The sequence below is a fragment of the Schistocerca piceifrons genome, chromosome 2 (genome assembly GCF_021461385.2).
Source record: "Schistocerca piceifrons isolate TAMUIC-IGC-003096 chromosome 2, iqSchPice1.1, whole genome shotgun sequence".
In the NCBI taxonomy this organism is placed as follows: Eukaryota; Metazoa; Arthropoda; class Insecta; order Orthoptera; family Acrididae; genus Schistocerca; species Schistocerca piceifrons.
In genome coordinates, this window is record NC_060139.1 from 1,138,976 (window position 1) to 1,253,747 (window position 114,772).

General features: G+C 42.1%; 1 protein-coding gene and 1 non-coding gene across 2 annotated transcripts; one reads left to right on the top strand and one right to left on the bottom strand.

The window, feature by feature from the left end:
- The first annotated feature begins 11,217 nt into the window (after nt 1-11,217).
- LOC124777250 (cytochrome P450 9e2-like) lies at nt 11,218-83,588 on the top strand. Its single transcript, XM_047252576.1, has 8 exons — nt 11,218-11,302; nt 18,273-18,657; nt 27,937-28,074; nt 28,506-28,711; nt 34,386-34,578; nt 56,868-57,089; nt 74,216-74,479; nt 79,593-83,588. The coding sequence occupies exons 2-8, from the start codon at nt 18,273-18,275 to the stop codon at nt 79,757-79,759; spliced, it is 1,575 nt and encodes a 524-aa protein (XP_047108532.1). The 5' UTR covers nt 11,218-11,302; the 3' UTR covers nt 79,760-83,588.
- On the bottom strand, nt 51,484-51,560 carry Trnas-cga. Its single transcript has one exon. It is a non-coding gene; the product is annotated as a tRNA-Ser (tRNA).
- Nucleotides 83,589-114,772: the final 31,184 nt, after the last annotated feature.

A 114,772-nucleotide genomic window follows, 5' to 3' on the forward strand; every position in this document is an offset into this window, starting at 1 on the left:
TCAGTTACAATACAGTTCATATGAGATTCTGTTTAGTCAAAGTGTAGCGTATGAGTGTAAGCTGGATAACTGTTTGTGAAGACTTCATTTTTGGAAATACGTAGATTTTATAGAGTGGGAGATAAAGTTGGGCTAAATTCCATACAGAAACAAAATATAGTGGGGAGGTTATAGATTGACTTTAACGAGTCAGCCGCATTTCTCCACCTTCTGAGGCCCACGAGAAAGACAGGCCACACCGCATACGTCACAGCGCGTGACACGGGGCTCACGAGAAATACAGATCCAAGCAACAAACTTGTGACGTCACACTAGTCGGATTTTCCACTACACTTCGCAAATACTCTGCTCCATTCAGGGGCTATGCGAAATGAATATTTAATTGAATAGGTACCCACAAAATGTCTTAACTTCGTCATGTGCTATCGAGAACTTCGATGCATTTATAGAAGGCGCAGTCAATACTTACTAAACTCATCTGACGTAGTTACTCCCTTCCCGTCGGAGACGGCTACTGGCGCACTTATGACCAGCATTTTGAAACCATTCGTGGCAGCGTTAACGGAGGGGGAAAAGACCTAGAGTTACTTCCTGTAGGATGGACCAGCTGCCCATACCGACGGCAGAACCTTAGAGCACATTTCCACAATCTGCACGCCTGACAGTGTCTTTAGCAGAGGTCAGTCTGGTCGTATCCCTAGCTAGCCACCCAGATCATTTGATCAGTCAGTGTGGAGCCCTCCGCTCTGAGGCATATTGCAACAACGTTCATAGTGTGCAACAGAATATTTCCGATAAGACTGCATCAATTCCAGCAGTCCAGCCTTCAGCAGTTGGCTAACCATGGCTGTAAAGTGCCAAGGGATGAATGGTGGTCACTTTCAACATATGTTATACTCAGGATAGTAATGTATTTCTTTCCCTTTGTATCTGTACTCTGGAACTGTGTTCTTTGGGCCACTTTTATTTACCACACACTGTAGTCACTGCCAAGTGATTAATGCATACTGTAACCTGCAAGACTCCTGTCAGACTCTACTGGGTCAGATCAGCAACACAGCAAATTCCACTTCACTACGGACATAGGAAAGAAGGGGTCCTGCCTTTCCTCGATGTGAAAGTTAACCGAAAGCCTGATGGTGAAGTGAGGCAGAAAGTATATAGAAGGCACACCACCACAGATGGATACTTACATTCATTCTACTCCTATCACGCTACACAGAAAAAATGCGCCCTGCACACTTTATCCAAGAGCGTCCACAGGATTATCGATGAAGAGCATCGAAACGCTGAACTGCAAAACATAGCTCTGAGCACTATGCGACTTAACTTCTGAGGTCATCAGTCCCCTAGAACTTAGAACTAATTAAACCTAACCAACCTGAGGACAGCACACACATCCATGCCCGAGGCAGGATTCGAACCTGCGACCGTAGCAGCAGCGCGGTTCCAGACTGTAGCGCCTAGAACAGCACGGCCACTCCGGCCGGTGAACTGCAAAACCTCATGTCTATTTTGGAGCCACTGGGTACGGCATCAAGACGACAGACAAAACAATGGCGATAGAAGATGCAGGCAGTGCAAAAGGAAGCTAAAACAATTGCCGTACAACCATATGTTCAAGGTGTCACTGAACTTGTGGGCAAAATTCCCCACCAAGCAGGTATCAAGCCGATTTTTCGAAGCAGCAGCAGAATAAAAGACCTTTTGGCTCACCGAAAGATGCAGTTGACAGGCTGCATGCTGCTAGAGTTAACGAAATGGGGTGGGGAGTGTGACTAGAGCGTGTAGGCGAGACAGGACGGTCGATCAGCACACGTGTATCTCAACATGAAAGATATATTGGACTAAGATAACACCCCAACTGAAAATTTGGAAATTTATTGATAGGTCCTATGGCATGAAACTCCTAAGGTCTTCGGTTCCTAAGCTTACGCACTACTTAAGCTAACTTAAACTGACTTAACGCTAAGGACAACACACCCATGCCCGAGGGAGGACTCGAACCTCCGACGGGATAAGGCGCTCTGACCGTGGCATGCCGCCTTAGACCGCGCGGCTACCCCGCGCGACCACACGCCAAGACGGCGGTGACAGGACACCAGGGTGAGTGCGGAAGGAGAATAGGGGGGCGATGTAAATAACCGAGCGACCCTCCGACGTGGGCGAAGAGGCCGGGTACAGGCTTCTGGCGCCTTGGCTGCCAGCAGTAACGCTGAGGAGGGCAGTTCACGTGAAGCGGCACAGGTGGGCGAGCAGCAGACCCCAGTGGCCGCAGGTACTAACAGTACCGACACGCCTCAGGCGGCATCAGGCAGCAAGTAGAGGGCGCTACACCACACCTGCCGACCGTTTCTCATTTGCCTGTCCCCACCAGTGGCAAGCAATAACGAATAACGCAAACACCAATCAAGAACGTCAACTTCTACCAATACAATGAAACAAGGCAAGCACCAATAAATGACGTCTAACATTCGTTCCCCTCTTTATCAGTACCCTATAAGATTACGGTAACAACTTCTTTCACCAGTATATAAGAACAAAAACCTCTCTCATTCAGCAATTACTCAAAACATTGTGAGGCAGGCCATTTGAAATAGTTCGGTTACGTACCCCCCATCCATGACGGCATGCCACGGTGTACCTGTCACTATATTTTCGATCCAGTCGCACACCTGGTTACGCACCTCACAGGAAAGTACGTTGATGAGTCTAAGCATTATTATTACCTGCTCAAGAAGAGGTTGGTCCGCCCTTGGAATGCAATACACCAGCGATTCTCGATGGCATGAACTCCATAAATTCTCAGTAGATTTCCAGAGATGCACCAGGTGTCTACAAACAAGTCGTGCAAATTACTGGCCGGTGGTTTGTGAGCGAGTAGCTGGCACCTGGTGCCGCCCCAGATGTCTTCTTTCGGTTAAAGGTCAGGTGAATTTGGTGGCCAAGACATCAACGTGAATTCACTATTATGCTCACCAAACTATGGTAGTAACATCCTCGCCTTGTAACTCGGACAGTTACCACAGTGGAAGATTCCGCCACCGTCGGGGAAGTCATCAAGCAAGAAGGGACGTAAATGGTCCGCAATACAGTAGTGTTCACGTACTCCACAGCAGTCATGGCGCCCCCGATTACTGCCACAGTCTCATGAAAGCCAAGGTAAATGTCACCCACAGCATAGCACTTCTTCCAGTGTCCTGCGTCCATGGCTCGGTACATCTATTGAGCAGCTGGATGACGTCCTGTCCGTACATGAGCATCGATCTGTTGCAAAATTAAACTTCATTCATCCAACACGTTTTCATTCATATGTGGTAGAATCTTCATGATCCCGTGCCCAATGCAGTAGTAATTGACGATGTCGTTGGGTCGACATGGAAACACTGAAAAATAACTGTTGTTTCGATTAATGTGTTGTTTCTCTCTAATAAATTAAGTAAGGCATGTAATATTATTGGGCTTTCCGTCGTATGAAAGGCATTTACCTAGCTGTGTATTAAATGATCATCTTATGAGATGAGACCTATTCTTTGAAAGACATTTGTTTTATATAATTTACGTAACTAAAGATGCGCATCTAGCGCGAACGCTAATACATCGGTTACATAGTCAAAGAAACATTTTAGCAGAAGCTGAACTGAGCGTTCCACTTCGATCTAAATAAAAAATATGACGCTAAAAACCTATGTAGATCTTAAGATTTTATCGTAGTTCTGAAAGAGTGAAGAAGGTCGTCTTTAAGCCATAAAAGTGAGCGGTCTTGCCAGCCTGCAGACAACAGTTATTAATAAATAAAATTGAAGTAATTTATGTTCGATTCTGTAAATCGGCAAGTCATTGTTATGAAGGTGTTGAACGGTCCAAGAATTGTCTCGAAGGAAGGAGAAAAGTAATTACTGTAATTTGTGACAAAAACGTGAACCAAGAAGCTAGCACAGGACAGGCTGAAATCTGATCGTACCATACTGTTAGAAAAGTACTTGTGTAAGTTACACTGTTTATAAATAAGCCCTAATTTGCTAGTGACAATTGTTTGAATATATTTAGTGTTTAGCAGATTTCTTATTCTACTGTTTTCCTTTTTTTTACCTCCATGTCATATTATTTTTATAAATGTCAAACATCCTTTACTACAGCAGAGAATACTGCGGCATCCTGGTCGTAGACAGAAGGCCGCTCCTTGTCTTCTATACCACTCATAGCTGCCCCATTCATTAATGATTTGATTTGCAAATGCAATTTTTTTATTGTTCATTGTTAAAGGTCCCTTAGGTAATTAGAAATTTCATACTGATTATGTAAATAAATCCGAGTTGTTCTTTTCCAAATAATAGAAACCTTTGTGTAATCAAATACTAGCCTCCTTCTGACAACGATCAGGAGCCGACAAGAAGACGGACGTCTTCGACCGCTTTCGTGTCTCCTGTGGCAAACCTGTGCCAAACTGGGAACACGACATTCTAGTATGAATCACAATACATATATAATTATCAGATTAAAATTGAAAAATTGAAATACATTTAATTTAATTTATTTATTTATTTATTATTTTATCATACTAGAGTCACCAATACTTTTTCAAACAATTTTTATCGTTGAGCTCCGCCCGATGCCTAACACGGTAGGACCCTAATCATGTCACTCCTTTTTTTCCCTCTTACCACTTACCATCCTGGTGCGTGTGAGCGCATGACAGTTTGATTGAAACAAATAAATGGATACATTGAAATCATGGTCACCCATGGACAGTAGGAGTAGTGTAGGGTAGTACAAACTTAGCCCGTTAAGTAGATTTAAGCAAAGGGAAACAGGGACCAAAGATAGACTAACTTAAGAGAGTAGGTGCTGTCAGTTTTGTCAGTGCAGAATGGACACCCCTACCACTCAGTTTGAATAGGCGGGCGGTTGAGCAGGAAGGGGGACCATGTCAAACAGACGGGGGCTGAGGTGGAGACGGAACGGAGGCAGTCGAGGTGAGCTGCTCGTGGATTGGTAAGAAAATATGTAAGAATGTAACATTTTCTTGTTAAAAGTGGTCACAGCGGTTGTGTTAGAATCAATTTAGATGAGAAAGCTTTCACTGAAGTTTTAATTAATATTAGTTTGATGAATTTCATTGCAAAAGTTGTGGACTTCAATATGAGGCCATACGTAATGTGAAACATCAGTTCACGGTCATACTAGTATTGCAAGTTTGTGCGAAACCTCATGCTGTTGCTAAAGCGATACAACTTTGGTTAATTATATCAAGAAATTAAAATTTCTCTTTATTTCTCGTACATCGTCGTATGTTGGTGCCATTTATTTGGGAGCTGCCTAACATGCCGAAATATCGATGTTATGTACTACCACCAGTGCTTAGTAGTCTATGGAGTGAATAGTTTACAAGCATATAAATTTTGTGTGGTAATTTTAGTGGACTTTGTTGGGTTTCTTTACGACTAGAGTGCTTGTGTGTGTGTGTGTGTGTGGGCTCATGGTTCCACGATGTACTTCTTGCCATCGTAAGTTAGTTCAGTCCATACTTTAAAAACATTTCATTACTATGGCTGCCCACTCAACTCGATATTATTCAAGTGATCTACGATTTGTATGGGCATTTGATTTAATTTAGAGCGTATTCTGTGAAACTACTATTTAACCACGTGGCTACGCCAGTGGAAATTAGATAGAATACCTGTGTAATGTACCATCTTCCGGCAATATTTAACGCACAACGAAATCACGGAAAGTAATATGAGTGAATTTACAAACCCTTTATGTGGGAATTTAATTCAATATCACTGCGTTTCTTAGTGAGTTGTGTCTGATCACATGGACATGCTTTCGGTATCCTAGACCTCTGCTCCCCCTCCACTTTTTTGACATTATTTCACGATTTCGTTGATTAATCGGTTCTTAGAGAAAGATATTGGGCAATAGATATAAATTTTGTAGAGAAATTTTCGGATTTGTAGAGATTTTTCTTTATGTTTTGTGTTCACAGACGTGTAAGTGATGCGTGCCATTCAACAAGATTAAGAGAGTACTAGTGGCCCGATTTATATCCCGACTGAACTCATTAGGTCAATGTGACGTTAATTATTCCTGGTGGGGTGTTTGAGGTAGGAAATTCTAAAAATCTGGGAGAGGTTTCATTGTGATTTGGGTTGAGCAAGCATACTGGACATAAGCGACTATATTGCATTAAATACTGATGTGAACAGAACTGACAGTGTGCATTTGTGAATCAATTTGATTTAAAGTAATACATAGCCATTGAGGAGAGGTAAACGAGATGAGACAAAAGAACTTTGCTTAAACTGCTGACCATCTTTTTGCATATGTTTGTAGTACACAGGATGGCTTGGGTTAAATGCATGCAAGCGTATGAGAAGTGCGATGTTTCATGATGATATTGTCTAATTCATAACCCTTCTCGTAATAAGGATTCATGTGTGATAGTAGATAGTAGTATTGAGACCATACCGATAGATTGTTACCTGGACTTCCACCCACTGTGGAGTCAGATACTGACAGTGTGTGAATTTCGTGTTTTTCTTGCTTTGAAAGAATGAAACTAAATACAGATCTAGAATAAATCCTTGTTTCGATGGTATTCCACTTCATCCAGTATCAAGAAAAATAATTTTATCCAATTATTGTCGTTACATTTGATATTTCTTTACGCTGTTCTAATAATCTAGGAGAGAATGCTATTAAAGGCATGCTATGACAAATTTAAAAAAGGAAGTATTACGAGCTCTCGTAGAGAATGTTTTGTGCCATGGCCTCTCGATCTTTCTCTTGCGTTATCCGTTGCTATGTTTTGCTACATTAGTCAGTTTCTAAATGTTTACTGACGATTCAAATAGACCAAGGTCGTAAATAAATTATCGGGCTCATTAATTGAACTGTTGAAAGACCAGTTGATAACCATGGGACACAACGCGCCTAAATATTAAGAGCAAACCTATCAGTGTGTAAAGATTCAGTGATCTATGAACAGATAAACGAAAATTAAGACATACGGTTAAGATACACGGCTAACCTTGCAATACGTAGGGTCGTCTGGTGCGGAGGCCCGGTCAAAAACGCGTCCTGGACAGTGAGTTCCCAAACACTCGTGCCCGCACCAGCATTTTATTGTGGCCAGATATGTAACAGATCACCGCCTATCTTGTTTTATAGAGAGGGCAAGCCTCCAACCTCTGTCCTTAATCAGAGCAGCCTATATCTGTGTATTTCCCTATTTGCGGCCCGTACCTTCGCTACAATGATTCCCCATTTCTTACTGCTCGAGCTATATACTGGTACTTTCCTGACGGTGTCATGTGACTGCACGTGACGCACTGTTCCTCAGTGTCCCATTCACCAGTGGATATAACATTTTAGCTCGTCAGCGTATTTTTATCAGAAAACGTATATGTGGTACTGAACCAAGAAACATTTCGAATGTCTAGAAACGCTGAAAAATCTTGCTTTCTTGTAACCGTGGCACTGATGATGTTATATCTGAAGAGAGCGAGTTGAGTTTCTTAAAATGGTTACTTTGGGAAACCATGCTCATTTCCGAGGAGAAGATTATCTTGCTCCAGGTAGATAGCAATATTTGACCTAAGAATAAGGTTTCCATGGCAAAAAAAGTCCTGGATACGGAGAACCTAAGACACCAACAGCAGCCAACTGATTCACATGTGCAAGAGACAGAATAACACCACGTACAGAACGCCCCTGATTATCAAGTGCGAGACTGACTTTTTGCGGCATCTCTGCCGGTTAGACGATGACCGCTGTAGGTGGGATCATTGGTTGACTCCGAAGAAACAAAGTCACCAGCTGAGAAACCGGCGCTGCCCGGATATTTATTTATACCGCTGTTCTATTAGTCCATCTCATCCTCCATCGTTTCTCTGTGCAACTCGTCTTATCCCTCTCTCGGTCAGTCTTCCCCTCCCCCTCTCTCTGTCCACTCTTTCCCCTCTCCTCCTCCCTCCTCGTTTCTCTATTTCCTCCTCTCTCCAACCATTCTCTTCACACACCTCTTCTCCCTCCTTTCTCTATCTATCCCCCTGTCCCTGTCCATCATCTCCACTCCTTCCTCCCTCTTTCCATCTCTGCCATCTTCTCTCTCTATCAATCTTCTCCACCTTCCGCTCTCTGTCCATCTCCTCCTGCCCCTATGTCTGTCCGTCCCCTCCTACTACTATCTACGCCTGTCTCCTTCTTCACACTCTCTCTCTGTTTCCTCGTCTCTCTTCCCTGTCCACGTTATCACACTCACCCCAGTAGTAGGCTGGTGGTTCTTAACCCTACAGTATTCTTTCCAAGACTGTAACCAACAAGTTTACAATATTTTATTGAAATCGTTCCAAGCGTTTAGGGTACGCTTTTTACCTGTAGCTTTCCTTGCATGTGAAAATGTCAAATACGTTTCACAAGTACTTATATTTCGCGTGTATCTGTCCACATAGTTCACCTGTATGTCCAGCGAGTTTCGGCCTGCAGTTTCATTTTCACGCAGCTTAATGTTTTTGAAGTCGTATCTCCTGAGCTATGTGCTGTACAAGGATATAATTTTGCAAGCTATATGTTCCTACTGTGTGCGAAATGTGTTGTGTAAAGAGTTAGTAGTAAAGAAGTAATAAACTAAAACGCCAAGCATGAGGCAGTAGTTTGTCACGCATGTCAGTGTCTATGAACTACGTGTCGTAAAATGATATATTTTTCTATATAGATTCAACAGCATATATGGATGCTGCCTGCGAAATGTTCTGCGAATAGCATTGGTAGCGAAGAATTAAGAGATTTTTATAATTTGTCATGCATGATGTGGCAGTTTTTAAGGTGTCTCAGTATTTGACGATATCATCTCCTGAACTATATGTCACACAGTGATATATTTTGTATGTAAATTCAACAGCGCATGTGGATAACGTCTGTGAAGAATGTTGCGAATAGGGTTAGTAGCAACAAAGTAATAAATTGAAAGGCCTTGCGTGATGCGGTGGTTCTTTTTTTAAATTTTTAGTGTTTACGACGTCGTACCTCCTGAACTAGTTGTCGTAAAATGATGTAATTTTCTGCTACATCGTTGGTACACGAGAATACTGTCTGCGAAATATGTCACCAATACAGTTAATAGGAAAGAAGTAATAAATGTAAACGTGATCGTTCATGTAGCAGTTTTAATGTATAAAAGAGAAAATGTAGAAAGCGACACTTTTTTTCATCATTTTGTGGTGACCGTCAGAGAGAGAAAGTTTCGTAAAGGTTCGAAATTATGTGTAATGTTAGCTGCAAGTCTCTAAGTTCTCTCATCCTCAAATACTGGATGACTAAAGTGTGGGTACACTCGCATTGTGGACTGCTCTGTTTTTTTCACTCCCACCCCTTTGATATGCGAGTGGCTCTTAACTCCACATTGATTCTTTCCAGATAGTAAATGATACGAACATGTGTACCAAGTTTGGTCGAAATCGGTCCAGTGGTTTAGGAGAAGATGTGCAATATACATAGTCCTGTACATACTACGGTATATTGATAACGCAACTGAGGAAGACATGACTATAAAAGTTGAAGATGTCCCTGTACATACATCCACATATTTTTATAATTTGTTTGGATTTTGTTGATAATGGTCATGTTTAAAATGACTACCAGTCTGAACTGTGCTGATACATACAAAATGCTCGTCTTTTCTAGTGGAAAACGTTAGCAACGGAATCTCCTTTTCGTTTCTGTGTTTTAAATCGCGGCCTTCCTCTCCATCCACTTGCCGCTCCAGCCTCTCTCACTTAAATGTGTCTTCTTCCCGTTGTTTCTCTAGTTTCCATTCGTCATCATCCTTCTCTCATTCTCGTTTCTCTTCTTCGTAGCGTTTTTCTTAGGAAACTGTGTTTCATCTGTAAAGGACATCCCATGTAGGACACTAGTCCGACCATTCTCGAGTACTGCACCATTGTTTAGCGTCCGTACCAGAATGGACTGAAGGATGAGATCGAAGCAGTTCAGAGGCAGGCTGCTAGATTTGTTACCAGTAGATTCGAACAGAACACAAGTGTTACACAGATCCTTTGGAACTCAAATGGGAATCCCTGCAAGGAAGGCGACGTTCGTTTTGAAGAACGTCGTTGAGAAAATTTAGACAACAGGAATGTAAAGCTGACTGCAGAACGATTCCATTGCCGCTAACACACATTTCACATAAGAACCGAGAAAGTAACATAGCAAAACTGAGGGCTCTTACGGAGGCATACAGAGGGTCGTTTTTCCGTGCTCTACGGGTGAATGGTACAGGACAGGAAATGAGTAGTAGCAGTGTGGGATACCCTTCGCCATGCACCGCAGGGTAGCTTGTGGAGTATGTATGTAGACGTAGATGTACGCCTGTTCCAGTTTTTAACACGGTAAGCTAAAAAATTATGTGTGGTTTTCTTTAGAAGGACGTTGCATTCAAATAGCTAGTGGACTGTGCAACATGTGGCAGATTGGATCTGTGCAATGTTCTTACATAACGAACTCGTACGAAATCAAGTTCCAGACACTACAATGTTAATCAACAACTATCGCTTCTTGCACTCGTATCTATATAATAATGTGGTACGAAACACACACACACACACACACACACACACGCACAATTGGAGGTGACGGGTAGGGGGTGGGGGGGAAATCAAGTATCATTAACTCTATATGTAATTATTGTGGAAGCTTGTAATCTGTAATTTGTGTCCTAAGAGAATACGAAATGAAACATAGGCACATAATTAATCAATAAATTAAGCTTTGCAGAATCCGTGATAGTTGTGCTGAAAATACAGGAAAGAGATATTGATTCATAACCAGCACTCATTTTGATCTCCATGAAACATTGGCTACTCAGGGCGATCCTGCACTGCCCGTTTTTGCAATATACCAAATTTAGGTCCTTCTCTGAAACAATGCACACAAGAATTCCACTGCGCTTCCTAAAACTGTAACGATCACAGAATTCAGTAAAGCTGCTGTCAGACTTCGATACTTCACGGAATGTGTGACTTTTAGCCACGAACGGTAGAAGGCGTTGCTCGGTTGTGCAGGAGAGTCCCTTTCCTATCCTTCCGCGGACTGCGTTGCACAGCGTCTGTCATCGAGCAGTGTGTGGAGCGGCCTTCCCTCCCCTCCCCTCCCCTCCCCTCCGCCTCCAGACACTTCGGCCTCTCCACAACAACAGCCACTCCCCCACCACCACCACGTGGCCAGCGGCCTGCGCTGCGGCTCAATCGGCAGCCGGTCGCCGCTGAACTTCGTTACTTCGAGGCGCTCTTCTGACGCTGAGGTGAGTGCTATCTTAGCGAAGACGTACGTTTCTGTTTGTTAGTCCTAGTGCTGCACCAAATTCAACGCAGGCGATAACAGCAAGAACTCGTGCAGTCGTCCACAAAACTAGAAATAGGTTTGCACCTCTAAACAGCTTTTCATCAGTCAGATGAACGGAATATCTACGGAACGTCGGTTTCGCTGCGACTCGACGCACTATGACTGCGTGCGCGCTCTCTCGCTGCGTCTGTTGACACCTTACGGAAGTCTCCGAAATCGCCACAGGCTGCGTCAGAGAAGTAAGTGTGCAGTTCGGACGGACGATGAGTAGCGGAGCCAACTGACAGCAGCACTTCTCACGTGCGTGTGTAACTTCACCTACACCAAGTTGCAGAAAGAGGCAAAGTATTCCACATCTGTACACTGACGTGACAAGTCGTGCGACAGCGGTATGCACATATTCACGTGCCGGCAGTACATGTTCACGTGGTACAAAAGGACAGTGCGTCGACAGGACTGTCACTTGTCTTCCGGTTAATCATGTGAAAAGGTTATGGCCGGGAGACGGCAATTAACAGACTCTGGACCCGGAAAGGTTATCTGAAGCGAGACGAGTCTGAGAGTCTATTTCGGAAATCGTCAGGGATTTCAGTATTCCGAGATCCAAAGTGTCAACAGTCTGCCGAGAATACCAGACCTCAGACGCGGCCTGCCACCACGGACAACGCACTGGCCGACAGCCTCCACTTAACGACTGAGAGCAGCGGCGTGTGCGCAGAATTGTCAGTGCTAACAAACAAGCAACACTGCACCAAGAAACAGCAGAAATCAGTGTGGGGCGTACGACGAACGTATACGTTAGGAGAGTGCGGCGAAATGTGGCGTTGATTGGTTATGGCAGCAGACGGCCGTGGCGGGTGGCTTTGCTAACAGCACGACACTGCCTGCAGAGCCTCTCCTGGACTGTTGCTCGTATCGGTTAGACCATAAACGACTGGAGAACCGTGGCCTGCTCAGATGAGTCCCGACATCAGTTGGTAAGAACTGATGTTGGGGTTGGAGGGTCGTGCAGACCCCACGAAACCATGCACCCAAGTTATCAGCAAAGCACTGTGAAAACAAGTGGTGGTTCCATAATGGTTCGGGCTGTGCTTACATGGAATGGGCTGGGTTCTTTGGTCCAACTGAACCGATAATTGACTGGAAATGCTTTTGTTCGGCTAATTAGAGGTCATTTACAGCCAAACAACGATGAAATTTTTATGGATGACACTGCGTCAAGTCACAGGGCCATAATTGTTCGTGACTCGTATGAAGAACATTCTCAACATTACGAGCGAATAATGCGGTCACCCAGATCGCCCACATAAATCCCTTTGAACGTTTATGGGACATAACCGAGAGATCAGTTCGGGCACAAAATCCTGCATCAGTATCATTTTCTCAGTTACGGACGGCTATAGAGGCAGTATGCCTCAGTTTTTCTGCAGTGGACTCCCCAAGGACTTTTTCAGTCCATGCCACGTCCAGTTGCTGCACTACGGCGGTCGAAATAACGTCCGAGACGGTGTTAGGAGGCGCCCCGTGATTTTTGTCACCTCATTGTATAACTGAGGTTGAGAGAGGGACTTTCATTTTTATAGCTAAGTCCTAATAACCCATCGGTAAGAACAAGGAAGAATCCGTATGTTATGATACAGTGTTGTATTTACAGCTTTCACTATAAAAAAGGCAGTTGTTCAGTATTCCTTTTCGGTCTTTGCTCTTTAGTAATACACTCGGTTACATGGTTCGTTCGGAACAGCTACACAATCTTCTCGCGTTATTACTCGAGTGACAGCGTCGTGTAGCAACAAAAATTCAGCAAGTTTCCTTATCGTCATCTTCAGAGGAAGACTAAGGGCATAGCACACTGAACTCGCATTCGGGAGGACGACGGTTGAATCCAGCGTCCGGCCATCCTGATTTAGGTTTGCCGTGATTTCCCAAAATCGCTCCAGGCAAATGCCGGGACAGCTCCTTTCAAAGGGCACAGTCGACTTCCTTCCTCTTCCTTCCCTGATCCGATGAGACCGATGACCTCGCTGTCTGGTCTCCTCCCCCAAAAACAGCACAACCCAACTAATGGGTACAGAAGAATTTGATGACGAGTGGGAAACTTACGACACGCTGCTACAAGGCACTTTGCCTGTTAGCTAGTCTCATGGGATCTTCGGCTGACGTTTGTTTAGCAATCTTTCTGATGGTTAGCCAACACGAGTGGCTGGCGTTGTCAAAGGTTTACCTTCCACTGCTGGAGGCGCACTGGAGTGGAGCCTGTGGCAGGAGAATATACGACCTGTCGCCTCAGAGTCTGCGGACTTTTCCTGGTTGCCTAAGAGGTAACTGGTATTAGAGAGCTGGGCCAGCCCAGCCCAGATACTGTTACGAGAAACAACGGTCCGACGCTGTCAAGCTGCTCTCTCACAAGTACGGCGAAAGAGCCAGCCAGGACTCCCTCAGTGCCAGCACGTGGTTAATAACACGCTGCTAAGTGAGGAGCACTGCAGCTCCAAGCAGAAGTTCACTTGCTGCAGTTCTATTCGTGCCAAAGCAATACGTAAGAAAGTGGCCCCGAGTTTATCATATTCAATCTTAGTTTATTGAAGACAGATATTTAATCATTTTCTTTCAAAAACTCGAGAGCAGTTTAAAACATACCGTCATCAGTTTTGACATTACAGCATAAATATGTGTTCGTGACATTTTTTGATCTTCTGGTAAACCAGGTCTATCTATGTCTTCAGCCTCATACTGTATACACGAACATTCACGAAAAGCTGTCTCGCCGAATTCTCGAACATTCATTTCCGTGTGGGCCCAAAGCACAAAGAATGAAGTGGTACATACGCTGCGCTGCCCAATTGTTATCTAGGGTTGAGAACATAATTTAGTGTCTACATCATGTACGTAGCAGTAGCGCTACATAATCGGAAGTGTATCGGCTGTTTTATCTACACATCAACCTACAGAACGTTCATAACGAAAACGATGATAAGGAGAGCCATGAAGTGTTGGAATAGGTCATACGTGTGTGTGTGTGTGTGTGTGTGTGTGTGTGTGTGTGTGTGTGTGTGTGTGTCTGTGTGTGGTGCATTTAGTATCTGATCTTTATGTTCTGATTCTAGTTTTAAATTAATTAAAAAGTTTACAGCTTCAGAAAGAAACTATCGTTGCTATCCTATTTTAACATTTTAAATGTTCGGATAATAAGTTGCCGTCTCTTTAATCTAAGAATAGATGATCAATGCAGCTAGCCACTATCTCTGTGTAATGTCTTGTCTGTATAGACGTGTATCTGTTCTCTTTAAGACCCTTCACCTTCACACATAAGTCTATACAGTAAAGTAAGGCCCTCCCAGTTCTTGGCTGATCCGTGGTAAGACAGGCGAAAAATTAGACTAATGGAGGATTATTAGTATTATCTCTATTTTCATTCTCTCTTTCTCTTTCTCTCCTTTATCTATGTATAGTTTTTAGTATAAGATTTCATTAAGTGATAAAATAATCAGCCAAATAGAATCTTTGGTCGAGTCCTTCGTCTTGGTAATCAGCGGCTGGCTTGCTGTAAGAGATCTTTACATTTATTATTACTGTTAAACACTGCAGTCAGTCGGGAGAATCAATCGTTTCGATAATTTGTTCCTTTTCGAAAGATTGCGAATTCCAGATGTGTACGAAGCCTTTCTGCACGATTTAACACAGACTCAGTGATTGCAGGCTCTCTTCGACACAGCTGAAACTTCCCCACTAATTACAGGGCCAACGTGATCATCAAATGATTCAGAAAAAAACTCATTCGTTGATTCACGCCAGAACAAAAAAGTCACAAACCTTATTTATGGAGGAAATCGTGTATTACATCCATCTCCATTACATGTCCAGGTCTTCGGTGATTCCAAGCCTTAATTATTTTCCTTTTACAATCTCTTTCTCTTCAAAACAAACCGCCAACGGCACAAATGTTAATTGGTTCGCTTTAGCGAGAAGAAAAGCAGAATATGTATCTCTCAGAAAGACGTCAATCCCTCAACAGATACCCCAGAAGCTGTCCTAGTTACCACTCCAACAACCATGGAAAATGCATATATGCATCTCTGTTATTTCAAAGAATAAACGCACTATAAAATACTTTGGCGTCGACGAGCTGTCGCCGCATATATTACGAGAAAATCAGATCAGATAACTTTTCCAAAGTGAATGAATGTGGATGGTTTGATTGAAAATGATTAATTGGTGCGTGGTAGAGGGTATTTGCTGTGGGGACATTACACTATATACGAAAAATTTTGCGAATTAAGCTTAACAATAAACGTAATCTTAAATATTAATTAATATTTCATAACTGAAAGTGGGTACACTATTTCTCCATACGAAGTGTAGGATGTTGAGACTTGCTTAGAAAGCAATTCAGACGTATGAGACTGCTGGTTTGTCTGTAAAACTGATTTCCAAAAACACCTATTTGTCTCACAATTTCGTTTCTGTGTTTTGAGCGTTTATGATTCTCAGTGCCTCAATATTAATACATCGATTATTTTTCAGTCCAGTATGACCCGTTTAGATCTCCATCGATATCTTCAGTTCTAAAGACAAAGTGAAACTTAATATGCACTTTCTGTTATTTTATAAATTGTAGGGAAGTACGGGTCGCTGACGCAATGGCGTAGGTAAATCCAACACTCATTTACAATATTTTCTGGATTTTGTAAAATAGTAGACAGTGTCTATTTAGTTTTATTTTGTTTTTAGATCTAGGGAGGTCGAAACCAGTCATACTGTTTGCAAAATATGCAGATGCGAGTGAAAAATAATAGTGTTTTACATACCAACACAGTTTCTGATATGTGCCATAACGAATATGTTTTCTACACTGAAAACTTCAGCATAGGTTATTACGCAACAGTAAAGGACTCGGATACTCTCTTTCAAATTCTGAAGGTATCATGGGTAAAACACGTGGACCGAAAGGCTATTTACAACTTGTATAGTAAACAGACGGCAATTATAAGAGTCGAGGGCCATAAAAGGGAAGCAACGGTTGAGAAGGAGCGAGACAAGTTTTGAAGCCTATCCTCGATGTTATTCGATTCTTACATTGAGTAAGCAATAAACGAAACCTAAAAAAAAATTTGGTAGCAATTGAAGTCCAGGGAGAAGAAATAAAAACTTCAAGGTTTGCCAATGACACTGTAATTCTGTCAGAGACAGTAAAGAACTTCAAAGAGCATTTGAACGGAATGGACAGTATCTTGAATGGAGGATATCAGATGGACATCAACAAAAGCAAAATAAGGATAATGGAATATGTTCGAATTAAATCAGGTGATGCTGAGGGAACTAGATTAGGAAACGAGAGGCCTAAAGTAGTAGATGATTGTTGCTACTTGGTTAGTAAAATAACTGAGATGGTCGAAGTAGAGAGGATATAAAATGTAGATTGGCAATGCCATGAAAAGCGTTCCTGAAGATCAGAAATTTGTAAACATCGAATATAGATTTAAGTGTTGGGAAGTTTTTTTTCTGGAAGTACTTTAATGGAGTGTAGCTACGTACGGAAGTGAAGCAGGTGCGATAACAGTTTAGATAAGAGGACAACAGAAGCTCTTGAAATGTGCTACAGAAGAATACTGATGATTAGATGGGTAGATCATGTAACTGATGAAGTGGTGTTGAACAGAACAGGGGAGATAAGAAATTTGTGACACAAACTGACCAGTAGAAGGTATCGGTTGATTCTGTTGATAGGACTCATTCGGAGACATCAATGGATCACAAATTTAGTATTGGAGGGAAATGTGGGGGATAAAAGTCGTAGAGGAAGAGATGCGGTAAGCGGATTCAGAAGGACATTGTTGTAGTAGTTATACGGAGATGAAAACGCTTGCGCAGGGTGGAGTAGCATGGAGTGATGCATCAAATCAGTCTTGAGACTGAAGACCACAACAACAACAGAGGGTAACTACTATTAATTTAGACTTGGTCTAAAATACACAGATTTTCTGGAAGAATGCAATAATTATGTAGTTTAAATATGGTCTTGTCATTGGTGCCCGTAATCCATTTATTTTTTGTTTTTTGCCAATGGTATACTTAAGAATTTTATTTTACTATATCAAACAGCAACTTGAAATGTTTTTTATTCTTTTGACGATGACCGGTTTCAGTCAGTAATGACCATCCTCAGGTCTACAATATAAAAATATATACACCTAGTAAGCAGCGTGTCTTTCAACACAATACAGTATTACGTATCACAATATACTATCATAGAACCAGGGAACTGTACAGATAAAATACGGTAAAACGTACCTTTTCTACACCATGTCCTAAAGTGATAAGGTCATAATGGCATCGTCAAAACATATAAATACACTCAGCACAGCATCGTCACATGGATCTAAAATGAGGTGTAGAATAGGCCACATCGTCCACACAGTAATGTTTGCAACTAGCTACTGAAGTACATTTCCCTGGTTGTATGATAGTATATTATGGTAGGTAATGCTGTATTGTGTTGAAATACACAGTGCTCACTAGGTGTATATATTTTTGTATTGTAGATCTGAAGGTGGTCATTGCTGACTGAAACCGGTCATCCTCAAAAGAATTGATATTGTGATCAAAGACTGGAATGAAAGACATTTGACAGTATTGGATCACTGTCCATACACGCGACTACGTCGCAGCTGGTGAAACAGCAACTTGCTATGCTTACATACAACGCTTACAGCTACACACTGTGACTAACGTAAATTGACTTTGTAAGCTGGAAAAGTAAAAAATTCTGTCAGTACAGTAAATTATATTTCCAATTTGGAGCTAATAAATGGTTGAGTACAGAATATTCACCTTCCCAGGATTACTCGGTACCTCAATAAGCCCAGTTATGTTAGGCGACACACATTGCAAGCCCGTTATTAAGAAGAGCATTTCGCGTTTCCCTGCAGATGGCTGTCGACTGCTGGTCGATGTGTGTGTCAGTGGTGCTGGCCGCCACTACGCTCTTCATCTTATGGTGGCGCCGCTACGTCGGCAGCTTCTCTCGCCGCGGGATCCCGTACGCCACGCCCCTGCCTGTGGTGGGCAACATGGTGGAGGTGCTGCTCAACAGGAAGTCCGTGCCCGACGTCCTCATCGACCTGTACCACAAGATGGAGCCGCACCCCTACGCAGGCGCCTTCTCGTTCATGATCCCTCTTGTGATGGTCAGAGATCCCGACCTGATACGCACCATCACCGTCAAGGACTTTGACCACTTTACCGACCACATGGACTTCATCAACGCAGACAGAAACAATCTCCTGTCACAGCGGATGCTTCTTGCATTGAAAGGTAAGCACATTTACGATCGTACGTCCTCTATGCAGCCTGCAGTGGCGCTACAGCCTCAAAACTCCTCTGTCCCCTATTTCTGGAGTATGAAGCTTTTGTCACTGCTCTTCAGTGATTTTCCTGTTAGGAAACAGCCGAGTGTGAAATAGTTAAAAAGTGTGGATCCCCACTACAAAATATGGTGGAACAACATGACACAATGATATCTCCCAGTGCTTCTTGCTTGGTTATTCCAATGGACAGTTATTACATCACACATTGTGATTCATGTGGCCAGTCCAAGTCCTTTTAAAAATTGGTTTAAATAATACACTACAGGCCATTAAAATAGCTACACCAAGAAGAAATGCAGATGATAAACAGGTATTCATTGGACAAATATATTATACTAGAACTGACATGTGATTACATTTTCACGCAATTTATGTGCATAGATCCTGAGAAAGCAGTACCCTGAACAACCACCTCTGGCCGTAATAACGGCCTTGATACGCCTGGCCATTGAGTGAAACAGAGCTTGGATGGTGTGTACAGGTACAGCTGCCCATGCATCATCAACACGATACCACAGTTCATCGAGAGTAGTGACTGGCGTATTGTGACCAGACTGTTCAGTTGGTGAGAGATCTGGAGAATGTACTGGCCAGGGCAGCAGTCGAACATTTTCTGTATCCAGAAAGGCCCGTACAGGACTTGCAACATGCGGTCGTGAATTATCCTGCTGAAATGTAAGGTTTCGCAGGGATCGAATGAAGGGTAGAACCACGGGTCGTAACACATCTGAAATGTAACGTCCACTGTTCAAAGTGCCGTCAATACCAACAAGAGGTGACCGAGACGTGTAACCAATGAAACCCCATACCATCACGCCGGGTGATACGCCAGTATAGCGCTTCCAATGTGCGTTCACCGCGATATCGCCAAACACGGATGCGACCATCATGATGCTGTAAACAGAACCCGGATTCATCCAAAAAAATGACATTTTGTCATTCGTGGACCCAGTTTCGTCATTGAGTACACCATCGAAGGCGCTCCTGTCGGTGATGCAGCGTCAAGGCTACCCGCAGCCATGGTCTTCGAGCTGATAGTCCATGCTGCTGCAAACGTCGTCGAACTGTTCGTGCAGATGGTTGTTGTCTGTTGGCTCAGGGATCGAGACGTGGCTGCACGATCCGTTACAGCCATGCGGATAAGATGCCTGTCATCTCGACTGCTAGTGACACGAGGCCGTTGGGATCCAGCACCGCGTTCGGTATTACCCTCCTGAACCCACCGATTCCATATTCTGCTAACAGTCATTGGATCTCGACCAACGCGAGCGGCAATGTCGCGATAAGATAAACCGCAATCGCGATAGGATACAATCCGACCTTTATCAAAGACGGAAACGTGATGGTACGCATTTCTCCTCCTTACACGAGGCATCACAACAACGTTTCACCAGGCAACGCCGGTCAACTGCTGTTTGTCTATGAGAAATCGGTTGGTAACTTTCCTCATGTCAGCACGTTGTAGGTGTCGCCACCGGCGCCAACCTTGTGTGAATGCTCTGAAAAGCTAATCATCTGCGAATCACAGCATCTTCTTCCTGTCTGTTAAATTTCGCGTCTTTAGCACTTCACCTTCGTGGTGTAGCAATTTTAATGGCCAGTAGTGTATCAGACATGTGAGACTATCGGTGACCACGCAAACGGGCCTGGGTAAACATTCCATCTCCGGTGTCGGCGGATGAAGACTGCGCGGTCTGTGGGGTTTTGTAATCTAAACTTCTGCTGCCTGTGAACGCCTGAAAAAACACTGACAATTTTCATAGAGTTTACGTGGCTCCAACTAAAACACATGATCTCTTAGTAGGATGAAACTTGTAGGACAACAGGACTGTTGGTATACAATTAACCGCATTAGTCCCTGTACTGACTTTACTACAATATTTTTGTGAAGATTAATAAAAATACATGTTTATTTGCCGGTAAAGACTTGGAATTTACACACTAACTAACTATCATACTTAGATTCTTGAAATTTTACGCACACATTAATAACATAACCATCTGAAAAGCAGACATCAGTTACGTCATTTCAGTCAAAAGTTTTTATTCTAGAAGTATTTCAATTTGATAATCAAAATTAAGACTATTTTTCTATAACTAATCAGTATGCATTTTTCTTCCTGTTGGCAGTACATTAGTGTATGTAGTCTAGTATTCCCCCAAATAGTATCCTGAAACATTAAAAAAAAAATTCAAACCTCTAGCTCCAATAGATTTTTTTTTTGCATAAAATAAACATTTCAGAAAATTTAATTCTCAGGAAATTTAATTCATAGTTATATTTCATGTTTGCTTTACTTCTGTTATTCCTGATGCCTTCCAGCTGCATATCTTCTTGGTTTCCAAATTCTTCATTTTCTCTCCTTTCTGTATTCCTCGTTTAGTTGCCTTAAGGGCCCACTAACTAGTTTTGGCCACTCTCGTGGATTCAGCTACCATCAGTAATTGCCTCAAAGTGAAGCCAGAATATGTTCCCAGGAACTCTAGATCTTGAAACTAATAGCAAAGCACTTTTCTGGAGGAATAATAACTTTAGAGAATGACAAAGTAGCAAAAACTGAAACTACTGAAATATTTACAAGCAAAACAGCGCTCGAAAACCAAAACTATACAAGAAAAAGCGTATCTTCTAACAGGATTACCACCTCGAGAAACAGCTGTGTACTGTATCTTTTTCAAATGGCATTCTAATGACAGTATTTCAAAAGTGAAAGCAGCGGAAACATAGGTGTGGTCGAGCACCTTATGATCTTTAAGTTGGCTTTCAAATAATTTCCCCATGTCCGGTTCAATTCTTTTAACCACTGTTTTGCTCAAAAAACTATAGAAGTAGAGCTGAACGTTGAGATTCTGTCTATGGTGACCAGAGTCTTGTGTTAACCGAGGAAATCTGAATTTCACTTGATATTTTCGCGAGAAGGTAGATCAATAAATATATGTTGCCCCACTTCCTGGTTCACGATGACCGTCATAGTTTTTTTTTCCCGCAGGACAGATTTCTCAAATTTGCTAGCCTACTCGCATTATCTCAGGATGACGGAGAAACTACAATATGTTATAAAGGAATAACGAAAGATCAGTATATAGGGAAGCAAACGATACATTTTGGTTTCATGTTCTGAACACTTAGATGCTTGCTATCTGTGGGCGGCAACTGATGATTGTTTGTATGCATTTCTCTACTCTTCCGACAGACGTTCTCGATAACTGTAGAGAATCAGGCAGCACGGAAAAAAATCAAATGTGAGAGTATCAAACTTATCTTTTTTATTTAAGTTTATTAATGGGTATAGATGAAAAGTTTTCACAGACAATTATATCGTTATCTCGAAATCCTTAAATGCACTCTTCTCGCAGTACTAATGTATGACAAGCCTACATCACACTTACGTAAATTAATATGGAAATACAATAGCGCTTTTTGGAATACGATTACCTCTGGAAATAAATTAGGTTTACAACATGTATTGTGCCTGCTTATGCTTTAGGAATGGCTAGTATGTGATATAAAATTTTATGCGACATATCTGCGCTGGGTAATACACATGTTCAAGTCAAATATGGTTTATAGAAGGGAGCTGACGCTTAATGAATTGGGTATACCTTCGCCTGTGATGGTGCTAAGTGTCCGGATTTGTGCAGTAAGATAATGGACGTTCTGGTAGTGATAAGAAGAACTGTACACGTTAGTTTCGCTCTCGCTATACGGAATACCAGCATTAACTGGAAATGACATATGTTTTGTAATGAATCCAACAGCAGCCTTTTATCAGTAACATATGAACATCTGTGTTAATTTGCATTGCTTTTGTGAAGGCGGCCAATATTAACTTCATTTCGCTATGTGTTTGTTCACCCAATGTAGGGTTTTTTAATTTATCCAGTACGTGCCTGTGTTGCTTAACTATACGCGTACTGCTAAACGCACGCATTCCATCATTCCATACAGTGTTGCTTCTCTGATTGCCAGTAGCACTGCAGCAGTGATGTTAGTTGAAAAAATCTTCTAGTCTTTTATTGACTGAATAAGCGAGGAAGAGTGTGCTGTAGTGTTACTTTTTGAGACAAGTGTTTAATGCGAACAATATTGTTCGTCGTTCACCAACGTTCAGGATGCTATTCCGTTACCAGAATCGCTGACAGATCTTAAAAAGTGCGATAACCTAATAGCGCGAAAAAGCAGACGGAATGGGAAGCAAGGAATCCATATGAAACTGACTGTTTTTTGTGATTGAACTACTATTTAATTGTGTAGTTTCAGTGACAATAACAGAATGTGTGAGAAAGAGCCAAGAAGTGAAACAAATGCGGTTGAGCAGAAAGCGAAACTTACCTAGTACAGACTTATACTGACTGAGAAAATGTTGTTGTAAAGTAGATGATACTGCCGCATAAACGTCGGATATTACGAACGTAGCCGGAGAAGCACGAAAATAATCGTCAGCATTCACTCAAACCTTACGCAATGTGCGTATGGAAGACATGAATTCCATTATCCAAGTCGCTTTATTGTTGGACTCTTTCTATTATACTGTAACAGGTAACAATATCTTCTGTTATTACACCTTTGAATATGACAGCTTGAGTAGCTGCGATCCGGAGGGTGATGGTAGAAAGTCAGCGGAAGGTATCACTGGTGAGCTCCAAAGTGCTCCAGGAAGAGAATGCGCGGCTGCGGCTGCGGCGTGCGAGCAATACACACAACGCCCTGCAAGCCACCCCTGTGAACAACAATAGTTTGGTTAAACATTCCCCTCTCCTGCTCTGCCCGTTTCGCTTCTAGTCAATGATGTGGACCCACCAATAACAGCAGGAGAAATTTTAACCAAATCTTCTTCAGCATAGGTCCCGAAAAAATGCTTTTTAATCAGTGAAGTTGGCGCACAAGGGGTAGCCGCAGGAGATTTAGTCAGTAACGCCCTTCTTCGACATGCGCGGTAAGATTTCTCTTATTATCCAGTGACGATGGCCTACCAATGGTGGCCCGAGACTTTTATCCAATAATCCCACTTCTCCAGTACCAAAACTCCCCTTTATGAGAGAAGGCGACGCTGGCCTGTGGCAGCGCTCAATCTGCAGTGGACACCACAAGATCCTAGCAGAGGGGGCGAAAACTAGATTTTTTGTACAAGTATGACGGGCCTAACAGCCCAGAAGATTTTAACTTTAATGTCACCTACTCAGCGCGTGTTCATAGCTCTTAAGGTATTCACCTTAGAGTCCATTTTTACTAGACCATTGTTTTTGTTTTGATCCATACTACCTCCTCTCGTAACATGGAAAGCAAAGAGCTTGCAGTAGAAGAGATTTGTTTCACAGTATATGGAGAAGTGCTCACAGCTCTTACGGTATGCATTTTAGAGCCCATGTTTACCAGACATTTTTGTTTCTGATGATTGTTCCTGTCACGGCCCTGAATATCGATCATTTCTCCTGCGACGCCCTGAACCAATAACAAAGGATTTTAATAAGGCAAAGAAAGTGGATAAACTATAATAAAAAATTTGAAAGTTGTGAATGAAATTACGAGTGTTGAAACTTAAATAGTGGCAACTATTTATTCACAACCGATACAAAGGAGTTACATGTTTGCACCTGTTACTGTCCTTCAATGTAGTCACCAGCGTTGTGTAGAACCCGTTGCCAGCGATGTGGAAGGCGTAGTATACCGCTAGCACAGCCTCTTCTGTTGGTGAAGCAAATGGAGCGGTCTACTGCCTGTCGGATCTCTGGAACAGTTCTGAAGCGAATGCCACGAAGTGGTTCCTTCACCTTCGGAATCAAATCAAAGTCACAGGGACTTAAGTCCGGGGAGTATGGTGGATGGTGCAGTACTCCCCAGTCCCATCGACCGAACAGAGCAGCCACAGCTTGCGCTGTATGCGCCCGTGCATTGTCGTGCAAAATGACGGGTGGGTTGCGCACAAAGTGTAGCCGCTTCTTTCGCAAAGCTGGTCGCAGGTGATGCTCCAAAAACGAACAGTAATACTGTGCATTGACGGTCTGCCGTGGGGGAACGTAATGCGTTAGGATAACACCATCACGGTCGTACAAGTGAATCACCATAACTTTCACCATACTGGGGCTCTGGCGCACTTTCGACTTTCGCATTTGTTGGATTGACGCTTCAGTTGTAGCTCGTATGATGTGGCTCATGTCTCATCCACTGTTGGCGTAAGAAAGCCTCTCCTTCGCGCCCACAGCGCTCCAAGTGCGTCTGCGCAGCGTCGTAACGCATCCATTTCTGCATTTCCGTCAAGTCACGAGGAACCCGTCGTGATGCCATTCTTCGCATGGCCTGGCGTTCCTTCAGGATGGGAAGCGTAGTCGTATGCGTTAATCCACTTCCGTGGGCGATCTCACGAATCGTATGGCATCGATCACTGTCCACTAACGCTTCAATAGCATGCACTTGTTCTTCAGAGACGCTAAGACGACCTGCCCGATGCCACAGTTTGCCGACACCGAGCGAGGTGGCGCAGTGGCTAGCACACTGGACTCGCATTCGGGAGGACGACGGTTCAATCCCGCGTCCGGCCATCCTGATTTAGGTTTTCCGTGATTTCCCTAAATCGTTTCAGGCAAATGCTTGGATGGTTCCTTTGAAAGGGCACGGCCGATTTCCTTCCCAATCCTACCCTAACCCGAGCTTGCGCTCCGTCTCTAATGACCTTGTTGTCGACGGGACGTTAAGCACTAACCACCACCACCACAGTTTGCCGACCTTCGTTGAAGGCTTTGACCCAACGTGCCACTGTGCTGTACGGCAATGCCGATTCACCGCTTCTTGAAGACCTCGATGACACTGTCGAGCTGTACGACCTCTGGCACATTCAACATTCAACCTTGATCCAACTCCGTTGTTCCTGTTTCGAAAACATAGTGACAGCGTTACATTAGACCGCTCACTCACAAGTGACTGTTTCCCTTATTTCTGCGCACGCCGGTGACATGGGACGGGCGAGTCCATTTGCTCGGATATGCGGTAGGCATGTCAACAACTTGTGCTGTCAGCGACAATAGTAGATTCCATTGCATAGTGCCTCCACAGCGGCATTGCCACTATTTAAGTTCCAACCTACGTATAAAATGGGTAATTGCATTTTATCGATTTCCAATTTGTCTCAGATTTATAGGTTCCTAAGAAGATTCTTACTGATTTGTGACAAAATCTGCACTAATGTCCTTGATATAAAAATTTATTGAACCTACGTCATTATTATGCAGAATATATGCATCAGTGCTACGGCGTTCATTACAATACGTCAAGTAGTAGAACAGAAAGAAGGCTAAACATAAAGATTCCATATAACTTCTTCTCCGCAGTCCTAGAACAGTTTTACAGCTATTTCAACTGGGATACAATTTTACTAGAACAAATCAGATCTTGCTATTAGACTCGAGCGCAGATAAACTTCTACAACGAATGAAAAAATGTAACAGAGGACCATTCCACCACCAACAATGGAGCGTGAATCTTTGACAATGTCATTCACTCATGCTGATGAAACATAAAAAACCAACACAAAAGGCAACGAGCAATACCTAATACAGTAGCTTTTCCAGTGTGTATAAAAGTAAAATCATCAACGCAGCGAAAAGAAAGTGGTACAAATCATGAATGAAATCATAGAACCATTTCATGGTTTTTTGTAAATAGGGTAGTGGAAGACGACGGCCGGGTGGACATCGAAACAGATAAATAGAAGATTAAATATGGCCTGGGATGCTTTTGGTAGACTAAATAAAGTTTTCTAAATCAAGTTTCCAATTTGTCTGATACGTGAAGTTTAGATTTAGTGTATAATACCAGTTCTGAATGGTGGCAGTGGGATCTCAGTTCTTAATGTCAGAACTACTCAAAAACTCCAGGCTGTTCATGGGCTATAATGGAAATTACTAAGCAAAATAGGAAAAAATAAGGACCGAGCAGAAACAAGAGTGGCAGAGGATAAAATGACCGTAGTGACAATTAAATGGAGAACAGAACAAGTTGAAACGAAAATGTATTGGACGCAGATTTTACCTAGCGAGCATTACTGCTATTATCTCTATTTCTTGTGTGGTTGTGACGATTTCTGTGGGTTTGGGTTTAGCGTCTCGTTCGCCAGTAAAACCATAAAATTCAAGTAGAGTATTTGCGGTCTTCCTCCCCATGGACTACGCTGGCTGTCAGAACGCGCAAAACACAAGTCGTCCTCAACCATCGTGGCCTTTTCACATGTCCCGCTCCATATCTATTTATCTGTGTGACAATAGTAGTAAATCTGGCAAATATTTTGGAAGTCACAGTTTACGTTCTCGGTAGTAATGCGTGGCCAGGCAGTGCTGATTCCTCGCTGCTACAACTAATCATTGGACCTGTATTTATTCAGTCCACTTCCGGCCATTCCCTTGGTGGCGAACAGGATAAACCAAGTGCTCGAGCATCTGGCACTGACATTCGATTTTACGTACTGGAATCAACAAGAATAAACAACTCCATGCACAATTTGTTTTCTTATGAAAAAGAGTACCCATCGTACACTTATGGCTCTGAACACTATGGGACTTAACATCTGAGGTCATCAGTCCCCTAGACTAAGAACTACTTAAACCTAACCAACCTAAGGACGTCACACACATCCATGCCCGAGGCAGGATTCGAACCTGCGACCGTAGCAGCAGTGCGGTTCCGGACTGAAGCGCCTAGAACCTCTCGGCCACAACGATCGTACATTTACTTTGCTTTTTACTAACGTAGTTATTTAGAAGTAGTAACAAGGCCATATCGCTCAACGTCATACAAAACGTATTCTAACACAAAGAAATACTTTGTATGTTACACCAAATTTTGAACTAAAGAGAAAGTAAAGGTTATATGCTTCAAATTGCTCTGAGCACTATGGGACTTAACATCTGTGGTCATCAGTCCCCTAGAACTTAGAACTACTTAAACCTAACTAACCTAAGGACATCACATACATCCATGCCCGAGGCAGGATTCGAACCTGCGACCGTAGCGGTCACGCGCTTCCAGACTGAAGCGCCTAGAACCGCACGGCAACCCCGGCCGGCTAAAGGTTATAGGAGGACCTAAAACAATTACTTTTTTCTATTACCATCACCCCAGAATTTTAGTAAGTGCATGAGCCTGTTAAGTAAAATATGTTATCTGAATGTTGTATCATTTAATAAATGAACATTTGTCAGACTGCACACCCTGTTTACTGCCTTCTATTTTCAGGAAAGGAATGGCATGATATGCGAACTACGCTCAGCCCTGCTTTTACTACGATGAAAATGAAGAATATGTTCATGCTGATGACAGAGATTGGACAGCAGATCATTGCTTATTTAGATGGTCAAACTGCCGATTGCGAAGGTGAGTACCTTATTTGCGATCGCTGAATGCCCGATACGACATGAGGCACTATTCTTTGGTCTGACATGCCATACAACGCGAATCTCCTTTACTATTTATTACGGGTCTGTCTACAGCCATTTCTTATAAGAACCCAGTGAATAAAAGCTGGAATTAGTTGCTTAGAATGTAGACGGTAGTTGTGAGATTGAAAACACAGTGACATTTAGAGGTGCTACAGAATCTCGTAAGCCGACGCTGTGCGTGCCTTGAGGCTGATGATGCCAATTTAAAGGTAATCTACGTTGTTATGCGGTCGTAAATGTAAATAGTGCTTGGACTTAAAATTGTGTTCTTGTACACGAATGAACTGAAATGATAAGACATTCTATTTCAGCTGCAAAAAGAACAGTGAAAATGTTGACCCCATGGTGTTTATATTATTGTTGAAGTTTCCGCCGGGAAGGAGAATTTGCTCACACTGGACATGAAGGACTTCTTCACACGCGTCACTAATGACGTCATTGCAACCACAGCGTTCGGTGTCAAAGTGGACTCGCTGTCGGAACCGCAGAACTCGTTCTACCGGATGGGCCGCGAGCTCACAAACATCAAACTGACGGCCGTCGGCTATCTGCTGTCTCCGAAACTCATGCAGGTGAGAATGAACACCACACTGCTTTGTACGTCGTGTGTGGCTGTAAAATAACGGGACTGATGCCGTCGCAAAGTAAGCACGCTTACGACAAATGTTAATGAGCAATAGGTGTGAGGCGTAAGGTTTCTCCCAAGGAATCACTTGAGTGCGATGCCGCATGTTCAGTCTTTTTGTAAGGCTCACTTGAAATTGTTGTGTTAACAATTATCACAGAAAAAATGTCAGCTGCTAATGACTCACCATGTGCATCTGGAGGGCAACAGAAAATGTGTGTCCGGGAGGTGCAGGGATCAACCGTCTATGGGCTGCATGTATTACCCTTCACAAAACGGACGTCGTCAACATTCAAAAACAAACCAGTGTCTTGCACCATGAACACAGAGTGAAAAATAACGAGCCACAAGATCGGAGACGGACTCCTTCCGAGTTACAAATCGTACAGGATGTTCACAGCTAGATTCTTAGAGAATCGTATTGGTGTAACGGGGTGACGACAACTGATGGAATGTGACGACATTCAACGTAATGCGCAACAGTCTGTCGTGGAGCTTATCGTGAAACTGCCTATCCTTTGAAGCGTAACGGCAGATAGTGCGATAATATGCTTTGTAGGCACGGAATATCAAACACACAGAGGCTGAATTTGCCCAGCGTTTCCAGGTGGTACAAACTGCAATGTGACGCCGTTTTCAGGAGGGATTGTTTGCTCTAAAGGAGTATGATTTATACAGGGTGTTACAAAAAGGTACGGCCAAACTTTCAGGAAACATTCCTCACACGCAAAGAAAGAAAATATGTTATGTGGACATGAGTCCGGAAACGCTTACTTCCCACGTTAGAGCTCATTTTATTACTTCTCTTCAAATCTCATTAATCATGGAATGGAAACACACAGCAACAGAACGTACCAGCGTGACTTCAAACACTTTGTTACAGGAAATGTTCAAAATGTCCTCCGTTAGCGGGGATACATACATCCACCCTCCGTCGCATGGAATCCCTGATGCGCTGATGCAGCCCTCGAGAATGGCGTATTGTATCACAGCCGTCCACAATACGAGCACGAAGAGTCTTTACATTTGGTACCGGGGTTGCGTAGACAAGAGTTTTCAAATGCCCCCATAAATGAAAGTGAAGAGGGTTGAGGTCAGGAGAGCGTGGAGGCCATGGAATTGGTCCGCCTCTACCAACCATCGGCCACCGAATCTGTTGTTGAGAAGCGTACGAACACTTTGACTGAAATGTGCAGGAGCTCCATCGGACATGAAACCAGATGTTGTGTCGCACTTGTAAAGGCACATGTTCTAGCAGCACTGGTAGAGTATCCCGTATGAAATCATGATAACGTCCTCCATTGAGCGTAGGAGGACGAAACTAAAATGAGCTCTAACATGGAAATTCAGCGTTTCCGGACACATGTCCACATAACTTCTTTTCTTTATTTGTGTGTGAAGAATGTTTCCTGAAAGTTTGGCCGTACCTTTTTGTAGCACCCTGTATACGCAGCCCATAAATCAAACAAAAGCAAGTTATTTTGACCAACTATTGTCCAAAAGCAGTGCTCATGTCATAATTGTAGTTCTTTTACGTCAACGTTTCCCACTTCTGCTTGCTGTCACGAAAATAATCTCTACTATCCTCGGAAGACCACGCACAAGAGATAAAAATCGTAGGAGGCAGAGCACCTTTAACTTCACGCAGCATAATAAATAACTTTTCAGCTAATTTATCATCCATATTAACAGTTGGCATAATTTTCTACTAACGTGTTAAGGTATTGATGTTAGTTGATCTTGATACAACACTCTTGGTACCTCTAACTTCTGGGGTTCCTTTCATATGCATTTTCTCTTTAAATCCCGACTGGTCGGAGTTGACAACAAATTCCTTACTGAACGACAGGATAAGCTTGTTTATATCGTCTACAAATTTTGGGACCTATTCCGCAGTTTGCCGTGCATTGTCATGTTGACGCTTTGTTTGAAATTTCATCTTAAGTCTTCCAATTCTGTAGCATCCACTGCTTCCCTTGAAATCACTGTAATCTATGTCACGCGCATTTTGATGTGCATAACGTAGTAGGTCAGTATCATCCACATACCGTAAATTGTATCGAGAAGCATTGAAACGTGCAAAACATCAGTTTTTGTAACAAGTGCACCTTGTCCCACCTTGAATGTCTGTACTTCTTCTTATGCACTACACTGTTATATTACTGCGGACTGTTCATAACTGCTTTTTACTATGCTGCGGATGATCTTTAATGTACGTAATTATATTTAGTATCCTCTCCTTGGACAACGATTGTCCATTGCTACGTTTCACTGGAGACGGGATTTGTGACTCCCTGCCCGACAAGGTTGATGAACTACATGGCTCGACTTTTGCTTGTTAAGCAACTGTCGTCATCATTGTACACCTCGTGTATATTGTCCACACAGCCGATGGTACACGGCACCACACATTCTACTGACTCAACTTGCAGAAACGCAAATATTTCATCTGCCATTTATTGCTCACTCTGAAATTCGTTGGGCTCCTTTGCAGTGAAATGTCAACTTCGGCAACTGTTGTTGTAGGTATAATGCAATGATTCCTTTGCATTATCGTTGCCATTCCTCTGCTTTGCATCAACATCACTAGCACTGTAGCACTGTTGTGAGTTACTCGTCGGCTAAGCAGTTCAACTAGGCTCCGTAGCCCCAAGCTGTGCTTACCTGTGGGTACCTCCAGTCCCGTCCCATGTTACCATTACCAGCCAATATTGAGGCTGAATTACAGACAGTATGTGGTGCGTGGAACGCCGTAGACATCATTGTCCTTTTGCGAACTCGTGCTACAGGGGTTCTTTGTGAGTCGATTGCGGCAACTTTGGTGTCTGTAGACATATCAGTGTGGCAGTGGCATTAGTTTGTGTAAGAGCTGTTCTTTTGTTCTGCCGGAAAAATGATAACAACAGAGCAATGAATTGTCGTGTGGTTTCACATGAATTATATTTTATTAAAAGAAGTGTATGGCGAAGAATTTATCATGGACGCTAGTTTTTGAGTGGAACAAACGTTTCCAACATGGCTGAGAAGACGTTGAAAATGACTCAAGCCCGAGATGCAGTTAAACATCAAAAACGGATGAAAATATCGAAAAAGTAGGTAACCTGATTCCATCTGTCCTTGAGTTCAGTATTCGATCGATTTCTGAAACTGTAGGATTTGATAAAGAGTGCGTAAGGCAAATTTTACATAACCAATTTAACATGAGAAAAGTGTGTGCTGAAAACTTTCACTATTGAACAAAAAGTATCGGTTGAAAATGTTTGTAATGACACCTTGAATACGACTGAAGATATCCCATCAACATTCTGCCACGATAATTCCGGCCATCCTCAGGTGAGTATCTCGTCTGCTCACCTGAGGATGGCCGGACCTCTCTGGGCCGAAATATCGTGGCAGAATGTTGATGTGCTCCGGCTGCAAACCCGAAAATTACTGGAAGAAGAAATACTCCGGGTAAATTTCAGAAGTCTCATGATACTAATTTCTTGGAAAGAGTGATAACATGTGACGAATCTTGGTTTTTCACTTGTGCTCCAGGAAGTAAGAGCTAATCCATGCATTGCCAGAGGGCAACAAAAAAAAAAAAAAAAAAAAAATCGAATAGGCAAATCAAGAGTCATGGAGTTGTGTATCTTCACTGGTTTCCTGAAGGTGAAACTATTAATCAATATTACCAGCTTGAGGTTCTTGCTGAATTCCATAAGAAAAAAAGAGAAAACCGGCCCGAATTGTTGAAGAAACATTCATGGGTCCTGCACCTAGACAACGCAGTAATACTGCATTGTCTGCTGAGAGGGTTCTAGCCAAGTACAGCATCCTAGTGTTAGACTATCCACCTTATTCACCTGACCTACTAGCACATGACTTTTATCTACTTCCCAAGGTCAAATCTGCATTCAAGGGAACAAGATTTCTGTCCGTTGAAGCAGCGAAAGGAAAAGCGGCACGCATCGCCAAGAAGCCCATAGAGGAAGAATTTTAGCACTCTTTCCACGAATGAGGAATTCGCATGGAACATTCTAGGGGCACAGGAAGAAAGTATAGTGAAGGTGACAAAAACTAAATATCTTTTTGTAACAAAATTTGTTACAACAAAAATCCCGTTATTTTAGAGCCACACTTCGTACACTATGTGATCAAAAGTATCCGGACACCCCCAAAAACACACGTTTTTCATATTAGATGCGTTGTACTGCCACCTACTGACAGGTACTCCATATCAGCGACCTCAGTAGTCATTAGACATCGTGAGAGAGCAGAATAGGGCATCCCGCGGAACTCACGGACTTTGAACGTCGTCAGGTGATTGGATGTCACTTGCGTCATACGTCTTACGCGAGATTTCCACACTGCTTAACATTCCTAGGTTCACTTTTTCCGATATGATAGTGAAGTGGAAACGTGAAGGAACACGGTACATTACAAAAGCGTACAGGCCGATCTCGACTGTTCACTGACAGATAGCGCCGACAGTCGAAGAGGGTCGTAATGTGTAATAGGCAGACATCTATCCAGACCAACACACAGGAATTCCAAACTGCATCAAAATCCACTGCAAGTACTATGACAGTTAGGAGGTAGGTGAGAAAACTTGGATTTCATGCTTAAGCGCTGCTCATAAGTCACACATCACGCCGGTGAATGCCAAACGACGCGTCGCTTGGTGTAAGGAGAGTAATTATTGGTCGATTGAACAGTGGAAAGACGTTGTGTGGAGTGACGAATCACGGTACACAATGTGGCGATCCGATTGCAGGGTGTGGGTATGACGAATGTCCGGTGAACGTCACCTGCCAGCGTGTGTAGTGCCAACAGTAAAATTCAGAGGCGGTGGTGTTATGGTGTGGTCGTGTTTTTCATGGAAGGGGCTTGTACCCCTTGCTGTTTTGCGTGGCACTATCACAGCACAAGCCTGCATTGATGTTTTAAGCACATTCTTACTTCCCCCTGTTGAAGAGCAATTCAGGGATGGCAACTGGATCTTTCAACACGATCGAGAACCTCTTGATAATATACGGTCTGTAGCGGAGTGGTTATACGACAGTAACATCCATGTAACGGACTGGCCTGCACAGAGTCCTGACCTGAATCCTATAGAACACCTTTGGGATGTTTCTAGAAGTTTGGAAGGTAGGAGACGAGGTACTGGCGGAATTAAAGCTGTGAGGACGGGGCGTGAGTCTTGCTTGGGTAGCTCAGTTGGTAGAGCACTTGCCCGCGAAAGGCAAAGGTCCCGAGTTTGAGTCTCGGTCCGGCACACAGTTTTAATCCGCCAGGAAGTTTCAAGTTTCATACCTTTGGGATGTTTTGGAACGTCGACTCGTGCCAGGCCTCCCCGACCGACGTCGATACCTCTCTTCAGTGCAGCACTTCGTGAAGAATGGGCTGCCATTCCCAAGAAACCTTCCAGCACCTGATTGAACGTATGCCTGCGAGAGTGGAAGCTCTCATCAAGGCCAAGGGTGGGCCAACACCATACTGAATTCCAGCATTACCGATTGAGGGCGCCACCAACTTGTAAGTTATTTCCAGCCAGGTGTCCGGATACTTTTGATCGCGTAGTGTATGTCAGCAATTTCCTTTGCTCTGTGACTGAAACTCGTGTATTTTATTTTTGGTAGCTTCTAGGAATACCCCTTCTCGACCGGAGTGCAACAGAGTTCTTCAGATCCATGGTTATCGAAACCATTGAGACCCGTGAAAAGCAAGGCATCGTTCGTCCCGACGTCATCCATTTGCTCATGCAGGCGCGTCGTGGCGAACTGAACTCAGAAGACGCGGACAAGGAGGGAAGCACTGAACCCAAAGGAAAACGTAAGTGCAGATTATCATTGTTCTTAGGTGTTTGCTTGACGTATTTGATGCTGCCGACAGAAAAAATTGCTCTGCTTCAGCCTAAATTTTAAATGCTCCATGTATTTTCTGTTCCATTTCAAGATACAACCATCACACAAAAAATATGATTGTAGTTTTTTTGTTGTAGTCATCCGCGGTAATTTACAGTGCATCTAAACATACCGTTGCCTGATTATTGCTATAATCCGGCAAAAACTCATAGTATCATGTTCTTGTTGCCGGTAATTAAGATTAACTAAAGCTTTATATGAAAAACCGAGAAATGGCAGGGTATTCATTTTGCCAATTTTTTATTCGAAATGCAAGAAAAAAATCAACTGTGTCTGTAGTGTACACTTTCTCTACGCTGCCCGCAGCTGCTTCACGAGTCTACAACGCAATTTTATCAACTTATCTACAGCAACGCCTCTTTATAGCCCTAAAGCCGTTTGTGCTTCGCCTTTGAATGCTGTCAAAAGCATTCTCAGGTGTCGTGAATTTCCTTAAGTTGACTCGACTATAGGAGTGCCTTAGTGGTAAATAAAAAATGTATTAAAACTTCGTGCATGATGTGGAATGTTTTTACGCGTTTAAGTGTGTCTACGTCTTGAATTATGCATCGTACAATGATATATTTGTGTAGATACGTTCAGCGGCACGTGTGGAAACGGTCTGTAAAATTTATTAGGAATAGAGATAGTAGCACAAATGTAGTAAATTTAAATATCATGCATGATGCGGCAGTTTTTCACGAATCTTTTATGACGTCGTATCTCCCGAAATATGATAGGCAAGTAGTTCTTACCCCTACAGCTATTATTGCCTAACAGTAATGGATATGTATACCAAGTTTTGTTGAAATCGGTCCAGTGGTTTAAGAAGAAATGTGGACCGTACATCCATTTTTCAAATGGTTCAAATGGCTCTGAGCACTATGGGACTTAACATCTATGGTCATCAGTCCCCTAGAACTTAGAACTACTTAAACCTAACTAACCTAAGGACATCACACAACACCCAGTCATCACGAGGCAGAGAAAATCCCTGACCCCGCCGGGAATCGAGCCCGGGAACCCGGGCGCGGGAAGCGAGAACGCTACCGCACGACCACGAGCTGCGGAATACATCCATTTTTATGCTAGCCTGCCTCAGTCTGTAAAAACGCAACCTTTATAGGAGTGCTTTGTCTGTCTACAACTCTTGTCTGTCCGTTCGACTGTTCAGAACCTTTTTCTGAGGAACGAGTTGACGCATCAAGCTCAAATTTACGTCACATATTAAAGTCTATGATCCCTTGACAGCGTAAAATTTTGAGCTTGTAAGTCAGTTCATTTAGAAGATACGGTCATTGGTGTCACGTATTTTGATACCCGAAAACTCATCCTTCAAAACCGATAGGGTACTTCTTATTGACCTAGGATCAAGAAATTCGGCAAGAACCAAGGTTTCACAGTACAAGTAGGGAAATAATTCGATAATTGTTAATTTGTAACTATACGACACGAAAGGAGATGTTTTTGTCGTTTTTATCAGTTGTCTGACTGTCTGTCCTTATATTAAGTCCCTTTTTCTAAGGAAAAATTTGCCGTATCAAGTTCAAATTTATGTCACATTTTAAGGTCAATGGACCCGTGGCGGCGTAAAGGTTTTAAGACAGTGCAATCAAAAATATGGTCATTTATGTCGCCTATTTTGATGCTCGAAAACTCACTAATGAAAACCTATAGAGTAATTCGCGTTGATTTAAAATCATGAAATACTTCTTTTCGCATTTTTAAAATTAAAACATTCTCGAAAGTCTTGGAATCCGTGGCACAGATATCTCGCAGTATCAACGTTGATAACTGGCAAGAATCGTCAATATCCTCGATTCCAGACTGGATAAACTGTCCATCCGCACACATAATGAAGTCTGTACGAAACCCTGAAACCCCCACTGCGCGTGACCTACTCGCACCTCGCTAATTTTTTTAATAATACCGGTGATTATAATTAAACTTTCCCTATTTAAGACGTTGTAACACGAAAACTAATTGCTCTACGGGGACCAGACTTGGTAGCGTTAATGTCAAAGGCATGGGAAAGAGAAATAATGCAAAATCTCTTCAACTGAAACACTTTTAATGTGCTGCTACGGTACATCATATCATTATATACCGATTCCACTGCTGCTACAAATCGGGCTCAATATGGCGCCCATCAGTGTCCAGAGGAGTCTGAAAGCGCAGGAGTGCAACCTGCACAGCAGAACGAAGCACGTCCGTAGGTATGCTGGCTATCTCTTCTGATACGCTGCGCTACAGATCAGAACACGTGCGAATGTTCCCCTGGTGAACCCTGTTCTTTGGGTAGCCCCACACCCAGAAATCACTGGAAGTGAGATCAGGTGATCGACTGATAATTCGATCGTTTCCGTATATGTTCCGGAGAAGCAGGTGAACTTCACGAGCGATGTGCGGTGGGGCCCCACATGGCATGAAAACTGTTGAGCTCAATGCGTCTCACTCCTACAGATAGCTATTACATGCTGGCGAAGCATTTCGCAGTAATGCAGGCCAGTCACACTGCACGTCTTTGGTCCTAGAGCACCAACCTGTTCCAAAAAGCATGGACCAGTGATCAATGCAGCAGTGAAGCCACACACACCATATGGTGACACGTTCACCAGACTGAGACACTTCATGCACAATGACTGGAGGTGAAGAGCCCCACATTCGGCAGTTCTGTGTGTTCACCTCACCCTTCAGAGAAAAATCAGCTTCGTCTGTCCGCAGCATGGTCCATTAACAGCCCGCCTCAAGTTCAGTCCTTGCGAGAAAGAGGAGAGCGAAGTCAACATGTCGTTGTGCTTCCTGTGGTGCAATCTGCTGAGAATCGTTCGAAGCACCTTCCGTACACTGGACCACGGGATGTTCAACTGTCGGGACACGGCACACGAACTGCCTGGCGATCGAGAATTGCCCGCAGCACTGTCTGCTGTAGCGACAGCGATTTCATCAGGAGCCACCTGTGGTGCAACCGGTCGTCGGCCTCCTTCCTGAAGCGGCGCCCAGTTCTGAAAGTGAATCGAACTTCTTCATCATGCTCTTCACAGCATGTGGAGAAAGAGGATCCTTCCGTAATCCTTCCAACCGGCGATATTCTCGAAGTGCAGATGCAGCATTGATGTCGCTTTGATAAGGGAGCTTCACCAATAATGCCCTGCTCCGTTTGTCCAAGCTCATGTTGACTCATCAATGAGTGCACTGCTACTGGTCAGGTGTGTGAGACTGTGAATCACCTGGTAGACATAGCTGGAATTGGACGGTGGCGCTGTGACGCATGGAAATCATGCACTCCACGTTCTGGACATACTAATATTTGCTGTAAAATTAACTCATCAGTGGATGTTCATTAATCTCAGACTTTCTTCCTGTATTATTGACTCGCGAGTGTGCTTACGTCGTTCGTCCATGCCTCACGCCCTGAGTGTGTTTACATTTTGCGGCTTGCAGTTGCAGCTGTAGCGGTTACAAAGCTAAGTACTGACGAAGTTATTTGTGCACTGTTAGACAGTTACTAAATTTAATAGTTTTCAGCCGCGGTCCCTGCTGTTTGGGGCGAAATACCGATTTAATAAACATTTGGGAACGTTCGATCGCTGTGTTTTTTAGTTTTCTGTGCGTTGCACTCGTTTAGTATATTTCGTGCTTTAGTTTTCAGATGAAGTTTCTTATTATTTCTGGTGAAATATGTCAGTAAAATTTTCATTCACTGTTTTAACTTCGTTGAGAGTCCCAATGGCCGCTTGAATTTTTGGTTTTACCTAATAATTTTGTGAAGTTTCGTTGGTATTGGTATTACTTGTGGTTTAGTAGTATAAATAAAAGTAGGTGCTTTTTAAGTAGAGAGAGAATTTGGACACCGCTATTGTTAGTTCTATAAATAGTTCTACTGGTGTAACTGAACTTACGTAACGTAGACACTTAGTTTTCTTCACTAACTGTAAAATTTTACCATGAGTGAGAAGTGTGGGCTCTGTCGTAGGTTTGTGAGTAGTGGGTTACGGTGTGGGATTTGATCAGAGTATTTTCATTGGGGAGAGTGCAGTGGGTAAGCCAGTGGGCATTCTAGCGAGATCCTCTCCTGGGAATACAGAATCTGTAGTAGAGAGAAGTTGACAGAGGAGCAGGAGAGTAAGATCTGTGCCATAGATTTGACGGTAGAGGTGTGGACCAGCAGTTGCAGGAAGTGTTGGGGAGTGAGTACCAGGTCACCAGCATTGTGAAGCCTAGTGCAGGGTTGGCTCTGGTGACTGACAGCATAGGGGAGTTATGTAAGAATTTTACGAAGGAGGGTCAGATAGCGATAGTGGGTGGAGCAGGGAATAGTGTTGATAGGGACGGCAATACGATTTAAGTGGTGACCTGGTAAAGATAGTTTCTCAAACTGGTGGCACTAACGTGCATTTCGTGCAACTGTTTCGGGGTAATAGTAGGCCTCGCATTAACATGGGGTTGGAGAAGACACTGATAGCAGAGGACATGGGTCACATCTCAGTGATGCCAGTTGGGTCCATCAGTAGATCGGGTTTCACTGGGCATGGCATGCACCTCGGTAGATATGGGAAGGGGAGGCTGGCAAAGCTTATATGTGACAGTGTAGTGGGTGGTGGTGGGATCACTCATCGAAAAATTCCTATAGGAGTTGGTGTTAGAGCTGCACCTTTTGTAGATTGAATTCAGCTGATTGGTGAACCCGCTTAAAGCCCTCTAGCTAAGGGCTCACCTTCAGAGGACGTAATGTTTCCAAGTAGAGAAGGAATTAGCATATTTTATCAAAATAACAAGTATTATAGATAAAGTCAGTGAACTGCTTATAGATGTTGACTCTGAGATTATTGGTATGTCGGAGCACCACTAAAACAATTTGACAATTCAGAGGCTTCCTTTACCAGCATACAGATTAGTTGGCTGTTTTTCAAGTTTTTCAAGGAATTCCCTCCAGGGTGGGGGAGTGACCATGTACCTAAAAAAACAGTATTCCATGCGAGCCAATAGATGTATCACGACACTGCACTGAACAGATATTTGAATGTTCTGCAGGGGCAGTTGAATTTAGTGAAACTAAACTTCTAATTTCTGCTCAAGCTAGAGAGGTTTCTTGATTCATTTTATAGAATGTACCAGAAATTAGTTATACGTGGTGACTTCAATATTAATTTTGTGTGTGATGGTGCTCCCCATGAATAATGGACCTTGCCATTGGTGGAGATACTTAAGTGCCTCAGCGATACAGATAGCCGTACCGTAGGTCCAACCACAACGGAGGGGTATCTGTTGAGAGGCCAGACAAACGTGTGGTTCCTGAAGAGGGGCAGCAGCCTTTTCAGTAGTTGCAGGGGCAACAGTCTGGATGATTGACTGATCTGGCCTTGAAACACTAACCAAAACGGCCTTGCTGTGCTGGTACTGCGGACGGCTGAAAGCAAGGGGAAACTACAGCCGTAATTTTTCCCAAGGGCCTGCAGCTTTACTGTATGATTAAAAGACGATGGCGTCCTTTTGGGTAAAATATTCCGGAGGTAAAATAGTCCCCTATTCGGGTCTCTGGGCGGGGACTACTCAGGAGGACGTTATCAGGAGAAATAAAGCTGGCGTTCTACGGGTCGGAGCGTGGAGTGTCAGATCCCTCAATCGGGCAGGTAGGTTAGAAAATTTAAAAAGGGAAATATATAGGTTAAAGTTAGATATAGTGGGAATTAGTGAAGTTCGGGTGGCAGGAGGAACAAGACTTCTGGTCAGGTGAATACAGGGCTATAAATACAAAATCAGATAGGGGTAATACAGGAGTAGGTTTAATGTTGGATAAAATAATAGGAATGCAGGTAAGCTACTACAAACAGCATAGTGAACGCAATATTGTGGCCAAGATAGATACGAAGCCCACGCCTTCCACAGTAGTACAAGTTTATATGCCAACTAGCTCCGCAGATGAGGAAGAGATTGATGAAATGTATCATGAGATACAATAAATTATTCAGACAGTGAACGGTGACGAAAATTTAATAGTCATGGGTGACTGGATTTCGATAGTAGGAAAAGGAAGAGAAGGAAATGTGGTAGGTGATAATGGTATTCAAGGTCGACTATATAAAGTCAGTTCGTAGTAAAAAATTTTCTGTTACTGACAAATCAGATATATGTACAGTATTTAGCAATCATTTTCTGAGCATTGCTGGTGAATTAAAGAAAAATTTAGTTTCACAGGAAATCTTATAACTCTCTTGGCAAATGCCTTTCCGAGATGGATGTCTGAAATACTCCTCTGTGATACAGACAAGGGGGAGATTGAGTCAATACTTAAATCACTGAAGAATCTCATGGATATGGTGGAGTGCCTAGCAGAATATGAAAGTACTGTGCTGCACACGTTAGCCCTGTATTTAGCCACATTTGTAATTTTTCCTTTAGGAATGGCCAGTTCCCTAAACGATTAAAGTACTCAATAGTAAAGCCGCTTTATTAAAAGGGAGAAAGAGATAATGTAGACAATTTTGAACCCATTTCTATTCCATCAGTGTTTGCTTAAGTTATTTAAACGGTTATGTGTGTAAGGATAACTGATCATTTTATATCACACGATTTGCTATCAAATGAAGAGTTCGGGTTTAAAAGGCTTATCTCTGTGAGATAGTGGATGGGTTAAACAAAGGGTTTCGAACGCTAGGCATATTTTTTGATTTAACTGAGGAGTTGGATTGTGTTGATCACAAATCATTGCTCCAGGAGCTGGACCATTACGGAATATATATTAAAAATGAAGAAATTCCTCCAGCTGTATTTAAGGTGTCGATTTTATTTTGGCAACTAGTTTCAACGGTGTAACAACGTCATCTTCAGGCTCATATACTTGACGCCAACTGCGTACGGCTGATACTAGAAGTCAGTGTTGAGATACGGACGTGCTCCGTGTGGAAGGTGGTTTGACTAACCAAGTAAGAATGTAGGGAAATCAGTAAAGAGAAAGAAAGTGTTGTTGTTAGGTAGTTCCCATCGAAGTGGTGTTGGCCAACTTTTGCAGGATGAACTAGGATCAGAAACCCAGGTCACAATTTTTTTTAAACCTAGTGCCGGTCTGGAGCAGGTGACAGAGGATTTAGAATAACTTTGCAAAGATTTCACTGAGGAAGACACCGTGGTTATAGCGGGTGGGGCAGGTAATAATATTGACAGAGATCCTGGGTGAAGTATAGAGTGTGACCTGGTAAAGGTTGCATCTGCATCGAAGCATACTAGTGCTGAGTTTGTATCTGTTCTTGGGTGCCATGACCGACCTCATGAGAACTCTTCCATCAAGAGAGTTGATTTGGAGTTGGAACGGTTGCTAATGTCGGGTGCAGAGTCACACATTGGTGTGATTCCTGTTGATTCTCTCACTAGCTGGGATTATACTAGGCATGGCCTTCACCTCAACAGGAAAGGCTGGCTGTGAAAATAACAGGAGAGTTAGGGGGGGGGAGGCACTGTCATACGTGATAAAATACCAGTGGTTATAGGGTTCAGAAAAGACCCTTTTTTAGGGTAGGGAGGACAGAAAGAAACCAAATTTTAAAACACGTTACGACTGAGACAAACCTTCAGTTTGAGAAAGAAACCAAAAAAACAGAATTCTAGCTTATTACATCAGCATAAACAGCTATAGGTTAAGAATTTTCAACAATCAGCAGAAATTTCAACTGTACCCAATTTTAACGCAGTCAATGTGAAATGTCAGCTATCTTTATTGTTTCAAAACATTCGAGGACTGAGAAATAAGTTTAATGAATTAATTATCTGCATAGATGAATTAGAGTCCTCAAACCCAGCTGACATAATCTGCCTCTCTGAACATCATGTTATCACTAGTATAGAACTTTTAAGTGTTATAGAATTTAGGTTAACATCTCACTTTTGTAGAGCAAAAATGGAGAATGGAGGAATTTTCACATTCATCAGGAACTGTCATAAATTTAAGAACGTAGACAATCATAAATTTTGCCTAGAACAGCATACCGAAGCATGTGCAACAGAAGTAGAATGCCACAAAAAATCCTTTATACTATTAAGAGTATATTGCTCACCTGCATGTAACTTTAATCTGCTCATAAACCACCTTGAAGCTGTACTGGCCCATTTAATAACCAAAAACAAAGATGGGGTGGTTGAGGGTGACTTCAGTGTATATTTCCTTAAAGACTTTCCCAATAAGAACTTATTTGAGTTAGTAACACTATGATTCCACTTAATTCCCACTGTGAAGTTCCCCACTAGGGTAGCCAATTACTTACAAACAGATATTGATAATACCTTTATAGAAAAGTCCAATGAATAAAATTATATTACAAAACCGATAGCCAATGGCCTCTCAGACCATGACATGCAGTTCCTTCTCTTAAATGTTAATACTGAACAGCATATAAAATCTGTTAAATCTGAGCTCAAGATGGTTGATTACTTTAGGATACTCCTCAGAGACATTCACTGGAATGACGTTTACAGTGCTCATGGCACAAATGAAAAGTGCTTACCTTATTTGAACACTGTTTTCCCGCAAAACTAACCAAAGTTAGAGCAAAGTCTACAAAGAAGCCATAGATTACTCAAGGAATAGGGATATCTTGTAAAACAAATAGAAAACTGTATCTGTCAATCCAAAATAGTTCTGATGTTGATGCTATAGCACATTACAAGAAATACTGCATCATATTAAACACTGTAATATGGACTTCAAAGCAAATATATTGCAAGGAAAAGATAGTCATATCAGATAACAAAATAAAGACTATATGGGATATAGTGAAGGAGGAGACTGGTAGAACCAGAAATGAAGAGGGACAGATAGCATTAAGAGTAAATGATACATTAGCAACAGATGTGTATTGTATTGCAGAGCATTTTAACGATGTGGTTGTTAGGTTCTGTAGATGCTGCTATGGAATACCTCAGACCAGACATTTCAAGTAACTTCCATAATATGAATTTGACCCTCACTACCCCAGCAGAAGTAATGTCCATCATATCATCGTTAAAATCAAAAACATCTAGTGGGTATGATGAAATATCAACAAAGTTAATTAAAGAATGTCATTCTGAGTTAAGTAACATATTAAGCTATCTGTGTAACCAGTCGTTTATCAGTGGAATATTTCCTGAATGGTTGAATATGCTGAAGTTAAGCCACTGTTTAAGATGGGAGATAAAGAAATAGTATCAAATTTATGCCCAGTTTCACTTTTGTCTGCATTCTCAAAAATTTTAAAAAAGGTAATGTACAATCGGCTTTTTAACCATTTTATCACAAATAACACACTGTCAAAGTCGCAGTTCGGATTTCTAAAGTGTTCTGACATTGAGAAGGCTAACTACACTTACAGTGAAAATGTAATTAATTCATTAGACAAAGAATTGCAGCCAACTTTTATATTTTGTGATCTGTCAAAGGCATTTGACTGTGTAAATCACAATATCCCTTTAAATTAATTAGAATATTATGGCGTAACACGAAATGCTGCAAAATTCAAATCTTATATCTCTGGCAGGAAACAAAAGGTGTTACTAGGAAAGAGACATGTATTAAGCTATCAAGCATCATCTAAATGGGAACTAATGACATATAGGGTCCCACAAGGTTCCATCTTAGGGCTGTTACCTTTTCTTGTGTATATCAATGACCTTTATCAGTAACATTACTAGATGCCAAAATTGTTTTGTTTGCTGATGATACAAACATTGCAATAAATAACAATTGAAGCGAAGTCTTAGAAAGATCGGCTGATAAAATATTTGTGCACATTAATCACTGGTTCTTAGCCAATTCTTTGCCACTAAACTTTGAAAAAAACACACTACATGCAGTTCAGAACTTGTAAGGGATTTCCCACGAGTGTATGCCTAACATACAATGAGCAGCTGGGAGGAGCACACCACAGAACTGCTGAAGCGTCTTAACAAATCTCTGTCTGCAATGCAAATTGTGTCAGACATAGGAGATACGAAAATCAAAAAGCTGGCATACTATGCTTACTTTCTTGCCTTTATGTCATATGTGATTATTTTTTGGGGTAATTCATCAAGCTAAGCTAAAGTGCAATAGGAGTTGTATGTGGTGTGAACTCAGGAGGATCCTGCAGAAGTCTGTTTAGGGAACTTGGGATACTAACTACTGCTGCCCAATATATTTATTCCTTAATGAAATTTGTCATTAAAAATATATGACTTTTTCAAACCAACAGCTCAATTCATGGTATCAGTACTAGAAATAAGAATAATCTTCTCAAGGATTTAAAGTCACTTAGTCTTTTATAAAAAGGTGTGCATTATTCAGGAACACACATTTTCAATAACTTGCCAGCAACCATAAAAGGCTTAACAACCAATGAAATTCAGTTTAAGAGAAGCCTTAAGGATTTATTGATGGCCAGTGCAGTAATGTGTTCATTGTAAATAAGTGTGTATGTGTGTGTGCGTGTGTGTGTGTGTGTGTGTGTGTGTGTGTGTGTGTGTAACTTGTGCACCATTTCAGTTGTAACCTTCCCATATATAAAAATTTCCAGTACAAAATTGATTGAGAATTAAAACTGATAAATTTTGGACCTAAGCAGCGCTACGTCTTGGTCCTGTGGAATCAACCTGAATAAGCTGAAAAATTCTTACCTCATAATGGTGTCACCAGATAACGCTGTCTATATATCTGCTCCTAAATGGCACAGCTTAGTGCAATGCTGGCCTATCTACTACTACTGAACAACATTTGAGATTTGCATTGTTAGAAAAAAAACTGACTTTGCTTGTTGACACAGCCGCATAGCTGGTCCTCTGATTATTAAACAACACATGATTATGATGTGGGAAAATTTGTAAAATATTTAAATTCAGGTAAATGACTGGTAAAAAATTATGTTCTGAAAAACCTTATTGTTGAAAACATTCCTACAAACCATTACATAAAAAGTTGAACATTACAGGCCTGACTTAATTAGTTCTGAGGAATCACCAAAAGATTGAAACAAATTCGTATTAACATGTCAGACAACAAATTTAAGTATGCGCATGGCGATGAAGAACAATAAAGTTTACCTTACACTACATGGCAATGAACTGCGCTGCACAAGCGGCGACAGCTATTGCTCTTACGTGGCTAGCAACCGTACCGTAGCGGTGAGCCACTACGACTGCACCGTAGCAGTGGACTATTGCGACTGCTCCATAAGAACGAACTATTGCGACCGCTCTGTAGGAGCGAGCGATTATTACTGCTGTCGACATTGCTCTGACCTCCAATTCTATTGTAGCAGAGATGTTTTATATCGCAGGCAGCGCGTGAGCAATACATCGAAATTACGTTTGCTCCAGTAGGGCAGTCAACAAAAAACCTCTTATACAGGGTGTTACAAAAAGGTACGGCCAAACTTTCAGGAAACATTCCTCACACACAAATAAAGAAAAGATGTTATGTGGACATGTGTCCGGAAACTCTTAATTTCCATGTTAGAGCTCATTTTAGTTTCGTCAGTATGTACTGTACTTCCTCGATTCACCGCCAGTTGGGCCAATTGAAGGCAGGTAATGTTGACTTCGGTGCTTGTGTTGACATGCGACTCACTGCTCTACAGTACTAGCATCAAGCACATCAGTACGTAGCATCATGAGGTTAGTGTTCATCACGAGCATGGTTTTGCAGTCAGTGCAATGTTTACAAACGCGGGGTTGGCAGATGCCCATTTGATGTATGGATTAGCACGGGGCAATAGTCGTGGCGCGGTACGTTTGTATCGAGACAGATTTCCAGAACGAAGGTGTCCCGACAGGAAGACGTTCGAAGCAATTGATCGGCGTGTTAGGGAGCACGGAACATTCCAGCCTATGACTCGCGACTGGGGAAGACCTAGAACGACGAGGACACCTGCAATGGGCGAGGCAATTCTTCGTGCAGTTGACGATAACCCTAATGTCAGCGTTAGAGAAGTTGCTGCTGTACAAGGTAACGTTGACCACGTCACTGTATGGAGTGTGCTACGGGAGAACCAGTTGTTTCCGTACCATGTACAGCGTATGCAGCCACTATCAGCAGCTGATTGGCCTCCATGGGTACACGTCTCCGAATGGTTCATCCAACGATGTGTCAATCTTCCTTTCAGTGCAAATGTTCTCTTACGGATGAGGCTTCATTCCAACGTGATAAAATTGTAAATTTTCACAATCAACATGTGTGGGCTGACGAGAATCCGCTCGCAATTTTGCAATCACGTCATCAACACAGATTTTCTGTGAACGTTTGGGCAGGCATTGTTGGTGATGTCTTGATTGGGCCCCATGTTCTCCCACCTACACTCAATGGAGCACGTTATCATGATTTCATACGGGATACTCTACCTGTGCTGCTAGAACATGTGCCTTCACAAGTACGACACAACATGTGGTTCATGCACGATGGAGCTCCTGCACATTTCAGTCTAAGTGTTCGTACGCTTCTCAACAACAGATTCGGTGACCGATGGATTGGTAGAGGCGGACCAATTCCATGGCCTCCACGCTCTCCTGACCTCAACCCTCTTGACTTTCATTTATGGGAGCATTTGAAAGCTCTTGTCTACGCAACCCCGGTACCAAATGTAGAGACTCTTCGTGCTCGTATTGTGGACGGCTGTGATACAATACGCCATTCTCCAGGGCTGCATCAGCGCATCAGGGATTCCATGTGACGGAGGGTGGATGCATGTATCCTCGCTAACGGAGAACGTTTTGAACATTTCCTGTAACAAAGTGTTTGAAGTCACGCTGGTACGTTCTGTTACTGTGTGTTTCCATTCCATGATTAATGTGATTTGAAGAGAAGTAATAAAATGAGCTCTAACATGAAAAGTAAGCGTTTCCGAACACATGTCCACATAACATATTTTCTTTCTTTGTGTATGAGGAATGTTTCCTGAAAGTTTGGCCGCACCTTTCTGTAACATCCTGTATAATGGACCCCTTACACAGTGCAGTAATGTGTTCATTGTAAATAAGTATTGTAATAGTTATGTTATATGTTCATTACCTTATAAATAAAAAAAAAACATGTTTTCTAAATTTTAAATTCAGTGCATTAATGCGATCTTAGTATATGAATGTTTGTAATGCCATCCCTGCTTCGTCATTTTGCACTTCCTATCTATCTCATTTTTTGAGACGTTTGTATTCCTTTTTGCCTGCTTCATTTACTGCATTTCTGTATTTTCTCCTTTCATCAATTAAATTCAGTATCTCTTCTGTTACACAAGGATTTCTATTAGCCCTCGTCTTTTAGCCTACTTGATCCTCTGCTGCCTTTACTATTTCATCTCTGAAAGTTACCTATTCTTCTTCTACGGTATTTCTTTCCCCCGTTGTTGTCAATCGTTCCCTAATGCTCTCTCTGAAACTCTCTACAACCTCTAGATATTCCAGTTTATCCAGGTCCCATCTCCTTAAATTCCTACCTTTTTGCGGTTTCTTCAGTTTTAATCCACAGTTCTTTACCAATAGATTGTTGTCAGAGGCCACATCTGCCCCTGAAAATGCCTTAGAATTTAAAACCTGGTTCCTAAATCTCTGTATTACCATTATATAATCTATCTGAAAACATCCGGTGTCTCCAGGCCTCTTCCATGTATGCAACCTTCTTTCATGATTCTTGAACCAAGTGTTAGCTATAAGAGCAATTTTTTATATATATATATATATATATATATATATATATATATATATATCAGTTCATGACATCCAGTCTTACAAATTTGCTGTCTCTGATGGACACACGTCCAGATCATCCTCTCTCGAAGCTCCACGCCCCACATCCACCACTGCTGGCGGCTCACCTCCAACTGCGAAACACTACGCGCTGTTAACAGCCAACTGCCCAACACTACAATAGCGACTATTTCAACAATGCCCACCAGCCACAGACTGCACACAGCACAGCCAGTGATTTTCGTACAGAGCGCTAGGTGACGTTACCAACATAAAAACCTAAACAGCCTACTTACAGCATGTACCAACGAAAACAATAAAAAAGTAACAAAGAAAATCGTCAAACAGCCGTGCAAATTGTCAGGTTATTTTCTTTTCTTTTCGCTACCAGTTTGAGCAAATCAATATGCCACATTCAGGCCCCATATGTACCCCACAGTAATTATTGACATTGTCATACTGAAGCCAATTGTTTCTGGACGTCGTGAATCAAGTGCTTCCTTCGAAGACTGGACAGCATCTCTGAGTTCTTTGTCAGTTACATCAAATGGTCTTGAAAACGGATGTGCCGTTAGCAGTGTCTTGAAAACGACTTGAAAACAGTTCCTATATTTCTTCCAGTACCGAAATGAATTGTTCAAAACTCCCATTATATTTAACACCAGAGAGATTAAGAAAATAGGCGGTGTTTTTTTTTAATTTTTTTAAGTTATCCCTTCCACAATGTAATTTTCATTTTAAGTGTATCCATCTTCCTCATTTAAATCAGACATTGACTGCTTCTCGTCTTGCAACTTGTTCTTATTGAGGGTGTTCAGGTGTGCAGTCACGTCAACTACGAATACGAGGTCTGCAGTCTATTCCGGATGTTCAAACTTTGGAGAAGAAGTAGGAGATTAGTCTTTAACGTCCCGTCGACAACAGGGTCATTAGAGACGGAGCACAGGCTCGTATTAGGGAAGGACGTGGAAGGAAATCAGCCGTCGCCTCTCCGAGGAACCATACCGACATCTGCCTTAAGCGATTTAGGCAAACATGGCAAAACCTATATCAGCATGGCTGGACGCAAGTTTGAACCGTTGTCCTCCCGAATGCGAGTCCAGTGTGTTAACCACTGCGCTACCCCGCTCGGTGTTTAGTGTTGGTTCCTGCTTTCATTTTGTCCTTCATAAGTTCAACTATTATAGATGGTCTTAACTCAAAAAATTGTTCCAGGCGTTCCCTCGACTTAACCAACGTACGTTACAGTAGTACACCACGTCTCTGTACTATGCTTGAGCCGGCCGGGGTGGCCGAGCGGTTCTAGGCGCTACAGTCTGGAACCGCGCGACCGCTACGGTCGCAGGTTCGACTCCTGGCTCGGGCATGGGTGTGTGTGATGTCCTTAGGTTAGTTAGGTTTAAGTAGCTCTAAGTTCTAGGGGACTGATGACCTCAGAAGTTAAGTTCCATAGTGCTCAGAACCATTTGAATCATTTTACGGTGCTTGCAGTTCCATCAAAGACTTTTTAAACTGGCGATGTAATAGCCCGTGTGACTTTAGATAATTTACTATTAGGACCAGCAGTTTCAGAACGTGCTCCATCTCTGAAAATTTAGCACCAAGTGTTTCTTCATAAGCGAAACAATGAAATCCGTACAAATCATCTGTTGATTGTTGTAGTTTTCTGCGCAGCAATGCATCTCTGGCGCTCCATCAGTGGTAACTGAGACGAACATGTTCCAGTTGATGCCAACGATTTCAGTTGCCATTTTCAGCAACTCGATCCCTCCCCTTGTGCTTTCCATTGACGTAAGTTCTAACGGTTCTTTTGTTACGTGCGTGTTGCTGTCGATTCCGCGAACATAAATCGCGTGATGTGCAGTGTCCGAAATGACATGTTCAAAGCAATCGTGACCGCAATGAACTTGTTGGCATTGTCAGTTAATTCCCTGCAGGCACTCGGTGCCATGACAGCTATGCGGCGAGCTATTGTTTGTCACAAAAGAAGAATTCCGGAAAACTTTTGCACCTCCAATGGCGTCACGAATTCCGCTGTCCCAGCAATGCGCTCTTTAATGAATTCGCCGTTGCTGAATGATTAGTTAGATCGGGCAGTTTTGAGCTCTGTTTTGTACTTTGCTTTTAACGATAGCGCGCTAGTTTATTGCCGGTCAAAAGTAAGGAGCAGTAGACTGGGCTCTAAACACGTCGGATTTCTAAAAGAAAATACGTTCAAATAGATGCAGCAGAAACACAATGATTTTCACGTTGGGATCGGCTTGCTGTGCAGGACTGCCCCGAACCTTTCTAAGTCCGCCAACTTGTTTTCGTGTTCACCGCCAACCAAATCCTTAAATTCCTTGTACATTGTGGTGCAACGTCTTTCTGTGGCACATTTGCGGTGTCATTCGATTATGTGACTGAATAACAGACACTGAGAAATTTGATCCTTCCGTTCTAAAATGTACTGCAACTCCCACTCATACATAAATGTTTGTGACAATACATTGCTAGACTACCTCTTTTTCAGCGTGTTCTTTTACGCTTCCTTTAAACCACGAGCAAATAGCGAGCAACACACAGGGAGTGCAGATAATGCTGCACCACACGCCAGAAGAAACAGCGCCTCAACGCTCCACTACGTGAATTGCCGCGCAGTACCGAGTGCTTCCGAGACGCACCGATCAAAGCCGACACACACTCGGGCCATGACGCAGCCACACTGCGCACGCGTGTAGTTGGGCATGCTGCGGCAGGTCCTAAAACAAAGCAACAGTTCTTAATGTACTCCACAGCGTACACAAGCACGGGAATTACGAGGCATTTCTGAGGCTCTAAGCGTGGCGGGATCCTGCCTTTCAGGTTCAGACCTCAGACGCCGACAGGACTCCTGATGAGGCAGCACTGGACATCTTCTAAAGGACAACCAGAGGAATAGTTCGGGAGCTAGGATCCGCCACATGCGAAGCTCCCTGCAAGCAGCAGTCTCGCGATGAACGGTGCCTGGTTGGGAAGCGTTGCCCGAGCCAACAAGTGAGCTTTCCATTTTCCATTTAGTTGACCTTCGGCGTGAGTACATTATTTAGCCATCAACGATTACATTCCCAGAATGAGACTTTCACTCTGCAGCGGAGTGTGCGCTGATATGAAACTTCCTGGCAGATTAAAACTGTGTACCCGACCGAGACTCGAACTCGGGACCTTTGCCTTTCGAGGGCAAGTGCTCTACCAACTGAGCTACGCAAGCACGACTCACGCCCCGTCCTCACAGCTTTTCAACAATGACCATTGTTTAGCCATAAGAAATTACGTACGAATAAATTTGAAACAAATTCTACTCCACATGACTTGGTGTTACGGCTGACGGCTTCTGTGATCCGCTAACAACACATAGCACAGAATAGGGCCATTAGTAATGCATTAGCCCAGTGGTTCTCAGACTGTGGGGTGGGACTTCTAGGGGCGGGAGAAGTAGGGGGGCGCGGTGTACCAAAAAAATCTTAGTGACAAGCAGTTATGTGTTGTTTTTTCTTCGAACAAAGAAGATGCTGTTGATCGGGACTGAATTTTGCCCGACGTCGGAGTTACGCCAGACGCGGTCGACGACGATCAAAACGGGGCCATGTTTTCAGCATGGTTTGAAATGATCGGGCGAGTTGGATAATGTCGGCCATCGGCGGAATCGACCGTTGCCGGCTGCGGTGTGACTGAGTCCGTAACTACCGCGCGCATTGCAGGCTTTGGCTAGTGTACCTCGATGCCTCCTTACAGTCTTTCGGATTTCGCGAGGAAGTCTTACTGCAGTATGAAGCGGTTCCTGGTTAGCGACACACATGAAGACACCAGTCGTCCACAACTGGGGGAGGGGAGGGAGAACTCCAAAAGCGAACACGACAGGGCGCGCCGCGGTGGCCGTGCGGTTCTAGGCGCTTTAGTCCGGAGCCGCGTGACTGCTACGGTCGCAGGTTCGAATCCTGCCTCGGGCATGGATGTGTGTGATGTGCTTAGTTCTACGTTCTATGGGACTGATGACCTAAGACGTAAAGCCCCATAGTGCTCAGAGCCATTTGAACCATTTTTTGAAAACGACAGGCTGTGATAAGAACCATTCCCGAAAACTACTGTCAGTGGTGAAAAACGTTAGCCGTGCGTAATTTCTTTAACTATTTTAGCTGCTGACAGCATCAAGTCTAACAAGCCTTGTATCCAAACATCCTGAATTGACGGGTTCGAAATAATTTTTTGTCATGAGACTAAATGTTTTAACGTCTACCTGGAAGAAGTAACCTAGAAGAGCTATATTAAAACCACGAATGAGTCTTCTAAAGCCCTTTTACCCTCTTACGAGATTCGTATAGGACTACTAAATGCAAGAAACCACACACACAGTTGTAGAACCTCTGGTTGTACCAGCAGCGATTAATATAATATCAACAATGCTCGATGGCTCCTTTGCTCAACAGTGTGTAGAGGAATTTTAGACATTTCTGATGATATACTAGAACACTTACTCCATAAATTGAGTAACAAACGTTTTGCACTTCAAGTGGACGAAGCGATTGATATTCGTTAAGATGCTCGTTTGATTGGTGATGTTCGTTTCGTTGATGAGTTGAACATTCGAGAGGAACTGATTGTCTGTGAGCCGATACTGAAAACAGCAATACATCAAAGACTTTTTGACATGATCGATACTATTTTTTTTATCAAAACTGGATATTAAAGCAGAGGTGCGTTGCAGTGTGCACAGATGGAGCTCCCGGAGTGTTTGGGATTCAGGGGATTGCGAGCGAAAATCAAAGCCGTAGCTACTGATACAGTCTGGTCTTACTACGTGATACATTGGGAGGCTGTGGACGCTAAACAACTTAGCCCACTCCATCAAGTGTTGTAAACAGTTATAGAAACAATTGACATTACAAAGGCAAAATCTATAAGTTGAAGGCCTTTTAAAGTGCTATGTGAGGAGCAGGCCGTGGTGGCCGAACGGTTGTAGGCGCTAGAGTCTGGTACCGCGCGACCGCTACGGTCGCAGGTTCGAATCCTTCCTCGGGTATGGATGTGTGTGGTGTCCTTAGGTTAGTTAGGTTTAAGTAGTTCTAAGTTCTAGGGGACTGATGACCTCAGAAGTTAAGCCCCATAATGCTCAGAGCCATTTGAACCATTTTTTTGCTATGTGAGGAGATGGGAGCGGAACACACTCAGCTGCCATTTTTTAGTAATACTCAATGGATCTCAAGGAATAAAGTACTAAAAGGAAAGTTTCAGCTGAGGAATGAGGGATTCTGTTTCTTAGAGGTGAAAAGTCACTCTCTGGCATACTGGGTTACCGGACTGTCATTTTTTAGGAACTAATTATTCTTAACGCTTCATTTTAAGGTATACAGGCAACTGTACTATCTTGGACTGAAAAAGTTAAGGCGTTTATCAAGAAATTGGAACTGTGACAAAACTGAGTGGAAAGTGGCATGCTAGATATGTTCTCCATTCCAGTGTGACCGTTAGAGGAAACAGATAATCCCACACTTGCAATAGAAATTAAAAGACGGCCTTCTTCATATAGCTACACTATAAGATCACCTCGACATGTACCTCAGCGACGATTTTGATAAATCTGATCGGATTAAAAATCCATTGAAAAATGCACCTGGCTCATCTGTCTGAATATAAGGGAGCAACAACTTCTTGTTACCACTAGTGATGCTTCGCTGAAGAGTAAATTTAAGGAAGTGTCTTTGTTGGGGTTTTGAGTATATATTAGCAAGGAATTCACAGTGAAGAGGCTGCTTCGTTTTGCAGTAACGTACTTGTGCAGGACTGGCTTTTCAATTCTGGCAGCTATGAAATCTAATTATCGTTGAGAGCTAAATAAGTGGCTGTTTCTGCTATTACACCACGTCTTCAGAAATTTTCTTCTCAAAAGCAAGCTCGTGCGTCACATTGTGCACTGTAACTTAAATTTTTAATGCTCTTATAATCCTTGTTTGCGCAATGGTAAATATTGTTCATTTCATAATTTTTGAGTAAATGAAAATGTGATCAAAGTAAACAGTTTGCTCTGGACTTTTGTTATAACAGTTCAACTAGTTTTTTTTTTTCTCTGTTGCGTAAAATCCTTCTAACTAGCATTTCGTTACGAGAGAGAATAAGGTACAGAAAATACATAACAGTGACTATTTTCATTAATAAAATAGGCTGGTGGGTGGGGAGTCTGATAGTATTTTTCCTCGCGGGGGGGGGGGGGGGGGGGGGGGGGGTTGGAGGCAGGGGAAAGAAGTTTGAGAACCACTGCATCAGCCGACTGTCTATGATTACGACGTAGCATTTTCTTGAACGAACGGTTGCCGAGGAGCTTTTGATTATTTTGACTACGGTATTTTGTATAGTGATTGTCTCGGAAGCTAACAGACACTTTCGCCGGCACACGACTGGACGCTGTACATAGTTTGCCTGGTCCTTAGGAACCGTTACATACACTGTGATTAGTGACCGTTTCATGGTGGCGATGCGCTGTAGGCGTCTGTCGGAGATCCAGCGGTAATTCAGTTAGAACTCCGGTAACCATCCGACAGAATCGACGTCACAAGTAGACACACTAAGCGATAAAAACCCGGCAGAGACAAGTGTGGCGTCGAAGACAGCAGCTACGTACAGTAAGTGCAGACAGAACCTGCGACCCTAACAGGCAGCCCCGTGTAAATCCGGTAACCAGGCTTCAGTGTCGAGATCGTCTCCTTTCGTTCTGGGACGTTCTCCGAGTTTTTAGTGTTACGTGTTTTTGTTACTAACATTGGAGAGTGTTTCCAAGATTTGTATCTGACAGACTAAATCACGATTCTGTAAGTCCCTCTCTATGCAAATGGTTGCAGGAGCTCGGCTGTTCGGTGTCAAATGTCGAACCAGAACACCTTCAGCCGTGAGCAACAAGGTCTAGCCGAACATTACCCCATCTTCAGGCCTCCTGATTGACGTTTAGCAACAATCACACCTCTGGTCCACTCAAAATAGAGGCCAGCATTCAGTTAAGAAGAAACCTACGGATACCGGTTATGAAACGTCCCCTTAGAAAAATTAATGAATTACTGTGCTGATAAGCCTCTTACATAATTTGATTTTCAAACAGCTGAGCAGAACTGAACGTACTCAGACATTTCGTTCTTTACCTATTCTGATCAACACTAAACTGACACACAATATTTTTAGCGCAACGCAATGTGACTTTCAATAATCCCTACAAAAGAATGGCCCTGACTAACATTAACCTATACCTTTCACAAATCACTTACCTCACAAAAATCTTCGTTACTCGAACTACTGCAATACAGCGAGCGCCACTAGTGCCAGCTAAATAAAAGATTCAAACTACTGAAGGCACTAACTACTAATAGGTATAGTTAGCAAAAGAAAGATTTTGATAAAGAACAAACAATGTATTTACCTTAATAGTGTTCAAAAGTCATAATATATATAGCAGTTCATGACATCCAGTCTTACAAATTTACTGTCTCTGACGGACACACGTCCAGATCATCCGCTCTCAAAACTCCGCCATTTCTCTCCCCACATGCACCACTGCTGGCGGCTCACCTCCAGCTGCGCAACGCTACGCGCTCTTAACAGCCAACTGCCCAACACTACAATAGCGTATACTCTAACAATGCAAACCAATCACAGCCTTCACACAGCACAACCAGTGATTTTCATACAGAGCGCTACGTGGCGTTACCAACATAAAAACCTAAACAGCCTACTTACAGTTATTGTATGTTGTTTTGACTGGACCACGTCTGTCGGGAATGTGAGCAGTCAGCGCTGAAACTGGTTGCTCCAATAAACTGGAAATTTAGACGACTGAAGGTGTTTACCTTCGAAATTTTAAATCACGATAATGTGTCACATTCCCTCACTCTATGAGACTCTGCGATCAGCTCTCAGATCAAGGGCGTACCCAGGATCTGAACTAGGGCGGGGGGGGGGGGGGGGGCAGGTCATATTTGTCTCAGGAAACAAGGACTCGAGACAACATAAAGCACTTCTTATTAAATAAAACAGTAAACCAGTGAAAAACTGCTTTTAATAAACATTTTAAATACAAGAAAGCACTTGTGCAATCCGAGAAAACATGCAGCATTTCTTATTAAATAAAACAGTAAACTAGTGAAAAACTGCGAATATCTTCTAGGGGGGCGGCTGCCCCCCCCCCCACCCCCTGCCCCTCGCTGGGTACGCCCATGTCTCAGAATATGATCATTAGTGCTATAATTGTTGTGATTAGGAGCTATTCACCTTCACCTGTTCAAATACTGCTCAAATCTCGGCATGAAAAATCTTCTGTCAGCGTTCGTTAATGTTGTCGGTGACTAAGATTTGTAGATTGAGAATGATATTTGCTAAATGCCCGCCACTTCGAGCACAATGAAGATGGATGTCACTAAAGATCCTAGCGCTGTTACATATCCATCAGAGAATGAAAGAGCGAATGCCTCAGTTTATTTAGTCCGCGCTGCTTTGAGTTTGTACAGACCTTTTCAGTCTGTTTTGTCTCCCATCACGCAGGTCTCAGCAACGACGATATCGCGGCACAAGCAATTCTGTTCTTCTTCGGTGGTTTCGAAACGGTGTCGACGGTGATGACTTTCTGCAGCTACCTGCTGGCGACGAACGAGGACGTCCAGACGAGGCTGCAGCAGGAGGTGGACGAAGTCATGAAGAAGAGCGGCGGGCGGCCCGACTATGAGCAGGTCATGGGCTGCCAGTACCTCGATATGGTCATCTCCGGTAAGTTCGAGCTTCTTTATTTTTTTTTTAAATCGGAAACGAAATCAAACTTAAATCGTTACACTTTTATTTTGATGGCGTGTTTACTGTCATTCAGTACAGAAAGAAGGACAGTATCAGTCGGAATGTCATCTGTCTTTTTTTATGGCACTGCAGATCTAGATTTCAACTGACCGTCGAACTATCACCAGTGTGCCATAAAAAGAATAATACAAGAATCAGATACAAAAGCAGCACATTGATCAAACGCCCTGCCACAGTTATACACAATTATAATTCCACTATTACAATTACAGAATTACATACCGTTATAAATAGTCATGTAGACTAAACGTAATTATAACAACCCATATTCCAATCTAAATCAGGAATCTACAAGTACTACTCCAAATGAGGCTGTTGTTTACACATACATACAGCTAACTTCGGTTTACGTCATACCGAGTATCAACCCCAAATATATATTGCCCATACATTAAAGGATGCCTTAGGCTAAGAAAAAATTTATATATATAAAAATACAGGGAATTCAGTTAGAAATTAAAATAAAATACAGTTTTGTCTGGAGGCACAGAAATTCAAAAAACAGAAATCATAATCGCCACTGTACATGTATGCAGACATTATTTTACGAAATTTTGAAACACACGTAAAATGTTTTTTTTTATTGTGGGCAGCCAGGCAAAATTGTATTTTATTGTAATTAGTGCCTGAATCCCCTATATTTTTGTGCAATTGTTTTTAGCGTAATCCATTCTTTTACATATGGGCAATAAACAGACAGCGTTGGCAGTACAGTATCACGTCAACCGAGGGTATCTGTGTGGATTTCTAACAGGAGCTTCTGTCGGGCTAATGCTTGTACACACCTGAGTTACATTGGAATGTTTAAGTCACATGACTCCTAATAACAGCAGGTAATTGTGGAATTGTAACTGTGTACAGACATGGCGTTCGATCAGTGTGCTCTTTCTATGTCTGATTCTTATGTTATTTGTTTTTATAGCGTTGTTGATAAATGCACTGTTATTTGAAATCTAGATCTGCAACGCACTAAAAAGACACATCATATAACTACCGATGCTGACCTTCCAGTTCTTGGCTACATCACGATCGTGGGTCGCATTCATTCCCATGGAACCGAACATTAAACTGTAATTCAGTTTGAAACAACCACTAGGAGGCTATCGAGTACCGTCTCCGTTACAGATTTATTTAGATAACTTTTGGGCCCTTTCCTCAGTTTCGAATATTTGTACAAACCACTTGATAACATTTTTACTTCGAATACGTTTTGCTATACTGGAAACTGACAAACATTGATTAATGAAGTACTGCAAATGGAATATGAACAAGTCTTAATCGGTGATGCTTATTTTGGGGATTGACAGAGGAACGTAAACACAGTAAGTGAAGTACGATGTGGAAGATGAAGACACTGACCCATAGCAGCCGAACAGTATGAAAGCTTAATTTTATGTCCTCATATGATGGAAACGATAACATCACATTGTCTGTCCTATTTACCTTGTCATTAGTGGACGAAGGTGTATGAGTATCAAGATTACGAATGTCGCAGGTTTAGGAGCACCTCCGCAATCAGCGGTGACTGCTGACCACGAAAGTTGGCTAGTTGGAAAACTATGAAAATAGCCATACAACCGACCACAGAACAAGCGGAAGTTAGTTTCTGTACTATTTTACCTTGGATTATTCGAGGTATTTTCGGAAAGTGGAGATTATTGTCATTGACAGTGTCAGGAAGAAAGCGGGGTGCATCGGCGTTTATGCGGAAGAATCTATTTTTCACCACTTGTAGAATACCAGTAATTTTCTTCATTTACTCTACGACCGAATTTGAGGCTTAAAGCTCCATCTTCAGGTGCCACTAAATAATTGTGGGAACGTAAATGTATGGCGGTCGGGCCAGTAAGTCATGTGAATCACACCCATGTCAAACGCGTGGGAGCGTAGGACCAGCTGCCACAGCGCCCACATGGACAGCGCGACATGCGAGTGATCACACTCCGTTCATCATAAGGGTGAACCTGATGTAAACAAACGCAAACGCGATGACAGGTCAGCAGCCATAGCTCTCGTACTCTGGTGTTGTTCCGCTCTTGGGAATTACTATGTCACTGTAAATGAAACTTTAAGACATTCTGATGTGTTAACAGCCATCAACATTTTTCTTAATCATACTTTAACCACATAATTTTTACTTCAAAAATCGTGTACAGTCACAGTCTCTGTAGGCGCTACTTGTGCTCGGATTGTCTCACTGTCCATATGTACCGCGAAAATGGATGACACTGCTTCCTGTTTCGTACTGAAACACGCGCGTTGAACACTGTTAATGGCTACAAACAAGTTCCTCTGAATGTTTCTCACAACTTACATAGGAAAATGAGCTTTGAAGTTTATTGAGTAACATGATATACTGAATATTTATTTGTAATAGTGATGTAATAGGTAGCGTCGTTGCTTGTTAGTTAAGTGGGCTGGCGGGCACTGGTTCGAAACCCGTTATGATCAACAATTATTTTTGTTCCGTTTCAATATCTAAATCATTTAAATATAAAATTTATCAATACATGGTAATTAACTCATACTTAACCATCATATTTGAAGAAAAAGGCATGTCTTCTGATTTCTAATTACATATCATACGCAGAATTCTGGTTTTCATTGCAAATACACATTCTTAATTATCCACATATTATAAAAGATTGTTACAGATTTTGAAGTTAAGAAAACATTACACAATTAAATTTTTTGGGGAAAAATGAAAAATCAGATACTCTTTGTTTGAATATGACCACTGTTTTATAGGACAGATGTGGTCTCACACGACCCTGAGTGATAAGCGTCATAGAATCACCGAAAACCATATTCACAGAGTCGAGCACACTCTATAAATGCTGCATTTTTACAGTTATCACCGTACCACGGCTATCTGAACCCAGTAGAAATGATGCGGAGCCAAGTTAAGGGAGTTGTCGCGACAAATAACGTGACATTTAAGCTGCCAAACTTACTGGGACTAATGGAGGAAGCTTTTTGATACGTCACTGCCGAACGATGGCAAATGCGGGACAGCACGTCGTGAAAGTGGAGGAGGAGCAAATGTTTGGTGGCTTGGAATTCTGTTGTTGATCGCCTCGTTATCGGCGTAGCAGTACTGAAATGTAATCGCTTTTCTCAGAGTCCGATATGGAGTAAGTTCAGAGATGACCAGACGGTTATGATATCCTGGTGGCTTCAATATTTAATTGCATGGTGAAATTGCAGCTGTGCGCCTTTATGCCGCACATAGTTCAAGCAGAAAAGGTCAGGAATTTGCATTTCTCTTGTTTAAAGGTACAGTACTTTGCTAGCTAAGATTGAGAGCATGTTTTCCTTCAGATTGCCTAAGAAGCCTAACAGCTGAGTTTTACCATTATTTCCCTCTGTTCGAAAACTAAATGACATTTACGTCTCTACTACAAATGTTCACACCATTGGGGGTTAGTTGGACCAGGTGGCTGGCCAGCGGTTTCCGTGTCAAATGTGCCGCTAAAGTTGTTGTCCCCTATCATTGCTGAGTCGACGTTCACGTAACGCACAGCATAAAACGTATCCTCATTATTGTACTTGACTGTACTCGAGACCCAATGGTTTCTGCTCCGCGTGAAACTAAATCCGATTATGAATTTAGTGTTGTGGAGTCAGTCTGTCGAACCCGAGACTCCAGATGTCAAAGCTGAAGCCGAGACCGAACACACCATATTTTGTCGGCAGGCCGAGTAAGTTCAAGAGCATGAAGGGGCAGTGCAGAATGATACAGTGGTATTTGGTAACAGATGTGGAATACAGCCAGAACAAGTACACAGAAAACAGAATACAAGTTTATGCAGAATACTTATAACATTGCTGCTAGACTGGACCCCCGACGCTTGGCTAACATGGCACACTCTGTCCAAAGCTAAAATTCTCTATCTATTTATATCAGTTTTCCCCTCGTTTCTGATGTAGTGTCAGGCAGACACAGAAAATATGGCAGGGATAAATTCCCACATTTCCGCTACTTGCAAGTCGCCACTCTTGGCTCTCGCCTCATACATCTCAATACCTCATAGCAATGCTGCAGTATTCTGTTTCATTGTTGCTCCACTCAAAACAAATTGTACATGCAACTCTGCCGTCGAAGCTCTGCTCCTGTGAGTTCCATATTTACCTTGCCTGCCCCGCTGGCTTTTGACTGTTACCACACTCTGCTAGCGGCCCCAGATTTCATCGCCCAACTGCGCCTTCATTGAATTCTGTCACTAGTTCCCTTTCCTTCGAGTAGGACTAATACTAGCACGGCACAGCTCCCTCCTTTCTATAAGATTCGTACTGAATCGAGATATAACAGATGTGGACTGTGGCTTGTTCACACAGACTAAAACTAATGAGAACATCAAAACACTAACTCTACACCTGTACATTGTTTACACTGGTTACCCATGCCGTAGGCAACTGATGTGTTAGCACCTCCTCCAATAGTGCACGCACGTTTCCACATTCTCCACAAAGCTATACTCAAGAAAAATAGAAAAACGGCTCACCCTGTGCTTGAAATGCTCACTGTCACTATTCTGTCGCTCCAATACTGTTGTAACGTTCGAACGTGCTACAATACATTATTAACCGTGATAGATCCTTCCTGTGCATTAATAAAGGAATGTTACGTTTCCAAAAACTATGGGTTTAACGTGAAGTTTAAATATGTCAGATTCTTCACTGGTAATATCTCTAGAGCCCCTTCCAGATAAAATAACTTCCTATGTGACAAAGTTAAAGCTGTTTCACCCATATGTGATGCTGGATCATGGAAATCCTCCCCCACAATCTCACAAACCGCACCATTTATAATTATTCCACTTTCCCACAGTTGCAACCTCCTTATTTTATCCGCTCCCTGATTGGTATAGCAAGTGACCATCACCCATATCGACGTAAATACCGAATATAACCAATGCCTCCCTACCTTCTGGAAGTAGGAGTGTGTCCAATTAAAACCTTTTTCTCATAACTTGAGACATTCGTAATCCCCAGGAACAATACAACTTCGAATGTACTACTATCCGTAAAAACTGGTCGATTAGGGCAAATCATCACACATCCGTGTGTACAACACTCCAACTCTGACAACGGTAGCACTCCGTGAGTTTCTCTGTTAGCCGAAATAAAAAGTACATCTCGCGTCCTAATCTGCACCCATTTACCGATCTCCTTCCATTTCACTGGGTATGGATGGATAGTGTAACACTCATAACGACAGTCAGCTCCGGCTATTGGAAAACTGACATCGATGTCAACTCGCGCCCCATCCGTCCTCACCTGTACCAACGACACGAGAAAGAACATTGGTGTGGTGGCCCGTGCTACCTGCATGACATATTCTATATCCGGTGGAAATTGCCTCTTCGCTAATTGTAATCCTCTAAAAAGATCGTTTGGCGAGTTTAACACTGGACTAAGATGCCCATTTACCACATGATATACTGCTTCCTGTAACATTGTAACTTCTGTACGTGCTTCACTTAATCGGTCTCCTAATTCCCTGAGCAACCTGGCAATAGCCAACATACCATCCAATATGTTTAATCTTTTCTGCATCATCCCCAAATCGCTACTTATAACTTCCCATGTCTCTCCCGCATATCGAGTCAACTGCACCGCTAAGGTTCCTACGAGCTTGGTGTTGTTCAAGACCCTTGTTTCTAGGCTTGGCAAGCGTCTTTCAATATCTTTCCCCTGCATTTATCCATCCCCTCTTGCGCCTAGTTACCATCTGTGGCACACTCTCCACTAAACCAGACAACTGGTCCCTAAGTATACTATAAGTCAACTGTAGTTCTTGATATTCCCCCAGGACTTCTTTTAGTATGTGATTCCTTTCCCCCCTCAGTATACATTTCCGAGAACGATTCCTGTAATTTTCGTACTTCATTCCTGATCTTCCATACCTCTATTGTTGTCCATAGCGACCACTCATGACTTGTTACTGATATATCTGGCTGCCATGAATACAGTACCCCTGTCTGCAAGGACTCGATCATTATCTGTTGATGTCCAGCTCCACCACAGATCAGCATCCCCATGGCTATCATACAACACATCCACATACGTTCTGACCCTGCGAAGAAAAAGAGCAAAACATGCCTGTACTACCCCTTTTCCAATCCTCAAAAATTCTCGATAGTTCACTCTGCCCCTAAAAAGTAGTCTCCCCCATACAATGGCAAAAAAACTAAAACAACAAACAAGAAAAACGCAATTATTATAGGACACAGCAAAATGCGAGAAAAAGAGAAAAAACGCGCGCACACGCACACACACACACACACACACACACACACACACACACACACACACACACACACACACAAGAAAAACGCAAATTATCACTTGATACAAAAACAAAATGTAAACATGCCATACAATATTACACATTATGTGTCCACTGTTGTGCTTCCGCCGAGACCTTCTTCCTCCGCTTGCTTTGCCTAGTCTCAGCAGTCGGGTCACTTCCTTGCAATTGAGGTAATCTGCCCAACATTCCTTTAAAAGGCTTTACTCTATTACGAGGATAATGGATGTTTTTGTTGGCAGCTGCACTTTAACATTCACAGGCGAAGTCATCTCCACAACTGGGTATGGTCCGTGGTACTTCGTCAAGAATTTTTTCGTCTTTCCCTTAGGAGTATATAGATTCGTGATTAATACCCATTGACCTACCCTGTAATGTGGTAGAGGTCCCAACCGCCTATTCGGTTCTTCCTGCCTCTCTAACGCTTTCGTATCGTCCTTCTGTACCCTCTTCCAGACATCCCGTATTGTCCGTGCAAATTCCCTCACTGCATCCCATTTAGCTCCCAATTTCGGACATAGAACGTCAAATGGCGATGGCATCTTTCTTCCTTGGACCACCTCGAACGGTGACATTCCGACCCCTGAATGTATTTTAGTGTTATAACTCGATACCACATACACAAGATAAACGTCCCAGTTATCATGGTTTCCATTCACATAATAACTTATCATTTTCGAAATTGTCCTATGTACTCGCTCCGTTCTCACATTCGCCTGCAGATGAAATGGACTGGTCCGTAATTTCTTAATTCTCAATAAACGTCACAACTGTGACATTAATTCGGACATGAAGTTCGTTCCCAGATCCATAATTGTGGTATCAGGCACCCCAGACTTCAATAACCAGTTATTGACTAAAGTTTGTGCTACCGTACTTGCCTGTTGGTCTGGTATTGCGAACATGGCTAGAAATCGCGAAAAGTGATCAACTATAGTTAAAACGTAACTATTGCCTGCTGGTGTTTTGTTGAACGGCCCACAAATATTTAGCCCGATAAACTTGAATGGTTTGGAAGCCTCTGGTAACTATTGCAATGGAATTCCTGTGCGCAACACATCCGCTCGCTGTGCATATGTCACACAATTTGCTACATAATGTTCCACATCTCTTCTTCAAGTGCGCCACCAAAATTGTTCTGCTACTCGTCTTTCTGTTGCTCAACGACCACCATACCACGAAAGCACATGATCATGGGCCTGCTTTAAGAATTCCTCTCTCAAACTCTTTGGTACCACTACTCCTAGTCTGCACCGGGTAACTCTACACAACAAATTTCCCTCCACAATGAGATGTGGTTGAATTCTAAAACTCTGGCATTCCTTATCCTCTGCTTGTGCCCTTTGCGACAATCTTACCCGTTACTTCTACTGTGTGTAGTTTGCTACTTAATGCATCTGCATTCCCATGTTTCATCCCTGGCTTATGAATTACTTCAAAGTCAAATTCACTTAATTTTAGAGCCCACCATGTTAACCGACTAGAAGGAGACCTTCAGTCCCAGTAACCATCTCAACGCTGCATGATCTGTCACGACCTTAAAGTTACTACCATGAAGGTAACAACGAAAATACGTTACTCCATATATCACAGCCAACATCTCCTTTTCCATTATGGAATAATTCCGCTCTGCCGTATTTAGCTGTCTAGAATCATACGCCACCAGCTGCTCCTGTCCATTCACCATTTGCCCCAAAACACATCCTATTGCGCCATTTGAAGCGTCACATGATAAGATGAAGTCTTCTTCAAAATTCGGAAACACCAATACCGGACCAGAAACTAATCTCATCTTTAATTTATTGAAAGCTTCCTGACATTCCTCCATCCACTGAAATTAACCCCTTTCTTTAAAGGCTTTGTTAATGGCTTGGCTATTTTAGCAAAATCTTTTACAAATTTACGATAATGTGAACATATCCCAATTTCGATTGTAATTGCTTCGTTGTACATGGTGTCGGAAAATTTTGAACTGCCTCTGTTAACTGAGGATCGGTTTGAACCCCTTGTTCACTGATTACATGACCTAATTATTTGACCAGCGTCTACACAAAACTACATTTTTCTAAAGTTAATGTTAACCGTGCCAACTGCAATCTTCTTAAGACTTATCTTAAACGCTATACATGTTCTGGTATATCCTTCGAAAATACTATAATGTCATCTACGTACACCATGCATGTCTTTGGTTTCAGTCCCCTTAAAATCCCATCTAATAATCGCTGAATTGTGGCCAGTGCATTCTTCAACCTGAACGGCATACGTTTATAGTGATAATGTCCCCCAGGAACAGTAAAAGGTGTCTTTGCCCCATCCTCTGGCGCTACTTCCAACTGATGGTATCCACTCAGTAAATCCATCATTGTAAAATACTTACATTGTCCACTGTGTCCGTGATAGTCGGAATCGGATATGTGTCAGAAATGATTTTCGCATTCAGAAACCTATAATCACAACAAAACCTGTATTTCCTTGTACCATCCACTGACTTCTTAGGTACAAGAACTACATTGCTTGAATATGGACTATCGCTGCGCTCTATGACTCCATCCCGCAGTTGTTGTTCTATAAATTAGCGGTTGCTTATGATGTGCTATCCTATATGGTTTCCAAAACCCTGGTGTATTATTCTCCGTTGGTATGTGATGCTTCGTAATCGGTGTTGCCAGTAACCTACCCTTCATTACAAATAAATAGCTAAATGTCAATAACATTTCCTCCAATGCGACCCTGTCATCTCCCTACAAATGCTGTAATTGTCCCCTTCATTGCTATGCATTCACCTTTTGCTTATGGCTCGCCTCTAAATCCTACCTATCGAAGTCATCTTACTCAAAAACCCCCATCGTGTCCAATAACAACCCTTTCGACAAGCTGAAATACGCTCTGCCTAAGTTATCTATACTTACAGGAACCCTATAATCTCCTTTCACATAACTTGCTTGAGCTAAACTCCCCCGCACAAAACAGCGCGCATTATCCGACTCCTCATTACTCGACAGTGGCTCCACCATCTACAACGTATCCTTTGGTAAGTCTGTATTTATCGAAACCCAAACTACCTTTCCTGTGCCTGCCGGTATGTTATCCTGCTGATCGACCTTTACTGAATCCGTTCGCAGTTTAGCTGGTGTGACTTTCATGTTAAGTGCACCTTGCGACATTCGTTCATCTGCAACCGTTTCCCCCAAGTAAAACATTCTTCCACCGAGATCCACTGTCTGCTGCCAAAGATCTATCTTCGCACAATGTTTGTCAAGGAAGTCCAGCCCGAGACTCACTGAATACCCGTCACCCACACATGGTAACACCTATATGTGCTCACTAAACTTAGTTCCTGCATCACGAATTGAAGTACCGTCATACCCAATGACTCTAATTTATTACCTCCCACCCCACGTGACCTATAGCGTGGTGGCTCACGCCTTCTCCTGCTAACCAGGCCTAGACTAATAACAGACACGTGTGCTCCAGTGTCAACCAGAAACCTTTGTTCCCTTCCGTTTACCGAGCCTAATAAGCCTACAAGCGCATTACGTAATTTCACTGGGACTGCTCTTCGGCGGTTGAAGCAGTCTCGTTCTCGTTTAACGGCTGCTATCGCCCAGGTTCCCCCCTACTTTTACTCCTGCAGTTCACTGCTCCATGACCCATTTTCCCGCATGAGTAACACCGCAACTGACGCTGACATTGCCTCCTAATATGACCCACCTGGCCACAACCAAAACACGTAATTTCTGTTGCCAGAACTTTACGCTCCACCCTTTGCTTCGTCGCATAATCTACCTCCTCTAAGAACGTGGCAGTCCTTAGAGCCGCAGCAAGATCATGAGATTCTCCATTCCACCTGACTTGACATCTTCCATGGTACTCCATACAAAAACACATCTAACGCCCTGTTCTCGGCCTCTTGTAACAGCACTCTATTAGTCTTCCCACTCTGTGACAGTTCAAACGTTTGTACATTCAGTTTTCGAATCCTGTCTGAGAAAACTTCCACAGCCTCATAACTAACAGCCGCTCGGGATTAGCCGAGCGATTTAAGGCGCTGCAGTCATGGACTGTGCGGCTGGTCCCGGCAGAGGTTCGAGTCCTCCCTCGGGCATGGGTCTGTGTGTTTGTCCTTAAGATAATTTAGATTAACTAGTGTGTAAGCTTAGGGACTGAAGACCTCAGTAGTTAAGTCCCATAAGATTTCACACACACATAACTAACACACTTAATTTTTCACGAAAAAACCTGGTACTGTTCTGTTTTTGGTACCTCTGGCGTAACTCAGTCTCAAGCTCTGAAAACGTCCCAACATTGTGCAGTGTTTCACGGTACAATTCGTACGACTTGGCATCCCCAATCAAGGGTAACCTCGCCACTCTCAATATTCCAACATCTGACCACCCATTGGCCTCAGCCACAGTGATAATTTCATTAAGTAATGCCGACACATCCTCCATTGCTTTACCCGAAAATGGGTTAATGACTGCCGCAATTGCCGGGTCAAACGGTCTATGACACTCCACGACCTGTAATTTACTTTTACCCGACGTCCCTTCCCCTACTTGCAATGCTTCAAATCTCCCTGCTAATTCTTCATATTTTTCCTTGCCCTTTATCCTCACCTCTGCTAATACCCGAATTTGCTCCGTTAGAGCAGCTATAGCTTCTGCTGTAGTTATTGCCACAGCCTCTGCTGCTGACTGTGTTTCTGCCATTCTTGCTTATAGCTCCACCGTTACCATTAATTTCAGCCTGCTACTCCTTAAATTTAGTTCCTGCGGCGAATCATCGCCCATCAACAATCTGAACAATTTCGAGCCAAATGACCAAATTTCTTACAAATAAACCAACTCTTTAGCACCCACTTTGTAATGGTAATCCGTGATCTGTCATGTTACAAGAATTACATCACTTAGGTGCTATGTTATCATGTCCTCCCTTTCCCCTGAATCCAGATAAATCTACAGGCTCCTCTGGCCTTACAAAAAACACCTTTAAAAAGTCTGTCCTAATTCATACGTAACCATTCAAAACACAAAAGAATGACACATACATAATAAATCAAATATCACTCCCCATCCACATCGTGTTTGTGTGCAGGTGAACAGTCCTGCTTCCCTCTCTGTACTGGTATGGACAAACACCTCCCGAACGACAAAACATAACAAGAAGTGCATGACCACCCATCGTGAATGCAACCAAACACCTGAACTACCCCTCTACACAGGCACACCTCAACGCTACTCGCTCGACATAAGATGTGGGAGTGGAAATCCGGTAACGGTGTTGTAACTGCCACCACTTTTGACACCACTGTTGTGGGGTCAGTGTGTCAAACCCGAGATTCTAGATGGCAGAGCTTAAGGAGGGACCCACAGTGCCATATTTTGTCAGGAGGCCGAGCAAGTTCAAGAGCACCAAGGGCAGTGCAGAGTGTTACAGCAGTATTTGGTAACATTCGTTTATTCATACAATTTACAGTACTCGATGGGTGAAGCATTCACGCACTGTCACGCGAGTCCAGCCGGCTCAGCAGACTGCTGGTATGCCGATGCCACTGCTGCTGTCGACAAGGCCACCCCGCTGCAAGTCGGCCGCGCTCTCCCAGTCGCCGCCCGCCGATGCGCTGTGACCTGCGCCGCGCTGCTGCCCGCGACTCCGGAGACTCCTACAGTCCCTGGTACTGTCCTCACCGCCCTCCACCCTGTTTGGCTTGCTCTGTCCAACCGTGGGACGAAGGTGGGGGTACTGGTCACCCGTGGATCTTGGGCCGCCACTGCTTCCAGGACAGGACCAGACTTCAACCCGCACCCTCGTGGATGCTGTGCTGCAACTTGCTGCTAGTGGTGCTTGCCGAATAGCAACACCCACTTCCATCTCTGGCACTGTTGCAGCACTGCCGTGCCTCCTGCAGCGTACGCCTTGCCCCGACCCCGGTACACCAGGTGGGAAGCAAACGTGGCCTGTAGAGTGGAGTGGAACCGAGCCCCTCCTGGACCCGCTGCAGACTGCTTCCACTGCCCTCTTTCAGGGGGACAGTGCGAGCTCCAAGTTCCAGGCTGCCGTTCTGTCCCGCCCCTCTCTTGTGTCCTCGGATGCGGAATACAACCCGAACAAATACACAGAAAACAGAATACAAGTTTATGCAGAATACTTATAACATTGCTGCTAGACTGGCCCCTGTAGTGAAGCCCAGCACAGGTCTGTCCCGACACTTGGCTGACATGGCACACTCTGCCCCAAGCTAAAACTGTCCATCTATTTATGTCAGTTTTCCCCTTGCTTCTGATGTAGTGTCAGAGAGAGAGACAGAAAATATGGCAGGGATAAATTCCCACATGTCAGCTACTTACAAATCGCCACTCTTGGCTCTGGCCTAGTGCCCCGCCTCATACATCACAATAACTCAAAGCAACGCTGCAGTTTTCTGCCTCAGTGTTGCTACACTCAAAACAAATTATGCGTGCAGTACTGCCGTCGCAGCTCCATGCCCGCGAGTGCCATGTTTACCTTGCCTGGCCCGCTGGCTGTTGACTGTTACCACACTCTGCTAGGGGCCCCAGATTTCATCGCCCAACCGCACCTTCATTGAATTCTGAGAAAATTTCCCTTTCCTTCGACTAGGACTAATACTAGCGCAGTATTAGTATAGTCACTTCCGTGACTGACTGGTCCGATTGCTACAAATTTATGCTCCCATTATTATTTAGTGTCACCAGATGAAGCTTGAAGCTTCGAAACAAGTAGCAGATTAAATTAAGAAAACTACAGGCAGCTGAAGCGAATTTTTATTCCATAAATATGTTCCTCAGTACCCGATCTTCACCTGGTGAAACAGTTTCTATTTTGGAGCGCCTGAAACCTTTCGACGTTTGCGTCCGCAATCAGTGCACTGATTTCCTGTCTGTAAGTGATTACTGGCATGAGGAATGTGTAGAACATTTTGATCTACTTGATCGAAAGCCCATTTTTTTTATATGGGGGCACATTTGGTACATGGGTCTTTCTCTCTTCTTGAAAATTAGAGTCGAGAAATGTACGTAAATGCTTAATATTGCTGTCCGATGAAATGTTAATCTCAGTGAGTGAGACTGTGGAATCCTGGAGTATTCTTTTGAGGTATTTCGCTTCGGACAGCCACCTCAAGCAAGTCATCGTCACCTATGTTACGACACTGTCTTTACTCCGCTACCGTCGCTGAACTCTTGAGCGCTCCATTCCGCTCCGCAAAACTAGTGATATTCCGATACCATCAAAGTATCGCTACCTGCTCAGAAGATTAGTACTCAAGTCGTCCTGCGATATTACTTCCATGAGTACTACAATAGTATCGGTACCACTCACATCGATACTTTCTATGCAAGTGAAGTACTGCTGAGTATACACGAGGGTGGTTTGATAAGTCCAGTAAATTTCCATGAAAAAAGTTAACATTTTTATTGCAATTTCATGGTTGGTAAGCTTGATCATTGCCAGAATCGTATAAAGAATTTCAACAGTGTACAGCGTGCATTTTATTGTTGAGAGCCCTCTGAATTGGTCAGTGTTTCGACTGCTATTGAAAATGGAGAAAACCGTGTTTTGTGACGTTATTAATCGTTTTCATTTGAAGGGTTGGACTGCCGCACAAATCAAAATAGAAATGGATCGAGTTCATGCGGGCTCTGCACCATCATTGACGATCATTTGCTTCTGGATTAGTGAATTTAAACGTGGTCGGACCAGCACCGAAGACGAAATCCGTCCAGCTGAAATCATCACAAAAGAAACCATTGACAATATCCGTGACGTGGCGATGCGAGACCGCCAAATAAAAATTCGAGAGACTGCAGAGACTGCATGCATTTCAACTGAGCGACTGCGTGACATCCCGCACGGAGAATTGGCTATGTGAAAGCTGTGTGCAAGATGGATTCCGCCATGGGCGATTCTGGAAGTCGGTCAAGGGGGAGGGGGTAATGGGGGGGGGGGGTGAGAGGGTTGGGGTTATGGAATATAGCTTAACAAAAGGAGAGTTGGGGTCCTCTAGCGACAAATTGGTAAATTTGGTGTTGCTTAAATTAGTTTTTGGTAATTGTTTCTGAGTTCAGGGTAAAAAATGTGTATTAATAAATAATAAGACGCCTATTTTAAGTTGAACGATATTATTGATTTAGGTAGTAAGCTATTTGCCTTTCTTATTCTTTTGTTAAAATGTGTTTGGAATACATTGCAACCTATGTTGCTACATAATTATAAAAAATAATGATCTCATCTGTTGGAGTATTATATTCGCTGATTTCTGAAGTCATTTTATCCAGTGTAATATGATACTCCACGGTGGGGGGGGGGGGGGGAGGGGGGCTATAGACGCCATAGCCCCCACCCTTGCCAACGCCCCTGGATGCCGCGACAGTCTACCAAAAGCTCATCTGGCACGACATTTCACCACAATGTGTGGGGATGTTTAATCGCAATCCTCAAGGCCTTTGCACCGATTTGTGGCTTTTGATAAAACCTGGAGCCAGCATTACACACCAGAGTCAAAACGGCAGTAAAAACTACGGCCAATGGCTGGTGGGCATCGAAAAAGGCAAAGTCCATTTTGTTGGGTAGTGGCAGCTTTTGTTTGGGATTCCCAACGAACAGTCCTCAAAGTTTTCTTGGTGAAGGGCACAATTATAAATGGACCCTGTTGTGATTCATTGTTGGATCGTTTGAAACTTGCGTTGGCTGGAAAAAGATCAAGACTGTCAGACAAAAAAGTATTCTACCATCAGGATGATGCATCATTCCACACTTCAAAGGTATCAATGGCAAAATTGGATGAACTGGGCTTCGAACTGGTTCCTCACGCAACGTGGATTTAGTCCCAAGTGACTTGTTCCTGTTCTCGAACTTGAGACTTTGGCTTGATGGGAAGAAACTTTCATCAAATAAGGAAGTGACCTCTGCAGTCATATATTTTGCAGAGTGTGATGGGATGCTGGAGGATTGCTGCACCAAGTGCGTAGCCTCGGAGGAGACTGTGTCGAGGAGTGAGGACAACTGTTTATGAAGCAAACGTTTTTTTCTTGCTTTTTACTAGACTTATCAGACCTCCATCGTATGGTATTTTACTCGCTGCCTTATTTTATGCATCCTAATAAAACAAATTCTCTCTCTCTCTCTCTCCGTCCAAACAAGCCTCAGAAGATCCATTGGTACTGAGCTGACAGGCATCACTGGATGCGGATGTGGTGGAGCACGTGGTCAGCACACCGCTCTCCTAGCCGTTGTCAGTCTTCGTGACCGGAGCCGCTATTTCTCAGTGAAGTAACCCAACCCCTCAACTGGCCTCACAAGGGCTGAGTGCACCTCGCTTGCCAACAGCGCTCGGCAGACCTGGACAGTCACCCGTGCAAATGCAAGCCAAGGCCCGACATTGCTTTACTTCGTTGATCTGACGGTAACCGGTGTTAGCACTGTGGCACGCTCGTTGGCAATAAGACAGATTAAATACTTTCATTTCCTTATTAATAATAAAAGTTCAACAAAAAATACACCTTTTGGAAAGTATCTCCAAAAGAGCAATTTACCCACCAACTTTTGAAAATAAACTCTCACTAGGCACAGATGTTGCAAGGACGGTAGGATATTGTTGTGCATATTTGTACAAACATGACAAAGGACTTTCTTCCCATTCAGCAAATTTCTTAAGAGTTTGCAGAGTTTGACAGATAAAGAGATACTCCGCCACTTCGGTGTGTTTCATTTTTCTTTTTATTGCCGTGCGCTAGATATTTGATGTTTCCAAAATTCGGATTCCTCCATTTCATTTGGGCTACTTTGTTGCTGAGAAACCACACTTCTGAGTCTTATGTGGATCGCCCTCATGCTGCTGGATCTTGAAAATTTAGGTTTTGAAATCTTGGATCCAACAGTGGAGCAGTGGCTGCTTGGCCATTTAATTCAGTGAACCCACACATTTTCTTCAGCTCTCTTAATAAAACGTCCTTGCATTCTCTGACATTTGGTGATATTGGTATGATAATTGTGTTGACAAACCGTCAGTCACTGGTATAGTTTTGAATATCGCAAATACTTTTCTCCAGACCCTTCTCTTCGACATAATCAGAAGACTTTACGAAGATGTGTGTTAACGTCTCTACAGAAGCTAGCACGTCAGCAATCACTGACCCACTCACTACTCGGATACGCTGGTAACATTGATTCGATACAAGTACAGATTTTATAAAATTCCTCATTATCCAAAAAAAGTTCGAATACTTACTTGTATGTACTTGTATCTCAAATTTTATGCGCGAAACTCGACCGAATTTTCGTTCCGCCATGCGGTCAGCGGTGCTCGACGGTAGGTAATGGAATCAGAAACGTCTGCTTTCAAAATGCTACCGTAGCCTGCGTTGTGTGGTTCCATTTTAAATTTATGTTATTATCAAGTGTCACTTTTTGAATCCTGTGATACATGGTGAACTACTAGAACTTCAGTTCTCACTTATTTTATTTTACTTATTTATTTATTTTGCAGCTTTTAATGTTTCCTTGATGGCTGGACCCGGCGATATGAATTGTATTAATGTTTGATGGCCAGTAAACACTGTAACTGTAAAAGTGTGTATCTGTTGCTATCCAGAATCTCATTAACAAATGACATTTGACGCCCATGTGATTTCCGATGTAGAAGATTTATGTCATGTAGCGAACGTCTGAAGGAATGCTCAGACTGATAAGAGTGTTGTTTTCCTGTTGGCAGAAACACTACGGATGTACACGCCAGGTGTGGCGCTGGACAGGGTGTGTGTGCACCCCTACCAGCTGCCGGACACGGAGGTGTGCCGAGGCGTCCACGTGAGGCCAGGCGAGATCATCTGGATTCCTGTACACGCCATCCACCGCGACCCAAAGTACTTCCCAGACCCAGAAAGTTTCGACCCGGAACGCTTCAGTCCGGAGAACAAGCACCGCATCAAGCCCTTCACATACTTCCCTTTCGGCGCCGGACCTCGCATTTGCATTGGTAAGCTATTTTCTGTTAGTAAATTTTGTTACTTTAATCTTACTTCTATCTACACCATTTCAGTGTTAGAAACCATCGTTTAGCTCTGGCTTCATGCTGTATTTCTGTAAATGCGAAACTTAAATTTCCAGCTATCAGCATTGACCTTACATTTCAATCTTATCAGTTTTGAAACGATAATGATATGTCAGATTAACGCTATAGGCTGTAACTAAAAGCCAAGTACAGTCAAATGTCTAAGCTAGAACATTTTTAGTAAAATCACATAGCATTTAAGAACTTAAGCTCTCATCCATCGTACTCTAAAAGAACAGACTTTTCGTCAAAAATACTCTCGCTCTATTAGTCAAGAAGCACATCAAAACCACTGCGTTTCAAACATTTTTGCTGACTCAGGCTGAATCATCCCATTAAAAAAGCGTTACTTATACTGTCTTGTTGCCCTGTGGCAGGATTAACTCATTTATTTACGTACGTTTACATCTTCCACATGCTACTTCAGTTTCATAGAAAATAGTTCTGTTGCTTCAACAACTGTCTATTAAAACTGACTGAAACCAAGTGTATGGTGCTTTTATGCCGGAGGTCTGATCGATGTACTTCATGGAAACCGCTTCGCATTAAAGCCAACTACCTCACAGCGAAGAAAAGGTGGTTCCGTCTATCAACGTGTAATGCCAACTTTAGTTATAATCTCAAAAAATTTATGAAAAGCTACAAGTGGGTCCATGTTCTGACGTCTGTATATGTATATTCTTCTCCTGTTGTAAGCTCACGCTTGTTCCTACGTTTGGTTACAATTTGTTTTTCCGTAGGTTCAAATTGTTCAAATGGCTCTGAGCACTATGGGACTTAACTTCTGAGGTCATGACTCCCCTAGAACGTAGAACTACTTAAACCTAACTAACCTAAGGACATCACACATATCCATGCCCGAGGCAGGATTCGAAGCTGCGACCGTAGCAGCAGCGCGGTTCCGTGGGTTCCACATTGAGTAAACACAGCTACCGTTTTTTTATCCACGCGTGTTTCGCTGAAGTTACCTGCTGTAATTACAGAGAAACTTGTCTCGGTGAAAGAAAGAAGAAAAGTTGCGATTGCTCAAGGCGTATCCAGGCCAAAAACAAATTTATAAGTCAACTGTTTTTTTAAGTAAGAAAAACAGGAAATTAAAAGTAATCGTAAGCCTTAGGCAGACGTGTACGCTATGAGACCACGACCAAATTTTATTCAGCGTAATTTCTTTCGAAAATATCAAATAATTTGTAATTTGAAGGAATCGATCATGTTCTCGGCAGTTTGTGACGTCACCATTGCTGCATCTCGATCGATTCAACGATATCTGATCGATACAGTAGCAACTACAACCACTGCGAGCTGCGACAACGAGCAAAAATTTTATTAAAGCTTCATGGCATTGTCTCGATGCAAGAATTTCAGATTGTCTCAACAGGAGAGACAATGAAAGAACATTTTAACTTCTCGTAACTCTGCTCATTTAACTTTTCTTATACACTCATTCTATTGAGCTAACAGAGAGCCAAGCAATGCCTGAGAAAAGGCGGTATTCCGATTGTGGAGCGGGGAAAGGGGATCTAACAAGTACTTTCCTCTCACTCACAAAGTAGTTCAATACAGTTTGTGCACAATAAAATTACTTCCGGAAATAATGGAGTAGACCGATAATGGAGGCGTGAATTCCCTGGGAGGAGGTGTGAAACATGCCCATATGTCTTCCATCTCGCCATTTCCCTCCAGGCATAACTGACAACAGTATTTGAACTCGGTTCACAGCCCTTTCAGGCCAACCCTGTGCCCTCTCTCAGCACTGCGTGCAGTTAGTTTGTTGGTTTCATGTCGTAATGACGCGGAACGAGTCATGTTGCGTTCACATTGCTAATTAATTTGTAAAACACATACATACTATACAATTCAAAGTTATATATAAATGTATATGGGTTAGTAGAGTTAGTAATTCCTACCTACCACCTTTTACACATTACTATAATAGAATTTCTTTTACAGGATAGAAGGACTTGTCAAGAAGAACTCTATTCAGTTTTTTTTTTTTTTCAAATTTTATTTTGCTGTCTCTCAGACATTTTGTACAGGGTGTCCGAAAAGTCTTTCCCTGATTACATAAATTGATAACTCAGGCTAGAAGTCAGATACAAATATGAAACTGGTGTCTAATTGTTTACAAACTATCAAAGTTTTTTTCACACGTCAGTAAACTTCCACATGAGCACTCTTGGTAGCACGTAGCACATCCAGGCGATATTCAGTTTCCGTCCACACATTAGACAACATCACTGGAGGGATCGATTCAAAGACTGTGGTTATCCGTTGCCGCAGGATTTCAAGATCTGGTACACGTGTTCGGTAGACCTCGTCCTTGACATAACCCCATAAAAAGAAGTCTAATGGGGTTATGTCAGGAGAGCGTGGAGCCCAAACCGTTGGCCCATCACGAGCAGGAAAGGTCATATCGAGATAGGCACGGACGTCCAAACCCCAACGATGCAGTACACCGTCTTGCTGAGACAAGACATCGGGGTGATACTGAAACAGCTGAGGAACAGCATGCAGTTGCAACACGTCCAGATACACTGCAGATGTGATGGTAACCTCAGCGAAGAAGAATGGCTCGATAATACGATCGTGCTATAGCGCGCACCAAACATTCACCTTTGGACTGCCTCTGGTGCACTCCATGAACTCGCCAGGGGGTTATGAACCCCAAATGCGCACATTATGGCGATTCACTACTCCACTGACAAAAAAGGTCGCTTCGTCGGAAAAGCCAATTCGTCTGAGATAACCATCATCGTCCTCAATACGTGATAGCATTTCGACCGCAAAGTCATATCGACGTGTACTGTCATTGGGCAACAAGGCCTGAACGATTTGCACTTTGTATGTACGAAACAATAAACGTTTGTGTAAAATGTCATGGAGAGAGCTTTTTGGCATCTGTAATTCACTTGAGGCCCTGCGCACCGATTTCTTTGGACTTCACAGAAAAGACTGCCTTACAGCTTCCACCCTGTCTGCTGAGGTTCTTGGTCGACCAGACCTCGGAAGGTCAGCAACCGATCCTGTGTTCTTGAACTTCTCATACCAGGCTTTAATGCTCTTGACATTAGGTGGATTCCTTCCAAATGTTGTCTGGAAGTGTCTCTGCACTGTAGTTGGTGATCGTGTGTCATGGTATCACAGGACACACTGTACCTTCTCCTGACTGGTTAACATGGCTTCTTGGGCACTGCAACTCATCCAATACTTAAGCACTGCGAACCTAAAACAGAAAAAAGTTAGATAGTTGTAAACAATTCGACAGAAGTTTCATATTTGTATCTAAAATCTAGCCTAAGTTATCAATTTATGTAATCAGGGAAAGTCTTTTCGGACACCCTGTATCTCTGTGTACGTGATCAAAAATTTAGCTTTAGCACTGTGCACCATTTTTTGTGCTAAATTCAACTTTAATGTGGAGCAATGAATGTCATTTTTCCTTCCAGTATTGCAATTATGAACACTGTTGTTCCTTTCTTTCGAACTGTAGTGGATTATTTACAACAAACATAGTGAGGGAATAAATTATACTGTGAAGCATTAGTGAGAATGTCTAACTCCTTAAACAGATGTCTACGAGCTGATCATGGGTGAATGCCATGTATTATCCTCACTGCACATTTTTGGGCTTAAATATGAGCTACCCCAGAATATTATCTCGTATGACATTTTTGAATAAAAGTATTTAAAATATGTCAGCTACTGGTCTGTCTCCCCCCAAGATTTACTATGATTATAAGCGCCAATGTGGCTGACCTGAGTTGTTTGGGGAGTTCCAAAATTTGTTTTTTCCAGTTTAAATTCTCATCAGTATGGACACTTAGAACTTCGAGGTTTCCACCCTATTACACCCTATTTTGAAGTTTCCACCCTATTACACTTATCATTGGTGTTGTACCTCTAGATGTGCAGAATTAAATATGTTGTGTCTTTTTAAAATTGACGCTGACACCATTCACAGGATACCAATCAATGATATTTTTTAACAACACTGTTTACCATTTATTCTGTTTCTGTACGCATGCTTGGATTGATTACAGTACTAGTGTCATCTTCAAAAAGAACTAATTATGCTTGCTGTATATTATATGGGATATCATATATATATATATATATATATATATATATATATATATATATATATATATATATATATATATATATATATATATATATATATATGTATGAGGGTCTGCACCTCGTGATCTAGTGGATAGTGTTGTTGCCTCTGGATCACAGGGGTCCCAGGTTCGTTTCCCAGCCAGGATGGGGATTTTCTCTGCCTGGGGACTGTGTGTTTGTGTTGTCTTTATCATTTCATCATCCTTGTCCTTATCATTTCATCATCATTCATGACAGTGACTAAATTGGATTGTATAAAAATTGGAGTGTGTACAAATTAGGACTTTGTACGGGCACTGATGACCATGCAGCACAAGCCAAACATCATCGTCTTATATGAAGAACAATAGTGGACCTAAGATTGAGCCTTGAGGAACGCCATATGTGATTTCTCCCCTGTCAGAAATATGCCCCAGACAGTATTGTATGAATTACTAAATACTACTCTCTGTGTTATTTTGGTGCATTATTCATTGGTTGGCTATCCATCAAACCCATAAAACTTTAATTTATCTTGGGGAATTCTGTGATTTCCACGATAAAATGCTTTATCCAGGTCGTAGAAAACGTTATCTGAGATTACTGTATAATCTTGCACACTAGTCAGAATACATACTACTGGAGAAGAATATTATTATGTGATAAACAGAACAGTTGGCAAAGTGACAGCTGTCATCTTTATTCCGAGAATGCTTAGCTGTTAAGATCTTGAAAGACTTATAATCGTAATCTGAAGACTATGCGTGTTCTAATGTTTAAGCTGAATGGGAACTTCCAGAAAAAAAACGCCTATGCTGACGTTCAGTCGTAATGTCTACATTCACCCACTCATGAAAAATACGTATTCTAACTGCCTGTTAAGTTCTACCAAAAATATATGTATGTCCTTTATGACAATTGTTTTATTTTTTTCCAGCCCAGAGGTTCGCGTTGATGGAGGCGAAGGTGGTACTCCTGTACTTGATGTCCAAGTTCAGCTTCCAGGTAGTCGCCAAGACACCGGTGCCTCTGAAGATACAGCCAAACAAGCTCAATCTCTCTATCAAGGGTGGCGCCTGGATTGGCGTGCGGCGTAGATTTTGATCAGAAAATTATTACATGTCGTTCCACATGAATGTGAGAGGGAAGAAAATCTGACTTTCTTGAATTAATTCGAAAACACTACTCTGTACACACGGCTGCGATAACGCAACTGACAACTGTCTGTTAACCTCACAAATATGTGTCCCACCACGTTATACATTGGTCGAAAAGAATGCATTATTTATATTGATATGTTATTCTGTAACACACATTTCCTTTTTTCCCTTCTCCACTTTTTTTAAAGGAAATTAACACAAAATTCACATGTTTCCCGCCTCCGTAGGCGCCGTCTGTAGCGTATTCTTTTCAGTCGGAGGTAGGCGGTTAGAAAACTGTTACTGAAAAACGATTATCACCAGTATTCGAACAGCAAGGCTTGAAAAGATAGGGGCATAAGGATTCTGATAACGAGACTACAGGAAAATCCTGGTTGAAATTAGAATGTCCTCGCAGGAGGAATGATGACATGCGACATTTTGACGATCCGTCCTCCAGCAGCCCCCCCCTCCCCTCCCCTCCAATTGTGCTTTCCTAAGTGAGCAATACCCGCACCGGCACTGTGGTTCACTCTCTCCTTTGTCTCATCGTCATAAACAACACAAACACGACTTTACGCTATAAAGAATGTTATAGAATCTTTGTGTCAACTAGCGACAGCTAAATACCTCGAAAATGACGCATGGTACGGAAAAAATGTTCTGGATGAAAGAAAATATTAGTAAAGGGGAGATCTATTCAGTGACGTATGGTCGATACGACAAAAAATACAACCACTGGGAACTGCGACAACGAGCATCTCTGGACTTAAAGTGAGTTTCAGCGTTGCTAAGTTCCTACCGAACGCCGACGTGGCAGTTGAGGGGTCTCCTGAAAAGAATCGAGAGCCCAGTATTTACAGTCGCGTCTCGGTCAGAATTATTCTGCCAAGTGCTGCTAGGTGTATCGAATAGTAATTCGTGAAGACGGTATATCGTCTGAGCTACAAGTGGCCACTTTCCAACCACCCCTCCTGTGTGGGTGTCACCAACTTGGTATTTTCTAACGGAAATCACCGATTTTTTGTCGCACATTCGGATTATACTCCTAATAAATACTTACGATTTACTCAAACAGTTCTTTTCCATTCAAGGTGAGTGACGCTGTAATCGACAAATATCAAGCGTGTCCATTTTTACAAATACGAATCGATGCATTTGATTCTACACTTCATTTGTGATATAAATGTAAACCTTTATTTTCTGACGGTAGATATTTGTGCTTGAAGTTTACTTTAGCGTTGCAAATGTGGTTGTACAGTACAGTATGGTTAGCTGCTTCAATGTCCGTTTAGAAACTATGCTTAGCATGATCCAGGAACAACGACGTGGATGTAATAGTATTGTGTTCCCATCGGGATGATTTTGGTGAGCCGCCTTGTCTCGCATCAATCGCGTGCTTCACTTTGGTGAGTAACCACGGCAGCTGCGCCTGCCACAGTCACTTCACAGATGTTGCACCTTGTTGCTGTCGTTTTGACAGCCTCGTAGTGGCCAGCGCGAGAGTTACGGCAGTTGGATGAAAACACACTGACGCGTCCCAGACGTGAGTGTTGCTTGGGACTGGGCGACAGAGTTCGGAGAAAACGGGAATAGTGGGTCAGTCTGAGTGTGTGAGAGAGAGAGAGAGAGAGAGAGAGAGAGAGAGAGAGAGAGAGAGAGAGAGAATATCTTGACCTCACTATGTTGTTAAAATTTCCTTACTACAAAAGGCAAGGATTGGAATCAGTACAGAATGATGAACACTGTGAGAGTCTTACAACTTTTGACTTTATTCAGAGAATATTCTCAACCTAGCACACATTTGCTCTAAATGAGTTGCATTCACGGAAGACCAAGTCTTTATACAGAGACGGTGTCTGTTAAAATAACATACCAGCACTGACTACGTTAGCACCCCCGACATGACACGCAGGAGTCCTCAGCCACCCAGCTAGAACTCCATCTGCTGTTCCGAGCTGCTGCAGATAACCCTGCTCGGCAAATAGCTTCGGCTGTTTCTCCCAGTACTCTATCTCCCCACTTCCGCTACGACCTGCCCGGCCTATCTGTCCCCTACTCCTGTCCCTCTAACTGCCGTCACTCTCTCCTTGGAGGGTCTGCATCCGAGTTTTAATCACTTCCCCTCTCGGCTCCGCCAGTCCCTGACTTTGCATTACGCTGAAGGGCCCTTGCCAACACTGTTTTTCCAAAGGTGTGTAGAGACGGGGGGGGGGGGGGGGTGAGGAGGGGTCTGTTGCAAATTCATGTCCTGTTCCTGCTATAGGCTCTTCATGACGTATATGTGCCCCTTCCTGATACTCTCTCCATTATCCCCTTCTTAACCTCGCTTTGAAACGATATTTTATGTCTTGCAGTGTTATTTCTTAAGCGCGGCTGGCGTCTTTATGGCGCCACCAGCTGAAAATATTTCTTTCTACGTGACTTGAGGCATCTGATATTTTGTGTAAGCCTTTTGTTGTGCTCTGTCGTTTACAACTGCCTCTCTGACTTGTAACTTTTCCCTCGTTATGCTCGTGAAGCTTTCACCTGTTACCAACTCCTAATACGTGGCTGTCACATCCGGGATACAAGACAACAAACCGGAATCAGTCACCCTGATGGTGAAGTTCGAGGACGGCCTCTGAAATGAAGCTTATATGCAAGAAATGACAATGTCTGTTCAGATTATTCGTACTGTTCCCTCACATTTGCCACATTCATCTAACATTTCAGCATCAACATCAACCGTTAGAACACAGAAGTAAAGGAAATGTAGAAACACTTAATTGCAAAAAAAAAGTGCTCTTGACATTTGTGGATTACAGCGTGCAGCGCCAGCTACCACGATTGGGAGACAATGGTTTGAGTAAATCGTGTTTATGTTTGGCGTACAATCTGGATATGGAATCCACTTGAAAATAAGAAGGAGGGGTGGTACGAATGTGGCCAGTTGTACGATACGTGTGACCCGTTACTGTTATTAACTTGCCATCTAGAACATTTTCTTCGTACGGTGCATCGCTTGAGACATTTAGTGGTCTTAATTTAAAACAAAACCCGGAACACACTATCATTATAGTCACTTGTACGAAACAGATAGCCTTAACTCATCCGTTATTCGTTCTAAGTAACGAATTTCATAATATTTGCTACAGACCGCAATCTACACGATTCCATAAACGTCAACAGAAATGTGTATAACATAGGTGGCACCTTGTTACAGTAGTGCTGTGTCGACCTCGCGCACGGTACACAGCTCAGTCCAGAGAGGGCCTAACCAGGCAGGCAGTCTTCAGCGTGGCGCCGCGTAGTTACGATCAGTCGCTACATATGTGGCGCAGCCAACTTGAACCTTATTTTGCTTCCGCTGCACGACTCACAAATGCTCCGCTCCATCCGCCAATAGCTATATCAACCTCCACAGAGGGCGCCAGTGTCGGGGACCACTTGCTACTTCCTCCATTAGATAAGAGTGGACATCCCTCCACCATTCGCGGATGAAGCGCACCCACCGCTTCGCTCAGTAGACCCGTCAGCTGTCGACCAGTTCCGGCTGCCCAACAGTTACCGGCAGTTGCTGCAGTTACGGCCCAGTAGCTGTTCACAGCTCGTCATCGGGCAGTCAGCGCTGATTGTCAAAGTGTTCGACTTTATTCGGTCCTGAATCATAAACACTTTACACCATTCCAGACTAAACAACTATCACACTAATCAGCCAACACCAGTGTTCACAACTTTCATTTCAGTGCCACTCGTCTTCATCGTGCAAAGCGTGTAATTTATTTTAATAAACGACTGTTACTTGTTTCATACTGTGTTGCCTCTATTATTTATGTTATAGGTTTAAACACCCCACGAAAAAATTAGTTACAAGCGTGTATAAACCCACCTGCATACAGAAACTACTTTTCTGCAGTAGGACGTTCGCTTTCTGTTACCTTTGATTTTGGACGCCAAAAGTGATTGGTGAATACAACAGTTATCCATAAAATAATAGGAAATACACTGAAGCGCCAAAGAAACTGGTATAGGCATGCGTATTCAAAATCAGAGATATGTAAACAGGAGAGTACGGTGCTGCGGTCGGCAACGCCTATATATGACAACAAGTGTCCGGCCCACTTGTTACACCGGATACTGCTGTTACAGTGACAGCTTAGTAAAATTTCAGTGAGTTCGAACATTATGTTATAGTCGGCACACGAGCGATGCGACACAGCATCTCCGAGGTAAGGATGAAGTGGGGATTTTCCCGTACGGTCATTTGACGAGTGTACTGTGAATATCAGCAAACAGGTAAAGCATTAAATCTCCGACATCGCTGCGACCGGAAAAAGATCCTGCACGAACGAGACCATCGACGGCTGAAGAGAATCGTTCAACGTGACAGACGCGCAACCCTTCCCCAAATTACTGCAGATTTCAATGCTGGGCCATCAACAAGTGTCAGCGTACGAACCATTCAACGAAACATCAGCGATACGGGCTTTCGGAGCCGAGGGCCCACTCGTGTACCCTTGATGACTGTAAGACACAAAGCTTTAGGCCTCGCCTGGGCCCGTCAATACCTACATTGGACTGTTGGATAAACTACGAACATATTGCCTGGTCGGACGAGTCTCGTTTCAAATGACCTCATGAGTCTGTGGACCCTGCATGTCAGCAGGGCACTGTTCAAGCTGGTGGAGGCTCCTCTGTAATGGTGTGAGGCGTGTGCAGTTGGAGTGATATGGGACCCCTGATACGTCCAGATACGACTCTGACAATTGATGTGTACGTAAGCATCCTGTATGGTCAGCTGCATCCATTCATGTCCATTGTGCGTTCGACGAACTTGGCAAATTCCAGCAGGACAATGCGACACCCCACACGTCCAGAATTGTTACAGAGTGGCTCCAGCAACACTCTTCTGAGTTTAAACACTTCCGCTGGTCACGAAACTTTGCAGACATGAACATTATCGATATATCTGGGATGCCTTGCAGCGTGCTATTCAGAAGAGATCTCTACCCCCTGGTACTCTTGTGGATTTACGGACAGCCCTGCTGTGTTTCATGGTGTCCATTCCCTCCAACACTACTTCAGACATTACTGAGTGCATGCGACTTGGTGTGGTGGCACTTCTGCCTGCTCTGCACGATATAAGGCAGATGTACTAGTTTCTTTTGCTCTTCGGTGTAAAATTCTTCACCCATTGCCAACTGTAATCTGCGTCTGTACCAGTGCGATAACACATATAGAACTCCTGTTAGTGAAATAGTTTCACGTGTTAATTACTAGCTCATAAAAAAGTCGTTCCATGACGATTGCAGCACTGTTTGACTGCCAGCTGGACATTAATGCTAACTGGAATCGAAAAGTTACGTAATATTTCTCTTCTAACCAATATTTACAGTCCTGTCGCTGTTTTTCTGCTGCTCACAAACGACTCTTCGCAAGAGCATAAAACTAATTAATTCATATCTACAGTGCTCACATTATGAAGATTTCTTGGAGATAATTCTAAGGTAAGGTAAGCAACATGTCACAAAATGCTTGAATACTTTCAGTAGTAATATGTTTTCACTTGACTGGAACTGCTACTTGGCGAACGGCGTTCAGAAAATGTGGAATACTTTTCCTCGTGCATATTCGCCCCGTATTCCAACATGAAACACAAACTCTTCTGCTCGGCTGCTGCTTACGTCATCCATTCTCGTCTACCAGTTCCGGTCACAAAGCTTTGCTAGTGTCGTTCGTGCAAACAACGTTGACGTTTGTCATAGGCTACACTGTTGGCCAAACAAAAAGGAGCAGCTGGAATATTAGTATGCAAATTATCTACATTTTCCACACGGTGATCTACCGTAGGCGCAACAAAGTCAGCCCGTTTATTACATACAGGGGGTGGACAAAAGTATGGAAAACACCACAAACACAACACATTATCTTGTCTACTAGGATGTAGGATAACCGTTGGCGCTCAAAACAGGTTCCATTCGTCGCGAATACAGATCCTGTATGGATTTCAAGAGAATCTTACACCATTCTTCGGGGAAAACAGTGCAACGCTGAGGTAGCGATGGACAGCGATCATGGTCACTTCCCTCCAAAGCAGACAACAAACTCTCAGTAATATTGAGACCAAGCGACTGACGGCCAGGGGAAGTGCTGCAGCTCATCCACGTGCTCGCTGAACCACTCCTGGACGATGCGAGCTGCGTGAATATCGGGGCCTACATCGTCACTGGGCAACAATTTTCCGCGGGATGGATCTCACTAGGTAAAACTGTCACAGAGTCCTTGGCAGTATCGCGGCCTTGCAGAGTATCCTCAGAGCTCCTGGAATACGACGATATGGCCACCCGAGCCACGCCACGTTTCATTCTTGGGACGTTAACTCGGCCAGAAATTGCCCAGCTCCCCTGCAGCTCCTAGCTTCTGCAGGTGCCTTTATGTTGTTTTTGATACTCAACGTGTTTGCTAGTGCGGCAGCTGCAACGGCTTTTGGAGGGTGAGGGTTTTTCACTTTTCCTGCATGCGGGATAAATCTTCGATACGGTACCTGTTGAAAACACTTTCGCTGCCTCGGCTACGGAAGCACCAACAACCTGCCCCCGTCCGGATGCACTGGGCTGCGACGTAATACACTGACAAACTACACGGGACCACGGCTGACACGTGCAAAGTACTGAGGACGTTGTGGAGGTGCCGTTCGTGGTCAGATACAGCACCGAAACCTGCACGCTTGGCTAGCACCTGCATTTATGCTCATGCATCATTTTTCGCTGTGTTACCATATTTTTGTACATCGGCTGTATATGCAACATGCCGCGTATGGCGCATGTATTTTCGTAAAGACCTCAAACGCATACATTATACTTTTATTAGCCCTCATACAATGAAAGCTATCTTCGAATATGCTACTCCAGGCGGGTGTAATATGAATGTGCGCAACGGAAAATAATGAACGCTAAAAAGATGATTTGACCCTGTCTGACTATCCCTCTGAAGCAGATCTTAGGATCCCTTAATACTCTTTTTTAACATGTTAGTTACATTGTAAACATAAACGAATAATGAAAGCAACTAATACTACTAAATGTAAACGTTTTTGTTCAATATACATTTATTATAGATTAAAATAACCCTATAAGTATAATTGTCTATATTTCCTAACCAAAATTATTAATCAGTTGCCAAACTCTGCCCCTTATTATGACTGCACGAACTAATATCAATAGCGCGAAATGACTGACATCCTCTACGCGCCAAACACTGGAAGTCACTAATTTCAAAGATGATCTACGGTGGTGTGGAACCTCAGTGGAAATAAAGTAACGTGATCACAGCTGTTTAGCTTCATAGCCCTAATAAGCCTAATAAGCAATGTGCGATATCACCGTATGTACTGCGTCCGGTGCGTCGAAGTGATGGTTCTCGTACTCGTCTGCGACGAAGGAAGAACTCCAGCCACAAACGAACTCTTTCAAACACTAGGACGGCAGAAGGCGGTCCTCTGACTAATATACTCTAATACTGGCTTCTCCTCTCGGCGCTCTACAGACGAGAAACGCGAAATACCAGTCACAAGGACGGAGTCCACATAACGTCTCAACGTAAGTATATGCTCTCAATTACTGAACGTTGCTTGCTCAATGACGAATTCCAGCCCAGAAGTGAAGTCCAGAATCTTATAGGTTCGCAACAGTACAGTGCCTAACTGTTCTAAGTATAAACTCTCTGTACAAGATGGCCGTATGGGCAGGCGGTGGGCGCTGTGGAATGAATAGGGTAATTTTTAGATAAAGGCCATTTATTGGCTAAAGCATGTTGAAATGGGCTGCATAGGCCTAGGGAGGTGAGGGTGAGCCAGAGTATAGAGTTTAGCGAGACATACTTCGCGAAGCTACCGAAAGTGGTTGTCTGCCAAAACTAAGTCCACAGTGCCGCAGCACCGGGAGAAGCGGGAGATGTTCAGTGCTACAGGGCGCGCATCCGACTCGCGGGTGAGCAAGAATACAAGAGAGCGGGCCCGGCGACGGGCGGCCGGGTATATTCGACGCTCCACGCGGTTTCCTCCGCCCTGATTGGTCGGGATCGAGAAAACCGTGCGGGCGGCATGGAATTTTCCAGATCGTCGCCTGCTAAGCGACGCCTGCGGCGGCGTTACCTCGTCAGCACGTGAGGGAGGCGCGTGGCCGAGGTGGCCTTCCTCGGTATTGACTTCCTGTTGCTAAACCGTCGGACGAAAGAATTTACAGGCAGCTAACACTGCCGGCTGTGGCTTGGCCGTAATGGAAAAATGAAGTTACCGTTTGAAAGCTCATATAATAAAGTAAAATATCCTACTGTCTGGCTCATCCTTTACATCTCCACAGAGCAAAGACAGCAAATCCGTCTGTACCAACAAAGCTGATACCGAGCGACCGTCACACACGGGCGCTCACAATAGAAGACCTCGTCTCTCCACCGCTGGCTTCCCGGCAAGGCTCGGCTCCCCACCATCGTAATTCCGAAAACGAAACATATTCCCAAAACCACGGAATACTCTCCGTCTCTACAGATTCTTCCGAACGTCGACCAATCATATTTTAGTCTTTTGTCGCCCCGTTTTGCGAGGACAAACCTATACTCTCACCTGTGTCCAAGATTTTCAGCGTTCGGAAGTATTATCCGGGTATCCTTCCGGCCCCTCCTATAATAGCAGCCAGCCGTCACCCTATTGTGCCCCAGAGCTCAGGTGCCACGACGTCTGTCCAGCTACTTGCTGTGTTTAAGCAGGACCAACACACCTTTGCCGGCCTTCCACCCAGAGCTTGAGTTCTGCCTGCCGTTTCACCTCCACTGGCGTTCCAACCTGTATTAGTATAGGCAACCATTCATTACGCCGTTTTTATAATAACGACACTCCGTCACCTTTCATGCAATAAGCGTTAACAATTATTTACAAGACAATACGTGACAATGTCAGTGTCCTTTATATATTCATATATACGATGTACAACCTGTCACAAGATACCTAATTGTGTTTGTAGATCATGGCAAAGTATGTGGATGAGTTCTTGTAAGGTGTGAAATTATAGCCACCTTACAATACCCGTACCTAACGAACTATTTTGTACTAGGATGGGGTAATTCTTATAGTATAATCTCATCCAGTACAAAATCGTATAACCATCAATTGTCTGTACAAGCGATCTAGTAAGAATACGAGGACAGAGGAACGCTTGAATCGTGATATGTTCTTCTACAGTCATTCTGCATTCATTCATGGGTTTACTGCCGTAAATTTACTTATTGCATGTTTATTGTAATCTGTCTACACTTTATGTTTGGAACATTGTTCTGAGACATGACAATTGGAATGTACAGTATCAAAACAAATTTAACTAACATTACAAAGTTTTTAGTCCCCTTCAAAAGAATGGCAGTTTCCATCTTTCTTTAGACTTAAGGCCCACGCTCTCTGTCGTTCATCCATCGCTAAGACACAGGTTGAGGCAAGAAATATTAAATAAAGTATCCTAATCTTTTGAAAGTGGTCGTCCAATGAATTAGATGTGCTTCATTTACCCATTACTTCACAAAACAACAAAACAAGCAGTTATGTCAATTATTCATGAGGTTATCTATTGGTCATTATACAATTATATAAAATTCTGTGAAACATCGTATGTAATTTGACTTGGTTATATTTATGCTCTTGGCGCTTACATTAAAAAAAAAAACATCATTTCAGAGTTCGGATCGACCACCAATTCTATCTAATGTGTTTGTTTACAGTGTGTAAAATGTAATACATAAAAAACGTTAAAAACTCATAACATCATTAACAAAAAAAATGGAAACAATAATTTTACATAAATACATACACAAATAAAATTCTGCAAATACACAAATATATAAAAACAGTGAAGGTCATCACATCATTATCAAAGATAATGTCAAACAATACTTTTACATGAATACATACACAAATATTTTCTTAAGACTAACCTGAAAAATAAGTACAAAATGCTTACACAGTGATAAATATCAGAAACTATTAGTTTTTGGGTGTAACTGTTCAGTGTGCACTACATTATACACTTTTCTTTTATCAAGAGTCATACACTGATTCAGGTTGTACAACACACTTTCATCTTCATTTGTGTACGGGGATGGAAGCCACAGTTTTTTTTAAAGTTTAGGAGAGGAAGATTGTTTGAGATCGGACATGTTGCCTTTACAAGTCAGTCTCTGGACCCTTAGCTCGTCGTTGATCCTGTCCGCTTACCAGCCTCTCGCAGAGCGCAGAGTTGATGATGTGGAAAGGTCCTCAGAATATATAGCCGGGTAAGTGGGTGTATGTTTTGAAACAGCTAAGTTTCTTGTCGAATTTGCGCACAGTATGGGGGAGGTACTGTGAGGCAGGATCTTTATAGGTCACCTAGAATTGTTCTGCGTCAGCTAAGAGAAGTGTAACTGTATCTAGTCTTCAGTTCTTCGTGTTTCTTCTTTTAGTATGTTTGTGTTCCTACTCTTCTGTTCTTCATGTCGCTTCTTTCTCTTGTTACAACTATTGTATTTTGGATAAGGATATCGGTAATTGTGGACAGTTAGGTTGTCTGTTTGGTGACATTTGTTTGGTGACATTATACATGGAACTTGAGTCGTTGTGTGTGAGTCAGATTCCTCAGAAGTCAGTGCCAGGTGACTGACTGCTTCAGATTTTGATGTTTATCAGTCTCTGTCTGGCGGAGGACCGCAGAAGAAAAACAAACATAGTTGACAGTTCCGTACAACTATTAGCAGTTGCTGTAGGTTTAATTGACTGTATTGTGTGTGCAATTGGTTTATCTCATCTCCATCGTGTAGTACAACAGTGGAGACAAGTCATTAGTGGCCGTTTCAGCACCACCTCTGCTGCGCTGGCCTCGTTACCTGGTCCAGTGGTACACCACTGTCTGCCGCCAGAGGGTCTCCAGGCAGCTCATGAACAGCCCACGTCCACATGCTGCTCGACAGCGTCCCTTGCTTCCGGTCCATTCCTCACGTTGTTGCTTCAAGTGTGTCTCACAATGCTTTTGTTTGTGCGTCCTGTGCTCACTAATGCCCACAACTAGTCTCCAATTTAGAACAAATACTATAAAATACACTCCTGGAAATGGAAAAAAGAACACATTGACACCGGTGTGTCAGACCTACCATACTTGCTCCGGACACTGCGAGAGGGCTGTACAAGCAATGATCACACGCACGGCACAGCGGACACACCAGGAACCGCGGTGTTGGCCGTCGAATGGCGCTAGCTGCGCAGCATTTGTGCACCGCCGCCGTCAGTGTCAGCCAGTTTGCCGTGGCATACGGAGCTCCATCGCAGTCTTTAACACTGGTAGCATGCCGCGACAGCGTGGACGTGAACCGTATGTGCAGTTGACGGACTTTGAGCGAGGGCGTATAGTGGGCATGCGGAAGGCCGGGTGGACGTACCGCCGAATTGCTCAACACGTGGGGCGTGAGGTCTCCACAGTACATCGATGTTGTCGCCAGTGGTCGGCGGAAGGTGCACGTGCCCATCGACCTGGGACCGGACCGCAGCGACGCACGGATGCACGCCAAGACCGTAGGATCCTACGCAGTGCCGTAGGGGACCGCACCGCCACTTCCCAGCAAATTAGGGACACTGTTGCTCCTGGGGTATCGGCGAGGACCATTCGCAACCGTCTCCATGAAGCTGGGCTACGGTCCCGCACACCGTTAGGCCGTCTTCCGCTCACGCCCCAACATCGAGCAGCCCGCCTCCAGTGGTGTCGCGACAGGCGTGAATGGAGTGACGAATGGAGACGTGTCGTCTTCAGCGATGAGAGTCGCTTCTGCCTTGGTGCCAATGATGGTCGTATGCGTGTTTGGCGCCGTGCAGGTGAGCGCCACAATCAGGACTGAATACGACTGAGGCACACAGGGCCAACACCCGGCATCATGGTGTGGGGAGCGATCTCCTACACTGGCCGTACACCACTGGTGATCGTCGAGGGGACACTGAATAGTGCACGGTACATCCAAACCGTCATCGAACCCATCGTTCTACCATTCCTAGACCGGCAGGGGAACTTGCTGTTCCAACAGGACAATGCACGTCCACATGTATCCCGTGCCACCCAACGTGCTCTAGAAGGTGTCAGTCAACTACCCTGGCCAGCAAGATCTCCGGATCTGTCCCCCATTGAGCATGTTTGGGACTGGATGAAGCGTCGTCTCACGCGGTCTGCACGTCCAGCACGAACGCTGGTCCAACTGAGGCGCCAGGTGGAAATGGCATGGCAAGCCGTTCCACAGGACTACATCCAGCATCGCTACGATCGTCTCCATGGGAGAATAGCAGCCTGCATTGCTGCGAAAGGTGGATATACACTGTACTAGTGCCGATATTGTGCATGCTCTGTTGCCTGTGTCTATGTGCCTGTGGTTCTGTCAGTGTGATCATGTGATGTATCTGACCCCAGGAATGTGTCAATAAAGTTTCCCCTTCCTGGGACAATGAATTCACGGTGTTCTTATTTCAATTTCCAGGAGTGTACATAACACAAAATTATCGACATCCCTCTGTTATGAAATACAAGTTTTTTATGCATTCACTAGTGAGGTCATTTACCTTTACATTTGTTATTGTTTGAGTTGTACCATCAGCCAAGATGCAGACGTATTTACTATTATTATTATGATCAAAATATCACGTACAAAGTTAATGTTAATTATAAAAGAACATTCCTCAACCTATGTACTTTACTTATCAAACATCTGTTGGCACCTGTATACCTATGAAAAATACATGTTCGTTAGTTGTCCGTACCACAGTAATATTGTAATCATCACCAGACCCAATGTTAATACTTGCAAACTACTTGTTAAACTATTTGTTACTACTTGTTAACTACTGGCTAGTAGGATGTTTATATAAGTCTAACTACCACACTATTTAAAGAAACTGCTCTGTCGTTGGGTATCACAAGACCGTCCGATCTCATGGGTCTTGGTTTCGTCGTGGATGTTGTCATGAATATCTGTGAACAATAAAGTGCACGTCTGCGCACGCAAACATACACAAATGAGTGATTAGGTGGGCCTCTTCTTCATTTGATGATTCTGGCGTGCTTCCTGTGGACAGTGATACTACATAGCAAGTTTGGTGCAATTACCGGTAGATTCTTTAATCACACATTCACGTATCTTTTCTCACGATTTTAATCAGTAATACCTTCTCTGCCACTGTCCTTTCTCTTAGAGCTGCTGCTATTACCTTTCTCTGGTGTTCTTCCTATTTCGTTACTAAAGTTACTTTCTTTTGACTAGTGGTACCTGCAAATATAAAGATTTTAGTACATTATATAAATCGCTGCTCATCAGCAGAACTGCCATATCCTTATGTATTACCCTCTGCTTCATGTGCTTTGAACGTAGAGTTCGCATTTTCCTTTATTACATTTTACGTGTCTATCCCCTCATTACACTTCCATTTCATGTCGCTCTAACACTCAAATAATATGTCGGTGCACTCATATGGAATTCCGCAGAACTGGCCGCCATGTACACAATTTGAACAGCATAAGTACAACATTGCCATACAAATAACGGTGTGTTCTCGCGTAGACACGTGGAGCTGGCCACCTGTCGAACTCCCGTTTCTCTGAATGGAGACAAAACATACTTGGACGGCACTCCTGCGTGTCATTGCAAATCCCATTGCTAAACATGTAAAATAGACAGTCATTCCTACGATTACAGACGTTCTCTGCTATTACGTTCCACATCAGTTCGTTAACAATTATTTTTTATCTATTCACACATATTTACAACATTTTTGCAGTACCACACGTTTCTAAATTTTACTTTATTCCTTCATGGACAGATAGCACATCTTGAAATCTAAACACCTTCTAAAATTGTACACCCAGCTTGCTGTGTACATAGTTCAAATGGTTCAAATGCCTCTGAGCACTATGGGACTTAACATCTGTGGTCATCAGTCCCCTAGAACTTAGAACTAGTTAAACCTAACTAACCTAAGGTCATCACACACATCCATGCCCGAGGCAGGATTCGAACCTGCATATAGTTAAAGCCTACACAAAGAAACATACCCATTCCAGAGAATTATCGCAAAGTACTGTAGAGCGACTCAAGAGTAACTAACTAACTGAACATTTCCATATCCGACTTGGACTGTAGTCGCATTGAATTTCCTTTTCGATGCGGCTACAACTCTCTTCCATGGTAAATGTTATCTTTGACTGAATTAATTTCTTGGATTTCACATTCGTTCGTATGATTTTGAATTTATTCTATAGATGTTTGATAAAGAATCTGTGATAATCCTTTCCTTTTATCTTCACTTTTTGTATGCTATTCTCAGTATTTGAATGATATACGTGTTAATCAAAATATTAACAATGTCGATTGTATCGTCAATAGTTGTCGTCACTGTCAAAATGATTCACTTCCCTAGTTTAAGTTTCACAAAGTTTGTTAATTGGAGTTTTCTGTCCTTCGAGCATTACAACACTCAGGGTGTTCCTTTTCCTGTCAGTTGGCAGAGTCGGGGACTAGGTAATGTTTACATCTAGATAAACTTCTTATAAAAATCTATTATTCCTAGAAAACCCCTCAGTATTTTTCTGGTTGTAGGAGTGGTAAACTTTGCAATTGGGGCCAACCTCTCTGGGTCGAGACTAATTCCTTCTCCTGTTATCACGTGTCCAATAAAGCTAACCCTACTGCTCCCAAAACAAGGCTTCTCAATGTTTGCGGTGACCCCATATCTTTTGAAACTGCTTAACACTCCCTCTAAGAGTTTGTTATGTCTCTCCCAGATATTTTATGCTATCAATATATCGTCTACATAACACGTGAGATTCTTTTTTAACTCTTCACTCAGTGTTTCGCTAACACCCGTGATAAATGCAACTGAAGACATATTCAATCCAAAAGGCAGCCTTTTGAATTGAAAACACCTTCCGAAGGCAATCAAGGCCGTGTATTTTCGGCATTCAGGATCGAGCTCTATCTGCCAAAAGCTCTATTGCAAATCAAGTGAGGAAAATACCGAAACCCCATGAAATCTGTGAAGCACCTCCTCAAGCCGTTCGGGGCGATCCGTCTCTGGCACAATAACTGTATTTATTTGCTGTGAGTCTAACATCAGTCTAATTGCACCGTCCTTTTTGTCTACTATGCGTACTGGGCTACTATACTCAGATCTCGCAGCCTCAATTACACCTTCGTCCTCCATTCTTCGTAGTTCACTTAGAACCCTTTCCCGGTATGACCGTGGGATGGGGTAAGGGGGTACCCGAAACGGCCTATGTTTCTTTACCACAAATTTATATCGATACCCCTTAATGCATCCGGTTTTGGATACGAAGATCTCTGCGTTATTTTTGAGTCCAAGCTCCAACCCTTTTCTATCCTTATTATCTATGTTATCCAGTTTCTCGAGTTTCGAATCAATTATACTGTTAATTTCATTAATATGGTCACATTCTGACTTGAACTCTGCTCTACTCTCATTATCTTTTTTACACTCTTCCCTGTGAACTGAATGTTGGCCGTGAATTGTAGTTTTAAACAGCTCGACGGAATTTGAACTTTTATTGCCTTCTCATCAAATCTGATTTTTCTTTTATTCTCTTTCCCTAACGCTAACTCCCCTCTTCCTACATCGATGATAGCTTTCTGCACTGAAAGGATATCTACACCTATTATTATATCAGCTGTTAGTTTCGGTATTATGAACAGATTAGCAGTCATATTTTGTCCTTGGTAATCAAAGTCTAGACGTGTTTGTTGCGATATTTCCATATCCTTTCCAACTAACGCATCTCGTAGCTGTGTTTTTTGTACTGTGAGCATAGGTGGATTAACTGAATCCTTGCATTTAGCGAACAGCCTATCTGAAATAGCTGAGAGTTCGCTTCCACTATCTATTACAGCAGTACCCATAATTCCGCCAATTTGTACTTTTACCACCAGATAGATCTCCTGTTTGGGTAACGTTTACTTTTCATCAAGTAATACCTCCCTCATGTCCTCATATTCTATAATATTTATATTATTAATTCCGAGACGATTTACGGGCTTATTTTCTCTAGTGCCTGTCGTCTGGCCTAGCCACTGTTCATTTCCCATGTCATTTTGTCGCACTCTCCCAGGGTTAGGTGGTCTAATTTCAATCGATTGTTCCCAATTCCTGCTGTTGTTCATTCCACCCCATCCTTGGCCAGACCGTTGACGAGTTTCTCTATTGTCGCCCATGACGAGCCACTATTTTGTGGCTCCCATCTCCGGTCATTTTGTTGCCTATATTCTCTGCCATAGTTCCTCCACTGTCCATTATTCCCACTACGATCTCTCTGGTCCATGTTTTGGTGAGGCGGACGATTTAAATTGTTTTGCCAATTACGGCCTCTATTATTCCCTCTGTTGTTCTCCCTTCTTTCACCTTGCGCGTCTCTCTGCTACGTTTTTCTCGCGCCTGCTGCTCATTGAAAGCGAACTCCAACTCTCTGAGGGTACCTTTAGACCCTTATACATCACTTCCACATTGGCTGACGAGCGTTTGCTGGTAGGAAATTGGCAACATCATGTAACATAATCTTATGATCTCAGCCGGTGTGCATGGGTCGTGCAAATACTGATTTTTCTTGGTCAAGTTTTCGAATAATTTCACTGGACTACGGAACACTGAACTTTCCAAGTCTCTGCTCATTATTATTTCCTGCTTGATCATCCTATCCTGTGTCTCCTTGGACCAGTATTTGTTTAAAAATGCGCCACGAAACTCTTTGTGTGACGTGCACGTTTTTGCAATATTCCACGTGCATTCGGCCGTTGTTCCCTCGATATGTGAACATACGAAGTCCAGCTTGTACATCAGAGGCCAGTGAGGACGTAATGATAAATCAAATTGACGAATAAAAGTTGAACATACGAAGTCCAGCTTGTACATCAGAAGCCAGTGAGGACGTAATGATAAATCAAATTGACGAATAAAAGTTTTCGGCTGTAAAACATTACCCTCGTCATTGTAATGCTGAAATTGTCGTACAGAGATAAATTGCTTAAAATGGAAAATTTGGCGCTAACGTTTCCGGTCTACCATTACCTTTGGCATCCTCTCTTCTACTCCATGTTACGTTCTCATCAGTGGAAAAATGTTTCGTGGTGCGCATTATTGGATAACAATTATCCATATGACATATTTCGTTGCTGCTCTCCGTATTCACAATTTGCGACCCAGTTGTGCCCTGTGTAGACTCGGGGCCCATGTCTTTAGCGATATTTCGTTGCTCTGCAGACGCGCTATCAGTCTGCAGTTGACGAGCAGCTCTTACATTCGAGCACATTCTAATATCGTCTGGACTTGGACATGATCGTGAAGAGTTTGAACTGGCTCTTTCGGTTTCTGTTGTTTCAAAATCGCCTACTATTTCTTTTCTGAGAGGTGATTTTTGCCTTGGTTGCGACCTGACTTCCTGAGATAATTACTTAATTTCGCTTCCTATGTTCTGTTTAAATTGGGAGAACTCCGTGGCCAATGCTTTATTTGGTGCAATTTTTGCCTTTTGGAGCTGCGTTGTTACTACTTGCTTCACGCGCATCTGCAACTTCGTTAACGCGCCTCTACCTATCTTTGGCGTGTTTTCTGTCTTCTCAAACGTTTCAATAGCAATTCGCTTTGCGCCCCTCGCTAGTAATCATGCCTCGTTCGCGGTTCTTCTGACCTCCGCAACCTCTCGATCTAGTTGTGTTCGAAGCGTCACTACCTCATTTTCCACTTCCCTCGTCTCGTGTTTTATTTACTGAATTTCGACACTAACGTACTGAATTTTACTTCCCATTTCAGCACTAACGTTTTGAATTTTACTTCCCATTTCAGAGCGTACTTCATCATTCCCCCTTTTTATTTGCTCTCCCAATTCAGAGCTGATTTTCTGCATTTCATCACAAACGTTTTGAATTTTATTTCCCATTTCACTTCCCATTGCTTTTAGGTATGAAAGGATGTCCAACACACCTGTGTTATCTGAATCTTCTCCCCTATTCTGCCTTTCTCTTCCTCTACTCTCAGGTGATGGTCTCCCCTTTTCCCTTTCTATTTCTTGGTATACAAGAAAGTCATCACCGCGTGCCCCCGATATGCTGCCTCGTGACTATGCCACTGACGCTGATCTACAACAATTCTTAGTTGTTCTGCGTACACTTGGACTCCCTACATTATATTCCCGTATCTTTACGGTTGCCCCATTATGTCACAGTTCCTCATTTTCGCTATGAGGTTGCGCACCACAGGCATGAATCTGTCTCTCATCCTCACAAAATTCCCTTGGATCGGTACTCCCCTCACCAGTGCCTTGTGCTGTTAACATAGTTGACTCTTTCTCGTAGCGTAGGCTTTCTTGACTACCCCATGTATCTGCCATTTCTATATTGTTACAACTAGTGCTCTGTTGTGCTACTAAGCGCTCTTTCGCCCTAGTTAACAGGGACTGATCCCTGATAACAACTCTCTCTTAAAGGTATGTAATCTACACTACCCACATATATTATGTAATGGGCACATAACATAAAACATCTACAACAAAGAAGCTAAACTAATGGCAACGTCGTGATCCCTTCATACCATGTAACTGTTTACAAGTTCCTCAGCAGCTGCACACTTTTAGAACAGTTGGAGGCAATTCTTCTTGGATTTGCTGTAGGACAATTCTCCCCTCCCTCCTCCCTCTGCCCCACAGTAAGAGAACACATTGAGTTCTCTCTGCAGCTTTTTCCTGATCATGCTTTTTGTGAGGAGAGAAAAGATCAGTTTTAGACATTATAAATATTCAATCAATGTTATTTCAAATCTCTTATTTATTTTTTTAATCATGTTTATTTGTTTTATTAGATTTATTTCTTATTTTTATATATTTTTAATTCCAGTTGCAGGAATTTCTCCCTCTGTAATTCCATACGAAAGACCATAAATTATTGTTTTAATCGACATATCCTTCTCTTCAAATAAAGTAACTCAACAATTTTAATGCATTTCTTGCTAAAAATTGTATGTCAAGATATTCATTACTGTTATTTTTAGGATTCTTCATTCGCTTCTATCTTAGATTAACACTTCCATCTTCAAAGAACTGAATATCCCAGCAAGTGATTCATTTATAATGTGTGTTTGGGAAAACAATTTTAAAATTGTTATTGAGCACCATACAAATTTTTGTCACTGTATCTAGTATTCGAATATTCACATCCAGTAATGCTATACAAAACACTTACCTATAACTACCTAATTCTTTTAAACAACTTGCACTTGCTTTCATTTTTAGTTACTTGGGCAGAGTATCGATAAAGATTTTATTAAGATTAAAAAAATGTTACAAATGGATAACAGAGATAGCAAAAACGATGTGATTCAAGCTATCGAATTATTTTAGCCATAAATATAATTTTTAAAAGTGAACAAAACTAGTTAAATTAAAAAGAGAGAATATTTTTAACTAGAGGTTGTTTAAAAAAATAATTATGTTGGTGTAAAAACAGAAATAGAAAAATTCTCGAAACAAGCAGAAAAGACACTTAAAAGCATTAATATATAAATCTAAGAATATCCAAACAAAATCTACATACAAATACAAAAATTTATATGATTATTATAACTTTGTTAAAAATATTAGATAAAGAAGAAAGGGAAGATTACTTACATTTAGTACGGGATGATATCATGAAAAAATATTTTTCAGATTTGATATTTTCTGATGCTGATTTTGAGATTTTTCATGATTCTCAGAAGTATGACTTAAGAAGAAAGCTAGATATGAAATAGATTTACATAAAAAGGAGAATAAGAATCAGTTATTGCATTTTTATAATTGTTTTAAAGAAATTCTTGATACAAGTTTTAATATTATATTAGGACATATAGAAAATTTATTTTATTTTTAGTATCCATATGGCACTGTACCATAATATTCTAGAACTATTCTTTTATCATACTGAAGTGAGAATTCTTTTTAATTATGTTGTCGATAAATTTTTTTCTGTTAACATCCCTGGTTATCTGGCTGTATGCAAATTATATTTTTTCTTTCACTTCATTCTCAGTTAATGTTATCATAGATTTGTAATCCAGCTTTTCCATGTTCTTATAGTTTAAAGTAAACCCCTTTATCTTCGTCACAGTGTTTTACCAGTTTTCTCAAATCAGTAACTTTTATGTCTGGTTGATTAACAATTTTTTAATCCAGTTGTTTCCTAGCTCATCAGTCCATTCACCCAGCATGCAATCTGTTTCCACAATTTTTTACTATCATCAATATATCCTATACTGTCTGTATCTATATGTATATGTATGTAACTGATTCTCCTAACTTATCTAACATGCCATGTAACCCAAGTGTTGCCTTTCATGTAATGATTAGTGCTATAAAAATATTTGTAGATGTTTCACTTCCAACATAATAATCTTTGAAGCTGCATGTCATGTGAACCATATTCCCATCAACAGAGTTGCTATCAATATTATCTAATTGATCATCCAAATGTATGTCATAAACTTGTTGTAAATCTGTAACATACTGTGTTTAACTCATATTTTGTCGTTTCCCCATTTTTCCCTTTAATGAATTCAGACATATCATAGAAACAGCTCGTTTTCTTGGATTTTCCTTCGTCTTATAATCCAATTCAGTACTCTTTTTTTTCATTCACTCTTTTGATATGTAACATCTTGGATTCAAAATGATGAGGATTGTTTCTTAACTTTATTTTCATCTTTTACATAATTTTTAAACATGTGTCTTTTATTTCTAAAAACCCACACTTCTTAAATATCTAAAATTTTATATCCTTTCTCAACAGTTTTTTGTATCTGTTGCCCAAATTCCAATAAAACTTCTTTTGTGATTGTTGTGACTGCATCTGTTTATTTTTTGTCTTCTGCATATTTGATTTACAAAGAAATCAACAGTTTTTCATGTTTATCTCTCAGTGTACATACTGGAAAAACTGTATCAAACATTCCTTATGGCGCTGATACTTTACAAATCCGTAACACTTTTTTGAATAGTTGTTTCATCTGTATATTTTTGTTGGTTGCATGCATAACAATCATAACATTGTATGGTTGGATGGAGACTACGCACATCAGTGTATTTTATTTTTGCCTTAACACCAACTCCTTCAGCTCTTAATTTCATAGTATTTGTGTGACTGCCATAAAGCAACATCTCTTAGATTCAATGGTTCAACAACTTTGAATAACTGTCTTAAGTTTTTTATGTGCTGCTGACTTAACCCAGTCACATTCCCGAATCTCCACTAAATTATATCCTAAACTCGTGTCTCAATATTTCTTGTTAGAGTCTTCTGATATACATCACCCACTGTAACATTTCCAATCATTTTTTACAACTGTGCCATATCAGCAATGGCATTCATCAAAATCACCTACTCTCTCTTTCCTTCTGTATATACTTCACCACTATTAAGAGCATGTGGAACGCTATCTTGACAAAATTTTTCTTTTTGTTCTTTGTCCAATACAGCAATTCTTCCACCAGGAAAATAATTAGACCTGTATGTATATCCAAAAAACCTCCAGCAATTTTTCAGTAACAGAATGAATGTGTACTAGCTATTTCTAGGAACTGTTTTCTAGTCTGAAACAACATCTTGTCAATATACCTTCAGAAGAAATACAGTGTTCATTAATTCCTTTCCTCATATTGAGTGCGTAATTTTCTTTAACTTCTTGACTGTGCCATTTGAGAAATATTTCTCTTTGTTTGGGTTTCATAGCATCAACACAATAATGTTTGACATCTGGTATAGGTCCTACATACTTTACATCTTCTGTGTTATTGACAGATGTGAAAAGCAAACTTTCTTCAATTCTTTCAAATCAAATGCTGTTGGGAACGTGCTAATTGGGTCTTGTACAAAATAAGTGCCATCTATAATTTTTAGTTCGAAATGCTTTATCTCCAATAACATTTGTTTACTTCCTGTATAGATGTTATATGGTTTTATTGTATTTTCAACACAATTTGTCAGAATTCTGATGTTTTATCAAGTACACTCACTGACAAAATTCATCATTTGTCTGAAATTTATGAAGAATATTACCATTAAAATTGAGAACTATTATTGGATAGGGAATACGTATACCAGTTACTTATTGAGCTATATAAACAAACCACAGGTATCTCTCAGTGTAAGTGAAAAGAATTCCCATGGGATTCACTTTGCACATTTGAATTGTTTATCTGTATCTATTTTATCTTTCATTTCCAGCTTTGTAAAACGCAATAATCTTGCTATTCTTCATTAATATAACAACTACCTTCACTACAATTTTGGCATTCTTCCATAGTAAATTCCTCACCAAACTTTCTTTTGCATATACCACCCTTTTGCATCCTGTATCGAACGTAACTTTGATTATTTTTAATATTTACTGTTGCTGACAGTTTATACATTTTTCAGAACCACATTTGTGTCCAGATGTCAAACAAATCCTTTTATGTTATTCATATTCAACAGATTTTCTGGTAATTGTTTAACAATTCTTCATTGTAACAATGTTTAATGCAGTTTTTGCAATATATTGTTTCTACAGTATTGTGTTCTTCCCTTTTTCATAGTATACTGACTTTTCTTTGAACTTCACAATATGTTTGTTCTTGTTGTTATATCACTCGTTACATTTGTTACAGAAATACGACGATCCTAAGAAAATTGACATACTTTATTTACATCAAAACAGTTTTGATTATTATACAGATATATTTCATTGCTTTCTCAGATCCTCTATAGATAACCGAATTGAAATTCTCAGCACATACAACATTTATTTGGATATCTAGCAGCTGCTCAACATATTTAATATCATGAAGACTAAATCTTTCATTATATTCTCCTAAATGTTTACATAATATGCTGCGTAACTTTTTTTGTAATTTGTGTATATCTCCTTCAGTAATTTCTTTAATCTAACCTGTAGTTAATCCTCAACCCAAGATATTATTTCTGTGATGTTAGAGCAACTATTAATGTTCTAGAACAACACAGATTATCATTATTATTAATTCTTGTAATACATCTATTGGTCTTTTTGTTATTAGCTAAATTTGTTATTTTCTTACTTCTACTGCCTCTAGGAATTGCTGACATCTGAATATTAAATGTTGTATCTGGTATATAAATAGCAAATTTGACAAAACATTTCTGTTTCGATTTTTATAGTTAACTTGTCTGCTTTTCAGAAATTAATCCTTTTTTTAGCCACTTCTACCACAGAACTGAGTGCCTTCATTACATAACCTGTTTTTTCATTAATGGTATCGAGTTTCCTAATATTAGTATCATTAAATACAATTTTGTAGTCACCATACCATGCCATTAATTTTTCATTAATTCTTGATCTTATTTCATTAATTTCAAATACTTTTTTGCTTTATCCTCTTTCTTGTGCTCGAATAGTTTGCTGCTGAAGGGAAATATTTAATCTGTTACCATTATTTCTCTTATTTGTGGTTGAGCTTTCTCAAAAATATTGTCACCAAATTTGTAAATGTACTATGTATTAGGCACACATTTTCATCCTCGTTTAGTGTTTGAAATAGTTCAGTATGATATGCAGATTACTGAAACATAACGAATTTAACTATTTCTAAGCTTATTAATATGCTGTAGCCTCTAATGGCAAGATTTTTAGCCATAGCTTTTAGCTTAATCACCATCATTTAATTGACATCTGAAGCATGGTTAGTAGAGATAGACAAATTATGTAATATAATTAAATTGAACTATCTATTCCTAAGCTGCTGTAGCCAAATTATTTCTCTCTCAAACATCATAAAGTTGACTGACAGTCCCACCCCTTGCCCTCCATTTAATAGAGAAAATTTTTTATTGCACTTGTGAAAAATCAAAAGATGAAAGAATATAGGATTAATTTAAGAAACTCTAGACAGTTAAAAAAATAGCAAATGCAGTGATTACTTAAATTTCATTTTCTGTTAATTTTATACTTCTAGGTGACAGTAAATGTTTTTGAGATCTTATTTAGTTACGTTTTTCTCACATTTAGATACCACTTTTCAGTTTTTTATATCTTCTCATTGACAAATCTTTGATCCACTTGAATGCTTCCCTTAGATGTAGGACTGAAGTAAAAACAACAAAAATATTTAATTTCTTGACATTTAATACATTTTTCCATATTAGTTTATTATCACCAACGTCACTTTTTACCGAATATCATTTTTTTTATGTTCACCAATCGGAATTCATTTTAAATGATTCTTATAATATTTAGATGTAATACATATTCTAAATACATAAAGCATTTTCTTATACTTCTTTTATGGTATTCTTCACAAATATATGAATCCTTATTCTCAGGATATTTATGTGAGTCAATTATCAGTTTTATTGTTGTGGTCTTCAGTCTGGAGACTGGTTTGATGCAGCTCTCCATGCTGCTCTATCCTGTGCAAGCTTCTTCATCTCCTGCACCTACTTCAGCCTACACCCTTCTGCATCTGTTTAGTGTATTCATCTCTTTGTCTCCCTCTACGATTTTTACCCTCCACGTTGCCCTCCAATACTAAATTGGTGATCCTTTGATGCCTCAGAACATGTCCTACCAACTGATCCCTTCTTCCAGTCAAGTTGTGCCACAAATTTCTCTTCTCTCCAATTCTATTCAATACCTCCTCATTAGTTATGCGATCTACCCATCTAACCTTCAGCATTCTTCTGTAGCACCACATTTCAAATGCTTCTATTCTCTTCCTGTCCAAACTATTTATTGTCCATGTTTCACTTCCATACATAGCTACACTCGATACAAATACTTTCAGAAACGACTTCCTGACACTTAAATCTATACTCAATGTTAACAAATTTCTCTTCTTCAGAAATGCTTTCCTTGCCATTGTCAGTCTACATTTTATGTCCTCTCTACTTCGACCATCATCAGTTATTTTGCTCCCCAAATAGCAAAATTCCTTTACTACTTTAAGTGTCTCATTTCCTAATCTAATTCCCTCAGCATCACCCAACTTAAATTGACTACATTCCATTATCCTCGTTTTGCTTTTGTTGATGTTCATCTTATCTCCTCCTTTCAAGACACTGCCCATTCCATTCAACTGCTCTTCCAAGTCCTTTGCTGTCTCTAGCAGTGTTTCAGTGTCATCGGCGAACCTCAAAATTTTTATTTGTTCTCCATGGATTCTTATACCTACTCCGAATTTCTCTTTTGTTTCCTTTACTGCTTGCTCAATATACAGATTGATTAACATCGGAAATAGGCTACAACCCTGTTTCACACCCTTCCCAACCACTGCTTCCCTTTCATGTCCCTCGACTCTTATAACTGCCATCTGGTTCCTGTACAAATTGTAAATAGCCTTTCGCTCCTTGTATTTTACCCCTGCCACCTTCAGAATTTGAAGGAGAGTATTCGAGTCAACATTGTCAAAAGCTTTCTCTACGTCTACAAATGCTAGAAACATAGGTTTGCCTTTCCTTAATCTATTTTCTAAGATAGGTCGCAGGGTCAGTATTGCCTCACGTTTTCCATCATGTATACGGAATCAAAACTGATCTTCCCTGAGGTCGGCTTCTACCAGTTTTTCCATTTGTCTGTAAAGAACTCACGTTAGTATTTTGCAGCTGTGACTTATTAAACTGATAGATTGGTAATTTTCACATCTGTCAACACCTACTTTCTTTGGGATTGGAATTATTATATTCTTCTTGAAGTCTGAGGGTGTTTCGCCTGTCTCATACATCTTGCTCACCAGATGGTAGAGTTCTGTCAGGTCTGGCTCTCCCAAGGCTGTCAGTAGTTCAAATCGAATGTTGTCTACTCCCCGGGCCTTGTTTCGACTCAGGTGGTGGATAGTGTTACTAAATCCTTCGTTCATAGATTAATGAACAATAATCTTTCTTTTGAGAGGAATTTGGCACTTAGGACCACAACGTAATGTCAGTCTAACAGGTTTCTAACGTTCACTGAACTCCCAGTTTTAAGACCAACGTAGTTCCTTTATGAATGTAAGAAGTGATTATTTTACGTTTGCGTGGGATTATTTGTGTCCACTACAACAGACGTCATCCTAGGAGCCTTGTTGGAGTGAGTTTTGTAGTAAGATCTCACACTGTCCCAGGACCTTTAACAGGCTCTATTTCAGATTGTGATTTGGGAGATGAACCGCCGGTGTGCAGTCTGCAGTTACACGTCGCTATGCAATGCCCATTATGTTAGAAAGCAAGGCATCATGTTTCACTTCCGCTCGTCTCTCCTACATTTTCCACTAACTTAAACGTATCCGTAGTGGATGTTGTAGAACAAAGTGACTGCAGTAATCTAATATAAAAAAGTTAATATTTATTTGTTTCTTTGTTCGTCTTCCGAGCGTTCCTGTACCATTTACCCAATTACAATGAAACTTGGATGAACTGTGTTCCTTGCACCCGAATGTTTCTGATCTAGTAAAAATGTACTCCTGTCGTCAGTCTAAATGTGTGGTGGGTTCAGGACGAGAACCTATTATAATAATGTGTAAAAATATTCCATAACCACCGATTTTGCTATCGAGTCTGTAGTTTCTGGGGACGCTAGGGTCATTGGTGCCATCCCCAATTGTGTTCCACTGCAAGAGAGGCGGGAGATTGGGGAGGGGAGGATTAAAGAAGATTAGGACAGTGGAATATCTCTGTGACTCATGAGGCCATTTCTACCAAACTTCGCACAGACATCACTTGCTACATGGAAATAATTACTGTGACAGACAATCCAAGCAGCCCCATGGCTGAGGGCAGAGACAAGAAAGTGTGACAGTAGCACAACTCAGGAATGTCTGGAGCAATTTCGTTCAACTTTTGTGTATATATGACTCACTATTTGCATAAAAATACTGTGGGGCAGGGAACATCTGCTACCCATAGGGATGGAGGTGGGGAGTAGACTAATGACATGGAAAATGTTTGACATCAATGTGTTGGTATGTCTTTCCTGTACCTGGTATATTAAAAGAATGAAGCACAATATTAATCCACCTCAGTTGTGCAATGGAACCTGGCTCGCTAACAAAAACCTACCCAATCAAGGCAACGTTTCTCTATGGTACGCCAAAAGGAGAGACAAGATGTGCTAATTTCACATATTCCAGTCATTCCAATCGACATACAATTTTATTTCAGCCGACTGTAGTTTCCCATTTGCATTGCATTCTCCGCAGCCATCAAAAGGAACAAATTAAACCACTTCAAGTGCGTGGATTATATCTGGAAAATACACCACATTCTCATGATAAGTTATATGTTGCATGCTCAGGAGTGGAACAGCCAAAAAATTTGTATTGCAGAAGACTCTCATGAGGGACACTCTCATTTCTTCGCACAAACACCTTATGTGATTCACCAGTTAATACTTTAATTACAGTCTGTTCAAACATGTAATTCGCAGTTATACATGATTGTGATTTATTGTATCACATGGTACTGGGCATACGTCATTTCAGTATATATTGGATCAACCATCTGCCATCATAGGTGTTATCTTTGAGTTTGGACTATGTGTAAGAAGCCTTAAACAATGAGTACATATGTGTATTTGTATAATGTTGTTGTTGTTGTTGTGGCCTTCAGTCCTGAGGCTGGTTTGATGCAGCTCTCCATGCTACTCTATCCTGTGCAGGCTTCTTCATCTCCCAGTACCTACTGCAACCTAAATCCTTCTGAATCTGCTTAGTGTATTCATCTCTTGTTCTCCCTCTACCATTTATATCCTCCACGTTGCCCTCCAGTACTAAATTGGTGATCCATTGATGCCTCAGAACATGTCCTACCAACTGATCCCTTCTTCCAGTCAAGTTGTGCCACAAATTTCTCTTCTCTCCAATTCTATTCAATACCTCCTCATTAGTTATGCGATCTACCCATCTAACCTTCAGCATTCTTCTGTAGCACCACATTTCGAAAGCTTCTGTTCTCTTCCTGTCCAAACTATTTATCGTCCATGTTTCACTTCCATACATGGCTACACTCCATATAAATACTTTCAGAAACGACTTCCTGACACTTAAATCTGTACTCGATGTTAACAAATATCTCTTCTTCAGAAACGCTTTCCTTGCCATTGTCAGTCTACATTTTATATCCTCTCCACTTCGACCATCATCAGTTATTTTGCTCCCCAAATAGCCAAACTCCTTTACTACTTTAAGTGTCTCATTTCCTAATCTAATACCCTCAGCATCACCCAACTTAATTCGACTACATTCCATTATCCTCGTTTTGCTTTTGTTGATGTTCATCTTATATCCCCTTTTCAAGACACTGTCCATTCCGTTCAACTGCTCTTCCAAGTCCTTTGCTGTCTCTGACAGAATTACAATGTCATCGGCGAACCTCAAAGTTTTAATTTGTTCTCCATGGATTTTAATACCTACTCCGAATTTTTCTTGTGTTTCCTTTACTGCTTGCTCAGTATACAGATTGATTGACATCGAGGAGAGGCTACAACCCTGTCTCACTCCCTTCCCAACCATTGCTTCCCTTTCATGCACCTCGACTCTTATAACTGCCATCTGGTTCCTGTACAAATTGTAAATAGCCTTTCGCTCCGTGTATTTTACCCCTGCCACCTTCAGAATTTGAGAGAGAGTTTTCAGTCAGTATTGTCAAAAGTTTTCTCTAAGTCTACAAATTCTAGAAGCGTAGGTTTGCCTTTCCTTAATCTATTTTCTAAGATAAGTTGTAGGGTTAGTATTGCCTCACGTGTTGCAACATTTCTACGGAATCCAAACAGATCTTCCCTGAGGTCGGCTTCTACCAGTTTTTCCATTCGTCTGTAAAGAATTTGCGTTAGTATTTTGCAGCTGTGACTTATTAAACTGATAGTTCTGTAATTTTCACATTCATCAAAATCTGCTTTCTTTGGAATTGGAATTATTATATTCTTCTTGAAGTCTGAGGGTATTTCGCCTGTCTCATACATCTGGCTCTCCAGATGGTAGAGTTTTGAAGGGACTGGCTATCCCAAGGCTGTCAGTAGTTCTAATGGAATGTTGTCTTCTCCTGGGGCCTTGTTTTGACTCAGGTCTTTCAGTGGTCTGTCAAACTGTTCACGCAGTATCATATCTGCCATTTCATCTTCATTTACACCCTCTTCCATTTCCGTAATATTGTCCTCAAGTACATCGACATTTGTCTAATAATAATAATAAGAAGAAGAAGAAGAAGCAGTTTGCAGAAGAAGAAGAATGAGAGTCAGTTCACACATTAATTGCATGGAATTTTGCCTATAGTTCTGCAAGCACTGGTCCATGGGAACAGGCAGCCAGTGATCATAGTCACATCCATAGACGTATCGAAAGACTTAAGCAAAATCGTACCACCTGCTCTTGTTGAATACCATAGAAGTCATATGGAGTAAATTTCTTGGAAAAGATTTTTTGTTGGTACTGTATTTCGGAACAAAGATGTGTTAATTACATCAAGAGGTGGAGCTAATGGCAAACGACGGGAATCAGCAATAGTCGTTACTCCCAAAGCATTTGAACAGTATATGACTGTGAAGGTCGTAAAAGTAGTAAGTCTCTTCGACATGGCAGCAGCTGAACTGTGAAGTCTCTGACATTGCAAATGCATAAACTATTGAAGCTCTCTCTTCAACATCTGAACTGTTAAGTCTAATGGTATTCGTGTTTGAAGGATTAAAACATATTACAACTTGAAAAATAAGTATTACATAGAATGAGATTCTCACTCTGCAGCGGAGTTTGCGGTGATATGAAGCTTCCTGGCAGATTAAAACTGTGTTCTGGACCAAGACTCGAACTAGGGATCTTTGCCTTTCGTGGGCAAGTGCTCTACCATATTTTCTTTTCCGTTGTTAATCGCTGTGGTTGGCCGTTGCGGACGTCACATGACATTCCGTCAAGTTCGTTTATTGATCCTTCCACTCAGTTTTTTATTACAGAGGCCAACCAGCTCTCTGACCGAACACGCTGAGCTACCGTGCCGGCAATACTTTCCATGTAACCGTTTCTTATACGCTTGAAATTGAGCATATATTTCACACAAATCAATTTGAGCACTAAGACCTGGGAATACCATGTGTAAACTCCTCTTACGTGGAATATCTCTTTATAGGAGTATTGCTAGCAGACTTACGTATAGCACACACATACACACGTCTAGACACACACTTAACTCCGCCTCAGAAACTCCATGTTATGATAGATCATCGAAGACTGACTTAACATACCATTCTCTTCAGGGCGAGCCATGTTGCACTGTACAAGATTAGCATGTTAGTGACACATGGAGACTTTAAATATACACTCTTTGTTGGTTCCTCAGAGGTTACCTTCATCATATCACCCTTAAACATGTTGTCAGTGAAAGCACTGTTGGTGCAAAAGATACTGATGTCTCAAGGGAATGGACTGTACACGGCTGTTAGGCAATCCTCGATGTATTTCAGTTTGCTAGACAGTTAAACCCTCTCCATGTCACTGAAAAGCACCGTTTTATCCCGACAGATATTCTCTATTTCTACTATAACTTCGAAGTCTACGTCAGCTGCTAAACGCTTCAATCCGCTAGCTACTGACTGAAGCTCGATGACTGGTGCAGCAACTGGATATAGATGGAGCACAAAGTGTTAAAACAATTCCGTGTCCGGCTCTGATGTATCAGGAGTTGCATCAGAGATAGCTGTACAGTGACTTTGATATCGTAAAGTATGGAAGTAGTCGATGGAACAGCTAGAATTGCTGGAATGGTTCTCTGAACGTGACATGTACTGTAAGGGAGGATGGTAGTGTTATCAATTCTAGAGCACATGACCAAAGATATCGAAAGGAGTCAGAGATATCCTGCTAGGACCACAACAGTTATGTGTTGCTCAGCAGGAAGTATAGGGGTAAGACGCAAAATTAATTCTCTAGGTTCCAGTTTCATTGACTTCAGCACATAGCTGGACAATTTACACGCACATTCAACGATTGTTGTATGTAAGATGTCTGCACTTGGATACCCTATGGAGACATCCGATGCTGCGTGTAGAACTTAAAACTCTTTGTGAGGTAGGATCCCTTAGTCAGATCCGAAATTCTGTCATGTGATTGCTGTTTTGTGAGTGGGTCACTTCATTTGATTCTCCAAAGTATTTTTTTCAATGATAGGGAGATAGATTTGATGTGGAAATTCTCTGATGACCATGAAAAATTTATTATTTCGATAGTTAATTTGATGATTTAAACGCAATATTCAGTGTTGATGGTACAATATTCATGATGATTTAAACGTAAAATTCAGTGCTGATGGTTCAATATTCATTTTAAAAGCATAAAACGATACCTAGCGTTGGACTTGACATTTACTTAGCAAAAAAATTTTCGTTGATTTCGATACTGTATTCACCGTTTTGAACGCAGAGTTCAGTGTTGCCCGTACAATATTCGTTGATTTCTGCATAAAATGGGAGTGAAAATTCAATTATTTGCTGTTTAGTCCAATTTTCTTGTTAGAAAGCATTGCATTGTGGTAGAAGAAGAGACTGTTGCCTGGTTCATTGCTTCAATTTCCGAGAACATTCATTGTAATAAACAATAACAAGCTATTGTATCACTGCATTTTTTCAACTTTTATCAGCCCCCTAGATACTATCCACTCACAGATAGTTATAAAGAGGTTTAGGATGTCTGAGCATATTAGTTTTCGATGCAGAGGATCCTGTATAGGACCGAGCACATGTCCCGCCCCCGCATGCAGTAGACCTCTGCTGTGGCAGTGACGCATGATATATACTCGTGATGTCCCGTTAGGCCTCTGGTTGCCCTCTCAAGGTGTAACATTCGTATGCCTTCCACCAGATGGAGGCAGTGCCTTGCAGTAGCACCGCTAGCCACCATGACGTCGTCTGTGCCGGCCGGTGTGGCCGTGCGGTTCTAGGCGCTTCAGTCTGGAACCGCGTGACCGCTACGGTCGCAGGTTCGAATCCTGCCTCGGGCATGGATGTGTGTGATGTCCTTAGGTTAGTTAGGTTTAAGTAGTTCTAAGTTCTAGGGGACTGATGACCACAGATGTTAAGTCCCATAGTGCTCAGAGCCATTTGAACCATTTGAACGTCGTCTGTCGTAATGTTCCGCATGCACACAGCATACACCACGTGAGTAGGTAGACTGAGGCTGTTCAGACATATGATAAATATGTCGTAGGCACAATGGTTGAAATGTAGTACCCCCACACAAGGAAACGACCGAGAAACGAAATTATCAAGGGCTGCCCACAGGGCACACTGTGTGGCCCAATTTCATAATACGTGAAACACCAGAGGCTGCAGATGATCTGCGAATAACACTGGCTGTCAACTTGAGAGAAAGTACTCAAAACGCTTAACGATAAGAGCACACATAACAGTTTACACGTTGCTAAAAGTAAAACGAATAACTCCACAACCTCAATAATCGGCCAGGCATAAAGTCAAAAGTTTACAGAATTGATTATTAGCATGCGGTGCTGACTTCAGATAATACGTTGGGCAAATTGCTTAGTTTCTAAATTGTTTAAAAGGTCCTTCGATGATGTCAATTGCTAATCTAATTTTCTCGTTAATATTCGACAAGCTGTTAAATTTCTTACTTGTTTTTAGAAGCTATTTTATTGAGTAACACGGTTGTTGACATTTATTTAAATAGAAAGTTATGCATGTTTTCCGCTGTGAACGCTGCTTTCTTGCTTTCCGTCTCAGCAGCGAATTCAAATGCTTTAGGCTAAGTACAGCCAGTTGACCACTATTTCACCATAATACAAGACGAGCTACTCTCCTTTGAACTTTTTCGATGTCTTACGTCAGTTCTATCTGATGCGGACCCCACTGCAATAATCCAGAAGAGGGCGGACAAGCGCAGTGTAAGCAGTCTCTTTAGTAGACCTCTCACATTTTCTAGATGTTGTGCCGCTAAATCTCAGTCTGTGGTTTGCTTTCCCCACGATACTGTCTATGTGATCGCTCCAGCTAAAGTTATTCCTAGCTGTAATCGCTAATTATTTAGCTGAGTTTGCAGATTTGTGTGAGTTATCGTGTAGCTGAGATGTGGCGGATTCGTTTTAGTGGTCATTTGGATGACTTTACACTTTTCATTATTTAGAGTTACTTGACAATTTTCGCACCATACATATACCCTCTCTAAATCATTTTGCAATTCGTTTTGATCATCAGATGACATTACGTGACGGTAATTTTTTAATCCTGTCGTGCAGTAAAACTTAAAATGACGCTAAAACATCACACACTTAAAAACAGTTAAAAGGTAAGGAATGAATAAGGTATCGTCACACTCACAATAAAAGCTGGGCTGGGCTGAAATAGTGGGTGCCATAATATCATAATAAGACTGGTTTCTGTTAACCAGTTGATCGTTCATAAAATATGTTTCTCTGTACCGGAGTGTTTTACAATTTGGATATCCTCTACAAGATTACACGATTTAGCCTTCTCCATTTGCTGGCCGTGTGGAGTACATATGAACTGCTCAACGTCGGGGAGCGGTGCGCACCAGATTTTACGTGCTCTGCAAAGCCCGAATCCTGATTAATTTTCTCATACTTGTTAAGCGAATGTTCACTAAAACTGGTTCAAAATTTTCTACCAGTCTGCCCCACGAGTGAAGCTTCACATTCGACGCACTCTATTCTGTAAACACCGGATTCAGCGTATTAGATATTTCATTATGGATGTACTGATGCTCTACTTTGTCGACGAAAAGGTGACGACGTCCACATCTTATTTTCTAAATAGATTTGCAAGGCTGTACGATTAGGTGCGTACAAAGAGGATTTTAACAAATGTCGTACTCTTGGGTAACAGGCCTAATGCGAGTTTAGATACATCAAGACTGGTATACTGAAGCGCCAAAGAAACTGCTATAGGCATGCGTATTCAAAACAGAGATATGTAAAGAGGCAGAATATGGCGCTGCGGTCGGCAACGCGTATAAGACAACAAGTGTCTGGGGCGGTTACTGCTACTACAATGGCAGGTTATCAAGAGTTATGTGTGTTTCAACGTGGTGTTATAGTCGGCGCACGAGCGATTTCACGCAGCATCTATGATAGCATTTATGATACAACGTATCTTTGGCAAACCATTCATTAAATGTGTCCATTGAATTTCAGAATCTCTATGCTTGAATTACACTAGCTCCACTGACGTGTCGTGTCTGGCAAACGCTTAACTTATAAAAGGTTAAAGTGAAAAGGCACTCTGATTAAGTGAAACTCCACGGTATTTAAAAGGAAGGACAACCACACTTCCGCTCTCAACATGGTCCACAGTAAGCCACTCGAAATATGACCAATTTAAACAGGCAGTTTAACTCCACTAGCTCTGTAACACAGCCGACGCATCTTTTACGCACTTCACAAACAGCTGCTATTGAGGTCTGTAATGAAAAACAGTATCTGCTTCCATTAAGGTAAACTTCAGTTCTTTCGGAGCGAACCTCCATAAATAGCAAACACACCAGACCTTCAGGGAGGGAGAAACTAGGCACAGCCCTTCTACTTTAACAAAACATGGCCCAGAAGCCACAGAAAGAGTCCCACCAAAATACCTGAGTCGGTAGCGAAGTGCCGCTCAGTATCCCCACACGCTCGGCACAGGCAAATTTCCAGAGTCTCGTCACCACCACAGCCAACCTGGAACACCGTCTTCCCAGGATGAGGTCTGTGCTCCGCAAAATCCGTTTACTATCGCCTCTCCACAGCGGAGGTAAACCGGCCTCGCGCCCTGCAGGAACTCCTTCCAGATCGCAGGGCAAATTCCAGCTGTCAACTTTCATGCCGTTCAAAGCCACGGAGCCACCAAAGATCGTGCTCCGTTACCGCGATCGATTGATCAGTGCGCACCGGTACAGCTCAAGTGGAGAGAGAGAGAGAGCCAAGATATAAAACACGAATT

What these genes read in the sequence shown, in the direction of transcription:
- LOC124777250 (XM_047252576.1), top strand. Translation starts at nt 18,273, where the DNA reads ATGGCTGTCGACTGCTGGTCGATGTGTGTGTCAGTGGTGCTGGCCGCC. An exon ending in TCAAACTGCCGATTGCGAAG is followed by an intron (nt 28,075 to 28,505) that starts GTGAGTACCTTA and finishes TTATTGTTGAAG; the next exon opens with TTTCCGCCGGGAAGGAGAAT. An exon ending in CACTGAACCCAAAGGAAAAC is followed by an intron (nt 34,579 to 56,867) that starts GTAAGTGCAGAT and finishes CCCATCACGCAG; the next exon opens with GTCTCAGCAACGACGATATC.